The following is a 144,179-nucleotide window of genomic DNA, read 5'->3' on the forward strand; positions in this document are numbered from 1 at the left end:
GGAAATATAATCAACGTGGACCTAGCTCACTTGTACATGCTTTGCTCTCATTAGTTGCCCAGCTAACATCACAAGATCAACAATAAACTTAGTAAACTCTGACAAGCTTAATTCTAGACCTTTAGAATACCACAATAGTTTCTTACTGGAGTGAGTGCAATAATGGAAAAATGTTCTTATTGGATTGTCAGTGACAGAAAAAAATATATGCATACTTTAAAAAAATCACTTTTTTAAAGTTTATTTTTGAGAGAGAGAGAGAGAGAGAGAGAGAGCGCACAAATGGTGGTGGGGAGGGTGAGGCAGAGAGAGAGGGAAACAGAGAATCCCAAGCAGGCTCCATGATGTCAGCACAGAGCCCGACGCTGGGGGCTCGAACTCACAAACTGCAAGATCATCACCTAAGCCAAAGTCAAGAATCTGATGATTAACCAACTGAGCCATCCAAGCACCCCTAAAGAAAATCACTTTCAAGAAAGGTGTTCCTCTTGCAGTGGTTTTTCACAGCTCAGTGGGGCTAGCCGGATCTTATACTAGGATGTGCCAGTGGTGTTCAGGGAACGTGTCTGCTACTCTTCTAGGTTTCCCCATACTGTCCTTTGCGACTATGCTTGCCATGGAAATGTTATGTAAGACTTTCCTTTTTCCTGAATTGTTTATTAAAACCATTTCTGAAATGGTGGACATTTTTATCTATGCTACCATCATCCATGTTAATAAAATATTTTTCTACTGATCCTCTCAAGCTCTAAAGCTAGGCTTCTTGCTATTCCCTAATAGCCCCGACTTCTAAGATGATTACATTTTATGCTGGCTCATAGCATAAACCTTCAAAACCGCCAGCTGAGTTGTCGTTGTAGTACAACTGATTCCTTGATTGATGTACAGTGCTTGAGATGTCTTTGTTCTCCTGGCTTCCCACTGGTTATCAGATTACAGTTAAGAAGAAAAGAAAAGACTGTAACTATCAGAGCAACACTGGGGTCTCTAATGATATTAGAGGTTACCTTCTCTTTAAGAGAGCATTTGTTATTTTAAAGTGATTGGATCACCCAAGTATGTCTTGCTGGGCAATTCAGCTCAACTATAGACAGAGGCTTTGGAAAGCTTTCTTCCTGATCCCAGAGTTCATCTCATTTTTGTCTGTAGGAAATCTATGCCCTGAGAAATTAGATGTCTGGAACAATCTTTAATCTCAGTAGATGGCTTTTGTTGTTGTTGTTGAAGTGCTGCCCAATTGTGAGGAAAAATACAAATTTCCTTACAATGCAGAGAAAGAAAGTTGTTTTTTTTATTATTTTTTACATTTTTTTAAAGGAAAGTGCTTAATGCTGGCCTATTCCTTGCAGACAAGAGATACTTTTCACTTACGCTGAGAAAACTTTTCTCAGCTATTTTGCTTTCTTTTCTTCCAAACTGGAAAAAAAAAACATTGACATACTGAGACATTCTTTGGAAAAAATATAGGACATTTAGAATTGGCTTGCAATATGTAGATAGCCTATCAAAAGATGAAGAAATAAGCCTTGATTAATCAACCAACTTTCTTATTTTGAAAAATTTTGTGAATCCATTATTATGGAAAACAAATAAAGTTGGTTTTCCTTTTAAAGATGCTTTCTAATATCCACTGTGCTTCAGAATTACAACTCTCTATATGTATATACTATTCTTCTTACAGAAATGGGAATTCTTTCTCCTTCCTACACTCACCTCTTCTCTGTGGTGCAACGGCTAGGTGAGTGTGACTGGGTTAAATACTTTGTATTTAAAATGTCCTTCCTAAATCCCAGATATAGGGTTTTAATCCTAATGGAATACATGCAGACTTTACATACTTGTTTTGTGCAACAGCTACTTGGCAAAGGAAGTTGGAATGCAGATGTAACCTCTAACAAGCACAGACAAACCATATCAAGTTGTATTGAACTAGGTGGAAGCTGAGGTCACCATAGAGAAAATGTATAGTCTGTAATTCAGATGGCCAAGGCAGACTGTTTAAAACAAAAGTCAAAAAGCATTCTACTTGGCAGTAAACATTTAAGTTCTCCAATCCATTTTCTCAAACAGTCTCATGTCATACTATTCAACCCCAATGCACCAGACTTAGGGGCTCCAGTCACCGTTCGTAGCTAATCCATTCCTTCTGTGTTACTAGTAGGTAAGGCTTGTTCATGCAGAAGTCACTAATGACAGCAGAAAACACTCTGCTTTCTTACAAGTAGACCCCGAAGGCTATGACTTCTTCAGATATATCAGGCTGCTATACTGATCTGATTAGTCATAGTGGGAGAAGGTCCAACTTATCCCTGTGATCAATCTCACCAACAGTGCAAAGACCCCATGGCTAGAATTGTCATAACTTCTACCCAGAGCTAGTGGGCACATGGGCTCTGACATGGGTAGAAGAGTAGGGAGCCAGCATGTGGATATTGCAGAATAACAGCCCTAGCTGAGGATAGAGAATAGTAAGACATAAGATAAAGTGAGCTTGGAGAAAGCATCTCCAGTGAGAAGAGACTTCCCTTGAGTCTCCTAGTTCCCCTGGGATCAGATGCCTGTGTTGAACCATATGCTTTGTTAATCTTCTGTGTGTATCTCATGTAAATGGCTGTCATTTACTGAATACTGACCTGTGTACCAGGAACTACATACATTAACTTAAAGTTCATTCTGTCAGCTATTAGTGTTATATTCTTTCTGTTTTACAGATTAAGCAAATCAGGCTCCAAGAGATTAAGTAACGTGCCCCAATTCACAGTTAGTGCATATGTATTAGGATTCAAACCCAGGTGTATTCAATTCCTGTGCTTTTAACTACAATTCACAGTTGCCTCATTTTCTTTCCACATTTTGCTAGTCTCTTTCCTTCTCAGGTTTGATTGTTAAGTTACTATCTTAGAGCAGGATTCTCCCTGGAGCATCCTTACTGAAGGAGTTATCTGTACTAGTGGGTCATCATGACAAGAACACCCACTGGGACTGGTGCTAATTGCTTGACCACAAGGTTCCAATGCAAATGCTGGGTGAACTTCTGCAGAAACACAGTTAAAACAAGTAACTTTTGGCAAACAGCATCAACTATGTGACACTGACTGAGCTCAAATTATTCCATGCATAAAGTCTAATGAAAAACAGAGACATTAGAAATCAACAGAAATCAATCTGCCTTTCTTTTACCTTTTTCTTTCTTTCTTTTCTTTCTTTCTTTTCTTTCTTCCTTCCTTCCTTTCTTTCTTTCTTTCTTTCTTTCTTTCTTTCTTTCTTTCTTTCTCCTCTTTCTTTCTTTCTTTCTTTCTTTCTTTCTTTCTTTCTTTCTTTCTTTCTAATTTCTTTCCTCCACTCCTTATTTATTAAAAAAACAGCAACAACACTAATACTAATCATAAACACCTCATTGTATTAAGAGTTAGGAGTAAATGAAATAATTAATATAATACTTTCAATGCAGAACTTGGCACATGGACGAATCAGTAAATAATACTGTGACAGAAATTGTTGATTGTGTATTTGATTTTCTCCTTCTTTGCTGACAAACTTGAACTGAGTGGAGTAGCAATATGCCTAGATAAATGCGTATGTTCCCACTTCTCTTGAGCTAGAGGTAGCCACACATGCAGTTTTGGTCAATTTGTTATAGGTAGAAGTCTCCTGAAAGTTTCTGAGAAAAGTTTCACTTTCCTATTCAAAGGGAACACATATACCTAACATCCCCCCTTCCTCACTTTCTCTTCCTTGAATGTGAATCTCCTGTCTGGAGCCAAAGCCATCACATGTGATGGCAGCAGCATGCAAAGGAAAAATTCAAGAGAATTGCAGTCCAAATACCATCACCCTAACTAAACTGATACCAACAGGTGCCTGTATGTAGATTTCTTTCTATGTGAGAAAAATCCCCCCTATTTCATCATTTTTCTATTGAGTCTACAAGAAAGTCTTCTGTTATTTGTTTAGGTGAAAGCATTCCTAGTAGGGTTACCTATTATTATTTTTCATATTTTACTTAAAGCCAAGCATTATTTTATTTAATATTTGAAAAAATCCAGGAAGGTATTGTTATGCTGCTTTTTTTTTTCATTTAGGACTTAAAATAAATTGGAGCTTAGTAATAAAAATAACATTTTGTATTAAAAACACTAGTAATAACAATAATAATAATATAATAAATTAAAATAATAAAATAGAAATATAATGACTGGCTGACAAAATTTTGAGCACTTATTCTATGCTGTTTGCATTATATTTGTTTAATCCTCACAACTCTGTGCAGGAGATATTGTTTATCACCTCAGTTTTACAGATGAGGAAGCTAAGACACAGAAAGATTAAATAATGAGCCCAAAGTCACAGAATTGATGTTCAGATTCAGGTTTTAGATCTTTCTGAAACCAAGCTTATGTGCCTAATGATCTAACTCATCCTATCTGCCTTCCTGCAGTTCCAAAATGCTTTCTCTTTCTTCCAGGTCTCCGTGCATGCCATTCCTTGTGGCTGGAACAGTTTTGTCTCTACTATATTTTCTTGGCCAAATCTCATTTGTTTCACATCTCGCTTAAATATGTCTTTTCCTTGGCCTTCCCTCACTCCCTCCCCTCTGTGTGATTCCATCTTCTCTTGTGTTACTCCTATCATAGCACTTAGTCCACTCTTTTGCATGTTCTATTCATTTATCCTGCTAACCCATCAGACTGTGGTCTTGCTGAATGCTGGCCCTATGCTTTGTTCATCACCATTTTCCTAGGATTTGGTATATAGTAGACGTTCAATAAAAGGTATCAGAGATACCCTTTGTCTTAGTTTGATGCATGAGGGGAGTGATGGTGTCTGGGGAGACAGGAACAAAAGCATGTTTGGGGAAAGGGAGGGATGATGGGCTCTATTGTAGAGTACCCATCAGGACTTGCATGCAGGTCAGTTCATGTAGTGACAGTGAAATCATGCTTACTATTTTAACATTTATGCTATCAGCCCTAGGAGGACTACTTAGTCCGTGGCCAAAAAAAGGAATAATAATAAAAAAAAAAGCTCTGAAAGGTGGCAGTGTGTGTCTCTGGAAGGCAAGCCTAGACTTGTGGTGGGAGTTAAAGAAATGCAGAATTACAAAAAAGAATCCCTCCCACGGATGTCTAAAAATGATGTTCCTAGCAGCTTTAGGTATCACAGTTGTGCAGGCAGAAAAAAAGTATTTGATTAACTCACTGGCATTATCTCTGAGGTGTGGGTGTCTTAGAAATCTGCATGCACAATATTCCTTTCAGATAAGCTATTGAGCATTGTTTTACATGCTGTATTGCTTCTCTTCAGCTCATTTTGTATGTGGCTGAAGTTATATACTTTAGAAATTACCCCTCCCAAGGGTAAGACAGTTATGGCTATTTTGTGGCTGGCATTTAAAAACAAGATGAGATTTAAAGTTGACTTAAAATGGAATTTCTGAATAAATCACAATCACATACCCCACCTCACCCCTTCATTCTTTGAACATTGCTTTCTCCTGAAAGTCTTCAGATAGTTCTTTTACATCTGTATTTTTCCTTCTGTATTTAGGTATATGGTTCATTTAGGTGGCAGAGTTAGTCAGAATGTGATTTTGAAGTCTTCAGGGTCCACATACAGCAGGATCTCAGAAATAATGGGATGAAGATGTAGTTTACTCAGTATCCTCCGTGTTCTTCCCCCTCCCCACTCCTGAGTCAGAAATATTCTTTAATTTAGGGATTCTTATGGTTAGAGAAGAGAGCTTTGCACCTAACATTTAAGAAGAATCTCAGACAAGAGACCTGAGTTCCCAAATGTCTACATAATCCTGTGATCTTACCAGAGTCCATTGATTTATTAGTGATTCAGTTTCTCCATCCGATTTAGAAGAAATGATAATCGATATTTTTAGTTCACAGGAATGCCTAATAGGCTTATTTCTTTGTCAAATTTCAATCAACTGGTAGTGGGCACCAGGAGCAATTTGTTGATAATGACTCTTAAACTGATTGGTTAGTAGAAAATTTTTCTCTAATCCAGGGGTTAGCTTTTTTTTTTCCTGTATAGGGCCAGATAGTAAATATTTTATGCTTTTGGGGCCATGTGATTTTTGTTGCCACTTCCTAACTCTGTTATTGCAGCCCAAATGCAGCCAAGACAATATATAAACAAATGGCTGTGGCTCTGTTCTGACAAAACTTTATTCATATAAACAGGTGACAGGATTTGGCCCACTTCAGGGCCATAGTTTGCTGACCTCTGTGATTAGCAAGGTCTTTAATGGGTAGAAGGAGATTGATGACACAGATGCCATTCATTTCCCGTACTTCATATAGAGAGTTACAGGATCCAAGCCTTTTTACTTTTAGAGTCTCATGGTTTCCTCCCAACAAACACATGAAGCAGCTCAGCAGTAGGTATTTTTAGGATAGTGGTGTATTCTGGCTAAGAGCAGAAACTTCAGAGAGAAAGCAATGTTAAGATTCAGCTCTATACTTATAAGCCATATGAACTTGGGCAGACTATTATCCTCAGAGCACCCCGGTCACTTAATCTGTTAATAGAGCGTAATACTAATATCTACCTCAAGTATAAAGGGCCCTTCGATAGATGGTCATGATAAATTATTATCTTCCCTGTTTCTATCTATAAACTGGGACTAACCTTCTGGTATATATGTGTATTAAATGAGGTAGTATGTGTAAAGCTTATAGCAGAATGCTTTGTGCATAGTAATGCTTAATGTTAACCAGGATTCGTATTTTCATTTTACCGATAAAGGAAATTTAAAATGATCAAATAGTTCTGCCAAAGCTCTATAGTGAATATTAGCAGAAGTAGGATTGAAACCTAGGTCTTTGGGCACCAGAGATCATACTATGCCCACTAAAAATGGGCAAACATGTGTTAAAACTTTCTGAAAGGGAACAAAGTAAATTTCGAATGGTAATATGTTTCATTAGAAGTGGTGAGATATAGACAAACCCTAACTTTCTATTACTTTGACTGACTGGTTTTTAGTCATATATTATTTTCTGGAAAAATCCCTTAATTTGAGATATATTTTCTTTATATGCCTTCCAGGAGGCAAGTTGTCCCTGGGAATAGAACACAGGCTTTAGAACTGTTAGGGAGAGATTTTACAATGCCCTTTCCTACTAGATGTGTTTCATCCTTTATGAAACAGGCTTCATTGTCCTAAATGCCCAGTTTTATTCCATATTGGTACCATAATCTTGACTCATCTGAGTGGAGAAGGTGATGGACATATAAACTAAAGTTGGGGGAGGCTAGAGTCCCCTGACTCATGTGCCTATGTAGCTCAAAAAGATGATCTGGTAATTAGGTTAATTCCCCCTACCCCGCCACCCCCCCCCCCCCCCCACTTCTCTGTCTGCCATGGAGAGTGGCAGAGCAATGGAGGGCTTTGGACCGGAGACGACACTTGGAAAGTTATGAAGAGTAAAGAGAAACTCAGCAAAAGCAGAAGGGGAAAGATATTACAGGCAGAAAGCTCAGTCTAAGCAAAGAAGAGTTGACTGGAAAGGGGAGAGAGATCCTCAAGAGAACTGCCAGGAAGCTTTGAGACTGTTGCTGGGTAACCACTTAGCACAGTTTGGTGGCTGTAGCTGAATCATTCAAGTAACTCTCAGTTGCCCAATTCCTTTCTCCACCCCCATAAGGGTGAATACTTGGAGTGGGATCTAATTCTAAATCAGCAGCTGATCCAGACATCAGTGATAAGTAGTAAATTATATCAGGGACATCTCTTCCTAAGTCATGGGGTAAGTTCTTGCCTCCTATCCTAGGAACACACAGAGACTCCTTTACCCATGCTTAAACTGGCCCTGGGATTAAAGCTCACAAGCTGTGACTGATTTGACTGAAACTCACTTTGTAAATAATGTTTCCATGAATGATACCTAACTTTAGAAGAAGAAATCAAACTTAAAACAGAAGGGGATAAGGAGGAAAAGGCCCAGGGGAAGGTGCATTTTTTTCATTTATTTAATAAAAAAAATGTAAATACTTGTAAAAGATGGCACTTCCAGCACTGGCAGGCAAAGGAGAAAGAAATTTGTCAAGATCCCATGTGTTTTCTTGATGATACTTCTCCTCCCTCAGTGAATTAATTGATAAAATATCAAAAGCTGTTCTGGAGATAACAACCACACAAGAACTTACAGCAGATGTACACTGAAGCAGTGATTGTGTTTATTGGATTCTAGCCCAGAGATGCTAATACTCACCTGCAGAGAAGGGGAGAGATTCTGGTCATGACTCACAAAAGGGGTGGCCAGAAGAAGAGGGGAAGACCAGCATGGACATCTCAGGCTTGAGTGGGCCTTGTGTGCTCTTGCAAGCCCAGGGAATGGGGGGTAGTTGTCTCCCCCCATCTGCCTCCATTTGCTTTTCACTTCTCTCCTCCTCTTTCTCTTTCCACCCCCACAAACACATGCACACATTGGAGAAAGAGGCTATTTCTGGCTCGCTAGCAAAGACAAAAATCACACCCAGACACAAAAAAAGCTAGGAAAGGATACTGCTGGCAGAGCAGAGCACATTTTTGTATAGCTGAGGACCCCTCAGAATGAAGAGACCTGTAGGTGACATTTGATCTTCCCATATCATCGACTTGTTTTACTTTAATGGCTAAAACTCTTTTGAATTTCTGTCATTAGCAACTCACATTGGAGTTTCTGAAAGAACAACAGAGTGGTTCCATCAAACAAAGTTCTTTTTTTTACAATCCACTTGAATGTTTAATATGTATTTATTTAACTTCCTGGAAGAATGGAATTACCCAGCTAATACCTGGGGGGCCTGGTCATGTTCCATTCTTTTTTAATTCATATATTGGGGAGGAAATGAATCATAGTTGATTAAGGGGTTGATACCACCTACTCATGCAAATTACATGTGTGGACTGTGTGGACGGGGGCAGGAAAAAACAGTATGCCATAGGGTGGGCAATGTACCTTCTTGTGCTTGAGTTTTCCTTTTGCAGATCACAACTTCCAGCATTTTGATCCCTAAGCTGTTGGGTCTGCAGTCAACATTGCAGAGAAATGGCACACACACACACACACGCACACATACACACACACACTCGTGTGCGTGTGTGTGTGTGCGTGTGTGTGTCCGTGCATGTGTGTTGTGTGTTGTGTGCGTGTGCTCATGCCAAAATTCTGGTTAATCACAAAATGTCAAACTATTATATTTATGTGATCCTTATTGCCTCTGTGGAAGAGACTGTTTGAATGCCAAATCAGACTACCAGGTACAAATTATGGTAATAACAATAATGGTTATTTATTATTTGTTTTGTGCTTGGCAATGTTCTAGGTGTTCTATTGGGAGGTGTTAATCCTCCCAATATGCCATGAGTATATATTTATAACTTCTACTATAATAATCTCAGGGAGGTTAAATAAGTAAATTCAACCTCAGATCTGCTTATCTCTAAAATTTGTGCTGTTTTACAGCTTCCCTGCTCTTATTTTAGAATTGCACTGTGAAACCCACTCTCTTTTAAAAACAGTCCTATAAAATGTAAGAATATTTTATTTATAGTGTATGACAAAGCCAGAAATTTAAAATGCTTCAATATCTATACTACTCACTTAAGCATGTAATTTTATATTCTCACAATTTGTTCTGTGATTTTTTTTCTTTTTTCCTTTTTTTTCTTTTTGGTGGTGGTTGTTATTGTTTCATGAAGACCAATCCTTGAGGGCAGATTGTTTTTTAATACTTTTTTTTAATGTATTCTTCTCTGGGCCTGACATAAGATAAATCCAATTACAGGAAAGGCAAGGAAATAGACAAGACATTAACAGGTGTGTGTGCCCCTCCAATGTTTATAGCAGTGCTATTGACAATAGCCAAAGTATGGAAAGAACCCAAATGTCCATAGACTGATGAATAGATAAAGAAGATGTGGTGTGTGTGTGTGTGCGCGCGCGCGTGTGTGTGTGTGTGTGTGTGTATGATGTGGCATATATATATATATATATATATATATATATATATATATATATATGAGACATATATATATATATGAGACAAATATCATATGACTTCACTCAGATGTGGAATTTAAGGTACAAAACAGATGAACATAAGGGAAGGGAAGCAAAAATAATTTAAAAATAGGGAGGGGGACAAACCATAAGAGACTCTTAATACTCAGAACAAACTGAGGGTTGCTGGAGGGGTTTTGCATGGGGGATGGGCTAAATGGGCAATGAGCATTAAGGAGGACACTTGCTGGGATGAACACTGGGTGTTATATGTCGGAGATGAATCACTGGATTCTACTCCTGAAATCATTACTGCACTATATGCTAACTTACTTGGATTTAAATTTAAAAAATTAAATAAAAATAAATGGAAGCAGGAAAAAAAAATGTGTGTTCCCAACACAGGGTGAAATATTTTCACATGGTTCCTGTGGGACCATATTTTATGTGAACATTATTTCTGAAGTCAGCACACATGGTGATTATTTGTTAGTCTTTCCCCCAGAATCAAGTGTCCTTTCTAACACAACCCCTCATTTCCTAGCCATGTGGAATTTGAATGAGATTGGTCTCATCACAGCTCCAGAATGGGCCCTGACTGTGTCACATTAATCAGTGAATCCCATCTCCTTGGCTGTAGTTATTGATCCAGGGATGTCACATGACCCAAGTGAAAACAAACAGCATACAATTCCTGGGCTTTAATTTGAACTTTAAGAAAAGCCAAATTCTTCTTTCCATAGCTTTAAGAGCCTTTGAGACCAAGAAGGAAGGATCTTTACATGAACCAGCCAACACTGAAGATGCAGAGCTACAAAATGGTAAGAAAGACCCGTGTCTCAGGAATATTATTTAAATACTAAGTCATCCCTAACCCAGCACTAGGAACCAATAGATTTTCGTATTGATGTTTCTTGATTCTCTAGGAAAGATTAAAAAAAAACACTAATTTTATTGCATCATAGATAGTTACAAAGTCTCATAGTAAGACCACTAAAACTAGTTTTTTGTTGTCGTTGTTGTTATTCATTATGATGAAAACAACTTGCATTTTTTTGATTTCTACAGGTGATGAGGTGACTTTTATTTAAAGGTCATATTAGGAAAAATATACTTCTTTAAACTCTAGAACAAAGCCTGTACAGTGAGATGCTAAACATATGTAAGGCAAGTGGAAACTGAGAAAAAGGAAATTCTTGTGTTTGCTCTAGAATATTTGCTTATTGGGTGGATGTCAAGTAACATCACTGTCTTAGTTCAGGCTTCTATAAGGGGAACACCATAGACTGGGTGGCTTGAGCAACAAACATATTTCTCACAGTTCTGGAAACAGAGAAGTCTGAGATCAGGGTGTCACTGCAGTCACGTTCTGGTGAGGGCCCTCTTCCAGGTTTCCTCACATGATGGAGAGAGAGAGTTCAGATCTCTTTATCCCCTTTAAAGGCCTCTAATCTCACTGTGGGGACCCATTCCCCTTGACTTCATCCAAACATAATTACCTCCCAAAGACCTCACCTTCACATACAATCTATATGGGGATTAAGACTTCAACTTCAACCTATGAATTTATATGGTGGGGGGCGGGGAGGTTTAGGGGACAAATATTGTGTTCATAGAAATTATCTGCACAGTTTCAAATTACTTCCCCCCTGACTCTGCCAAGCACATGCATTTGAAATTGCATATGAATAATATATATATCTAGAATATGATTCCATGGAATTATCTAACTTTATCTTCACAGCATCACTTTAAGGAAGGAGTCAGTATTTCAATATTCTATATGTGAGGACAGTGAGACTCAAAAAAGACTCATTTTAAATCCTTCAGTATTATAAAGTATTATAGTAACTAAAGCCAGGATTTATAACCAGGACTATGAGACACAAACTATATGACACAGGAGATCAATAAATTCTTTTTTGATTGATTGAAAATAATATTGTACTTCAGTTTAATGAAAGCTATAAGTATGGTAGCAAATTGCTACCACTCAGAAATCAATAAGCGTCTTCAATAATGTGATATTTAGAAGTCTCGGTCTATCTCCTTGACTAAGTTTTTTTCCACCATGCTTTAGTTTTAGAATCTTGGCTATGTCTAAATTACAGAGTATGTGAGGATAATATAGTGGCATGTCTATCAAGTAGTTTTGCTTGGCTAAAGCTTGATTATTTCTTATAAAGCAAGGAAGACACATAATGCAATATGTCAGAACATAGTTACTGGAATTAGGGGAGAATATTATAATTACTTACTGAAAGAAAAAAAAAGACTAGAAATAGAAGGCATTTCATCATTAGCATAAAAAAATCAAAGTGGTCTTTTGCTCCATCCAGAAATGCTATAGATGATATGAGCTGAATACATTTGAGGTGAGGCTTATGAGACCAAATATTTTTTATCCCCAAGACTACACTTTCTGTTGAGTATGATAGTAAATGGTGGGAAAAGAGCCAGGCTGTGATCCCATCTCTTAGAACCTTACCCTCAATAGAATTCTTTTTCACACCTTGTTAGAAGTTAGAATGTTAGAAGGAACTAACATTTACTGAGGGCCTATACTGTACCAGTCTCTTTTAGATGGTAGCATTATTTAAATTAATCACTTCAACATCTCTTTGAGATAGACTTTCATTTTAGGGACAAACAAAAATTTGGAAATTTTAAGAATTTTTGCCAAAATTAATGCAAAATATTAGAAAAGCTGTCTCCAAATTCACAAGTCCAGAGCAAAATCCATTAGACCACATGTGTTTGCACGTCTCCCAGTTATCAGAAGTAATCTTCACATAGATGTCTAAAGCTTTCTTTCAGTCTAAAACTTGATGATCAGAGGGTTTTCAATTTGTTTGTTTTTTAAAGGTTAGAGACATTAGTTCTCTGTACCTTCCTTTGACTTTCTTTGCTAGACTTGGAATTTATTCTTTTAATTCTCTGATTTTGTATAACTCTATAGACTAACTATTGAATGGCAATATGTATTGAAAGAGGATGAGAAATGAAAGCATTTTGAGGTAGTGTAATATCAGGTGGACCTGAGCTCTTTACTGGGTCTTATTCCTTCTCATTTTGGTATCTTGGAAGATTACCCAACCACTATGGACTCTCCTTTTTGTTTGATCTATAAAATGGAGATAATTACATTTTATACAATTGTTAATAACAATTAAATAGGGGAGCCTGGGTGGCTCAGTCGGTTGAGTGTCTGACTTCACCTCAGGTCATGATCTCACAGTTTGTGAGTTCGAGCCCCGTGTCGGGCTCTGTGCTAACAGCTTGAAGCCTGCTTTGGATTCTATGTCTCCTTCTCTCTCTACCCCTCCCCCACTTGTGCTCTGTCTCTCTCTATCAAAAATAAATAAAATATATTAAAAAATAACAATTAAATAGTATATGTAAATCACCTTACATAGCTTTATTTCCTCCATGCTCAACCTCCTGTAGTATTAGAGAGTAGGAATCAAGTAGTCGTTAGACAAACACTCTGATTATCCAATATGTTCCAGCAGATGTACTTTATCCTAGATCACCTTCTTAGTGGAGGGTCATTCAGTATTCTGTTGTCCCTTAATGCTTTCAACAGTTTATTGGCTTCAGTTTCTTCTAGTGATTCTCCCTCTTGGCTATGCATCAGAATAGTTGACAGAGTTTCAAAAAACCCATATATCTGAGCTTGATTCTAACTCTGAATTATAGAGGTTGCAGTTCAGTAGGCCTAAAGGTTAGGGGAGAAGTCCAATAATGTATACCCTTGATAAGCTCCACCGGGACTTTTGCTAAACATGTGAAGTTGTGAATTACTACAGTTTGGGCCACATGCTCCAGAAAGGCAATGTAGACCACTCTTTAAACAGATGGGAAGGTTGCACTCCCAGAAGGTCAATATGCCAAGCACTGCTTAATTCCCATAGCTTTTTTTCTTAAAACAAGTAGTCTCTAAACTATCTGCATCAGTAATACTGGTGTTCTTGTGGTAGGTGCAGCTACCTAGGCCCGAACTGGGATCATAGTCCTTGTTTTGGGGGACCCAGGAATATGTATTTAACAAGTTTCCCAAGTGATTCTTCTGTGTACTGATGTTTAAGAATTATTGCCTGAGACATTTCAGACCAAAGATATGTTGAACATAGATCTGAGAATAAGGCAGAGACCTGAAGGGGTTCCTATGAGAACTGATTATGCTAACTTTGTAAACACAATGTATTTTGACTTGTGAATTGAACCTGCACTTCTTTCTTCAGTTAATTGACTTTATTATACATTATCTTTGATCTAGTCTCTTCTTTTCTCATCTTTTCTTAAACCCACTATGAACTTTCAAGTATGCCAAGGTCTTAAAGAGAACCAAGCTCACTTTAGACCCACTTCAGAATAAAAATTTAAATTTTTTCTTTCTCCTTAGAAAATCTGACTTACTTAAGATAGGTTTTATTTAGGGTAGAAACAAAATAATAGGTATTCTTTAAATTCCTTGACTTTGTATCACTTTGATGAAAGTCTATAGAGTTGAGTTTACATTGCATTTGAGTGAATCCAGTAAAGAAGGATGAGATATCACTTGTTTTTAGAAGTCATAAGGGAAACTACTTGGCAAAGCATATAATTCATTGTCCTAGTTTTTGACAGCCTATCTAGGAAAATGTCATACTGCAATGCTAGGGAAATTGCCAATCTCCTACAGAGGAAAGCAAAGTGATTTTGTTTTTGTAACCAAGGATTTTTAGTGTACATCTAGATATGAAGACTTGAAAGCATTTGGATCTTCTGTAGAAATGCCTGAGCTATGCTTACTCCCTCTACGTCTACATCAATAAAATGTAGTTTTTGTTCAAATTGCTTTAATTTTGTCCCTAACTAATCATGACTTCTGCAGAGATTTGATCAGGTGGACAGGGCTTGGAAATAAAATGACAACAGTGGTATTAGAGGTTTTCTTCTTTATTACTTTTTTAATATATCCTGGTTAAAATGAATTAAGCCTCAGCTAATTTAACAACCCTTTCAATAAAGTCACCAGGCCTCTGAAAACATGGGAAAACACAAAATTGCTGCTATTTAATACGTGCTGTAATATGTGCATGTATTAAACTTCTGGTCTTAGTATTCTTATAATTTAAGTTTTTGGCAACCATTCTGCGGAATGTCCTGCTTTTTTAGTGTTAGAAAGAAGGAATCAGGAAGAAAAACAATTACCTTATAATTTTATTAATTATTTTAATGCAGTTAGTCCTTGTACAATCTTTAGATTCTGTTTCCATCAAAAGGGTAAGAAATAGTAACTCATTTAGGGCAGAGCATCTTGTCCCATATACATCTGAACTATGGCCTATAATTTTCTCTAAAGTAGCAAGAGTCAAGAAGCATTTTGAGGGGAACTGCTTTATCTAGATGTTGAAGTAATCTCCAGTGTGTTTTGTTCTTATCCTTTCGATTTGCTTGTTTCTGTCATCATCCCAACAGGTTCTGGGATTCATGTTTCCTAACCCCCAGTGAGATATCCATCTCATTACATTGCATTGTATCATCATCCTCTTGCATATTTCCTTACCTGTCTTCTGTTTAGATTTCATAGGTCTAAACCCCAATTATTTGAAATATTCAAGAATATTGGTTTGTTCTCTGTATTTGTCTCTTCTGGTTTGCCTTTCCTCTAATTCATATGGTGTTAAGTAACTCATCACTATGATGGGTTTTCTGAAAGAAAAAAAAGTAAGAAACAATATTTGAATTCAGGAAAATTTTCTTAACGGGATAAATTCTGGAACATGCATCTGAGGTCCTCCTTCATCAAACTGCCTTTTACTTTCCTAGCTCATTTCCTGTCACTAATCATGTTACCCTGAATATTTCAACAATGCTAAACTGTTTAAATTTTCTAGATAAACCATGCTGGAAGGAAATAAGAGACAGGTGGTTTATTAGAGACTAGAAACTGGGATTGTCCTGCATGAGCTAGAACCATGGTATAGGCTTCCAGGTGGGACCTGAGGCCACACAGATGCTGTTCCTTGGGAGCTGAACCAGAGAACGCACAGCTGCTGCTGGAAATGACAACACACAAAATGAGAGAAATGTAAACATCCTGGCTTTTTCTCTCTTCCTGCCCTCCATTCGCCCACCATTGGCTCCCATTGCCCAAACCAATTAGATGTCAACTGGCAAGGGCACCTGGGAAATACAGTTCCCTGAGATATAAAGCTTGAGCAGAGAGGATGTAGGGAATGGATCTTAAAGCAAACATGTACACGAATTTTACAACCTGTCTTGTGTTGACCTTACCCAGAAGTACTCTGAAACAAGGACTCGAATTCGAGTAGTTTATTTGAGAGGTGAACCTAGGATACATAGGAACAGAAGTGGGAAAATGATACATAGAAGGTCAAGAAGCTGACATAAGGAGCATTATTAAGCAGTTTATCATTGTGGGCAGCTGAAGCTCAATGATGTTGGGAATCACTGGGAAGCTACATGGAAATGAGGAAGCTGGGGTATGTATGTGCCAACTTTTTTCCCTTAATGGTTGAGAATGGCTCTAGGTGGGAATGGGCCATTTTATTGGTGGTACTTCCAGCCTGCCCTGAGCATGGGCTGAATGTGCTTAGAGAAAGTTGATCAAAGAAAGTCCACAGGCAGAGAAACACAGGTGCTTGCAGTAAGACTTTGTCAACAGGTTAAGTAACAGTAATGTCAAGGGGCAGTGACAACACTGCTACATTCCTAAGACTGAATTAGGGGGCCTCTCTTCTGTGTATTTTGTATATTCTTTATAGGTCTATCACTGTGTTTATTATATTTCTCTTTCTATTTTCAACTTTTGCTCTTTAAACTAGAAACTATTTCTTATTCTTCATCTGGTCCCCACCAATCAGCTACAGAAGTCCTTAATATATGTAAATTATTAAATTGGTGTTTCTTAACCTAATCAGACCCAACTCCTCCTTTTTTATCACAAATAATTTGAAATATCTCATTTACTGTGCCAACATTTAAATAATTCAACCTACCTACACGCATTTAAAAAATATCAATATTATGTCCTAACTCTGATAAAAAGAAAATAAGACATAGTAAAATAATATGAAGACCATTATGTAAAGGATAAGGCATAAGTATACTAGAAGGCATAATAAGTGGTTAGATACTTACACTTATAAAAAAATGCATTTAGCTTTAGAAATAAAGAAAAATTTTATCTGAATATTATTTACTTTTTAAAATCTTTGTTAATTAAAATACAGGCTAATATAGACTCAGTATGTTTATACGTAGTGCAAATGAAACAACTGAAAATGCAGAATGACACAGAAGTGTTGTATTGGCAACTTACATTTCATAAGATTGTTGTAACTTATGACATGTTTTTCCAAAAGAGTGAACAAATCTTGGTAGATTTACTAAGAAAGTACTTTTTTGTTGATTAGCATAATGGCTTTTCTGAAAGAGTCTACGTAATTAAAACAGCAAATATGCATATGTGTATTTATATGCAAAACAGAGTTAGAATCTAAGCTTAGATATTATATAGAGATTATTTATCTTCACAAATTTCCCACAAGATATTTGATAGTTACTGGATGTGAGACAATCCTCTAAATGTGTAGGACAGTCCTGTGCATTGCAGTATATATAGCATCCCTGGTTATCCCTACACCCTCAATTCCAAGAGGACCCCATAACCATTGTGACAACCAAAAAAGTACTCTCAAATTTCTAAAACACACCATTGAAAGTGGGAGTGCTCCTTTGAGAACTACTTTGTTAAGTGTTTGTCGAATGCATCTGTTTCTCAAGTAAATGGGACCTGAATGTTGGATTAACTATGGATAGGTGAACAGGAGGTTGAAATTACTAGGAATATATAAAGTGTAAATTCACCAATATATTAAAATAGTTTCCTGAGTATAAAGGTGATTAATGGCTGCTTTGGAAATATATGTTTAAACATCTTGATATTTGTTGAGATATTTTAAACTGCCCTCCAGGAGAAAATAAAACGTGGCCTTTTCAGTTCAGCGTTTTGATAATGGCTCAGAAAAATATATAGGAGCCATGCTTATCAGATTTGGAGAAAACACAAAGTTGGGAGGGATGTTTATGTGATGGCTGATACCCATGTTAAAAAAAATTAGTTAACACAGTTACAATAAAATTCCATTTCAGGTTTCAGAATATGATTGCATTAATATGGAATGAAGGTATAGGCTCACTTATACACATTAGTTCATTACTATCTTAATAAGTACAGTGACACTGGTTTCACCTGTTTCCATGTAATCTTTAAGTACAATAGATGTTTAATATTCAAAGCAGGCAAGGTTATAACTCCGCTATATTATATTTGTTTATGGTAATACATTTAATTCTCAGTAGTGGTCTTTATGAGGAGCGTTGACCAAACTGAGAGCTTTTAGAAAAAACAAAGATAATGAAAAATCTAAAAACTCCTCCATTTGAAGAATGACAGACAGAAATTGGGGATGTTCAGAATGCAGAAGATAATATTTAGGGAAGACATAGTTTACATATGAGTGAATTAAGACTCAAAGAGATCAAGTAATTTGTCCAAGGTAACAAAATTAATACTGTTTGTAAGTTAATTTATTAAATGTGCATTGCCAAGTGATGGACTATGCATCATTTACAGTGTTTATAATAAGCACATGTATTGATTATGGCAGTGCAAACTGCCATGTAAATAACCTCCAAATCTTGGTAATTCACTAATTCACTTAAGATTACTTTATATCTGCACATCTAATGGTCCAAGTTTTGATCCTCTTAGATCATGTGCTTTCTTCCATGTGGTGATTTAGAACTCAAGTTTCTTCTTTCTTGTGGTTCCTCTCTCCTTTAGGACCTTAGCATCATCCACATTTATCCAGCTGACAGGGAAAGGAGAGTGTGTATAGTATAGAACAACTGCTCCTTAAAAATTGCTTGGGTAATGACAGAAACATATTCCATTAGCCAGAAGAACTCTCATGACCAAGCAAACAAGGGAGGAATTTGGGTGAAGGGGAACAAGGAGTCAGGAGGAAGCTGAGAAATACATGCCTTTGTCAGTTACCTTCCAAAGATTCCTGGCTAGGAAAAGGAGAGAATGGATTTGTTGATGGGTGACTAAACTTTTCAGCCACAACCAGCAAGATGAATTTTCTTTCCCTCATTTTATAGTTGACACCAAAGTTCATAAAGATTCAAGAAATTTTCCCAAGGTCTCACAGCTTTTAAGTGCTGAATTTTTGTCTCACTTTAAAGTTTAGTTATGTTCTTACTAAACCATCTCTAGTAAGAAATAACCCTTCCTATTGTTACATGTTGCTGTCTTTTGAAAAAAAAAATTTCTTAATGTTTATTTTTGAGAGAGAGAGAGACAGAGCACAAATGGGGTAGAGGCAGAGAGAGAGGGAGACAGAATCTGAAGCAGGCTCCAGGCTCTGAGCTGTAAACACAGACCCGACCCGGGGCTTGAACTTGCAAACTGTGAGATCATGATCTGAGCCCAAGCCAGACGCTTAACTGACTGAGCCATCCAGGTACCCCTACATGTTGCTGTCTTTCTCAAATGAACTTAATCTTCCAATTTGCTGGGTTTCCCCCCCAACCCCCCGACTCAGGTTATGATCTTGTGTTTCATGGGATTGAGCCCTGCATCAGGCTTCTCACTGACAGCATGGAACCTGCTTTGGTTTCTCTTTGCCCCACTGTCCCACTCATGCTCTCTCTCCTTCTCTCTCTCTCTCTCTCAAAATAAATGATTAAACATAAAAAAAAGAGTTACATCTCCTTTCTAGAGAAATTCTTTTTCTGTTAGTTACACTGAGGCATGCTACCAATCATCTTTCTCCTAGGAGTGGTTAAAACACACATGTCCACAACACACACACACACACACACACACACATCCACTCATACCCACACACAGAGCCCCTTTTCTGACCTTTTCTAACTTACACATTTTTCTCCTTAGGGGGATTAAACTGCTTCTGCTCCACTCTCTGGTATTTAAATAAATCTGCATAAGATACTGAAGTCACTTATCTTTTAGGCCTTGCTCAGTCTCCTTAGCAACCTCCCTAGCAACAGACTTCTTTAAAAAGAAATCTCAAAAAAGTTGCACAGGATCGTATCTTTACAGTTATACTAAAAATCAGAAAAAAAGGTAAAACAGAAACTCCCATCACAACTTACACTGACTTCCCTCCTCTTGGTTCATTCAGTAACCCTCAGACCTTTTGACAGGATTCTGCTCCTGCCCATAATATTTTCTCTCATTGTTGTCAGAGCCCTCTTCAAACACAAACCAGTATGTATCATTTTCCTACTAAAATCCTTCTTTCTAATGGCTTCTATTCTTATTCTGATACAGGGCAAATTTTGATCAAGGCCTACAAAGCCTTAACAAAGTCCCTATCTCCAGAACTTTGCTCTCTCAAGCTCCTCTTTGTTTCCAGTATCCTGTCTTGTTACTCCATTTGTCAAGCTCATTACTTCTTCTAGACCTTTACATTTGCCATTTTCTCTACTTGGACTACTCTGAGATTTGTACAAGATTTGTACCTTCGCATACTCACTGACTACCTTACTTAACCTGCATTAATTTTTAATAGAATCTGACACTGTCTGAAAATACAGTATTTATTTATGCATTTATTATGCATAAAATTTCCATGAGAGGGAGGACTTTGTCTTCTTTACTACTTTATTCCCATCACTTAGCATAGGTTGGGCAACGAGTGGTCACTCAGTGTTAAATAAATTAGATAACTAGTGACCAGTGTTTGTTCAGTGCCCCCCCATGTATCAAGCTTTCTTGAGTAATTTGTTTATTTGTTGTTTGAGAGTTGACAAAATGATGTTTACAGAGAACAAGGCCCAGTGCCCCCATCCATCCTGGAAGTAAATGCTTATGCATTCAGGACATTTCACTCTAGATTTAGGTTAAGAGCAGAATTGGGATTCTGTCAGGGAGCCAAAGCTGACCATAATTAGTCTGCAGAAGTGAGAAAGGCATTGTCTGTGTCATTTTGCTCCCTGTACTCATCTAGACTTCAATATCATGCATAAAACATGTTTGCTTTAACTTTGGGCAAAGTTCAGCATACTGGAGTTTGAGGGAAATTCATCTTTCAGACAGGTGGATTCCAAGATTATAAAATTGAGCACAGGTGACAAAAGGGATTTGCTTAAGAGGGAGGAGAAGGATGCTTTAGTATTTCTTACATTCATCTCTCCTTTCCTTTCCCAGAAATGATGCTTGATAGAGAACATTGGCTAAGTGGGTGCTTTATGGATGATGCAGAGGAAATAAATGTGGTGTATAAGTTTATCAAAAATTTCTTCCGCACTGACTTTCTCTAGCTGTTTAATTAGCTATTCAAGAGCAGCATTCCTGTAAATCACTAAAAATAGGCCAAAGCTTGGTCAGGAAAAAAGTACAGCAACCTGTTTTCTCTATATTTTAACAGTGGTTCAGATTTTCACGTTAGTTTCATGAGACAGATAGGTTTGCATATTTTTTTCTTTTAAAATTGTGCATCTATAATAGAAAATACATGCCAAAGGGGTTTATGCATTTTAAAGGAATAGTGTTACATTACTTTTGCATAGAACCTTGTAATTTGCACGGCATTTTAATGTAAATAATCCAGCTTTTCTTCCTTGGATACAAGTAGGCGATATTAATGTTAAAAACACGTTGTGGTGGTATCTTGGTGTTTCTGGGAGTCCCAAGGAGATGTTTGACCTTGTCTCACAATATCGTGTATCAGTTATTGCTATCATAAGATGTCCATTGTTTTCTTTCTTATCTCTACTGGATTATTTTTTCAATATTCTCTACTTTATTATTATTTTTTTAGTTTATTTATTTTGAGAGAGACAGAGACAGCATGAGTGGGGGAGAAGAAGAGAGAGGGAGGGAGAAAAAGAGAGAGAGAAAGAGACAGAGAGAGAGAGAATATTCCAAGCAGCCTCTGTGCTGTCTCCATAGAGCCCGATGCGGCACTTGAATCCATGAACCGTGAGATCATGACCTGAGCTGAAACCAAGAGTTGTACATTTAACCAAGTGAGCCATCCAGGCACCCCAATATTCTCTACATTTAAAATGCTTGCTAGTGCCTCTGCTTACCATGAAAATGCTGATATCTTTGCCAACACTTGTGGTACTAGAAGAGAGGTGCTGTGATCTCCATGGAAGTGAAAAAAATGTTTTGTTTTAACCTATTTATGCTACATTTTCCTCCTTTCTGCATCCACCTACTGGGACACTTATGCCAAATACATAGATTCTTTGAGCAGACCCTCTGTTCCATCACAAGATATGCTCAGATTAACCCTAGCTCTGGGTTCAATTTAGGTTCAAATGAGAGTCTGTTGTATATTACTTCATTAGGTTTCCATGACAATTCTATGAAGTAGTCAAGGTAAGGCAGTATTGGCTCCATTGACATATTAGAAACTAAAATACAAGAAAGTTGGTTCATTTTTTAAATTTAAAAAACAATTATAAAGAATTATCAGATTAAATTAGGCAATGAGATGTTTTCCTGCTTATTTTAACCCAGATCTTTTTTGGTATTTCTTTATTTAATATCAAATCTCCTTTTTTTAATCTCTTCATGAAAGACTTTTTTTCTGCTTTATTGAGGTATAATTGACAACAAGGACATTCTAAGTGCCTATAAATAGAAAAAGCTACCCAGGAAGGGATGAATTTCATGTGAATGGAGGTTTGGAAGCAGAGATTGGCAGGTACATTTGGTTGATGAAACACCAGATGGAATATGAGCCAGATAATCTCTAAAATCCTTTTCCAATCCTTTTGTGGTCAGTAATCTCACAGCTAAACTCCAGACCAAACAGACAGCAATGTGACTCTGCTAAAGGAAAAGGAGGAGGTCTGGGTTTTTATTAATAGAAGGATGAAAGCAAAATTGTTGATGAAATCTGAGAGAAGAGCAGAGGAAAGGCAGAGGGAGATTTTCGTTTTGGGCAAGAGCAGGGTCTGGTAAAGCAGTTTGTAGATGACTAACTCTATCTTAGTTCAAGGGCAGAAATGTGCTGACCTGACCTGAGGTCTTTTCATGGCTCTAGTTGGAAGAGGGAAAGAGGAAATTGTCAGTGGGTGGGAGTTGACTGGGAGCAAAGTGTTGAGTTCAGAAGCAGTTGGGCTCCACAGAGGCATCTCAGAACTCCATTTGGCATCTCCTATTTGGTTTTTGTCTCCCTAGTCAAATCTAACAGCAGTCCCCAATAGACACCAGAGTGATAGGGCTGATAGTGGTAGGACAGAGCTGTCTGGTACAAAAGAGCCAATCAGGGGATGGAACTTCAGTGTATTATGCTATGTGAAATAAGTCAGTCAGAGAAAGACAAATATCATATGATTTCACTCATATGTGGAATTTAAGATACAAAATAGATGAACATGGTGGAAGGGAAGCAAAAATAAGACAAAAACAGAGAGGAAGACAAACCAGTAGAGACTCTTAAATACAGAGAACAAACTGAGGGTTAATGATGGAGTATTGCATGGGGGATGGATAAATGGGAAATGGGCATTAAGGTGTGCACTTGTTGGGATGAACATTGGGTGTTATATGTAAGTGATGAATCACTAAATTATATTCCTGAAATCATAAAAAAAGAAACAAAAGGGGAAAAAAGCCAATCAGGGAACCCATTCCCACAGGAAAGAAGAAAGACTAATGACAATTTTGAGACATCCAGAAATCTTTTCCTTTGCCTTCATTTCGAGTAGATAGGACTCAAAAATTTCTGGGACAAAGAATTGTTAACTGAGCACTGACACAGCCTAGTGGCCTGGTATCTGTTTCTCTGTTACTTCCTCCCTATATCTGATTGGCCTTCATCCATGCTTTACCGTTCATTCAACTTACTTAAAGGTTTTTCAGCATCTGGGTGTTCTGTGCACTTGTTTTCCCTGGGAGAGAGCGGCTCATTGCCTTGTGTTGGTGAGGAGGAGGAGGAGACTTTACTTGGTCATTTATCATCTTACTCCTGAAATGACCTCTGTTTCTTAGCTTTGACCCATGGAATGTAAACTCTTTTACTGCTAAATTCTTGAATCGTTAAGACATGATTCTGTCTAGTAACCTGTGCATGTGTCTTTCATCATTTATTTCAGCCTTAGAAGCTAAGCATGATAAAACAAAACACCCTTATGAATGATGTAATATTTAATTTTTAATGGTATATCCTTTTTTACATAAGAAAAGTAAGTTCATACAGCTTTATAATCATGTTAAGTTTCACATCAGAAAAGAAAAGCAATTTTTCTTTTTCTTTTTTTAAATATTTTTAATGTTTATTGACTTTTGAGAGAGAGAGAGAGACAGAGTGAGCTGAACAGGGGCAGAGAGAGAGGGAAACACAGAATCTGAAGCAGGCTCTAGGCTCTGAGCTGCCAGCACAGAGCCTGATGCAGGGCTCAAACTCACAAACCGCGAGATCATGACCTGAGCTGAAGTCGGACGCTTAAGTGACTGAATCACCCAGGCGCCCCTCAGTTTTTCTTTCCAGATTGGTGAATTGAGAGAGGTTAAATGTTTTTTCTCCTCACAACAACAAAAGAACAGAATTGGGAATATAACTCTGAAACCTTGATTCCCTGCTCCCTGTTCTCATCAATAAAACAGTCAACACCCTGTTCTCTTGCTCTGATTGCTGTATTTACATGCCCCAGTTCTCCCATTAAATCTAAATTGTATTTGAATTTAAATCTAAATTGTATTTACCATCTCCAGCACAAAGCTTTTATTTTTAAATTATTTCTAAGAGATCTGAGGAGAGGTTACTGGAATTCTGTTTTGAGAGCACAGGTGAAAAGGTAGGGCAAAGGTTAAACGACTAACCACAGGTCACACACAGACTATTGCCAGTGTAGACAAAAATTCGTAGGATATCATTCCCTCTATATTTGTGTATAGAAATTTTCATAGTAAAGTATTTAAAATGACACTAGGGGTGCCTGGGTGGCTCAGTCGGTTAAGCATCCGACTTCAGCTCAGGTCATGATCTCACAGTGAGTAAGTTTGAGCCCCGCGTCAGGCTCTGTGCTGACAGTCAGAGCCTGGAGCCTGCTTCAGATTCTGTGTCTCCCTCTCTCTCTGCCCCTCCCCTGCTCATGCTCTGTCTCTCTCTGTCTTAAAAATAAATAAAAACACTAAAAAATTTTTAAATGGCACTAAAAATGACAGTGTAAAGAAAACCAGGTATCTAGTTGCCTATTCTTTAACTTGAACAGTTAATTATCTTTGCCTAATCCCTATGTTTCCCAAACCCTGTGTAGCTCCTGGCAATAGTTTCACATGCATGCAAATAATGACTATAATGTATCGAAGGACTTCAGAAAAAGTAGTAAAGATTTGAGCTTACATTTTGTCTTGGTATAGATGTGCTAACTATTGACATCAATATATTCAGTTCTTGAGTGCACGTGAGATCACTAGTTAATGTGGAAGACACTGGATAGGGCTGAAATGAAAACATGGACACATGAAATTGCCCAGTAATTTGGAATACTAGTATGTTACTAGAAAACTGAAACTAATGCCAACACATTCAGAAATGTCTGTTCCAATGTTGAGAATAGGTAAGGAATAAGTTAAAGCTCAGAAGTTAATACAAAAAGGTAAATAAGACTAGAGGTTTCACTAAGACCTGGTAAATGGAAATTTCAATTAGAATAGAGCAATGAGAGGGTAGAATTTGTGCAAAATATAGAAGGAAATATGGAGAAAATCTTTTACAAGAGTATATATGCTATGCAAAAAGATACAATATTTTCAGAAATTTAAGCAGGAGAATGACAGTTAATTTTCATATTCTTAGAACAGTATGGCATGTGATTAGAGAGTGGAAAACAGGAGTCAGAAACCAATTTGAAGGTTTTCCAGTAAGAGATAATAGACGTATAAACTAATCCAGTGACATGGTCAAAGGAAAGAACATATGTGGGAGATGAAGAGGAAGAATTAATTAGAAATGTAAGACTCAAGGAGTCTGCTCTAGAACAATGGGTGGATGGTGGCTTCACTTACCAAGATAAAGAATGTGTAAATCTGTTGAGAAGACAATGAAATTTATCAATTTTGCTTTGACATGGTTGTGAGACATTTAATTTAATATGACCATTAGTCAATAGGAAAATCATGCCTGGACCTCAATAAGGAAGTCGGAGGAGAGATACTCTTAATCCTGAAGTTTTTGAGATATAATATAACCTATAGGGATGTTCCAAGTAGGAAGAGATCCATAGATTAGACCTTGGAAATTCCACATGTAACCAATTAATCTTTGTGATTAGTGTTTAAAGGACTAAATATAGCACCCAAAATAGGCTTATGTCAAACACTTTGAAACACAAAGAAGGAAATACTATGGTATGCACTCCGTTTTGGTAAATTAGTGAAGTTTTCCTTAATATTGGAGGATGTCTTCTGAAAGAGGAACTGGACTTAACCTATATGGCCTCAGAAGCATAATTCAGAACAATGAAATCACTTTTTAATAAGCTGAACTATGACAAATAAGATGGTTTTGGTTAGGTAGAAACAAATTCCCAGACACCCAAACTGTGTCTGACGTATAAGAAACAAACAATAAACACAGTAAACATTTTTTTTAATGAATAAGAATGCTCACTTTGCTGAGAGTTGTACATGTCCTCTGAAATGGATTTTGTCCAGTCTTCTATGACTCTAAAATTCTATGATTTTCCCATATTTTTTGAAAACTTTAAATATAAGAGCTTATGTGAAAATAAGTTTTCCCCGCAGATATAGCTTCATGAAATTAATCCTTTTCTGAGAAAATAGTTCATCTAAGTTTGTTTGAGGCTACTTTGTCAAATATAATCTGCAAATCTAATTAGACATTTGCACAGAACTACCACATTGCCAATATCTTTGCTTTGGATATGATTGGCTTCCTAAATATTTTTAGAGCCATTTTAGGTTTACAATAAAATTTAGAGGAAAATTCAGAGATTTCTCATGTACCTGCTGTCCCCCACACATGCATAGCCTCTCCTATTGCCAACGTTACCTACCAGATTAGCACGTTTACACCAAGGATGAACCTACATTGGCACATTATAATTACCCAGAATCCGTAGTTTTCCTTAGGGTCCACTCTTGGTGTTGTACAATCTAGGGGTTTGGTCAAATGCATAATGACATATATTCATCATTATAATATCATACAGAGTATTTTCACTGCCTAAAAATCCTCTGTACCCTGATTATTCATCTTTCCCCTCTCTTCTCACCCCTGGTAACCTCTGATCTTTTTATTGTCTCCATAGCTTTGCCTTTCCAGAATGTTATATAGTTGGAATCATATAATATATAGCCCCAGATGGGCTTCTCTCACTTAGAAATATACATTTAAGGGGTGCTTGGGTGGCTTAATCAGTTGGGTGTCTGACTTCGGTTCAGGTCACGATCTCACGGTCCATGAGTTCAAGCCGCATGTCGGGCTCTGTGCTGACAGCTCAGAGCTTGGAACCTGCTTCTAATTCTGTGCCTCCCTCTCTTGCTGCCCCTTTCCCACTCACACTCTCTCTCTCAAAAATAAATAAACATTTTTTAAAAACCTTTTTAAAAAAATATACATTTAAGAGTCCTCCATGTCTTTTCATGGCTTGATAGCTTATTTCTTTTAAATTATTTTTTTTTAGTTTATTTATTTATTTTTGAGAAAGAGAGAGAGTTAGCAGAGGAGGGGCAGAGAGAGAGAGAGAATCCCAAGAAGGCTGTGCACTGTCAGCACAGAGCCCGATGTGGGGCTCGAACTCACAAACTGTGAGATCATGACCTGAGCTGAAACCAAGAGTTGGCTCAACCGACTGAGCCACCCAGGCACCCCAATAGCTCATTTCTTTTTAGGGCTGAATAATATTGTATTATCTGGATATGGCATAGTCTGTCATTCATTTATTAATGGATATCTTGGTTGCTTCCAAGTTCTGGAAATGATTATTTTTTTAAAATTTTTAACGTTTATTTATTATTGAGAGACAGAGCATGAACAGGGGAGGGGCAGAGAGAGAGGGAGACACAGAACCAGAAGCAGGCTCCAGGGTCTGAGCTGTCAGCACAGAGCCCGACGCGGGGCTCGAACTCACGAGCTGTGAGATCATGACCTGAGCCAAAGTCAGACGACCAACCCACGGAGCCACTCAGGCACCCCTGGAAATTATTAATAAGGCTGCCATAAACATCTGTGGGCAGGTTTTTCTTGAGTAAATAAGTATTAAAGAGTGTGGTTGTTGGATCATACGGTAAGAGTATATTTAGTTTTGTAAGAAGCTGCCATATTATTTTCCATATTGGCGATACCATTTTGCAGTCCCACCAACAATGTAGTTTTCCTCAATATTTTAAGATTTTGTTCTTTTATTCCACTGTTTTCTTTGCCACTGTTGTATCCACACAGAATCACAGTGCTGAACATGGCTAGAAATGTCACTGATTAGTCAGTGTTCCTGGATTTGGGCAGAATAGTGATTAGGTAATTTTGGACTAATGAGGTCATAAAAAGTTTAATCAGAGAATTTCAGGACTTGTTAGCTTCATGATTTGTAAGTTTTATACACATTCATAAAAGTAAGGTACACAGGGACATGTATTTGCTTTGCTCCAAAAGCCTTTCCTATTTTAATTATTTTTTTTAAAAGATACTAGGTTACTTTTACAAAGAACTTAAAATATATGTGTACAATATCTCCTAATATTAACCTGTATGTGTCATCCCAAAATTTGTTTCCTTTTACCTTACTTTTTTCTTACTGATCATCCAATATACATTTTCTTATTTTATTCTCTATGAAAATGCATCACATCAAAATTTGGGTTATTTTGCATCGAACAGACTTCCTAAATAATATACCTTTCATTATATCTCTATTCTTTTTTTTAATGTTTCTTTATTTTTGAGAGAGAGAGAGTGCACACACAAGTGCATGCAAGTGGCAGAGGGGCAGAGAAAGAGAGGGACAGAAAATCTGAAATGGGCTCTGTGCTGACTGGCAGACAGCCTGATGAAGGGGCTCAAACTCATAAACTGCAAGATCATGACCTGAGCCGAAGTTGGACGCTTAAGCAATTGAGCCACCCAGGTGCCCCTATACCACTATTCTAAGTGCTATTTTATATTACTGATTATATAGGGACAGTGATTATTACTATCCTGAAAGCCTGCATTATTTTAAGGTTTGTTTGAGAATACAAAATTAAGAGGAAAAATTGAGAGCTGGACTTTGGCTCTAATGCATTTTTTTTAATCAAACATGAGAGTAAAATATGCCCCATGGCCTTGTTCTATGATGCACTAGATAATGGTTGTGGGGTTTTGCTCCTTTTTTGGTTAAAAATCACTAAGTCACTTTGGGCACTTTCAGAGGGTAGATAAGGCAACTTTGGATGATATAGGTTATATTTACAAGTATATATTATTTCAGGTTATGGATGTGCTTCTGAATCAAAAACTGGCAAAAAAAAAAAAAAAAAAGAATCAAGCAGTTGACAAATCAGGCCTCCATAGATATTTATTGTTTTTCTGTTCTCCACAATATAAGAGAACAATGACTTTTTGTTTTAATCACAAAGAGAATGAATGACCTGCCATGCAAATATGTAAGGCATTATTAAAATTATATATTACCAGCTTTCCTTTTGTGATGTTGATCATTGTTCTTTCCTTTGCTCCTTAGCCCATAATTTCTCATTTCTATTCTCCTACATTTATGCTTCCTATTTCCTGATGGATGCAGAAGCTTGACAAGTGGCTAGGAGGTATTTGACAAAGGGCCCTCTCCTTTCCCTTTCTTTGCTAGAACTACCTCTTAAGGACCCTTTCCTGGTTTTACTGCCTTGGGCATGACCCTATCAACATCCTGTGTTCTGTTCTTTTGAAATAAGGGAAGCTAAAGTTGGACAAGAAGAGTCAAGATCTCAGAGGCAAATGGAGAGCACTTCTTTCTTTCCTTGAACCCTGGTGGCATATGGATGAAACTTGGGGGTAGATGTAACTTGGAAACATCTCATTCAAATTTCATGATCCAGCTAAATTCTCATGTTTCCTCTGAAGCCTTTTCTGATCCTTCCTGGAAGATTAATAGATCCTAGATATTGGGTTCTCACTATACTTTGATTAAACCTCTATTGTAGTGTATACTATGTTGTACCAATTTCCTATGTTTTAGCTTGCCTTTTGCAACTGATTTCCTAGAGACAAGATATCTATTTTCTTTATTTCTATCACCTCAGCACCCTACTCAGTGTTTGCTAAATAATAGGCACTCACATTTTGGGGAGGAATAAAAATGTGGGAAAGAAGGAAGGATAGATGAAAGAAAGGGAGGGGGGAGGGAAGAAAAATGAGTGAATTTTCTTATTCTTTGGAATGGATGATTTGGTTTTATCCTTTCTGAGTGTAGAGCTATAATTTAAACCTAGATTTTAGCCTAAGAATATTTAACAAGGATATACTAGTCTTCTAGGTGTAATATACTCTTCAAGATAACTGTGATAACTGTTGGTCAAAAGATATAAAATGTTTCTTCATTAAAATCCATTTTGACTCCAGGTTTTCCTTTGGTTTTAAAAATAATCTTTTTTTCTTAAGTGCTGTGTCTGTGATATGCTAAACATATATAAATGGCAGTCTCAAAAATGCAAAATCAGTTTTTGTTTTGTCTATGGGATTGCTTTTGTTTTCTAGCTCCAAAGCTCTAAAAGAAAAAAAAAAAAAACCTAATATATATATTTTTAAATCTAGATAATTTTACCCTCTGATTTGAGATTTGGGCACTCATCTTATTCTTGTACTGCAATTGAAGTCAAACAACTCATTAAGCATTTCTAAGAAAAAAGTCCTATGTGAATTTAAGTAGCTTATATTTTTATTTCACTTTGTCTAATTTTAAGCCACTGTACCACACATAAAAAGGAATTTCCAGGTCAAGTGTTTCCCTACCAAATTTCTTGCTACAGTTATTACTGAGATAAAACTTAACATTTACCCTCTCTCCTCAGGTAGGTGAATATGTGAATATGATTGAATATGAAAAGTGAATATGATTGGGGCGCCTGGGTGGCTCAGTCGGGCCGACTTTGGCTGGGGTCACGATCTCGCAGTCTGTGAGTTCGAGCCCCGCGTTGGGCTCTGTGTTGACAGCTCGGAGCCTGTGTCTCCCTCTCTCTGACCCTCCCCTGTTCATGCTCTGTCTCTCTCTGTCTCAAAAATAGATAAACGTTAAAAAAAATAAAAAATAAATAAAGTGAATATGATTATGAAAGAAAAAAGGAGGAAAGGAGAGAAAGAAGTAGGGAGAGAGGAAGAAAATAGGGAAGGAACTTTTTATTTAGGTTTTTACAGCAAAAAAACAGGAAATGTTTTAGAGACAAAGCTATAATGCTTGGAGAAAAATGATCAGAGTAGGGAAAACCTTACACAAACATAGAAATCTAGAATATTTGTTTTTTTGCTATTCTCTAAGAACCTTTAAGGAATGGCCCTATTTTTTTTTATTGTACAACATTCACCATCTTTTATATCCATCACATTTGATGTTTAAAATTTGCCTATTTTCCTTTTATGATTTTAGTACCTTCTCATTAAAGCTGCTTCACCAATACCCAATGATGATCTTCATAAGAGAGCTAGTCATGTGTAAAACACTGATATTTTGTTGAGGTCAGGACTTTTCATCTTTTTATTTAGGACTTAGGAAGGTAGTAGACACAAAATAAAATATTTGGTGAAAAATACATAAGTGATTGAATGATGTATGAATGACAAAGATCAAATTCAAAATAAAACAGCAGACTAAGTATTTAATTTAGTAAAAAATCATAAATGTTTACTGTGTGCTTGCCATGAGTTACATGCTGAATCCAATACTATAAGTTACATAAGATTAGTAACTTTCTCATCTTCAAAGAACATTTTTAATATCAGCCACATAGTCTATAATTTAAGTAATCATCAATTTTGCTTAACTGATATCATTGTAACATTATGCATCACTCACTAAGAATGCTGTGATTAACCTCACTAATTGTTTTTTTTTTTACTTTTTGTCCAGTTAGCAGAAACTCACAAAGGAAAAAAACTTCATATGTAAAACCTAGTATCAGGACAATACAGCATTTTTCACTGATACTAGCAGAGGCTTCATAACTTCAGTTACATATGGAGCTTGAAATAATTTCATTTAAGCTTGAAACTTGTTAGTTTTTTAGGCTCTGACTATTGAGGATGTCACAATGTTCAATCAGGACAATAAGCCAAATTTAAAGTAACGTTCAAGACTTTATTCACTTACTATGATAGAGCAATCAAGAGGCAAAATGTAGAACTGGATCTTTAGTATTTGATTTCTTTCCATGGATCAACAATAAGAGTCAGTTGGATTAGGACAGACAGAGGAAATCATCTTATTGTCAAGGAGCGCTAAACAAAAGTTTCTCAACTTTTTATAGGCCTCTGTGTGTGTGTGGGCACATGTGTATGCACATGTGCCTGTGAGAGATACGAATGGAAATGTACTTGAATGGAGGTGCCTAGGTTAGGAATGAAATATGAATATGAGCATGTCTGGCTGTCCCAAGGATAAGGGATTGAGTCGTTGGCTGCAGTTCCTTCCAGAAAACTGCAATGCACGGGCTGGGCACCAACTGTGGTGTGGGGAGGGCAGATTTCTTCAATGAAGCTTGAGAGGCAAACCTTTGTTATCACCTGTGGCTTGGCCAGAAAGATCACACATAGGATTTTGGCCCAGAGCCAGACTCCTCACTGACTCACCATCTTCCCTCAGCTCTTCCGCACTGGGGATTGTGCTAGGCATCCACACTAACCCCCTTCTGTTAGTGTCTCTATGCCTGGAATTCTTCAGCATTCTGCCTCAAAAATATTATTCTTTTCAATACACTTACTTGTCTTTTAGACAGTTGATCGCATGGTCAATTACCCTCTGCCTCTGTTAACTTTCATTTCCACTTCTAATCAGTCATGTGCTACAAATAACAGAATAAAGTAGTTTCCCTGAGTTCACTCAGTACTGTTCAAAATCAAAATATTATCATCTGTTGCCTTTCTTCCTCTCGTGCACAAAATATAGATACTGATATTTTAGAATATTAGTCTCTTAAATTATTAAATAGTCCCCTTATAGTGGCTAACTGGCGCTTTTTTTTTTCCCAACTCAGTTACCTGACTTCTATTACTTAAATTGCTGACATCCTCCCTTGCTCTAACCTACCCCTTTCTTGGCATTTTAAAACCTCACAGCTAGCTTTCTGTCCTCTGCTGCTGCTTTTGGGCTACAGTGTTTGCTGGAACCATCAGGCTTGGCTGACTATAAGTTTGTGCTGTCCAACCCTAACTTGGATGGGAATATTTGCTTGGCAGCCCATTTGTTCATCCCTCATTGTATTTCTGGCTCTGTCTCTTCAGTTGCAGACCTGCGCTTTAGCCTTCCATTTCTTGTATTTCCCCTGCCTCTCTTCACAGCTGGCAACTCTCTATTCCTTTAATAAGATGTAAGCTCTCCAGCTACCTTCTTAGTACGTCTTGTGTATCTTTATACTTCCCTGTAAGAGAAAAAGTGGTGTTTTTCTTTTTCTCTAGAAGTAACACAACAGTATCTGTAATAATGCACTATAGCATAACAATAAAGAGCATGGGCTTTTTAGAGAAAAAAAATAGGAATTCAGTTACTATATTCATATCCAGATTAAAATCTAACATGATGAAGTAACAGAATCTGTATTTGCAGCAAGTCTGAAATACCCTCGAAAAAGATGAAAAAGAAGTCAGACAAATACATGGAACAATTGTTTTAGACACTGGAATTAGGTGACAAAATATGACCTGTGGAAGACAAGAAACAAATGTGATAATCCCTACAATTTCCTAAGCTTAGTGCCTTGAGAGGGATTCCAGGCTATAGCTCAGGGAGGAGGAATTTAGGTAAAAACCAGCTGACTCTTTGAGTTGAGAAAATGAGTTGTGAGTTCAGAAAAACTGATATGGCTTGAAAAAGTAGCAGAGTGCTACATGAAGAAAAAGAATCCTTGAGATTGACAGAAAATACCTGCCAGGTACTCAGCTGTGTAGTGATCACTGCATGCCTGTGAATAAGCACCTTGAGGCTGGCACGAATAGGGAACACTGCTTCTGTACTCATATAGGGCTGGTATAGTGCTTCCTCCCACTTTCCTAAATAGAAAACTCATTTACAGAGCACTGGGTAGAGTAATCACAAAGATCTTTCTTCAGTTGTGGGGAATAATTAGCCCTAGTTTGGGCACTGCTCAGGTCTTACTTATCAAATATAAAAGCAAGACCCAAAAGGATGCAAACTGTTTCCAAATAATAAAATTATATCTTACAATAAAGCCAAGGATATTTATTGGAGATCAAAGATACCCTGCATCCAAAAAGGTGAAATTTACAATGTCACCCAAATAAATACTACTGCATATGCAAGAAAGCAAGGAAACATGGCCCACCATGAGAAAATCAGTAATTGATTTTCATTAATCAGTAATCAGTAAATTGAAATGGAGCCAGAATAGACACAGATGTTAGAATTAGTAGACGATGATATTAAAATAATTAGTATAACTATATTACATGTGTTCAAAAAATTAAGTAGAAACATGGAAGATATAAAAAAGACCAAAGTCAAAATTGTGTTAAAATAGTGGAAAAAGCACCAGTGAGCTGCTGGGACAACTTCAAGGAGCCTAATATGTGAAATCAGAGTTTCTAAGGTGGGTAGGGAAATGAGCCTACAGATCCAAGCTCAATGAATTCCAAAAACAAGAACTATGTAGAAAATGAAACTAAAGCATATCATGGTCAAACTCCTCAAACCTTGCAGTGAAAAGAAAGTTGTAAAATCACCCAGAACAAAAAAAAATCATATGTTATAGAAAGAAACAAATTAAAGATGGCAGCAGACTTCTTGAAAACAATGCAAGCAAGAAGAAAATATAGCAATTCCCTGAAAGTATAGAGAGAAAAAAAACGTGTCAATATAGAATTCTGTACCTAGCAAAAATATATTTAAAGAATGAAAATGAAATAATATCATGTTTAGACAACAAAAGATGAAAGAATTCATTGCAAGGTGACTCACATTGTAATAAATATTAAAACAAATTCTTTGGGTAAAACAAAAATGATACATGATAGAAATCTGGAACTACATTAAATGAATGAAGAACACTGAGAATGCTAAACTGTATGACAATAATAGCATTAAGTCCAGAAAGAGAACGAAATTATACTACTGTTAGATTCTTTCTTATACTCTACAGAAAGTAGTATAATATCACTTGGAGGTGTACTGTGACAAGCTAAAGATATATACTATAAACTGTATTGCAGCTGCTAAAATAAAAAAAAGTTATAGCTAGTAGGATAATAAGAGAAATAAAAGGGAATAATAAAAAAAATGCTCTGTGACTCCAGAAGACAATAAAAAAAGAGGAAAAAGGAACAAGGAGAGGTGAGACAAATAGAAAACAAATAGCAAGATGATGAACTCAACCATATCAATAATCAATCATATTACATCTAAATGATCTAAATACCCCAGTTTGAAGTCAGAGATTGTCATATTGGGTTTAAAAAAAAAGAAAGAAAAAAAACAGACTCAACTATATGCTACCTATTAGAAACTCACTTACAATTGAAATGTGCCACAAATAAACCTCCAGGCCAGTTGATTTCACTGGTAAATTTTTAACAAATATTTAAGGAAAAAATAATATCAATTCAATTCAAACTTTTCTGAGAAATTAAAAAAGAAGAAATCCTTTTAATTTCATTGAATGAATAAGGCCAGAGTCAGTGATAGATGTTATCATTGTCGTATATATGACAGGGGTTATCAAATGATTAGGAAAGCTTAAATTTTCTTCCAGTAAAAGCTTACTGAATTTACATTTTCTTTTAATCGACAACAAAACAATGCACCTTCAAATAATGCCTAATATCTTTTCTATTAGTACTATAAGCAATACATTTTAACCGAGAAACTGTCAGCAAAGGAACAAATATTAAAATGCATTTTGAACAGAATGTCAGCAGTGAATCCATTATAAATCTATAAAATAATTCTAAAATCTTTATTTAGGTTTTGTTTACTGAAAAGCCTTTTAAATGTTATTGTAAAAATGAAGTATTTTTTCTTGATAAAAGTTTTGTATATCATTTCGTTAGTGCAAGTTGCTCCAATTATCATTTAGCTAATGAGCGCTTCAAATTTCATTTGCATAATTGGTTCCAATTTTGACAAGGAGAATGTATCCTGCTGTGATAAAAGCATCATCGGACTCACGAATAGAGTAATGACTATCTAGTTTGAGATCAGCATGGACACACCACTGAACAGACAGGCAGAAATACTAGCTTGTCATTCTGGGTTTCTAAAGCCCTAGCTTTCTTTCTGCTTACAGAGCCTGATACTCAAAACAAGACTGACTATACTCAATGTTAAGATTACACCTAGCAATAGGGGTCCCTGGGTGGCTCAGTCAGTTAAGCATCTGATTCTTGATCTAGGCTCAAGTCGTGATCTCATGATAGTGAGATCAATCCCCATATTGGACTCCATGCATGAAGTCTGCTTGGGATTCTCTCTCTCCTTCTCTCTCTGACCCTCCCCTATTCATGAGTGTGTGAGTGAATGTGCTCTCTTGGTCTAAAACAAACAAAAGATTACAACTAGAGATGAAGCTTTCACCTGAATGGCATCTTCAGATGAACAGAATGTATTCTGGTAGTTTAAAATGAACTACCTTCTTTTAAAATTTGAGGATATTTTTATATGTTATTATCTATTTAGTAGTTACTCTTAAATCTCTATCTCCATAGGTCTAACTCTGCTCCTGAGCTCTATCACCCTCCATTAAATTGCCTACTAGACTTCTTTCCTGGGTGTCTTGTACTATGCTAAGCTCTGTACTAAGCACTTTATATACTTTATCTCATCCTTATAACAGTCTTGTAAAGGACGTTTTATCATCTGTATTTAGAAAACAGAAAAAAAAATAAGATCACAAGTACATTCCCAAGGTCACACAGCTAGTAGAAGAAGGACATGAAATTCAAATCAAATTACTGTGAGTCTATAGCTATTTTATACTGTCTCCAACTTAATTACATTGTAGAATGAATCTGACTTGAAATTGTGCTGCTAGACCAAATAGTGTTAAGGTTAAAATCCTCCCTTTAAAAGAATACTCAACCCTCTTACACTCTTTGTATTGATAATTGCACATCCTTTCAGTCAAACAAATATACAGATTTATTTTCTGCTTTCCTCCAACCCAACAATAGTGGGAAACCATACCAACCAGTTTGAAAAGGCTGTGCTTGGAGATTTTCCTTAAGAAGAAATTAGCCTCATTGCTTGGGGGAATAAAAAAAAAAAGTGCTTAGGTGAAGCAGATAACCAGACAAAATTAATCTAACACTGATCACTCTCTTAGATCTGGAGTGTACTTAATAATTGTACAGACCCCTACATTACAATATGGTGAGTCAGAATGATGATACAGGAATGAAAAATTGATCCAGATCAACTCTTCTTCTGCATCTTGATCTGTGTTGTGTATACACAACAGATTCACATATTTTAGAAAACTCACAGGTCTGTGAAATATCACTTAATTTGATTGTTTACAGGAAGGGGTTGGAATACAAAGCCAAGTTAATATTTGTTTCTTATTAACATTATTAAATCCAGTTTCCTCCTGGAATTTCTGTGTGGATTACATGTGATATGACAAAATCAGTAATAACAATGTTCCCTATATAACATAATTAATCACATGTTTCAGTAGAGTTTCACTAATTATTTGTTTATTGATTATGTAAGTTAATATAAGAGTTTCAACTACTACTGGATTGAAACTTGCCATCATAACAAATTGGGAGAATATGTAAAATAAAAAAAATACATTTGAAAAAGAATCAAGAACTTATTATAAATCAAAGCCCCAGTAGTCAGAAGAGCTTGAGGAATTCGACATTTATTAAATGCTGATGATGTGCTAGGTATAGTGCACAAAATGTTTAATATGCGTTTTTACATTCATCCCACAGGGTTTACTGAGTGCCTACTAAGCTGTACGCATTGTGTTCCAGACATGTTTCTAGTTAAGAAACCTGTGATAGCAGTAATGTTTTGTCCATTTTTCTCCCTTGCAAATAAACTGAACATTGAAGCTTGACTCGTATTGTATAGTTCATGTCAAAAATTGGACCTGGGTTTATTTGATTGCAAAGAACATGTTCTCAAATCCTTCACAATGTTTTCTTTTACATTCATAGAAGTTTTCCTTATCAGACAGTGAAATCAGGGTAAAGAGCATGGTTTCTAGAAGGGGGGGAAGGAATATTTGGTTAAATTCTGGTTACATGAATCATTAACTTTGTAATCACTGGCAAGTCCAGCCTCAAAACTCTGTTTCTTAACTGGTATAATGAGTAATAAGACTCCCAACTTAGATGGCTTACAGTGATGATTACGTGAAACAATATATGTAAAAGCTGTGGCATGTTATCTTGTACTGAGGAAAAAAGATATTTGTTATATTAATTTTAGATGATTGGTGCCTTTATCATTCTTTTCTCAGCATGTAGCACAATGTCTTTTTATGTTATAGACACAAGAAATGTTTGTAGACTAAATAATTAAAAAATGAGTGAATGGATGTATATAGGGCATTCAAAAAGCCAGTACCTCTCATGATAGTTTTCTCATTCAAATAGTCAAGATATGCCCCCACATCGTCAGTGTTCTTGCTTGTCTGTTTTTTTCCGAATGATTCCTACTGTGAGATAACACTAATATTGCTTTAACTTTTATTTGTAAAAGTGTGTCATGTCAGAGCATATAGGAGGAGCTGAGTAAATATAAATCATATCCAAACTAGACAAGAGAGAATGATACATTAATCTAGAGTAAAACATCTCTATTACTAAATAAAAATTAATAGAGATGTTTAAATGGGCTCTGATTTTAGCTAGAACAAATAATCCTAACATTTGATTGGAACCACGAAATACCCCGAATAGCCAAAGCAACCTTGAAAGCAAAAAGCAAAGCTGGAAGATCACGATTCCAGACATCAAGTTATATTACAAAACTTTAGTGATCAAAATAGTATGGTGCTGGCACAAAAATAGACACATAGATCAATGGAACAGAATAGAAAACCCAGAAATAAACCCACAACTATATTGTCAATTAATCTTCAACAAAGTGGGAAAGAATATCCAATGGGAAGAAGACAGTCTCTTCAACAAATGGGGTTGGGAAGCGACATGCAAAAGAATGAAACTGGACCACGTTCTTACATCATACATTAACATAAATGCAAAGTGGATTAAAGACCTAAATGTGAGGCATGAAGCCATAAAAATCCTGGAAGAAAACACAGGCAGTAACTTCTTTGAAATCAACCATAGCAAATTCTTTGTAGATATGTCTCCTGAGGCAAGGAAAACAAAAGCAAAATTAAACTATTGTGACTTCATTAAAATAAAAAGCTTCTACACATTGAAGGAAACATTCAGTAAAAGTAAAAGCCAACCTGCAGAATGTGCAGAATGGGAGAAAGTATTTTCAAATAACATATCAGATAAAGGGTTAGTATCCAAAATATATAATGAACATAAAACTCAATACCCCAAAATTGGATAATCCAATTTTAAAAATGGACAGAATATATAAATAGGCTTTTTTTTCCCAAGGAAGACATACAGATGTCCAACAGACACATGAAAAGATGCTCAACATCATTCATCATCAGGGAAATACAAATCAAAATTACAATGAGATACCACCTCACACCCATAAGAATGACTAAAATCAACAACACAAGAAACCACAGGTGTTAGTGAGAATGTGGAGAAAGGGGACCCCTCTTGCACTGTTGGTGGGAGTTCAAAGTGGTGCAGCCACTCTTGAAAACAGCATAGAGGTTCCTCAAAAAGCTAAAAGTAGAACTACCCTATGATCCAGCAATTTTACTACTAAGTATTTACCCAAAGAATACAAAATTATTAATTCAAAGGGATGTATGCACCCCAATGTTTATAGCAGCATTATTTACCATAGCCACACTATAGACATAGCCCAAGTGTCCATCAGCTTCTGAATGGATAAAGAAGATGTGGGGTGTGTGTGTGTGTGTGTGTGTGTGTGTGACTCAGTCATAAAAAAGAATGAAACCTTGCCATTTACAACAAATGGATGGAGATAGTATTATTTTTTAAGTTTATTTCCTTTGAGAGAGACAGACAGAGAGTGCAAGCAGGGGAGAGACAGAGAGAGAAGGGGACAGATGATACTAACTGAGCTCTGTGCAGCCAGGAAAGAACCTGATATAGTGCTTGGACTCATGAACCATGAGATCATGACCTGAGCTGAAATCAAGTGTCAGACACTTAGCCGATTGAGCCACCCAGGCACCCCTAGAGCTAGAGAGTATTTTGTTAAGTGACATAGGGAGTCAGAGAAAGACAGCATAAGATTTCACTCATATGTGGAATTTAAGAAACAAAACAAATGACCATAGTAGGGGGAAAGAGAGGGAAGCAAACCAAAAAACACACTCTTATCTATAGAGAACAAACTGATGATTACCAGAAGGGAGGTGAATAGGGAAATGAGTTAAATACGTGATGGGGATTAAGGAGTGCACTTGTTGTAATGAGCACAGGGTGATGTATGGGAAGTGTTAATACACCTGAAGCCAATATAACACTGTATGTTAAGTACGTGGAATTAAAGTAAAAACAAAAAAAATTGGCTCTGATTTTATAAAATAATCCATACAAAAACATACTTAAAAAACCTTTCGGTTCTTCTCAACTTGATCTATAGATTCAATGTAATCCTAAACAAAATCTCAGCAGGTATTTTGTGGATATCAACAAACTGATTCTGAAGTTTATATGAAGAGACAAATCCAGAAGAGTTGTGATAGTAGTGAAGCAGAAGAACAAAGTTGAAAGATGACACTACTCAACTTTAAGACTTATTACAAAGCTGCGGTAATCAAGTCAATGCGGTATTAGTGAAAGAATAGACAAATAGATCAATGGAACAGAATAGAAAGCCTAGAAATAGACCTACTTAAATATAGTCAACTGCTCTTTGACAAAGGAGCAAAGGCAATAGAATGGAACAAAGATAGTCTTTTCAACAAATGGTGCTAGAACAACTGGACATCACATGCAAAAAAATGAACATAGAGACCTTACACCTTTCAGAAAAATGAACTCAAAATGGATCACAGACCTAAATATAAACTGTCAAACTATAAAACATCTAGAAGATAACAGAGAAGAAAACCTAGATGACCTTGGGTATGGTGATGCTTTTTTAGATACAACACCAAAGGCATGATGCATGAAAGAAATAATTGATAAGCTGTTCTTAAAACTTTCTGTGCTGTGAAACTGAAACTTAAAAACTTAAAAACTTCTGTGCTGTGAAAGGCACTGTCAAGGGAATGAGAAGATAAGCCACAGACTGGGAGAAAATATTTGCAGAAGACATATGTGATAGAGGACTGTTATTCAAAATATACATAAAACTCTTAAAATTCAACAATAAGAAAACAAAAAACCTGATTTAAAAAAATAGACCTAAGATCTTAAGGGATTCCTCACTAAAGTAGATATACAGATGGCAAATAAGCATATGAAAAGATGCTCCACCTCCTGTGTCATCAGGGAAATGCAAATGAAAACAACTAGATACCACTACCGACCTATTGAAGTGGGCAAAATCTTGGGGCGCCTGAGTGGCTCAGTGGGCGAACATCCCACTTCAGCTCAGATCATGATCTTATGCCTCTTGAGTTCGAGCCCTGTATCCAGCTCTGTGCTGACAGCTCGGAGCCTGGAGCCTGCTTCCGATTCTGTATTTCCCCTCTCTCTGCCCCTCCCCTACTTGCTCTCTGTCTCTCTCTCATAAATAAAAAAATAAACATTAAAAAAAAAAGAAGAAAGAAATGGGCAAAATCTGGAATACTGACAACACCAAATGCTGATGAGGATGTGGAGCAACAGGAACTCTCCTCTATTGCTGGTGGGCATATAAAATGGTGTAGCCACTTTGGAAGACAGTTTGGCAGCTGCTTCCAAAACTAAACATACTCTTACCATAATATGCAGCAATCATACTCCTTGGTATTCACTTTTACCCCAAGGAGTTGAAAACTTATCTCCACACAAAAAACCACACATGGATGTTTGTAACAGCTTAATTTATAATTGCCAGAACCTGGTAGCTACCAAGATGTCCTTCAGTGGGTGAATAGACAAATAATCTTTGCTACATTCAGGCAATGGAATATTATTCAGTGCTAAAATAAATGAGATATCAAGTCATGAAAATACATGGAAAAAACACAAATGCATATTACTAACTGAAAAAAGCCTATCCAAGAAGGCTATATACTATATGATTCCAACTATGTGACATTCTGGAAAAGACAAAATTTTGGAGATAGTAACAAGATAAATGATTGCCAGATGTTGAAGGAGAAAGGGAAGATGAATAAGTAGATCACAGGGGATATTTTAGGGCAGTGAAAAATACTCTTTATGATACCACAATAATGAAATGCATGTCATTATACATTTGTCCAAACCCATAGAATATACAACAGCAAGAGAGAACTGAAAGGTAAACTATAGACTTTGGGATTCTAATGTGTCAATAAAGACTCATCGGTTGTGACAACTGTACCACTATGGTATGAGATGTTGATAATTGGGGGAAGTTATGCATGTGTTAGGACAGGGGTTGTATAGGAAATCTCCATACTTTCCCCTCAACATCGCTGCAAACCTAAAACTTCTTTAAAAAATAGTCCTAACTTTTTTTTTAATTAAAAGAAAACTTTCAATATATAAACATATTCTGTTCTTGGAATAGATTCTCTAACCCAGAGATAAAACAGAAATTTGCATTATAGATAGGTATGATACAAAAGAAGTATTCAGGTAAACACAGAATTATTTTAATATAAATAGCCACAAAATTATGCATGGAAGGATTGAAATAGAAAAATAATATTATTTTAGGAAATGGGTATTGAAATTTTACTGACATATTATCGGTAAATATTTGTATATTACCTTTTCTATAAACCAGAAGAAGAAAGAGACTAATTTTACTTTAGAGCCTAGGAACCTACAATGTTATTTTATACTGCTAACATATTATGCACAAGTTTTTCAAAATTAAAAAAAAGCTTAAGATATCTAATTTATGTTTTGTTAATCTTTTTACAAGGCTTGACAAATCATGGTAGATTAGATTGTTGTGCAAAATATGTACTGACCTTTCTTCCTCTCCACAGCATATATGTACTGACCTTTTACTTTAGGCTCTGCCATTTGAATTTCTTTGGCCAATAAAATTTGGATAGAAGCAATGATATACCAGTTCCACATCTATGGCTTAAGACTAGGATTACCAGATTTAGCAAGTAAACTACAGGATGTTCAGTTAAATTTTAAATTCAAATAAACAATAACCATATCTTAGATAAATATGTCCCAAATATTTTATGTAAGCATGCCGCAAATGTTTTACGTCCAATATATTTTCTTATGCTGAAAGTATTTATTGTTTATCTGAATTTCAAATTTAACTAGACATCCTATATTTTATCTGGCAACTATACTTAAGAGCCACAAAATATTTTTGCTTGTCCTCTTGCCAGAGCCATGAGAAGAGTATGTCCTGGCTAGCCAACTGGTTCTAGGAGATGAGAAGTTTGTAGATCAGACTGAGAGTTAACCTACAGATTAGAGCTGCTGAGATGAAACTCATCTAGATCAACTAATCTTCTTACCCATTCAAACTATAGATATGTTAGCAAAATAAAATGTTTATTGTTGTTTGTCACTGAAATTTTTATGGTTGTTTGCTGCATAATGATAGCAGACACATACACAAGTTTTCAGAAAATAAAGGGAGTAAAGAGCACATTTGCATCACCCAAAGCACAGATTTAGTAACTTAAGTGGCCTTTTCTACATTGGTCAAAGCTTTCATGTTGATATACTCTTAAGTAGATATTTTACTTTTAATTTATACCTAGGTAAAATTTGTCCATTCAGTAACACAGAATAGTATACCATCTCTTTGGCAATTACAAATTATCATTGATTGATTACTGTACCTGAATCTGTTTTCACATCATACCTTTCTCCTGTTCTTACCCATTTTCTATCACACGTAGACCAACTCTTAACAGTGAGAAGTCTCTTTCATTTATCACTTTATTCAATGAATATTCACTTACTACCTTGTTAGCTATTTATTGCTGCCTAACAAATTATTTAAAAAGTTAGTAGCTTAAAACATTTATAATTATCACAATTTCTGTGCGTCAGGAAACTGAAAATGGCTTAGCAAAGTCTTTTGCTTCAGGATCTCTCATAGTTTATAATCAATGTGTTGGCTAAAGTATTTTCATCAAAAGACTCAACTAGAGCAGGATTCTGCTTCCAACGTTATTCACATAGCTGTTGATAGGATTCAGATTCTCATGTGATGTTGGACTGAGAGCCTCACATTCCCAGTGGCTGTTGGTCAGAGGCCTCTCTGAGTTCCTTGCCAGATGGGCCCATCCAATGTGGCAGGCAGTTCACTCCATCAAAATGTATAAACCAAGAAAGCAATGGAAAGAGAGAAGACTGGCAAGGTGGAAGTCAAAGTGTTTTATATGCTGATCATGGAAGTGCCAATATATAATTTTTGCCATATTCTATTCATTAGAAGAAAGTTGCTAGCAACTCCAGGGGAGAGTATTATGCAAGTGTGTGACTGACTACCAGGAAGTAGGGGCTATTGGGAGTTGCGGTAGGCCAAAAAATACCCCCCCTGAAAGTTATCTATGTCCTAATCCCTGAAACATCTGAATGTTACCTTATATGGCAAAATAAGAGTCATGGTTGTGATTAAGTTCAGGATTTTGAGATGGAGAGATTATCCATCTCTGGGTGGATAATCTGGGTAGACTCTAAAAACAATACACATATCCTTACACACAGATAGGAAAAAATATATGAATATGGGGCAGGGGATGATTTGAAGATTTTGGCCTTGAAAACTGGGGTGATGTGGCCACAAGCCAAGGACGGTCAACAGCCAACAAGAAGCAGAAGTATAGCACCACTGACACTTTGATTTTGGCCCAATGATACAAATTTTAGACTTCTGGCCTCCAGACCATGAAATAATAAATTTCTGTTGTTTTAAGCCACACAAAGTTATATTTAAACTAGCCTAAACAAGAAACATTTGTATTAATTTACATAACTGAACCTCCCAAATTGAGTTAGTGTTAATTACTATCCACAGTTGGGACTCAAATAATGTCATATATCTTTCTTCATTATAACTTTTAGGCAGAATAAGAATTATTGCCAAAATGTGGTAGAAAGATGATTAACAGTAACTCCTGCCTTGCATGATATTCTGTCACAATCCTGAGCAGAAAGAGTAATTGTTTCTTCTCAATACACCCCCATAAATTCCAAGAACATTTCTCATTGGCTATGATTGGGTCATATGTCATCTATGAAACCAATCTTTGTGTTTAGACGTATATGATGGTCTTATTTTTCTGGTTGGTTTCTATCACCCTTGGGGTGAAGTTAGCTTCACTAACCTCGTGGATTAAGATGAGGGGAGTGATTTCTTAACAAAAATTAGGAGCTAATTGGAAAGAGGAAATAGGTCCTGAATAGGTGAAAAATTAAAAGAAAAAAAAAGGAATTTTATACTTTATTCAGTACCAGTGAGAAGTAGAGATAAAAAAATCAGTATTGTGTTTCAAGGAATTTAGAGTCTTATGTTGGGTGCAAAAACAATGAAGACATAATTATAATGTGTGTTGAGTAATTATTTTCTCAGAAACCAAGACTAGACAATACCATAGATACAGATAACAGATACATATATATTCTACTTTAAGCAGGCACCTCATTGACTTTCTTGATACTCCCTGGAAACATGATGCTATTTCATATCTAAAGACCTTTGGGAAGAAGTATAAAGTATTATTTAAAAGCATGAGGGGTGGGTGGGGTTGGGCTAAATGGGTGATGGATATTAAGGAGGGCACTTGTGATGAGCACTGGGTATTATATGTAAGTGATGAATCACTAAATTCTACTCCTGAAGCCAATATTACACGGTATATTAACTAAATGGAATTTAAATAAAAACTTAAACAAACAAAAGCATGGATCATATGGTCATACTGTCTTAGTTTAAATAATGGCACTACCATTTGTTAGTTCTCTGATCTTTGGTAAATTAGTTACTGATTTGAGATTTAGCATCTTTGTTTTTACATTTGAAATTAGGTTACCTAGTACATAAGACATTTTTTTTTCTAAATCAGAATTTAATGAGCTAGCTCATTCTTAGAATTTTAGTATAATGTCCAACAATTGCTCCATGAATATCATCTATCATTATGTCTCAGATTTGCAGGAATTTAGAATATTTTTCCTCTGTTTTTTTTTTCCCTGCCAGTGAACTCCCTTATCTTAAAGGAATAGATTAGCTCTGCTCTTCTTTGAAGTCTTGTCTCACAACTTTTTTTACATATTATCTATAGAAATCCATAGTAACATATGCCCTTGGTCTACCTCTATCATCACACTCACCACATAATCTTGTCAACATATGCTTTTGCATTTTTCTCTCTGGCTAAATGTTCAGAGTCCTGCTTGATATATAGTGGATCCTTATCGGTGTTTATTGAAAATTTCATGAAATCTTATCTTAAGGAAGGTCAGTAAAGCCTTTGCTCACATTGCAAATCCCTGAAAATCAGAACATCTTTATTGTCTTTTGACTGTACCAGAAGTTTACATGATGGTCTCTACAATCTAATTAATTCATATATTTCTGTCATCTAATATATGACAGAGAATTATAAATATGTCAGAATATTAGTAAGAAATAATATTATTTGTAAAGTACATAAAGTGATTTAGTATATGATTAAAGTTGTTATTTTCACTCTTGTTCAATGATATAATTCTTCGCAAGAGACATCTTTGTCTTTGAAGAAAACATCAAACCACTTTAATATTTACGCTTATGATCTATGTTTTGATACTTCTTTGTAAAGAAAATTGATAGCCAAATAGGTAAAGCGGGAGTGAGGGAGATAGAGAGAGAGTAAGAGACAGAGAGAGAGAGAATGAAAATCTGAAAAAAAAAAAAAAAACAAACAAAACAGAAGAAAAGTCCTGGACTTTCCTCATGTTTGGTTTTTTCCAGAGATTTGTTTGAAAGGTTACATCCAGGGTTACTTAGTCTGTGGCTGTACCCAAAAATACACTGTTACTGAAGGAAAATATCCCATTTGGATTCACTCTTAGTGCAGGTAGTGAATCAGGATTTGTCATATTAAACTGAACTGAGCTGAAAATCCTCCTATAACTTTTTCATCCAGAACCCAAGTTTTTTCTCAGATCTAAGAGGTCTAAGTTTGAAAAGCCTAATGAATAGTAACAGTTGTATTTCCAGATGCTTCTCTATCTTCTCTTTCTGTGGCCACCTTTCTACTGCTCTTATAAACACTTGTCTAACTTTATTAATAATCTCTCAAGTAGCAGTATCAGCAAATGGGGCCAACTCACAGATGGAAAGTTAGAACTTGGGCCAGACAGCTAACATATTCATCCACTGCTTTCCAGAGCTAGTCAAGTGTGTCCAGCTGGTTTAGCATAATAGGAGGCTTATTAATACAACATAGCATTATAATCACTGAATTGAGACTAAATTTTCTTTCAGCAGAAATGAAACCACACAGTCACAGTGAGTGTTCTACAGACTCTAGGGGAAAGCACAAACCAGTTGAAACTTATGATTCTTCAACATTTAACAGAAGGATTTTCATCATGATAAGCAAAATGTATATCTGCGTCTTACATCTCATTTCCCTTGAAGAAAAAAAAAATAGCTACATAGGGTAGATTGTTAAGGCACTTTTAAGTAGACAACCTACAATGTTCCAATCTAAATTTTTTGCAAGTGACTTGAATTCTGGGATGCCACAGGTAGAAAGCCTAGGATGCAGGATTCACAAGTGGCATTAAAACACAGCAAAACAAAACAAAAAAAACAATTTAAATAATGGCTCACCAAATTCACATATTTTACAGTGAATATCTTCGTATTATTATCTAATTATGAAAAGAACTCTCTTTCAAATTGTCTCTTCTAGCAGATATGTTCAGTGAAGTGGCGAAGTGAGACAATTCTAAAGCTAAATTGAACAAGTAGGCAAAAACAGTTATGCTTAAATTCCCAAAAGAGTCCAGAGTTTAATTTATGTGGACAATTTTTCAGTTCTCCAATTTATTTCCCTGACTTTGGCTTCCAACATTGTGATCTTCGTTAATATTAACTTTCTGAAGAATTCATTGAAAGTACAAAATCTAGAAATTATTTTAGGATGATGATTTTAACAAAGATTATATTATTGTTGGGGAGTGTTAATCTGTAAGAAGAATGGTGCCATATTGGAAAGGGCACAGACTTTAGGGGCAACGGGATATACTTAAGAGATAGTCTCTAGGGCTTGAATATTACCTCTGCCGATTACTAGCTTGGCTTAGTTATTTAAATTCTATTTTAAACTCTAGGTACTGAACTCTATCTAGAATAATTGTAACAGTAACTACTTAATAGAATTATTGTAAGGATTATAGGATACAATGTAAAGCACTTAGAATGCTGCATGCAATAACTCAATAAATCTTAACACATTATTATTACTATAATTATTTTATTATTAATATTAATACTCAGATCCAGAAAAATATGTTTTTAAATCACAATTTTGTCACTTAACTAACTTTGTAAATTTGAGAAAGTTGTTTAGGTGCTCTAACTTTTAATTTTTGGCATATCATAAGAGGATCATATTGCCTACCTCATAGATATGCTTTGAGGTTTAAACAAAATATTCCTTGGCAGCTTGTACTTTACTGTAAGACACCAATATAATTTCTGGCATAGCATTTGATAAATAACTATTTTTATTATTGCCTATCCTTATATGCGAAACAGTTTCCTAAAGACTGTGGGAAGTTCAAAAACTGTATGTGCCAAAGCTCTATCAACCTAATTAGAAAGTCAAACCATACAGAATAAAGTAAAAAATAAACTAAGCATTCAAATATTTTTGGTAAGTCACATGTATCAGAAAGAAATTGGACTTTCTCTAGGCACTTGGGTGGCTCAGTCATTTAGGTGTTTGACTCCTGGTATCCGCTCAGGCCATGATCTCATGGTTCCTCAGATTGAGGCCGTGTCAGTCTTTGTGCTGACACTGTGGAGCCTGGTTAGGATTCTCCCTCTCCCTCTCTCTCTGCCTCTCCTCTGCTCATGTGAGCTCTCACCCTGTCTCTCTCTAAACATAAATAAATAAACATTAAAGGAAAAGAAATTGGATATTCCCAATATATGATTTTTATATATTTCTTAAAGAAATATCTTATGGCACTAGTATATTATGAATATTATATAATATATTCAAATAGATATTTCAAAGGAATGAGGTAAATATTAAAGATATAGAATCACTTTTACTCTCACTAAAATATTATTATTAATATATAAATACATTAAATTTGGGGGAGAGTGATGTGATTGAATATTCCTCATTGATTTTTAATTTTGCTTTAACAAGTCTAATCTTGTTTAGACTTGTTTTATTTAATTTCTGATTTTATTATTGTCATTGTTGAAAAAGATTTATACATCCAAATGGCAAAAGGCCATCATGAAGTGTTTTTTAAGAAAATTACACAAGATTTTTAAGTTTATGCACCAATTATGGAAAGTTTATGTTGAGTTTCATCTTGTTTATGTTTTCCTTCTCTGATTCAACTATTTTTTTAATCTAACTATAAAATGTGGCACTTTTCAATCTTTAAAAAGGAGTTTCAAATCCCCCAAAATGTCACTTCTGAGAATTTTAGGAAGATTAAAAAATTATGTTGCTGAGGTTTTAGAGTCTGCAGATATGAGTGTTTTTATGGGTGATATACAGCTTTTTTGGCAGCAACACCAAAGAAGGATAAAAACAATTCTAAGCATTTATTTTTCCAAATACTCTCACCACAGCAAGAAGTTCTTTCAAAAAGCAATTATTTTCTTGCTTATTGTTGAAATATTACTTTTACCTCAAAGAGTTTATTAATTTATTTTAAGATCAGATAGGTAGCAGCAACCTATCATACCAGAAAACATCAGCAAATGTGGAACAACTGTCTTCTGTAAAATAAAAACACATAATTCATCTTTAGGGTCAACAGTTCTTTTCAGTATAATGTCAAAAGATATCCAAGAAAATTCTACCAGTAAGAAAGATTTTACAGCTAGCTACCATTTTATCACACAGTATTGTAAAGATTTTACTATTTTAAAATCTTTTTTTAAAAAATACAATTAACTACATGATATCACCCCATAAAGTGCAAAATGTAGTATGTCAGAATATACAATCCAGTAAGAACACTGCTGTCAACATTTAGGCCTTATTTGGTTTTTATTATTTTCAGGGATGATTTTCTGATATAAGTTCAGGTAGAGGGCTGAATAAAACACAGACTGAGTGAGGCATGGTAAAACAGAGGTGGGCCCATTCACTTATTGAATATTACAAAACTTAATTTATTCCTCATATTTTTATTAAAAATGAATATCATGCACTCTAACTCTATTTTCTTCTGGCCCCTTGATGGGCCATTTTGTACATTCCTGGATTTGTGGCTCCCACTTTGGAGACCTCTGCAGAGACTGCAGACTTTGGAAATAATCTGTGTGGGAAAATCAGTAAGAGCTGGAGTCATAAGAAAATGCTAGTCCTTTGGGTTTGGATGAGGGAAAACAGCCTTTAGTGGACATTTTCTTTGTGACAAGTCTTTTGGTATATACTTTCACATTGATTTTCCCTGTTCCTTATGGCATTAAAAAAAGTAAATTAATAATCTAAGGAGTATGTACCTATATTGTTCAATAAAGTAGCTGCTAGCCACATATGACTATTTAAATTTAAATCAATTAACATGAAATAAAAATTTGAGGTTTCTCAGTTTCACTAGCCACATGTCCAACCACATGGCTAGTGGCTACCGTATTGATCAGCAAAGATTATGGAATATTTCCATTATTTCAGAAAGTGCTATTGGATAGATCTAGTCTGTCTAGAATGAGGCATCTTAGGAAGCCTAGCACAAGCAGAGATTTTCTTTGTTGCCATTGGTACTATCTAAAATTCTAAACAAATACTTTATTTTAGTCTATAAGACTTTCATAAAAGGAAGAATTGTCCTTCCTCAATTAGTCAAATAAAATTAGAAATCTACACATAACAACACCAGCTCATATTTATTAACAACTTACTTTATGCCAGACATTGTAGTATTTCATAAGGATTATTTTATTTAATTTTCACAAGATGTCAATGAAATAAATTCTTGAAGAGGTAAAGTAAGTAATCTGAAGTCATAGAGTTGATAAGTAGTAAAGTTGTGATGTGAATCTAAGTAGTCAGAAGTGATGCCATGTTTGTCTGGTGATGTCACATACTCTGGCAACAACAATAAGTGGTTCGAGCCGACTTAGACACATGCCTTGCATATAAACTTTCAGGGAAGAGAATGCACCAAAAAACTCAGTATCAAGATAAATAATATCTTAATGAACTAATTTTTAAAAATCACAATTAGTGGAAAAAATCCATGGTGAACACAGTATCAAAATTTTAAATAAAGACAGTATCACCATTACTTATTTTTCCTTTTGCCTCAGGTACTAATGTGGTTCTTATGGCACTTTATTTAAAATTGTGATATTGTGTTCATCATGGAAATCTTTTGTATTAATTTGGTTTTAAAAATAATCCCTTTATTTGAAGAAAAAATAAATAATAATAAAATAAATAATATAAATAATAAATAAAATAAAATAATAAAAAATAAAAATAATCCCTTTATTTACAGAAAAAGCAATGATTATTTGAGTGTGTTCATATTTCATTGTGGCATATGGTTTATATTTTCCTAACCTGTATATTGTAGAGCTTGGTTAGCCATAAGTTTTAGGTCTAAAACATAACCTTTTCTTGGTTATTGCTAATTACAATACACTGTGGTTTCAGCTAATGAGGATAGAATTATAACGAGAAAAAGAAAAAGAAATTGAAGAAGACTATTTTTAGCTTCTAAGTATATTAATACAGTCTCCATTCTAATATATGAGTACATTATATGAATAAAAGCATAACTATCAGCTACGTTATTAGTGTTCAATATGTTACCCTACCTTTTTGCAGAATTTCTTGAGAAATTTATAGCTACCATATAGCTAAAAAGATATCATGTAATAAATTCCTACACATTTGTGAAGTCCAACTATATTTCTTATTCGATCTTTGGTCTTTCTGACTCATCCTAATCAAATATGTTTAATGAAATCACTAAATAATTTTTTAATTTTTTTTAACATTTATTTACTATCGAAAGACAAAAAGAACCAGAGCATGAGCAGGGGAGGGGCAGAGGGAGACACAGAATCTGAAGCAGGCTCCAGGCTCTGAGCTGTCAGCACAGAGCCTGACGCGGGGTTCAAACAAACCGTGAGATCATGACCTGAGCCAAAGTCGGATACTTAACAGACTGAACCACCCAGGCACCCCAAAATCACTAAATAATTTAATAAACTTTTCTCAATCACACATTATTGATATACTTTCCTTTGTGTATATAATCAACTGTCTTAAGTGGCATGATTATATATAAGTTGGGACTATATATGAGGGAACCACAATTTTAACTAACATGTAATGTAACTGTTTGCATGTAGTTCCATGTTCAAGATTTGTTTCAGTTATCTGTTGTTTTCTTTTTTTTTAAGAAAGAGAAAACATGAGTGAGGGTAGGGTGGAGTGGAGAGAATCCAAAGCAGGCTCTGTGCTGATAGCACAGAGATCTCAGGAACCATGAGACCATGACCCGAACCGAAACCAAGAGTTTGATGTGTAACTGACTGAGCCACCTAGATGCCCCTCTGTTGCTGTCTTTTAAAAAAATACCATAAAATTTGGTGACATAAAACATATTATTTTGATTTCTCATAGTTCTATGTGTTGACTGGGCTAAATTGAGTGTTTTTTTTTTTTTTTTCTACATTGTGTAGGCTGAGTGCAGCCACATCCAACCAAGAAGAGCTGGGCTAAAATGACTAAAAGGACATTGTATCCTGGACCATGTGGTCTCTTGACATATACTGATCTAATGACTGTCTTCTAAGAGGTAGAAAGAGATGCCAGTCTTATTAACACTGGAGCCCAGAATGTCATTTCAGCTGCATTCCAGCAAGTCATGAGACCAGTTCCAGTTTTAAGAAGAGAGGAAATAGATTCCACCTCTTGATGGCAAGAGTGGGATATATGTACAGAGGTGTAAAGAAGCGCTGATAGCCATATTTGGAAGCTATCCATCTCTGTACTGTGCCACAATTCACATTCCCCAGCACCTCTAAAATACATTTACCTCTTCCCCAAAGTCATACCCCGTTATGAAACCCATTCCATGTTTAGAATCCTGTCATCTAGATCAAGCAGAGATGTGAAAAAAAAGCTCTCTGGGGGTAGTTGTTCGGATGTAGAAACTTGGGTGCAGTTCCCAGCATAAAATATATGGCATTGGCATTGTGAGTATATAGCTGGAAGAGATCTGAATGGTGAGTAAATTGTTAATGGAGGAAGAATGGAAACTGGGGATGTTGCTATGGAGGACTGGAGAAAGCGTAGGCCATGTTAATTAAGTTTTGGCAGAAAAATTGAGGTTGTTGCCTGAAGTTACTTGGAAGATAGAGAAAGTACCTAAAGAATGCTGGATCTGCATGGGGAGTTTCTAGGCAAAATTTTGAAAATGACTTTTTTAGCTACCTATGAGAAGATACTGAAAGAGACAGATAAACTAAAGAAAGAATTTTCAGTTTTTAAGAACTGAGAGGAAATATTTTCAACCCAAGTCTTGCAGGGTTAGAAAATAACACTTTCTCAATCACAGTTTCTCAACTTGACAAATGTTCTCAAACTAAGAAATAGTTTCAGGACAAAGATCACATTGAAGTTCTGACGGTAAAATGTGGCCTCAGGGTTAAAATCAAATCAATAGTGTAGCTGTAATACTGCTTGTTAAGAACTCTAAAAGATTTAAGGCAATGCCTTATAGACCCTTTCAATCAGACAAAAGCCTTCAAAGAATTTTAAAGATATTATCCCAGGGTATCCTGAGTCTCAACTCAAAGTGGAGAAAGACCCACCTTGATGAGATTTGTGGTTGTGGCATTTTTCTAATGTAGTGGATTGTAATTTTATACCATGGAAACACACTGTTTTTTTAAGGTAGTTGAATTAGAATGGACAAAAAAATGATAAAGAAAGTTGAAAATGAAAAGAGACATGTAGGCCTCCAAATTTCTATGGGCAGGATGAAGATAGAGAATTCCACTTAGCTATAAATATAGGATATTTTTTATAGAAAAGGAAGGATGTGAGGGGCACCTGGGTGACGCAGTCGGTTAAGCGTCCAACTTCAGCCAGGTCACGATCTCGCGGTCCGTGAGTTCGAGCCCCGCGTTGGGCTCTGGGCTGATGGCTCAGAGCCTGGAGCCTGTTTCCGATTCTGTGTCTCCCTCTCTCTCTGCCCCTCGCCCGTTCATGCTCTGTCTCTCTCTGTCCCAAAAATAAATAAACGTTGAAAAAAAAAAATTTAAAAAAAAAAGAAAAGGAAGGATGTTTCACAAAAGAGGCAAAAGTATAAGGATGGAGTTGGGAGCCATTGAAATCTCCTAGGGAACAGAACAGAATCCCAATCAGGGAATGTTTCTTGTCCAAGAGTAGAGTGCTCTGAGAACTTATATTGTATGCTGAGTTTGTCTTTTTGGATTACAAGTCTACAGATTTACAAGATCCATATTGGAAGAGCCTTATCTGAACATGAGTGTGGGTCACAAGATCCTAAACTTTTAACCTAATCCCATAATTGGATACAATTTCTGGGTCTTTAGTGGGTGTGAGAGATTTTTGCATGCAAGGTGGATATAAATTGTTGTGCCCAGAGGGAAGGTTGTGGCAAATTGACTGCACATATTGTCATCAACAATTTCTCTGATTCCAGGATGCTCATGATGCTCCCACATTAAGAAGTGGAGCATATTTTCCTACCTTGAACCTGGAGTAGTCTGTGATATGTTTTTAACAATAAAGTAGGCAGAAGGGAGGCTCTAGGACTTCTGAATCCCGGTCTTCAGAGATTTGGCAACATACACTTTCTCTCTCTTGGACCTCTAGGTACCATGGAAGAATTCCAACAGGGGCACCTGGGTGGCTCAGTCGGTTGAGTGTCTGACTCTTGGTTTCAGCTCAAGTCATACTTGCAGAGTCGTGGGATCAAGCCCTGTGCTGGGCTATGCGCTGAGTAAGGACTCTCTCTCTCTCTCTCTCTCTCTCTGTCTCCCCTTCTGCCCCTCTCCCTGGCTTGTGCTCTCTCTCTTTGTCTCTCTAAAATAAATAAAATAAAATAAAAAGTCCAGCTCTTCTATTGGAGAGATATGTAGAGAGGAGTGGAGGGGATGTGTGAGATCACCCCATACATTTTATCTGACCTCACAGCTGAAAGAGACCACATTATTACCCCAGTTGAGTCCAAGTCAACCTTCCAAAAATGATAAATAATAAATCATTTTTTACTTCAAGCTATTATATTGATTTTTATTGATATGTAATAAATTAACACAAAGTTAGCACCTGGAAAAAACACATATTTATTATCTCACAATTTCCCTGGGTCCAGAGTCAGGTAATGGCCCAGTTGGGTTCTCTACGGAGGATCTCACAATGTTGCAATGAAAGTATTGGATAAGCTTCCTTTTCATCTGAGCCTTGATTAGTAAGTATGTAAGTATGCACTTCCGAGCTCTGTCAGGTTGTTGGCAGAATTCATTTCCTTGCAGCTCTGTATCTGGGCCTCAGCTTGTTATTGATTGTTGAAAAAAGACTCCTCTCGGGTCCTGCAGGCCACCCACAGTTCCCTGCTACATGACCTTCTCCACACATAGTTCACAATATGACTATTTACTTCTTGCTCTAATCTGCTAAAATAGAGTCTTTTAATTTAACATAATCAAAGGTGACATCCTGTCACCTTTGTCATATGGTAAGCCTAATCAAAAAAATGATATCTTATTGCTTTTGCCATAATCTGTTGGTTAGAAGGAAGTCACAGATTCCACCTGCACCTAAGAGAAAGGGGTTATATAAGGATCATTTTGGTCCCCTTAGAGTGTGTCTGTTATAGCGATTATTTTAGATAGTTTGTCAAGCAGCTACTGATAATTAAAATGCCTTCCTTTGGAAGCAACTTTTGTTTTTGTCATTTTTACTCATTCAGGTAAAGAACTTAGAGAAACCACTTCATGTTTACAAAATTAAAGAAGCATCTCTTCGGTAGAAATCTTGGCCACAATACTTAAGCAGAGAGTATTTCCCATCTGAGTCAGCAGGTGAGAAGTGCCAACTCTAGAAAATCTTTAGGCCTTTGCAAATTCTGAGCTCAAGCTGAGCAGTATTCTAGTAGTAGTATGCTTTCAGATTCAAGATTTAAGCAAATTCCTTTAGAAACAGGGCCGTATTGGGGGAATATGTCATTTCAGCTCACAAGAATGAAGTTCAGAAAGAGTTACGATAATCACATCACCTGGCAACAGATATTCTTGGAAGCTGAAAGCCAAGGGTTGTAATGTGTTCCATAGCAGGGGCCTTTGAATGTTAGTTGTAACTTTCATACAAACACTTGAACCACTCTAAAGTAAAGATGGGAAAGATACCGATATTCTAACCTGTAAAACATAGCTCTCTGGGTATGCTTCATCAAAGGGTTCTTTACAAATATTTCCAGGGTCAATATGGGAGCCATGTAATATGCTATATGATTTGCTGTTATATAATCTGAACATGATAATTGCTATAAACGTTGCAACAGATGTAGCTTCATTACAAACAGTAACTGTAACCTATATACTCATACTATGCACAATAACAAATTGTGTAGAAGGCACCTTATGTGCTTACTCAACAGGCAAAACAGCTCTATTGTAGGAACTAAGGTAAACCATTTAAAGAGATAAATAGGGAAAATAAGTCTTAGTTAATTCAAATGCCAAAGGTTACATAGTGAGGAAGTCACAGAGCCATAATTCCAACTTCATTCATTTCCTTTAGACTTGAAAATCCATGTGCTTTTTTCCTTTATGATGAGCTGTCCTTTTATTTATCCTCAAAAGTGGATGATGCCAAAACTTTTGGGAAAGATTTGATTTTCATCACTGAAAACTAAGCATTACTCTCATTGAAAACTGGCAATAGAGATAGGGACTAGGTTTTCCAGGGTTTCTTCAAAGGGATTATAGATGGCAGCAATAGTGTCATTCCACATGTATCAAATCACTGATGTATAGAAATGTACTTTTTGTTTGCTTTTTAAATCAAAAAGAAAAGTTTGAATATCTAGACTAAATAAGAAGACTTTGACCCAGTCATCATAGCTGGCTGGTTTTACCAATCATGGTAGTAATAAAAATCAGTGGCATTCTAAACACAGAGGACTGAGAAGAACAATCAAATAGAGTTTTAGAAAAGTAATTCTGAGTTTATGAAAAATAAAATCAATCAGTTGAAGAAGAAGTTTGCACTTCTAGTCTAATAAATGAAGTGTGAAAAAGTCTCTTACTGCTGAGGAGAGGGGAGTTGCTATACTTCACACCACAGAACTTCATAGAACCGTTGAACTTCAAACAGACTAGCTATAGATGAGTATGAAAACTGAGGAATTCTTCTAGGGTCACCACAGAGGCCGGAATAGACAAGGAAGGTGTTTATACCTACCAGTTCGACTCAGCTACAGCTTCAAAATAGACTTAAAAGCCCACCTCACTTATTCATTCACTCACTCATTCATTCATTCATTCAATTGTATCATGCCTAGGTACAGCCATTCCTACTATGTGTAGCATGTACTGAGATAAGCACTGGGGAAACAATGGTGACCAAAACACACCTGATTTCTGCTGTCATAGAATTCACAGTATAATGGAGGAGAAAAAGAGGACAAGCGCAGGTGTTTGCAGTACAGATCAAGTGTTGTGTTATATGAGCTATAGTGGGAGGGAATGTATGTCAGGGTAGGGTTCCTGGAAGAAATAAACATGTGGTGAAACGTGAGTAATGAGTGGTAATGGCCAGGTTAATAAGGCTTGTGAAGCCTATTCTAGACAAGAAAATGGCTTGTGTGAAGACCTAACAGTGAGAAAGAGCAAGGTAGATAGGGGGAACAGAATGAATTATAACCAAGGAAGGTCACAGTGTAAAAGTGGAATGGGCCAAACGTGTTGGCAGATTATTGGGCCAGAGCAGTTTCGTGAGCCTTGTTAGCCTCGTTTGGGCAATGGGAAGGAGTCTGAACAATGAGAAGAAGCATTGAGCTGAAGAAAAATGGTCAGATTATTTCTGACTAGTGTTTACAAATCAGTTAGAGTTGGCAAGACAAGATGTTGTAGTTCCTGCATTAAGGAATCAACAGGTTTTAATGATTGGCTGTAGGAGCTGAGGGTAAGGAGGAATCAAGGTCTTCCTAAATTGTCGAATTGGCCAGGGGTATGGATGGTGGTGCTATTCATAAGATTGGAAATCCAGGAGGAAGAGCAAGCTTGTGGGTTAAGTAGGGGTGATTCAATGAGTTCAGTTGGGGGCAGGAAGAAGTTTGTGTTGTTTACTGAGAACCACTATAGTAAAAGTGCAGTATGCTTTATTGTTTCTTTTGAATTACAGTTTAGCTTTTAAACAAAAAAATGTTTAAATGTTTTTAGGTGTTTATTTTTTTAACATTTATTCATTTTTGAGAGACAGAGCAGGAGCAGGACAGGGGTGGAGAGAGAGGGAGACACAGAATCTGAAGCAGGCTCCAGGCTCTGAGCTGTAAGCACAGAGCCCGGCACGGGGCTTGAACTCATGAACCATGAGATCATGACCTAAGCTGAAGTCAGACACTTAACCAACTGAGCCACCCAGTCACCCCTTAGTTTAATTTTTTAAATGTTATACCAGCATTACTATAACTTCTGTTTCTACTGCTACTACTACCATGACCATAACCTGCATTTATTGAACACTTTCAAAGTGTCCAGACTGTGTACTAAGGATTTACATTATTTAAATCTTTATAGCCATCCTGTGGGGTAGGCACTATGAGAAAACTGAGGCTTAGTGAGGTTATGTAACTTACCTAATGTCATACAGATAGTGTGTAATGGATAAAGGACTTGAATCCTGTCTTACTAAAACTGCTGTGTTCTCAAGTAGTATTTTATATTGAAACAATAGCCAACTCTGTAGCTAGAAAAACAATCCATTCAGAAAAAGAGAGAGATTGATAGAGTCTCTGTTAAATTTCAAATGCCATTTCTATGGAGATAAACATAACATAAAACCCACCTTGAAGAGCACACACTTTAGTGAAAGAGGTAGAAAAGCAAATATATACTATCTCAGACAGACCATGAAAATCACTTTGAGGAGAGTACGTCAGTGGCATTGAGGAAACAATAATCAAGAGGTTTACATGAAAGTAGAGAAGTCAGGCTCTACTTTAGTAGAAGGAAGACTTCTAAAAAGTCATGAAAGGCAAAAAGGCAGTATAGAGCATAGGACACCGAATGATCAAACAGAATTTTGGAAGGACTGGAGCTCAATGTGATATGGGAATGGTGAGGAATACAGCTGAAGATAATCAGAAGTCAGATAATTAAAGGATTGAGTGCCAGGGTAAAGAGTTTTGAGTTTAGTCTAGAGTTAAGTCATTGGAATGACATCATTAGTTTTGTTGTTGTTGTTGTTGATGATGTTTTTAATTTCTAGACAGATAATTCCAGCAGCCAAACAGAAGACCTGTAAGGCACATGGTGTGGAGACCATGTACACAGTTTATAAACTAGGTGAGAATTTGACCACATAAGTGGTTAGCCCCAGTGATGCAAAACAAAACATTCAAGCACAAAAACGCTTGAATGTGAATGCTTTTAAAAGGGGTAAGAATTCTTCAGTTCCTTATAGTTTTCACTATTCTTGGTATTATTTATAGCTGTATGCTTTACTTATTTATGTTACCATCCTGATTCCTTAATGAATAACATTTATAATAGTAAGAAATGAAATGATGAAGTCCTAAACTAAGAATGACTTTAAGATTAATGCAAAGCAAAGGGATGGCAGAGATATTAAAGAAACAGAATACAGAAATTGAAGTCCATGGAATTGAAGGCAGGGAATATAATTTGTGAATCACCACAAATGGTAAGAGACAACTTTAAGGTAGATGAATTCATGCCCTGAGGCTTTGCAGCCTGATAAGAGAAGCAGAACAAGGGTGTAAGTATGGGAAACACTGACTTTAAATGGTAGATTTAGAAAGGGAGATTCATAAAGGAGACCTTGAAGGTGGCCCTTTTGCAATCTCTGCCTATCTCTGCCCTTCTCAAGCCTATACCATTTGACTGTGAATAATGATTAAGAGAAAGAAGAAAGAATGAAGAAAGAGAAACATGGCTCCATATGGGAAAGCAATGTGCATAGATTCATAGAGTTGTAGTCACCTCATTTCAACCTCCATTTTTTCAAAGGTCAGTAGTAGGGCCCGTAAGCCCAGACTGATTCATGTTAGTATCTCCAGTTGGCTAAAAATGTGACTCCTCTTAAATTTAATACTGAATAAATTTATGTTCATAGTTATTTAGTGGGAGTGAAGGTAATCCCATTTCTTCTTCTTTTTTTTAAATTTAAAGCCAAGTTAGTAAACATATAGTGTAATAATGGTTTCAGGAGTAGAATTTAGTGATTCATCACTTATATATAACACCCAGTGCTCATCCCAACAAGTGTCTCACTAATGCCCATCACCCATTAAACTCCTTGGCCCCTACCTAGCACCCCTCCAGCAACCATCAGTTTGTTTTCTGTATTTAAGTCTCTTATGGCTTGCCTATCTCTGTTTATACCTTATTTTTTCCTTCCCTTCCCCATGTTCATCTGTTTTGTTTCTTAAGTTACACATATAAGTGAAATAACATGATATGTATCTTTCTCTGTCTGACTTACTTCACTTAGCATAATACATTATAGTTCCCTCTATGTTGTTGCAAATGACAAGATTTCATTCTTTTTGATTGCTGAGTAATATTCCTGTGTGTGTGTGTGTGTGATAGCTTCTCTATTTGTCAGTAAGTGTTTTGTGCTTTTTCAATGATCTGGCTTTTGTGGATAGTAGTGCTATAAACACTGGGATGCAGGTGCCTCTTTGAATCAGCATTTTTGTATCCTTTGGATCAATACCTAGTAGTGCAATTGTGAGTCATAGGGTAGCTCTATTTTTAATTTTTTGAGGAACCTCCATACTGTGTTCCAGGTTGGCTGCACCAGTTTGCATTCCCATTAGCAGTGAAAAAGTGTTCCCCCTTTCTCTGCATCCTCTCCAACATCTGTCATTACCTGAGTTGTTAATTTTAGCCATTCAGACAGGTGTCAGGTGGTATCTCATTGTGGTTTTGATTTGTATCTCCTTGATGATGAGTGATGTTGAGCATCTTTTCATTTGTCTGTTAGCCACCTGGATTTCTTCTTTGGAAAAGTGTCTGTTCATGTATTTTGCCCATTTCTTCACTGGATTATTTGTTTTTCAGGTATTGAATTTGATAAGTTCTTTATAGGTTTTGGATACTAACCCTTTTATCGGATATGTCATTTTCAATTATCATCTCCAATTCAGATTCCTTTTAGTTGTTAATTGTTTCCTTCACTGTGCAGAAGCTTATTATCTTGATGAGGTCCCAGTAGTTCATTTTGGCTTTTGTTTCCCTTGCCTCTGCAGACATGTCTAGTTAGAAGTTGCTGTGGCTGAGGACAAAGAGGTTGTTGCCTGTTTTCTGCTCTTGGATTTTGATGGTTTCCTGTCTTACATTTAGGTCTTTCATCCACTTTGAGTTATTTTTGTGTATGGTGTAAGAAAATGGTCCAAGTTCATTCTTCTGCATGTCGCTGTCCAGTTTTCCCAGGACCATTTGCTGAAGAGACATTTTTTTTTAATTGGATACTCTTTCCAGCTTGTTGAAGATTAGTTGGCCATACCTTTGTGGGTCTCTTTCTGTGTTCTCTATTCTGTTCTATTTGTCTATGTGTCTATTTTTGTGCCAGTATCATACTGTCTTGATGATACAGCTTTGTAATATAGTTTGAAGTCCAGAATAGTGATACTACCAGCTTTGGTTTTCTTTTTCAACATTACTTTGCTATTTGGGGTCTTTTCTGGTTCCATGAAAATTTCAGAATTGTTTATTATAGCTCTGTGAAGAATGCTAGTGTTATTATGATTGGGATCCCACTTGTTTAAATAGTTATTTAAATCTCTTAAGGTATCTAGTAATTGATTCCTGTTAAAAATATCCCAATACTTTAGAAGCACAAAAAGAAAAATATGAATCTCTCCTCACACCTTGACCTCCAATAGTCCTCTACTATTTGCATAGTTTGGTGTGTATTTCCGATTATTAAACAACAATATATATTTTCTCAGAAATTATTCTATACTTGATATAAATATGTGCTGATAATTTCCTAAATTTGAATTCAATGCTATATGCTAAATTTTTATATTGCATAGTGAAGAATTAACCATACTCAAAAAGAAATCTGGATAGGCATGTTCTTGTTTATATGGGAGCTTTTTGGCCACTGACAGTCTTACAATGTGATGGGGACTTTGGGCTACAACATACAACTTTCAAGAAACTGATGACTAAAGGTAATAACCCAACTTCAAGGAAAGGCTGGAGACTAAAAGTGAACCATGAAGGCAGTATGTGATTGAGTCCCAATAAAAACTCTAGACACTAAAGGCTAGCTTCCCTGGTTGGTAATACTTTGTGTGTATTGCCTACCATTTGACCATGCTACTTGTGACTTGGTGGAGAGAGGACAACTGGAAGCTCCATGTCTAGATTACCTACCCCTATGTGTCTCTTCTCTGGCTTATTTTAATCTGTATCCTTTTCCTGCAACAAATCATAATGTGAGTATAATAGCTTTCAATAAGTTCTGTTATTCCTTTTAGCTAATTATCAAACCTAAGGGTGGTTTTGGAAATCCCATGAATTTGCAACTGGTATCAAAACTAAAGATGTTTTTTTGTGAGGGATTATGCCCTCAAACCTCACAATTTAGATAACTTTTGGTTTATATAAATATAGATCTGTTTTATATCTGGAAGGATAAAGGTTTTATTTTTTTCTCTTTTCCAAAAATTTCTTCTCTGTCTTTATGAATTTTTCCCTTATTTTTGAATTGAAGAATTAGTCTCTCAGAGTCATTTGAGAATTCATTAGTACTGTGCTTGGGATAGCATTGAATTTACACATTAACATGAGGGTATTTGCATATTTGTAATATTTTGTTTTTCCACGCATTAATTTGGTATGTCTATTTACTTAGGTCTTCCTTTATGTCTATTATTAAAGATTTATCTCTTTGTTTATATAGGCAGTGGATATATTAGGTAAATTAAAACATTTTATATTTTTGGTGCTACTTTAAGTAATATCTTCTCCTTGCTTTATCTTATTGTTAATTTCTATTACATAAGGTAGTGAATTTTTTTCAAAGATTGATCTTTTTATCCAGCAATATTACTAAAGCCAATAATTAATTTTAAGAAATTTTTAGATTAATTCTTCTGGATTTTCTTGGCAGAGAATTATATCATCTGTGAATTAGGACAGTTTTGTCTTTTTCAAATATATGTACTTTTTATTTTTTGGACTTACTATATTGTCTGAAATCTCCAGTAAGATACTGCTCAATGACAACACTAGTTGGTATCTTTAATTTTTTCCTGAGATTAGTGTAATTTTAAAGGTACTTCCTCCTGAGTATGTTTTGCTGGGAAGTTCTGTTTTAGACATGTAACCAAATGAAAGAGGTTTCCTTCTTTTTTCAGCTTGCTTTTTAAACAAAAATTATTTCAAATGATTTTTACATCTGTCAGGTTGACAAAAAATGTTTTTACTTAATCCACTAATGTAGTGAATTATAATATGTAATTTTCCTAATGCTAAACCCTCCTTGTATTTCTTGGAAATAAATCCTTTTTGATCAGAATATATTATTCCTCATCCAGTTCTGTTTTTGAACTTATGCTTACTTTGTGGAATTACCTGGGAAGCTTTCCATCATTGCATATATTCTGCAAACTTAATAATGTTGGCACATATTGGTACTCTGCCTCTCTTTTGAATGTAATAGCTATAAAGCATTGAAATATAGAGCCTACACTATAGGCCTCTGCCTATAAAGTATATATCTGTATTGCCTTCCCCCTATCAATTCTCTCCGTACATAGAGAGGCAGATATAGACAATACTAACTTCATAATTCTGGGAAATGTAAGTAATTTTCCAAGAACAGAAATAACTGATGAGTCGCTGCTCACATACAAAATATTCAAATAATAGATGACTGACAATAATTTACACAATCTAAGTTTAGTCAAAATCTAAGGTTAGTCAATACCATGACAGTGTATCTCTGCTGAACTGTAATTCCTTATGTGCTCCCTCCAGGAACTAGCACAGAGGATTGGCCATAAAAATAGTAGTAGTAGCAGTAGCAGTAGTAGTAGTAGTAGTAGTAGTAGTAGTAGTAGTAATGCCATTGCTATTACTTGGACTCTGACTTACTCAAGAAGGCTGTCCATTACCAATGAATTGGTTAAGCAATAGCCCTTGTAGAATATGGTTTGGTGTTAATGATTTGGGACTTTCAAGTGTCATATTCCTTGACCCCCAGGGCCTTTACCATATTGTATCCATATTTTAGTATCTCCTTCCTCTCACAAACACACTCCGTTACTGTGTTTCAGCAAATTATCCACTGAGCTGGGAATCACCATTTACTACTACTTTTCCTTCATCCCCACATTGCAATGATCTCAACTTGTGTAATTCTACCTCTTTAGTTTCTTGGAAACCTCTTACTCTGCAATAATCCTTCAGTCACTCTTGGTTTAGATGTTTATCACTTAATTTCTTACTATCACAGAGGTTGTTAATTAAGGGACCAGATAAAAGGCAGGGAATTAAAAAATTCAGCACAGAAACAGTCAGATCCTAAAAGTTTGTAAGGAATTGCTTGCAATATTTTATGAGCCTAATAATTTTATAGGCAGAAATTTGGCTACCGTTTCTCCTTTTTCTATGGTTATTCAAGTCAGTTTTTCAGTGTTCTTGAATTATTTTTAATTATACATTATATTTCTAGAATTTGTACGATTACCTTTGATTTGAAGTTGATATTTAGACTGGTATTTTCTCTAACAATGTCTAGAGTTAATATTTATATTCTCTGGAGGTGCCTGGGTGGATTAGTTGGTTAAGCCTCCGACTCTTGATTTTAGCTCAGGTTATGATCTCACTATTTGTGGGATCAAGCTCCACACTGACAGTGTAGAGCCTGCTTGGGATTCTCTCTTTCTCTCTCTCTCAAAATAAATAAACTTTAAAAAAGATTATATTTTCTCCCTGATCTTATTCAACAAGAACATTTGTTAAATATAAAATTATAGTTTCAAAGGTGCTTTTCAATTTTATTTTTCTGCAGAAAATTTAAGATATTACTCCAATAATTCTAGAATAATGGTAGTACCCAGAAATATGATGAAAATCTTTCTCATGTTCCTTTGTGAGTAATTTGATGATTTAAGGGAAGATTTTACCATCTTTTTTTCTTTGTTCTTAGAGTTCTTAGGTAAATTGAGATATGCATATGTTTTTTTTCTCTTTAAATTCATGTTGTTTGTCATTCAGTGGACAATTTTAATCTTATGTCTTTCTTTAGCTCAGCGGAAAGGTCTTCTATTATTTTGTTTCATCAGTTATCTCTACTGTTTGATTTGAAACTCCTTTTAAATGGATTTTAGATATCTTCAATTGATCTCTATGAGTCTTAATTTTTCTGACTTTTAATTTCTTTGTCTTTTGCTTTTATTTTTGTGATTTCTTTGACTTTATTTTATATACTGTTAATTTGTCCTTTAGATATTTCTTTTCCCTATTTCACCCTTCTTCTAATGTTTTCTCTAATTTTTAGCTACTGTGTTTTTTCCTTTTTGTAATTCTTTTTATAGTACAGATTCTTTTTATTTGTCATTGCAATAGATACTCTATTTCTTCTGAGAATTTCAATTAAATTATTATTATTATTATTATTATTATTATTGTTAGAGAGAGAGAGAGAAAGTGCAAACAGGAGAGAGGGGCAGAGGGAAAGAGAGAAAGACTTTTAAGCAGGGTCCACATCCAGTGTGGAGCCTGATATTGGGCTCCATCCTACAATCCTGGATAATGACCTGAGCTGAAATGAAGAATTGGAGGCTCAACCGACTTGAACCACCCAGGCACCCTACTTTAAAATTCCTATTTACTTCTGAATTTCCTTATCTTTTTCCAAAGTCAACTGTTCCTTGTTTATAAAGTTATAGAATGATTAATGCATGTAAAAATTCTCTCACTTTTAAACATTAAAGTATTCACTTCCTATTAGCTGACATTTATGGAGACTAGATGAAGAATGCAGGTATAGTATAATCATCAGTTCTACTTTCTACACCAAATCCTTATAGAAAAACATGTTTAAAATATAATAAATGCGGATTATCTTGTTTATCTTGTTTGTTCTCATTCAATTTACTCCCTTTCTCCAAGTGTGGTGACACTTGATTTGCCAACTGAGGTATGGATAAAGGACTAGACAGATTAGTAAGGGTATTAAGAAACAACTTCTTTCAGCATATGTGCATCTGTATGACCAATAGCCACGCAACAAGGATGCTTTACTTTAGGGTGTACTGGGGAAAATACCGACAGAAGGACTTGTGCTATGCTTCCACCAATTATCAGAATAACGAGGTCTGTCTTGTCTCTGAAATACTGTAGATCATTTTTTTCTGTCAGGAGCCATTTTTCATTCTTCCCTGACTCTCCCTCCTCTATCGTCAACTTATGCTGCAAACTGGGGATGACTCAAGCTTTGTTCTGCTCTTCTCTTAGACCCCCATGCCCATACTGGTAGACTCAGAAATGTCCCTGATGCTTCTTGTTCAGTCTGAGCAAACGAAGAGAAAGTATTCAGCTCTTCTGAATATATACTCCTGTTTAGATAATTTTTTAAGGGCCCCCTTTGATTTTGTGCCCTTTGATTGTGAATCTTCAGAATCATTAGAGTTATTTCTACTTACATTTCTGATTTTCCTCATATTTGAGAAGCTATGCTTTACTTTACTTTTGTTTCTGGTCATTCGATTATGTCTGCAATTCACCTTTCAGGTGGTTCTCAAATTTTATGTTCTGCTAGTGACACTCTATCTTGTTTTCCATTATATTAAACACATATTATACTTTAAACATATTTTTCCATAATAAAAAAATGGTGCAGAAAGTGGCATTGATGATTATGCTGTCTCTGCATTCTTAATCTAGTCTGTATGATTGTCAATAACAAGTGGATACTTTTACTTCATCTTTAAAATAAGATATATTTTATATGTAGTAATCATTTCATGTTTTAATAGCATTTGTAAATGTCTTCCATTTCATACCTTTCTGTTATTTATAGAAAATGCTAGTCATTTTATTAGTCAGCGTTCTCCAGAGACACTGAACTAATAGGATATGTGTGTGTGTATGAGAGATAAAGATATCTATCTGTATCTATATCTACATCTATATCTATCTATATATCTATATCAAAAGAGAGAAAGAGAGAGAGAGAGATTGATTTATTTTAAGGAATCAGTTCATATAGTTGTAGGGGTTGGCAAGTCTAAAATCTGCAGGGCAAGCCAGTAGGCTGGAGACCTAACGAAAAGCTAATTTTGCAGCTTAAGTCCAAAGACAGTCTAGAGATAGAATTCCCTCCTTCTTGGGAGAATTTCAATCTTTTTCTTTTAAGGCCTTTGATTGGATGAGGCTCACCCACATTATGGCAAGTAATCTGCTCTACTCAAAGTCTACTAATTTAAATGTCAATCTCATCTAAAAAATCTACCTTCACAGAAATTTATTCTTCACATAATTTCTGAGTACTGTGGTCTAGCCAGGTTTGCACATACAATTAATTATCACTGTCATACATATTCACTAATATATAAATTATAGTTACAGGTGTATCATTACAAAGCCTTGTTCAAAATATATTTTAAAAGTTCACAAATTCTTGTATTTAAAATTAGCTTTTTAAAAAAAGATAATTTATTCTGAGCAGAGATTCCCATATCACCCATTAGTCAATTTCAGAATTTCAACTGATTACAATGATTGAGTTTAAGAAATCCTTGATGGTCCAGTCTCAAGATCGATGTAAAATTCCCAACAGAGGTAATTAGTATTGTAGAAGAGATTGCTGCTATTTATTGTTGTTGCTTTTAAATTTATATTCAAAGATAAGTCATCTTTGGGGAATGAGTCAGATAGTATTTTTGTCCCAACTACTTTATGCCCTCCTTAAAATATAACTTTGTGTCCGTACATTAACATGTGCCTTTCAAGAAGGTAGGTCAAGAATATATGTCCTCATTGACATTGGGTTTGGCTCTGTACCTTCTTTTGAATAATAAAAATGCGCACAGACATGCAAACAGAAGCTATAGTTGCATGGCTTGCTTATGCTCTTGTGCTTCTATTGTTTGACATAAGAAGAAAATTTACTAAATAGCCACTGTCTCAAACTGAGAAACATGTGGAACAGACCTAAACTGGACATATAGTTAGAACTAGTGCCTTAGCAATTGTCCCACAGATCTATGAGTAAGGAAATATAAGCCACTGAAGTTCTGGGGTTGTTTCTTATATAATTATTGTACAGTGAGAACTAATATTGTAGGAAAAGGACCAATTTACATGTCACTGTTATTGAATGAATTATTATCATATTTTTATCCACTCATCCCACAAATATTTATTGAATGGCTACATGACATGCTTGGGATTACTCTGGGCAGCATTAGTACTTTTCAATTGCCAGTGATACTTCTCCTTTCTTATATAGGGCACTGAAAATCTGCTAGAGCCTTTCTGTTTAATTTGGATCCAGGTAGATAGAGCTGCTATTGAATAAAATAAACCTTTATATTATTTTTACAAAATAATCAGCATCAGTCACTGTGTAGACTGAAGGAAGAAAGGCACAGAATATGATACTTTCTGATTAATAGAGTGACAATAGAATTTTAAGCTTCTTATTAACAAATGAAGTTATAGATGGTGGGTAGAGCACTGAGTAAAAGCAGGTCAGGATAGACTCCAGTGACAAGTGACTCTAACATCTAGTGATCAGCAGCAGGAAAGATTTATTGATCACTGATGCTCTATGTCAATCATGAAGTGGTTCTTCCTTATGTTGTCTTCTCTCTGGGATCTGAAATATCCAATGTATAAAACATTGTTGAACTCATAAAAAAGAGAAAGTATGTTCTAGCTCTTAAAATTTCTGCTTGAAATGGAATTCAGTCATTTCTTATTTTCATTTAATTGACTGATTTTGTCATCAATGGGTCATGAAATTATAATCTTCCTCCAGGGAGGGGCAGCAAACAATTGTGAATCTTTATGTACTTTTTCCATGCAAACAACTAGAATGTATAGCTTCAGAATTATTGTTTATATTTTATAAGAAAGGACTTTAAACTTGTGAAGTCCCTAGACTTCAGGGAAATTTTTCAAAAATAGCCAAGGCATTTTATGATGAGGAGAGACAACACAGGTATAAATCTGACATACATCTTACTCTAACAAGAAATAGAGTGTATATTTGTAATAACTCTAGATCAAATACCTTGCAAAAATTCAAAAATTTTATCTTTATCAATGAACAGTAAATGACTTTAGAGTTCAGAATTTTGCTTCCTATAATGTATCTGAGTCCATAATCTTTTATCCTCCCCCAATTCTTTATTAACATTTGCTAATAAGATCCCTTAGAGTCTCTGGTATCAGCATGATTTTTATTAGATAGTACTGGAATTAAAGAATATGAAGCTTATCAGCTTTCTACTTTGACATTAATGATTATAGGACTTATATTTTCTATCTTCTCAATAAAGCAACTAGCAAAATCTCTGGCATAAAGTATGACTAAGAAAACCCTCCTTCTGTGCTTACAAATATACCTCCAGCTGCCTTTAAGGATCATTTAACCTTTATAAAACATTAAAGTAATGTTTTACCACATATAAAGCTCTTTTCAAAAATTTAATTAATTCTCATTACAATCCTATGAAATATGTATTACTACATTTCCTTCTTTATGGATGAATATATTGAGACTACAGGAAGTTAAATAACTTTTGAAATATCAAATACCTTAGCAAGTATTTGCTAAAGGGACCTTTGTTCAATATCCTATACTTTTTCCAGCATACTTGTTATAATGTCCATAATTTACTTTAAAACACTTCAGCATAGTTAATGTGATAGCATGTGTGGGCCAGTTACTTAAATTTTAGCTCTAGGGGTGATTAGATGGTACCATGCTATCATGACTTTAGAGTCTAGAGGTGTTCTTCTAGCAGTATAATAAGGGACCACATTCCAGAGATAACAGATGTTTACCAAAAAATAATTCACTGAAAATCAAAGAAAAGAGGCATTTATTTATTCTAGGAATTGCAATTTGGGCCACAAAGATTCTGGTAGAAACTTAAATTGTGTTCTGAGGAAGACAAAGAGGGTCGGAGGCAAAGGTTACAAATATAGTTCTCATTTAGGTCCTCTATGCAAAACAGGGATTGAAACTAGGTTAACTAGGATTGGTTGAGTCAATATGCAAATGAGGGATTGAAGCTTGTTAAACTGGACTGGCTCTTTTAGAAGAGAAAAATGGGGATGATCTAGTTACCATGGTGAGGAGGAGGTTAAGTCCAGGCTGAAGGCTTGTGGCTGGTTTAAAAGTTCAAAAAGTTCATAGTTCCTCCAATGAGGATATTCATAAATTATTCCTCCCTTATGGCCTTCTGACCCTGTTTAAAAAGAGACTCTCTTAGCTAGGCTTCCTTGCTTTATTTTGAAATCTTCCAATGGAAAAAAGACAGTCTGTTTAACAAGTGGTGCTGGGAGAACTGGACAGCAACATGCAGAAGGTTGACACTAGACCACTTTCTCACACCATTCACAAAAATAAACTCAAAATGGATGACGGACCTGAATGTGAGACAGGAAACCATCAAAACCCTAGAGGAGAAAGCAGGAAAAGACCTCTCTGACCTCAGCCATAGCAATCTCTTACTTGACACATCCCCAAAGGCAAGGGAATTAAAAGCAAAAATGAACTACTGGGACCTTATGAAGATAAAAGGCTTCTGCACAGCAAAGGAAACAACCAACAAAACTAAAAGGCAACCAACGGAATGGGAAAAGATATTTGCAAATGACATATCAGACAAAGGGCTAGTATCCAAAATCTATAAAGAGCTCACCAAACTCCACACCTGAAAAACAAATAGCCCAGTGAAGAGATGGGCAGAAAACATGAATAGACACTTCTCTAAAGAAGACATCCAGATGGCTAACAGGCACATGAAAAGATGCTCAACGTCGCTCCTCATCAGGGAAATACAAATCACACCCACACTCAGATATCACCTCACGCCAGTCAGAGTGGCCAAAATGAACAAATCAGGAGACTATAGATGCTGGAGAGGATGTGGAGAAACGGGATCCCTCTTGCACTGTTGGTGGGAATGCAAATTGGTGCAGCCACTCTGGAAAACAGTGTGGAGGTTCCTCAAAAAATTAAAAATAGACCTACCCTGTGACCCAGCAGTAGCACTGCTAGGAATTGACCCAAGGGATACAGGAGTACTGATGCATAGGGGCACTTGTACCCCAATGTTTATAGCAGCACTTTCAACAATAGCCAAATTATGGAAAGAGCCTTAAATGTCCATCAACTGATGAATGGATAAAGAAATTGTGGTCTATATACACAATGGAGTACTATGTGGCAATGAGAAAGAATGAAATATGGCCCTTTGTAGGAACGTGGATGGAACTGGAGAGTGTTATGCTAAGTGAAATAAGCCATACAGAGAAAGACAGATACCATATGTTTTCACTCTCATGTGGATTCTTAGAAACTTAACAGAAACCCATGGGGAAGGGGAAGGAAAAAAAAAGAGGTTAGAGTGGGAGAGAGCCAAAGCATAAGAGACTTAAAAACTGAGAACAAACTGAGGGTTGATGGGGGATGGAAGGGAGGGGAGGGTGGGTGATGGGTATTGAGGAGGGCACATTTTGGGATGAGCACTGGGTATTTTATGGAAACTAATTTGACAATAAGTTTCATATATTGAAAAAAAATAAACATTAAATAATAAAACATAAAAAATAAAAAATAAATGAAATCTCCTTTTCCATAGAGAAGCACGTCCTTCTGCTATTAATACTTAATCAACAATTGATACTTTACCAAATGGACAATAGGTGTTAAAATGGGTTTTAATTGTGAAATTAATGTTATTATCATCATGTATTTTTAAAAGGAACCATATTTGAAACATTGAAAATATTCAAGATATGTGGTTTGACTAAACTATCCATGCTTGTTCTCCGTACTTCTCAGAGCATCTATGTTTTTGATTCCATAATTGGTCCAATGTCCATTTATTAGTTTTGGGACTATCTCTGGATTGTGTGATGCCAATTAGATGGATTCTTTAATCTCAGGAATTTTGCCATGTTCTCATCAAAACCACTTTAAGTGACTGAAACACCTAAAAGACATAGAGCTGGGGATTCTTCAGTATAGAAAAAAGGTTGTATGAACTCATTCTGCATCAGCTTTCCTGATAAATGGTAACCTAATAAATGTCCATGTAGGGGACAGAATTGAGGAATAATCTGTGGCTTGGTTTGTTTATAACCTGACAAGTAAGTTATGGAAAGTAATTCCAGCCACCTCCTACTTTACCAGCACCTACTTTTATCTATTACCAAATTGATTTAGGTCAGTTCTTAACCACATTGCATATGTTCTCATGAACACCATGCAACCTTCCTTCTTGAATGCTGATCTTTGTAACCTGAGATCATCTGTGTGCTGACATTGAAGACAGTGACTTAGTGACTGGATCATGATATTCTCAGGACCTTGAAATGCTTTGGATATGCATCCGAGCTCTACAAATAGTTGCGTAAGTTAGAAATCAACTCCTTAAGAATGTTTCCTCAGGTGCTCTGGAGCCCCCTGAATTTTTCTATACAGCAATGTAGAATGAGAGATTCTGCTGCAATTTTAAAAATTAATGTTCCTATATGCAGCAAGCACTCAGAGAAAATATCGATACTTAGTAATAAAAAAGTGGTTAGCAATTATACAAAGCCCATCTTTAGACAGCTTTACAAATAACAGCTAATTAAATTTTACTAAAGACAATTAATTTATAACATAAACACATATGGTGGAAATAAGATAAACAAAGCACAGACATAGGAAATAACACCCAAATTAAATGCAAGTTGATTGAAATTATTTTTCCTCCTTAAAGGGTACATGCACCCACTGTCTTCAATAATTTTTATTATTGTTTCAAGAAAGCTGCATATATTTATTCTGAATATCACACTTTTACCAGGACTTTGAGATTGGCTTTAATTATCATAGCCATCATTTCAAGGCAAAAGAATTCTTTAACTATTACAGTAAAATTCAATTGTGAATAAAAGATCAAGTTGCGTTGTTATTGAAATCGGGCAATAAAAAGTAATTTTCCTTTGGTTTTCCACCTTCGATGCTTTAATGATCTGATTACCACCAATTTTTGTTTCTCTTATTCTGCTTTCCAAACTGGAACTATTATTTTGGTGGTGAGCCTTTGTTGATAGTACAAAATAATCAGTCAATTTTGAAACCTCAATCTGTTTTTAAAATTTTTATACAGTTTTGTTTGAAATCAAGTCTGTAAGAAGGGAAGGGACTTAGAAACTGATTTGGTCTTGTAACTTTAATTGCTAATTTCTGGTTCAGAAAATTCCTGGAATTGTATTGATGGGAGTAGGTGGCACTATCATATTTTTGGCATTTTATGATGTATTATAATAAAATTTTAATTGTTTTTGCCTCTTTCAAGACTTTATAACCCACTAAAATTATTATCCTTTTTTAAAACCTGTTGAAGCTGACTTGCCCATGTGTGTTAGAAGAGGCAGACTTACCACTGACACATCTTCAACTATAGGACAAAACTCAAACTCCTTAGCATGATATAGATTTCTTATGACCTTCAATTTCTGATCCTTATTACTTTTTCAGCTTAATGTCTTAATACTGTACCACTTGGATCTGGAATTCTAGTTATGCAAGGAATTTTTCTGCTATTTCATATCTTGAATCTTTTGTACAGTTTCCTCTTCATAAGATAAATTTTCTTATACCTAGAAAATTCCTGATCTTTTAAGGTGATTTGGAGAGTCTACTTTAAATTACCTCCACTGGGTGATCTCTGTGAAACCTCTCAGGTAGAGTTCATGATGCTGTCCTTTGGGTTACATGTCATCTTGAATAAACTTCCATTATATTTCTATTTGCCTGGATTACGTGCCTGATTTCTCTACCAGTCATTGAACTTTTTGACAATAAAGGTTATCTTTTATTTATTTATTTTTGCCTCCCTCATCATCTAGCACCCGTTGAAGGTCTTTAGAGGAAAAGAAGGATCTGGCTTTTCTCCCAGTTCCAAGGATGAATTCTTCATTCCTGAGTCCTTTGTCATTAATCTTTAAGTAGTATCATTAATTTGGTCAGATATAACTTGATGATTGGCTTTCTTAGCTGGTGGGCATGGGCATGTAAGTTCTATTTTCCTCTTCCTTCTATCATGTAGCTGGAGCAAGTGAGCCAGAGCTCTTCTTTCAAGATAAGCAAGTTTATTACTTCTCTCTCTGTCTGTCCATCCTTTCCATAGTGTCAGTTATCTGGAAGACAGTGAGATGTGGCTTTTTGGGTAGAGATAAGAGACTTAGTAAACTTACTGCTTAGAAGGGTCTGGAAGAGCTTTTGTTATTTTGTTGACCATTTAGAGCACCATCAGTCCAGGCTATCCTGTGTACACAGCCAGCTCACAGAGATAGAAAATATTTTGCCTCCCATAATTTGTAGTCCTATCATTAGTTAAGGATTTTCAGAGGCCAGGATTTGTCTCTAGTAAGCTGACAAAGAAAAATCATAACATATTAAAGGGGATTCTATATCTGCAGAGAAAGGACAAATAAAAGATTAGATAACTGACAAAAAATATAGCTGTTGGAGAAGAAAAATGTCAACTTGAATGAAAAAGTAATATGAGCAGTTAGCATTCAAAATTAAACAGAGCAATAACTTTTTGGAAATAAAACTTTCATCAATTAGACATGATTTACAACTAAACAATTTGATAGGTAAACTGAAGAAAGTGTGCCATTGTTGAAACCTGAATTGGTATCCTAGATGACCAAATAGAAGAAATAAAGAAAAGCTCAGAGCAAATACTTTAAAATGGAGATATTGATGGAAAAGAGAATCTGAGGATAGATCTAGAATATAATATGCAATAATAGAATTTCCAGAAAAAGAGAAAGGAACAGATGTAGGGGTTTCATAAATTGAACCACTATTCAACACAAATATCTGTGGGGTAAAAAAGACCAGATTTTATCATTTTAAAGGATGCACTGAATTCCTGGTATGAGTGATAGAAAAAGGACATGTACCTGGGCATAAAAACCTCTAAATTTAATGATAAAGAGAAAAATTTCTTAGAGTTTCAGGCAGAAAGATCAAAATGCCTACAAAAGTAAAAATAAGCTAGAAGATGGTGGAATAATACATTTAAATGAGTGAGAACTAAGAATTAAAACCCCAGAAACCTACATCTGGCCAAGGTATTAACATGTTAAAGCAAGATAGATAGAAAGAAAGGTAGATAGATAGATACTCAAGAATACAGAATGTGTGTCCCCTCACATAGGGTGATATATAATTTATCATTCCAATTGAGAGCAAAAGGTGCCACTGTTAATAATTATTCTACAACAACAGGTAACAGGTATAAACTAGAACTTAACTAGGAAAACTGGACTGGAATATAATTTATCATCCTAAAAGTCAGAAATGGCACTATGAACATCTACACCAAAACAGGAAAATAAGGGTGAATGGTTACTACCTATATACAACATTTGAGGAAAATTCTAAAGAGCTTGAACCATTAAAAAAAATAAAGAATAAAAGAATCAGAAGAAAAATATAAACACTCAAGGAAGGAAAAATAAATTGGGAGGAAATAAGTGGTGAGCAGTAAAACTTACAATTAGATTTAAATAAATGGTGACAGATCGTTTGGTAATAGAAATGAAATGTTAAATAGAGTTCCCTGAAATATAAGAAGCATATTCAAGATAAATTATAATAGTCATCCAGAAATAAGAGTAATAAACTATGTCAATAAGAGTTGGGGTGAGAATAGGAAAAAGAGGGAATGTAAAGCATTTTTATCATTCATCTGGAGGGGAGAGAGACTGTTACAGAGAGGGTAGTAGAAGTATTCTTGTATTCTGAGTTTGTTAAGGTGAGTAGGGGAGAAGTGCAATAGAATACTCAGAATTCGCCAAGCTCAAGGTTGAGGACATAGTCCTTAAATCATAGGACTTCCGAGTTTCTAACACTCTGATACCAGCCACAAGCTCAGGGGTACCAAGGGCTATTGTCACTTTACCAGCATGCTACAAATTTGGGGTCTCCACAGACGTCCTCAGATTCAATACTTTGCTAGAATAACACAGAACTCAGGAAAGCACCATACGTATTATTATATTTTTATTATAGCAAAGTATACAAATCTGAACCAGTAAGAAAAAGAGATACATAGGGCAGAATTGGGGATGTGGGAAGGTTCCAAACACAAATTTTCCATAGCTTCTGGAATGTATTCCCCTCGTAACATTGACATGTAGCAATACATGCACACGGTATTGGTAAACTAGGAAGCTCACCTTATTTTGATGTCTAGAATTTTAATTGAGTTTTCATCATGTAAGTATGACTGATTAAGCTGTTGCCCACCTAATTGAATTCAATATCCATTTACTACCACCCTTCCCTGGAGGTCAGACTGATACCATATTGCTCAAAATCCCAACCCTCTAATCACAAGATTGGTCTTTCTAATGTGACCAGCCCCTACCTTGAGTCATCTCATTAGCATAAATGATCAAATGTTGTTAGAGGGATCAACCACGAATAACAAAGTTGCTCCAGTTACTTGAGAAATTTCCAGGGTTTAGCAATCACTCCAAAGAGACTGGAGACAAAAGTCACACCTTTCTTCAGGCTGAAGCCAAATTCTTTATTACACAAGATCATCTTTGTGGAGGAATTATTTGGTAACTTTCTCTTTTTATATTATAGAAGTTATGTATCTGAAAAAGAATGGAAATATATAGTGCAACTTACAAATTATTCAGGGCTAAAATGAATAAATTGTTGGGCTGAATCAACAAAAATAACAAAAGGTCTGGGTGCCTGGGTGGCTTAGTCGGTTGAGCATCCGACTTTGGCTCAGGTCATGATCTCACCGTCTGTGAGTTTGAGCCCCACATCGGGGTCTGTGCTGACAGCTCAGAGCCTGTTGCATGCTTCAGATTCTGTGTTTCCCTCTCTCTCTGCCCCTCCCCTGCTCAAGCTCTGTCTCTCTCTCTCTGTCAAAAATAAATAAACATTAAAAAAGAATTTAAATAATGAAAGGTTAAAGGGTGAAATATTGGTCAATGGATAAAAATGGAATTGAGTTTTACAAATTGCAAGTAATTCCCATGAAAGGGGAGGTCCTGCCTACCCATTTGTTCCTTTCTCTATCCAGTTAGCTAGAATGTAGATACTAGAAAAGAAAATATAGAGCCATTTTAGAATACAATATGGAATCTGTGAACTGAGAAGATAGAAGTTCTGGAGTTAACACTATTGAAGCACAGATTCCACTGTGGAATCACCTACCTTGATATTTGTGAGATACGAATAACTGTATATTTTTAGAGAAGCCTGACCCATATCCTAACTAGTACAACTTGGCAAAGGGATAGTAAGAAATTACTATATGTAGATAACCATAATGGAAATAATGATAAACAAGATAGCATTTCATGTTAAAATCACAAAAGTGACTAAAATAGGTCATTGTGTAATAATATGAGGCAAAATCAATATGATGACATAATAGTCATATACTTATATACTCTGAACAAGCTACATAAGCATAGCTGTTAAAAATATAAGAATATAGAGGTGCCTGGGTGGCTCAGTCGGTTAAGCATCTGACTTTAGCTCAGGTTGTGATCTCATGGTTTGTGAGTTCGAGCCCTGCATCGGGCTCTGAGCTGTCAGCACAGCCTGCTTTGGATTCTGTGTCTCCATCTCTTTCTTACTCCTCCCCTGCTCACACTCTGTGTCTTTCTCTCTCTCAAAAATAAATAAACATTAAAATTTTTTTAATATATAAGAATATAAGAAGAAAATGAAAACAAAGATAGAATTGTGAATTTATAACTTCAAAACACTTTTCCAGAACTGAAAAGATTTAGTAGACAACATTTAAAATATAGGGATCATTCTTTCATGGTGTAATCAATAAGCTTGATTTAATAAATACATTTAAAATATTAGTATTTTGTAAAAAAAATATCTAGCATTTTCTTTAACGTTTCATAAGAGTTTTTAAAATTCAAGATTTTGGGGGGCACTTTCTTTGATTATGATCTAATCAAATTAAAAATAAATCATTTAAGGTTGTTAAAAACCTTAGCAATTTGAAAGACACTAATAGATGACTTAGATTAAAAATCAAAAATGAAGTTAATTATCATAAAGCAAAGAATAGAAGATCATTTTATGTCAAAACACATATAGGCTATAGCAAAAGCAATACACATGAAAAAATGTATAGATTTGAATGTCTTGATTTTTAAGAGATGATGAAAAATAAAAGAACTTGGCATTTATCATAAGGAATTAGACATTAATGGTAAACAAAAAATAAGTTGGAAGGGTTAAACTAACATAGAGAAAAATTTGTGTTATATAATGGAAAAAATAGAAAAAAGGATTTTTTTTTAATTGAAAAGCTGGTACTATGAATTCTTTGATGAATTTATAAACATTAGATGATCTTGGAAACTTCACAGTAGAATATATCCTAGATTAACATGAATCAGGAGCAGTTGGTTGCTTCTGTGACAGAATGTTTTAAATTTTATTTGAAGTTCCCCAAGTTTTTATTGTGTATGGCATTTTTTTTTTAAATTAACAATGTAGATGAACCTTGTGATAGGCAAAAGCCAACCAGAAGCTGAATTCAAGCTGTATGTCACCAGTTTGCACATTTTGGTTTATATTACTCCTTGGTGTGGCAGTCTCAATTTTTAGCATGCTGTCAAACATGTTAGGTAAAATATACAAAACATTGTCATATAAAAATAATCGACCTCTCTTTGAGACTTGTATTTTTTCTAAGATAATTCCATTAATATTAATTGGAGCTCAGTCTTTCTTGTCTGTCTCTTTCTTTCTTTCTTTCTTTCTTTCTTTCTTTCTTTCTTTCTTTCTTTCTTTCTTAAATTCATGGAGAGTGGTATTACATTGAATTCAAAAGTAGGGGAAATGAAATAAAATTGTTCTTTAAAAGGATGGTAGTTTTGGGGCACCTGGGTGGTTCAGTCGGTTAAGCATCCAACTTTGGCTCAGATCATGATCTCACGATTCATGGGATCAAGCCCTGCATCGGGCTTTATGCTGACAGCTCAGAGCCTGGAACCTGATTCAGATTCCGTGTCTACCTCTCTCTCTTCCCCTCCCCACTGGTACTCTGTCTCTCTGTCTCTCAAAACTAAATGAACATTAAAAATAAAATAAAAAGATGGCAGTTTCATAATCATGAAGGAGATGAACAAGGACAATTTTATTTGGTGATTGTTATCTATCTACACCCTCTTTTTTTTAATTAAAATTTTTTTTTAAATTTATTTTTGAGACATAGAGAGACAGAGCATGAGCAGGGGTGGGTCAGAGAGAGAGGGAGACACAGAATCTGAAGCAGGCTCCAGGCTCTGAGCTGTCAGCACAGAACCCGATGCAGGGCTCAAACTCACAGACTGTGCGATCGTGACCTGAGCTGAAGTCAGATGCCTAACCGAGTGAGCCACCCAGGTGCCCCTCTCTACACCCTCTTTATACTTTTCAACCACTCTCTGGGGTTAGAAATCCATGGTCTACTCTGTACATGTAGATGTTCAATAGTTTGATTAACTTTCCTTTTCACCAAAAGTCATCAGAGAAAACCATAAATTGATATTCTGATTTATTTCAGCCATGTAGAATGGAGTGAAGGTTTACTTCACATGGCTTTCAAGACAGTGACACTCATCTTTCTTAGGAATTCCAGATAAAAATAAGAATTTCCAAGAATTACACTGTAGCAGATTATGTAGGATTGTGGATTAGTCGCACAAATATTCTTGAATCCGTTCTATAAAGATGATAAATGGCTAAAATCTTGGTGCCAAAAGGAAGAAAGGGACAATGTGCAATCTGTGAAGAAAACACAGACCATTTGGCTTTAACTGTAACTGTGTCCAAGTGCATTGCCAAAGGAGACGAAGGGCTTGGAAGGTAAATAATTAGTCCAGAGACTCAAGCCCCATCTGTTCAGACAGGCTGAAACTCACTGTGATGACAGTGTTTATGCTGGGCATTGATTGATGTCATCCCCATTGGCTCTTGACATGAGAGATAGTTGAGAATGTCTGAATTAGAAATTGGTCTCAGGATCCTAAATGTGAGCCAAGGCCAGTGGCTGTGAAAGCATTATAGCAAAAGAAAACTAGTGTCCTCTTCCAACTATCTATTTCTCAAGAAAAGAAGAAAAAGCAAAGGAGAAAAAATAAGAAGAAAATGTAGAATGCTACAAAACTAGAAAATAGTAAAAATACCAGCTGCTTATTTATAGTTAATAATTTTTTGCATACATTTGACCGATATGTTCCTTTCTGCCACATTTATTTTTGTTTTATTTTTATTGTTCTTAAATGTTAATTAGTTTTCTCTTACATTATAAAAATGAATTTGTACTCAGTATGGGCAATTTCTGATGATAATTTATTACATTAATAATTTTTTGTTTCATTTTTAATTATGTGACAAACAATATAGTATTCTTTTATGATATATCTTCCTTGACTTGCACAGTTACATACTGATAAAATCACTCTAAGTTGGAAACATTATTAGGTTGAAATGCATTCCATACACCTAACCTATGAACATCATAGCTTAGCTTAGCCTATGGTAAACATCCTCAGAACACTTACATTAGCCTATTGTTGAGAAAAATTATCTAACACGAAGCCTATTTTATAACCAAGTGTTGAATATTTTATGTAATTTATTGAATACTCTACTGACAGTAAAAAACAGAGTGGTTGTTACTCCTGTTTGCCCTTATGGTCACGTGGTTCTCTGGGAGCTGCAGCTCTTTGCTGCTGCCTAGCATCATGAGTGAGTACTGTACTGCACTCCCCTATTCTGGGAAAAAATAAAAATTCAAAACTGAAAGGACAGTCTCTGCTGAATGCATATCACTTTTGCACAACAGTAAAGTCCAAAAAGCAGACAAGTTGAACCCTTATAAGTCAGGGGCCATCTGTATTATAGCATGTACTTATTTATTCATTTTTAACATTTGTCTTTGTTACTAAGTAAATAAGTTATTTGAGGAAATGGATCTTATATGCTCACTGCTGCACCCCCAAAACCTAGAACAGGGCCTGGCACATTGGGCTCACTCTGGAAAATACTTGCTGAATGAATGAGTGAACTTATAAAAAATTGTTAGAACTTCAAACATTTTTACATGAGTTATTTTTTTAATTCTCATAGCAGCCTACAGATTAGAAACTAATTTTCCAGTTATTTGCCTAATATTACACAGCTTTTGGAAATAAAACCAAGCCAACTCTAAAGCCTGACTCTTTTTTTTTTTTTTGGTAGTATCAAGATTTTTTTTTAATTCCAGTTAGTTAAAACCTAGCATTTTATTAGTTACAGGAATACAATTCAGTGATTCAACATTTACAAGCAACAACACCCGTGCCTATCACAAGTGCCCTCCTTAATCTCCATCACCCATTTAACCCATCCCCCAACCTGTCTTCCCTCCAGCAACCCTCAGTTTGTTCTCTATAGTTAAGAGTCTGTTTTATGGTTTGCCTCTCTTTTTTCCTCCCTCTGTTCATCTGTTGTTTCTTTAAAGCCCAACACTTAATGACTACTCACTAGTTGTATTGCTGATTATTTAAGCTATCTTTTGGAGAAATTACCTGGATTAGACTCACTTGTAAAGAACCAAAAGAGAGAAAAAAAAAGACATTAGCATACATGGAGAAAATCTCCCAAATCTGATTTCTCATTCAAAAGATTTTTACTGCAGACAGGATTTTAAAGGTAGCAGTAGAAAAAATATTCCATGAATCATTCATCTGCAGTGGATGGCTTTCTTCAGGTGAAGGGAAGGCTTTCTTTCTCTTTTCATATTTTATCATTTGGGGGTAAAGAATCATAGCTGTTAGAGATGAGAACAGCTTTAAAAATCTAGTTCATTTACAGTCATGTATTTTGTTTGTTTTGTTTTGTTTTGCGATCTTCCAGTTTAGAAGGTAAAGTGGTTCTCTCTGGATCACTGAACCAGCCACAAGGCTTTTACTTGCCTGGGCAGCATCACCTGAAATTCAAGGGCTGAGACTCCAAAATATGATTTATTCAACGAAGGTAAAGAAGTGAAATAATAATTAAAGTATGCATCGATTTATTTCAGGATAGAAATGTAAACTCAAGAAATATAAATTTCCCAGGGAAAGTTACCTGTTTTTTTTTTTTTTTTGGTTCCTTAACCAGAGCACACAGCAGTTTGATCATAGTTAAATGAGTTGAAATGAATGAATAGTGACAAGCGGCTAAGGACAAATTACTGAACCCTTTTGTTCAATGCACATGATTACATGTGTTAGAGATTTTGCTGAAACCCTCATAAGCCTGGTGGAGTTTGTTGAATTAATTTTGATAAGTGATTTTTCATTGTCTAAATGGCCTATTGTGAAAATGCAACCTATGCTACAAGAAGGACTTGTAGGGTCTAGTTGCTAGCATACCAGTTGGCAAAGAAGCTCTAGAACTAATCAAAAAGGTGCCCCAGAGAAGCTGAACTTTTTCATCCTAGGGCAAGTGTACATTTATTCTCCCTCCTAGAGCTGGAGACTTAATTCACTAAAAAGGCAGTATATCCTCCTCCAAAGGATTCAGTATCTGCCTTAGTTACATGAGTCCTTTATTAGAACTTAATGGTTTGAAGTGAAACAAGCCCATTTGAATTTGCTTAGGCAAAACAAGGTAATTTATGATGAAAATCTAGAGGTAATTCACAGGAAGAGAGCTCGCAGTCTAGGTGATTTTGAGAGTTGCTTAGGTTGGAATGTAGCTACTTGTATAAACCGGTCAAGACAAGTGTGCATTACTGAACTTCCTGAGTTCTATAGTTCTCTCAGCTGACCACCACTCTCAGTAATGCTTACCTTCATGCAGCAATTATTTTCCTAGCAGTCTAACACCTTTGTTTTCCCTTAGTGCAAAATGTTTGAAGCTTCTTTGAAAGAAAAGTAGCAGAGGAAACTCAACTTCCTTCAGCTCTATTAGTTAATAAGAATCTTTCCTTTTTTCCTATAAGCTCCAGAAAACATGATATTTGCTTTCTTCAAATTATGGGCAATTACACTTGCAAATAATTGACTGGTTAACCGTCTTATTACTGTCTCTCAGACTGGGAGGAAAAAGAGACTTCAATCTGGAAGGTGGTTTTCTGGAGCAGAAAAGCATTTCAGCAGAGAAGGCTTATAACCTGACCCAGTCCCAGCATGTATTAGGTATATGCCACTTACAGTGCTTTGTTACTTGCTCTACTATAATTATTCAGGGTGATAGTTTATGTATGTTGAGGAAGATTAAGAAAAAAATAACTATGCCAGGAATTCACACCTTGTGAAAGAATGATGTATATAAACAACCAGTTAATGGCAATAACTTAAAAAAAACTATTGAAAAATTTGTAACACTGAAGTAATACACTGATGATCAATACCAGTTGCTTAAATCAGTGGCTGACTGGAACATAACTTAAAAATTCTTCTACACCTAATTCCAGTCCAAGTCTCAAACATAGGTGGTACCTGGCAAAATAATCCCCAAAGTTTATCTGCAAGAGAACATGGTATCAACTATAAGCTAAATATTTGAATTCACTAGGATATTTTAGCTCCATTTTTTATATTTTAGATAGAGGGGCATAGGCTTTGTAGATGGACATGGAAAACTTAGAATCTTTGCCATATTTTAGTTGGGTGGCATTTGATATATTTTTTAATATCTCTGGACTTCATTTGTAAAGTGAGGGAAATAATACCTACATCATAGAATTATTATGGGGGAACAAATGGAGTATATTATATACACAATGAGAAGAGTGACACATACCGTACTCAGTACATAGTAGCTATATAACTGAAGATGTTATATAAGGAAATACTGTAGCATGTAACACCTCTATACTATAAATAAAGTAAGAGTCATGTTCAGCATGTAGAGTCCTGGAGGAACTGAAAACCCAGATTTCTAGTAATATCAATATACTTATTTATTTTTCTTTCATACATTATATACAAAATAATTTCAAAATTATAACACTTATACTGCTATCAGGAAAAAAATATTAAATAGAAAACCTAGGAGAATAAATATCAAACATATAAAGACTAAAAAATTAAGGTTTAGATTTATAAAATATACAATATACAAGTAAATGTACAAGTAAAATATACAAGTAAAAGTCATTCATTTCATCCTACATTAACAAGTCAGAAAATATAATTGGAAAATTTTACACACATGTACATGTCCAATGGATAAACTCAGTCAACAAGTTTGCAGAATTCTTTGTGCAAACCAGGGTTTCTCAATCTTAGAAAAGTTGACATTTTGGACTGGTTAATTCTTTGTTGTAGAAGACTTTTCTGTACATTGTAGGATGTTTAACAGTCTTTACTCACTAGATTCCAATAGCCCCTCCTGCCCTCTACACCAAAGTCATGACAATCAAAACTGTCTCCAGATATTGCCAAATGCTCTGGGAGGCAAAATTATCCTTAGTTCAGAACCATTGATATAGCCTATATTATAAAAGAACTCTGTCTTAAATGGAGAGAATGATCACTTTCTTTCATACTAACCTCAGTACTATAAAAATGTCAATTATTTTCACTTTTAAAGAGCTTTATATAAAAAATTATTAAGAAAACTAACAACCTAGAAAAATAAAGATATGTAGATACATAAATCATAAGAAAAAAGATAATATTGGCTAATATATAAATAAAATTTCTAAATCACTAATAATATAATAAAAACATAATTGAATAAGTAGAAAATACATTATTTTAAACATCAATGTTAGAAGGTGCCTGGGTGGCTCAGTCAATTAAGCCTCTGACTTCAGCTCAGGTGATGATCTCACAGTCCATGGGTTGAAGCCCTGCATCGGGCTGTGTGCTGACAGCTCAGAGCCTGGAGCCTACTTTGGATTCTATGTCTCCCTCTCTTTCCACCTCTCCCCCCGCTCCCCCCCAAAATAAATAAATATGAAAAAAAAAACTAAACATCAGTGTTAGTAAAAGTGTTTTCACATAGATTTTCACTTTCCCTACTGGCATGAGTATATATTGGTGTAAGCTTTTTCAGCAGTCTATTTGGCAGTAGTATCAAAAATGTTTTAAAATATGCATGTCCTTTTACTTAGTAATTTCACTCTTTAAAATTTTTCCTGCATATATAATCATATATGTGCAAAAATATTTGTGAACAAGAGTGTTTGTGATGTGAGATTTAAAATGGCAAGAATTAGAAATGTTATTAATGTCCAAGAGCAGGAGTTAGAGTAATTATGGAATCACCATTGAATATAATGTTATTCCTCTATTATTACACTGTTTAATAATATTATAACAAATATCTTTAATAATAATGATGATGTGTGTGCGTTTACATGCACGAATGTGAGAGGTTAAATTTCTCAGGAAGCAGACTCAGTAGACTCAGAGACAAAAGTTGATATGCTGGCTATTTCTTAAGGAGAGTCCTTGGGAACAATTCCTGTAGAATGGAGAGAAAGGAAGTACTTGTAAGCAACAGAAATAAAGCTGTGACTTATGCCTAATTATGACTTTTTTTGACACTCAGGGAGCTGTGGAGCTAGAGTAGCCATTGAATGTCCCAAAAGATGGGCCAAGATTTTATATCCCTGCATCAATCATTTACTGGATGTGGACTTCTGCAAGGAGGTACGTGACCTTGGATAAGATCCTCTTCTCACCTGAGGTATGATCCTTGAAGGTGCTAGTTCTAGGGGCTGGGACAAGTCTTTATGGAAGGGACACCTAGGTGGTACATCACAGCATCCATCACAAAGCTTGTGTGTTTTGGTCTCTGTGAAAGGAATAAAGCAACATCCTTCTTTGCTGCCCAGGTTCTGAACAAATTGAAAAATAAGATAAAAATCTCCTCAGAATGAAGGGTAAGTATATCATTTTTAGTACCAAAAAAATAAAAAATAAAAAATCCTGCTAATGAAGAAAATGGCAAGTAGGTTTTCTAATACTTACACCAAAATTAGAGTTCCCTATCAATCTTCAACAGAGTTGGGCTGGGAGAGATTTCCCACTGGGTGCCCACTTTACTAAGACTTACTACATGGAGAAGAAGAACAGAAAGTATGCTCCTTTGTAGGCACTGGGTCCCAAGAGAATGAAAAGGAGGGGCTGGGCAACTCACCAATTTCCACTTCCAAACTCACTAGTCTGATTTCTCCTCCTTTGAGAAGGAGTGAGAAGAAATGTATATAGAGAAACAAAGGACCAGAGTGATTGACTTACTGTGCGCTAATTGGCTTCCTCCACAATGTAGAAAATATCAGCAATTCAGAAAAAGCATTTATTTAGTAATGGTATACATGTGGAAAAGAAAAAGAGTATAGGCAAACACAGCATGCCAAAAATGTTATATCTGGTTGTGCCATTGGGGCAATATCAATGCTCTTTTTAAATTTTTTAAAAAATTTTATGAGTATCTTATATTGATACTTTTGTTTTCATATTTTGTTTTCATGATATAAAAATTATTGTAAAAAATTAAAGCCACTTTGTTCATAATAAAATAGACTGTATACAGAACACAAGGATGGTGAAGTGGGAGAAGATTGAACTAAATAAATGGAGAGGAAGAGAAGAAATAATAGGACAACAAGAATAGCAGATACAGGTGGCTGAGAGAGGAGTTGAAAAGATAGTGGGCAGGACACTTGTTACTACTCAATAAAAGAGAAGTACACAGAGCCTATCACTACCAGCTACAAGGAATAGTGGTTTATGTTAGAAAATGGTCTTCTTTAACTTTCGAAAGCAGAGTGCTTGTTAGCATAGCAGTTATTCTGGCTGCATTCTAGCTCAGATAACAAAACTTCAAAAATGGCTGTTGGATCCATCAGACAGAATTAAGCCAGAGTTGAGATTAAAAATGCATTGGACACCTAATTTCGACACTTGGACACTTTGTCCCCAACCTTAGAATGTAACTATCATTGATAGGACTTGGTTTTCTGTATATACTGCTATTTCCCGAGCACCTGGAACAGAATTTGTAATAGGCCATCAAACGATATTTTTTAAATGCTTGGAAGTGAGCTAGATGTGACTGTTTACCAACCTGTGAAAAAGAATCCAATCTTAATATATAATTTTGAAACTATAATAGATAAATAAACTCCAATTTTTAGACAGATTAAAAGAAAATATTTTAGGGTAAAATGCCCACTTGACACCAAAATGTTTTTAACATAGAAGATATTCTAAAAAGAGAAGTTTTTGATAAAGAACACATAGACTAATTTCTATAGCAATGGAGCAGGCTCAATTTAATGTTTATGATTTCAAATAAAAAAGCACAAGCATCATTGTCATTTTTCTGTGTGATGGTCAGCACCAAATACATAAATGCATAAACAAACATCCACAATGCAAGCATTTATAACATATTAACCAGATGAAGCAGGTTTCTGTCCATGCCCTTGCCATTAATCATAATGGCCAATGTCTTTTACTTTATTGCTTAAATTTTATAGCCTTTTTATGAGGGAAGGATTTTATGATTTGCACTACTCTTTGGGAATTTAGCTTATGGGCACCAGTTGACAAGACCAACATAAATCTACCTGATGCTTAGTTGTAGTTTGAAAAGGTAGGTTTAAAAACTCTGTATACATTTATTTTTTCATGTTTATTTATTTATTTTGAGAGAGAAAGCATGAGTTGGGTAGGAGCAGAGAGAGAGAGTGAGAGAGAATCCCAAGCAGGCATCATGCTGTCAGTTAAGAGCCTGACACCGGGCTCATCCCAGGAATAGTGAGACAATGATCAGAGCTGAAATCAAAAGGTGGATGCTTAACTGAATGGGCCACCCAGGCACCCAGAATCTGTATATTTTTAATTTAGAATGCCTCTTCAATACAGTCTCCATGAAATATGGAAAATAAAGAAAAGTGCTTTTTGTTATACGCACAGATTCCTATGAGTCTTTCTGTTATAATAATAACATCTCACATTAAGTGCTTACTATATGCCAGGAATTCTTATAAGCACTTTTTATGTATTTTATAAATCTTTGTGATGACACTATGGAAAAATGCCATAATATTTGCCTCCTTTTATGACTTTTTTTAAGTATAATTAATATGCAATGCTATATTAGTTTCAGGTATAAAACATATTGATTCAACAATTCTATATATTACTCAATGCTTACCATGACAAATGTAGTCATGTATATTATGTAATACATAATATAATGTATTAATAATACACTAATACATTATTAGTATATTATTGACTATATTCCCTTTACTATACTTTTTATCTCCGTGACATTTAATTTATAGCTGGAAGTCTGTTATTTTTAATCAATCCCCTTTATTTCGCCCATCTCCCTACCAATCTCCCTCTGGCAACCACCAGTTCTCTGTGTTTAAGAGTTTCTTTGTCATTTGTTTGTTTTGTTTTTAGATTTCATATATAAGTGAAATCAAATGGTATATATCTTTATGTTTCTGATTTACTTTACTTAGCATGATATCCTTTAGGCCCATTCATGTTGTTGCAAATGGCAAGATCTCATTCTTTTTTAATATTCCATTATATGTGTGTGTGTGTGTGTACTATATCTTCTTTATCCATTTATTTATAGATGGACATTTGAGTTGCTTCCAATCTTGGCTTTTGTAAATAATATTACAATGAACATAGGGGTGCAGATATCTTTTTGAATTAGTGTTTTCATTTTCTTTGGGTAAATACCAGTAGTGGAATTACTGGATCATATGTTACTTCTATTTTTAATTTTTGAGGAAACTCCATACTTTTTTCCCACAGTGGTTGTCCCAATTTACATTCTCACCAACACTGCACAATGGTTCCCTTTTCTCACATCCTTGACAACACTTTTATTTCTTGTCTTTTGATACTAGCCATTCTGACTGGTGTAGAGTAAAATCTCATTGTGATTTTGATTTGCATTTCCCTGATGATTAGTGATCTTGAGCATGTCTTCATGTACCTGTTGGCCATCTGTGTGTCTTCTTTAGAAAAAGTGTCTATTCAGATCCTCTACTCATTTTTAAATTTGATTGTTTGGTTTCTCCCCCTTGTAATAGAAACTGAGGAAGAAAGGTTAATTAAGTTTCAGATGATTTGCACTCTTCATTTATTCAGTCATTTAACAAATCTTATCAAATGCCTTTTAAGGTAAGCATTCTTCTGGGGACTAGGAGTAAAGCTGTGAATAAGCAGACAAGTTTCCTGCTTTGGAATGCTTAAATCCCTGTAAGAAAAATAGGAAATAAAAAAAATAAATACAAAATAAATACTTCCTATATGAAAAGTAAATATATGGAATATATATACTATGAAAAAATTAACTATAATGCCAAATACAGTGATTATGGTCATAGAACATGACTTCAGATAGAACAGTCAAGGAAGTTTTGAAAAAGTGAAAATTAAGGTGAAGCTAAGTGTTGAGAAGGACCAGGCATAAAATCTAGGGAAAGAGAATTTCACCGGAGTGGAGTGTGTGGAAACAGAAAGAAGTCCAGTACTTGGGGAATAGTACATGAGAGATAATAACAACAACAAAAAATAATGAGGTAAGCCTAGGTCTCCTGATTCTAGAACCTACACTCTATATAATAGCTAACATTTCAGATACTTTCAGCCTTAGAGTGTTCCCACCACAGGCATGGGCCACATGAGTTCTGAGACTTAGAGCAAGGTAGATGCTACTGCAAAATGGGAAATCTCTGAGAACTTTCAAATGTTTTTAAAACTTGCATGAATTTCACATTCTATTCCAATATATCTCTCTTTGTTTTAACATGAGAATATACTCTCCTACCCTCAAAGATATGAATCTCTTGGAGAATGAGCCATATTTCTTCTGAGACTCTGTGTGGGACCTCCATGGTGTACATCTGAGCACACCTGGCACATATACAAACATATTTTGACAAACACAACATAGCTCATAGTAGGCACTGAGTAAATGCTTAATGAACAGATAAGTAAACTTACTCAGTTTGTTCCTCTTCTCTGAGCACATGGGGGTGTCACAGCATAACCTTAAAGGTCTTATTGGGAGGTGGCAAAGCATAGTGTTAATTATACCTACTAGTTGTGTATTGAGGTTTAGTTAGGTTTGAAATTTTGACTCCAGCATTTTCTAGCATGTGACCTAGGGCAGATCATTTAAGCTTTCTGTGACTAAGTTTCCTCACCTGTAATACTTGGAATAATAAAATACTATGGTACTTTTAAAGGATGAGGATTGTATGTGATAATGTCTTCAAGCAACTCAGCATGATGCCTAGGATATTGAAAGTGTTAGGTACTATATAGAGGCATGGAAAATCCACTCTTTTCCAATGTCTAAATAGAGCTGCTTTCAGGACATGTGGATGAGTATCTTGACTGTGAGAACAGTAAAACTTAGAATATGCTAATATCTATAAATGGTATCAGGGGACAGTATTCAACTGTTGTATCGTGGTGCATTTGTGTCTGCTGCTTAGTAGGCTCTTGAACAATCACTGGGTAAGTATATCAGTAAGTGAAAGAATAATCAGGAGGGTAGTATGACAACATCTAATTGGCCAGTAAAATAGTTGATAATCTAATTTTTTTAATTAATTCATTTTTTCTTATAGTTTGTAAGGGGTTCAATTTTATGCTTACACAACATTGCTGCCAGAAAGAAGTATTTCATGATCAAATATCTTAATGATATCATGTGTATTGTCATTTAAAAATCTCTCAGAAGTTCTGTGATAATAAAATTATCATCTAGAGATATACTGATAAACTACTCTCTGGAAAAAAAAAATTCTCTAATTTGAAGTGTTTGCAGATTTCCATGATGTCAGTAGTTTCACAATACTATTCAAAGTACCATGGACATCACTGAATACAGATATGGAAAGAGACAAGAGGAATTAGCTCTTGTGAACTGGTATGATCAGCAAAGTACTATTTTATCATATTATCAGCATTTTCTGAATTTGCATAGCTTCCCTCACCTTTTGTTTAACAGCATGCCTATTAGTAAAGTGTGGAAATGTTTTATGGGATACCTTTTTGTAAAAGTCTGTCCTAGATCTTAATTGCTCTCTTATTTTTATTTCCATACACTTTCTTGAGTGAGTAACAAAGAGGAAATTTTATGACTAATGCGTATTTCCTAGGGATGGTATTGACATCCAGTAGACCTGTTAGATACTTAGTAGCAGGACAGAGTTGGACAAGTTTCTTAATCTCCATATGGCTTATTTTCCTCCTCATCTATAAAATTGGGATCATAATACCCACCCAGTGGGATCACTGTAAGATTTAAAAATGTTTAGTCATTGTCTGGCATATATTAAATGTCAATAAATGGTGACTGGCCACCACCATCATCTTCATTGTTAATAAAATAATAAATGGATTGAGAAGGTTTTAGAATAATTAAGTAATCTATGAAGGGCTGTTGAAAGTCTGGTTTGGTTTCTAGTTTTTGTTTCTGTAGAAAAGCAGTAGGTACTGCAGTTATGTCATGTGTTAAATCAACAGAACGTGAACAGCAATTTGGTGAAATAAATAGGCGATATTAAGTCTTTGTCATCTGTGGAAGATTATTTTAATGTGCCCAATTCTTCACCCCTTGTCATGGGATTTTGAAACTTCTTCTATCAAGAGGCAGAGTATATTTTCTCTATATATTGCTGTGGCCAATGAACTGTTAATAGAAACAAGCTAACAGGGGCTTATAAAAACAACTGCACACTTCCTCTAGTCCTCTTCTGACTTTACTATTGTCATTAGAAGGCCATGTCGTAGGCAGCCTATGGCAGTTTGAGAGACACGTGGAGCAGAGCCAGGTTGCTCCAGTCACTTCAGCTGACAGCCAGGCAACCTCCAGACCTGTGAGAAAACTCAGCCAAGATCAGGAGAGCTGATCCCAGATGCATAAACTGTCAACTTTCTGTTGTTTATCATGGAGATTTGTGGTTGTTTCTTACTCAACAATAGCTAACGGATACATCATCAGACAATCAGACAGATAGAACATCAAGCTCTCATCAGGGAAAAAAAAATAAGCTACCTTACAAGGCTATTGAAATGATTAAAAGAGACAAGGTACACAAAGCATCCACCATTAAAGAGGCATTACTAGAGTTGGTTTCTGAGAATAAAAAGTCAACTCCCAATAAATGTCTATAAACTTTTCATAATACAAAATCTTTTAAAGTTTGTGATTACTACTTATTAGACCCAACAAAGAAGGAAAATATAAATGCTGTATTAGATCTCTTGATACTAGATTTCTGTATGTTTATAACAACAAAATAGACTTTCTTTCTGAATTTGTATGTATTGCTTTTAAAAGGCTGATTTTATATGACAGTCATTAAAATAAGTCTCTCTTTAAACAATGAACTGCTCAAGATAAGACTTTATTTTTCCATTTTTCCTCCATTAATACAATGGCCTGGTTTTCCATTTACATAATGGACTCTAGCAGTCAATGATTGGTTAAATTGCTCATTCTGTCTCTTGCCTACAAGGCTTTTGCTGTGAGCAAGCATCAAGCACAAAATCTGACTGCTATGGAACATTAAACAGGTATTCTCCTTTTTAAACTTTGTGATCTCAATTTCCTGGAGTTATCCAATAGAAAACAGATGCAAATTAAGAGCTCAATTCACAAAAATAATAGGTAGCATTTATACTGGCTGCCTATGGAGATGGCTCAGAGAAAGCATGGAAGGAACAGCTAGCACTTCCAAATGAAATGTGTGTTCCTACAGTTTCATAAATATCCTTCCTGTTCTGTTCCAAATATTGACCTTTCTGTGCTGAATGCAAAGGTAAGCATAGGCACAAACAGAATCATAGCAGAAAGCCTCCTCTCCTCTTTTAGAACATGTTTTGATGTGCTTTACTGTATCTTTTTTAGACATACTGGAGAAGGAGGAACGGATTGATGTGGTCTGACTTATGCCTGCTGAATATTGTATTAAAGGGCCAGGAAGCTGATAGGTTTTTGGCCCACTCTCAACATTACTGGCAAAAGATCTCTAGCACTCTAGAGAAAGTCATTAAGGAGGAAGTTCTTTGTTTTTTGTTTGTGTAGTGTGTGTGTGTGTGTGTGTGTGTGTGTGTGAGTGTGAGTGTGTATGTGTGTGTTTTGTTTATTTGCTTTATAAGAGAAAGAAAAAAACCTGGAAAAGATCAGTGGTTCTGCTATATGTTGATGAATTTATAGCAGTCCTTAAAAGAATTCAGATCATGTTTCACCTACATTAATTAGTAAAACTCTTCACACAAACTTTGTTTTTGTTTTTGTTGTTGTTTGTTTGTTTTATTTTATTTTATTTTTTTGAGAAAGTTTGTAACCTTTGGTGGCAATAACAGAAAAGGACATAGAAAAGTGAGTCCAAAATGTTGCTTGTATTTAGGGAGATGGAAAAACAATGGGAAGATTGAACTTCCACATTGAACTAAACTCTGTTTTAGATGATCATATGGTCTGAACAGTTTGTAGAATCACACTGAGTTTATTGAAGATTTTTATCAAGGAAATCTATGGTATGTATTTAAGATAATTGGACACTTCAGTATGTACTTATTGAAATGACGTGAATCTAGACTAGGCAGATACTAAGGCAAAGAATTAGTCCCTTTCATTGTAGGACAACCTGGTAATAAATAGTTGAGTTCTTAGAAATATCCAGGTATTTGACATATAATAGAATAGCTGCTGATAGTTAATTTTCCTTGTGATTATTTTGGCAAGATAAAACCATCGATAAGGAGACCTTGGCTGTAACGAAGTGTCAATTTCTACCTCACCTCTTACATCTCAGTTGTCTGCTGGCAGCTGATGCCAAATGGATTCATTTGTAAATGCAAGAGGTAGACACCGATACCTGTTCTGACAAATTTCCCAGCACCATTCTCCATTTCTAGTCAGTCCTCCATCCCTGCTCTCATTTCCACAGCTCTCATATTCCAGGGTCAGAATTTTGCTATTGTTCAGAATTGGCCTATGCCAAATTGTCCATGTATAATTATTTGATTATTTGTGGTAGGTTATGGTAGCTATTAGATGGAGATGAGCATTAGCTATTCACTGACAATGTCAATATTTGGTTATCAGGTTATAATAAAATTAAGTGTCATAGCAAATTCACACATTTGGAGATATGTCTTGGAAATGATATTTGTTTAAAAAGCTGAAACAGTAACAGCTCAACTGCCTTTTCTGTACATTCAAAGATGTACTAGTTCTCTGTTCTTTAGGTTCTCTAAACATAGCATGTCATCTCGAGTTTCACTAGAAGTGATGCAAAATATAGAAGCAGGATTCAATTAACTTTACAATCATCATCAGGTGAAGAGAATCCTCTGACGTCTGGTTGGAGACAGGGTCATTCCAAAATCTAGCTTCAGCACTATCTTGAAGAATGGGGTGGGGTGGGGTAGAGGTCTCATTGGATTTCCTATTCATGATACAGGGTGAGGAGTGTTTCCAAAATATGACAGATCATGAACACTACTAATTTTCCACCATTGGAAACCCATTCTCTATATATATTAAGTTAATTAGCAACACTTCTTGTACTGATTGGACCTAAATATACCTGACCCATATGACAACCACCTCTGGAGCAGGATCTTTCTGCTACAGAATTCCTATGAACTATGAATTCTTGAAATAGCTACCTCTAGGTTATTAATTCAAACACACACACACACACACACACACACACACACACACACGTTTATACCATGTTGTCTACAAATTTATAAAGTAAATTGCATATGTCTTATGGTTGTCAAAATGTTCATCTGACCCTCTCAGTCTTTTTAATCTTTGCAAAATTTTGAGCCTTTCTGTTTGGTTATTGAACTTTGGTTTTCTATTTGGGATCTCTTATGTTTTGCAGTTGGTTTCAGCACCCATACCTCCCTCCTTTGCCCTTCCCCTATGTTTTTTTTCATCTCTAGCCACATAAAACTTAGAGGCTATGCCAGCGTTCAGTTCTTTTAGAGGAGGGAAGTTGAAGAGAATAACAGTTCTTATTACTTCCAGAATGTTGAAGAGTAAAGTATATAAGACTAGTAGCAAGGGAAAATGGTTCTAAATGAAAAAGAATATAATTCTGATAGAGTGCAGTAGAAAGAACATGCACAGGCATGGGTTCAGTTCCCTTTGTATTTGATATCTGAGTTCACAATTTACTTCCTGTATAATAACCTTGTGCACATTGCTTAACCTCTTTGAATATAAGTTTCCTCATCTGTCAAATGGGGATGAATTTTTACTTACTAAATAGTAGAACATATATAAAGTGCACTGCCTGACGTATCCTACTTCAATAAATGATATTAGTGGCAATGTTAATAGTAGTTTTATTGTTGTTGTTGTTGATATGGTTTATCCTAAAAACTAGATGTGAAATTGTACAAAATCATTGAGACCCATAAAGTGAAAAAAAGGCCTTTAATGCGCACATGGAAAGATGCTATGTGAATTAGTTTTCTATAGACAGCGAACTCTACCCGTAATAATGTAGTATAAATTAAAGCTTCTATATGCACAGATTACTTATCATCTATTATTAGTCTTTAAAACTATATCAGTATGCTGTGATTGTCTTCAGTAGTGATATCTTCATTCATGAATGGCAACAATTACAGATTTATATGTGCATATATAGTATACTATATTTTACATTGATTCAAAGAGAGGAAGGCCAGTGAGGATCTTAGTAGGAATCTGGATTATAATCTTTCTTCCTTCCTTCCTAAATTTGATTGATTGATTGATTGATTGATTGATTTTGAGAGAGAGAGAGAGAGAGAGAGAGAGCACACAAGTTGGGTAGGGGCAAAGAAAGACTAGAGAGAGAGAGAGAGAGAGAATACCAGGCAGGCTCTGCACTGTCAGCATGGAGCTCAACACCTGGCTCAATCCCAGGAACTGTGAGATTGTGACCTGAGCTGAAATCAAGAGTCGGATGCTTAACTGACTGAGCCATCCAGGCATCCCTGGATTATAATCTTTAAAGGAAACAATTCGTCATTTTCACAGTAGGCATTCTAGTACAGTGGTTAAGTGCTTTAAACTTTGTATAGAATAAAACTGGGTTGTAATCTTGGCTCTACCTCTTACAAGCCATGAAATGTGTTATAACACCAATAAAATAGAAAGACAGACAAAAAAGTTGTGAGGATAAAATGTAGTGTGTAGAAAGCATTTGTCACAGTACCTGGCACATCATAAATGTTAATTATATCCATCTGATAGCCAAGGAGAAAAACAGAAAATCACTTAGACATTCCAATGATGTGTATGTATATAATATTTTAATAATTATATATTTTATATTTATATTGTATATATATTATATGTATATACATATATATGTATATGTGTATATGTGTGTATGTGCACACCATTATTATGTGTGTGTGTATATATGTGTATATATATATATATATATATATATATATATATATATATATATAATTTAAGAATTGTTGTCAGGCATGTTTGGTTCCATCAAAACATTTCTAAATATTTTTACCATCAGGAAAATGTCTGAATGTGGACACATACTTTCATCAGGCACAATGAAGGTCGGCATTTAATCTCAGATCACTGTGCAGGAGATGTGCAGTGCCAAGGTCTAAAGATGATCTCAATGGGGACTGGGCTAAAGACCATCTGACCCTGCATAAACACACCCTCCACTTTAGATTCTCAAGTTACTATGATCACAGAGCTTAATTTCTCTTCTCAGGCAGGTCCTGCCAACTGACTGTGAAAGGGTAATGAGAATCTAGGATGCCTGCTGACACCCTGTGGGTGGAATGCAGTGTCAATGGGGCACTGAGCTTGAGCCAGACCCAAAGCCTGCACTGCATAGATGCTCTACAACTCCTAGAGCAGGGAGCTTTTCACTTTTTGCAGCCCTTATACATTATAGATATTCAATAGGTGTATGTTGCATCCTGGAGAAACTATGGAAGTCACTTCCAAAATAATGTATGTTCCAGCCACTGAGCTAAAAATTACTTTTGTAATCTCCACAATTACCAAATGAAATGGGTACTAGTATTTCCCTCATTTTTACAGATGAAGACACTGAGACTTAAAAAATGAAATAACTGCTCAGAGTCTCACAGCTCACTGAGATTTTGATTCAGGCCATCTGGCTTCAGAAAGTAGATTTTTAACCTCCAAGCTATAGCACCTCTTCTTTGTAAGTAGCAATCCACAACCACCAACAAATCCTGAAGACAACTGTTATTCAAGCCCTGAACAAATGTGTTGTAAAGCCACAGCCACTTTACATTTTTGTGGCCTAGGCTTTGCCCCATCCCAGAATAGTGAGGACAACTATCTACCACCTTTAAAGTTGATTGAAAGCTCCTCACAGTCTTGTTCCCATTTTACTTTCGGTCCCATCTGTCTCCACTAGCCCCTCATACCTTTTCTCCCAGTCTAAGCTCCAGTCATACTAAATTGTTTTAATTTTCCAAAATCAGCCTGCTTTCACTCCTGTCAGGACTCTGCATAGTCCTTTGCGTTTGCCAGAATACACTCTCCGCCCTTTTCTCTCATTAGCACCCAGGTGTTACCTGTGCTCTGTACTAATATACTAGTGACCAGACTATAGGATCAGTGATTTTCTCCCATAACCTAGCCTTGATGTCTTCCCCTGACATTGATGATGTACTTCCTCTCAATGACATTTCCCAAGATTTCACATCATTTTGAAATAGTACATTTGTTAAGGAAGCAAGAACAGAAAGTGAATGATGCATGCACATCTATTAGAATTCCTGAATTTAAAAGTACTAAACTAAGAGTCAGCCTCCTTCTGTAGATCACAGAGTTTAGCACCAGTCTGTTATCTAGCATCTGAGTCCTGGCTATATAACCACTGATACACATCTGTCACAGTCAATAATTGAAGATACTATAGCCAGAGTCTGTAGGGGAATGATAACATTTGATGCTTATTCCTAGATCCTCATTGTGTGTATGTGTATTTGAACATTTAAAATCACTAATGACTTGAGCATTTCATGGGGGAAAATGAGCCATAAATGCAAAACATGAAAGAATCTTTTAATATGTGCTTTTAAATTTTAACATATTGAATGATTTATCATCTAGAAAAACCTCCTAAAGGATACATTTAAGAATATTTAATTGTTTTACAATGTTCAAAGTGTTTCCACCTCTCTTTTAATTCTCCCACACCCCACGACTGACAGGGCAGCTCCTATAGCCATTACTTTACAAGTAAAGGAGGCAAAAGGGACAGGAACGTTGAGTGATTTAGAACATTGAACTTTTAAAACTCATCATCTTCTAATTTTTCTGACATTCTCCACATCTCCCTTTGTGCTCTCCCATATATCATTAGACATCAGAACTTGAGCCTCAAAAATCTGGTCTTAGAAAAAAAATATACCCCTTGCCAATGAGTTTCTCTTACATTGTGGAAAATCAGTTTCTCTTAGTCAGATTTATTTTGCCAATTATTTTCTGTCCTTTTCTCTTGTTAAGCTTTTGTTCACAACTGCAATCAGCCTTCTTTACAAAAAGATACAAAGCTTCAGAAACCAGGGTGTGTAGAGGATGAGAACATTCCCACTGGGTCTTGGCCTGCTTCCAGCCCAAAAAAGGATATCATTTTCGGTGTCATGCTTCCAATTTCCCTGGAAAGTTCTCACCTTTTTCCCCACATCCCAGGCCTCCCTAATCTTGCAACTTGTATCTGCATTGCCTCTGCTTGTCTCTGCCTTTTCAAAAAACCTAGGTGCTTATCTCAGATATACCATTACAAGCTCCTCATCTTTTCTACATTTGTCACTGATATCAACCCCTGCTGTCAGGGTTGATTATCAAGATTGTAATCTTTTTTATATATACTCCTCTGCTCTCTGAATGAGATGGTTTGTATGCTGGCCTTGAAGGATGTTTTATTATGATCAATTTTTATCATCCTTGCTTCCTTTTAGGAACCTAGAGGCATCATGTTGATGTTTACTATATACATGCGGTAATCCCAACAGGATTTGCATAATGGAATGAATTTCATTGACATCACCTTAGACCAGACTCCCTTACCTTATGCCTGTATTATAACAATTGCCTCCTAACTGGCCTTCCTGCCTCTTTTCAAAGCAGGATTCCCAATACTGACAAATGGAATTACCTTTTTGAAATGCAAATCTTCTCATGCTGTTCTCTTATTTAAAACTTTCCAGATTCTCCCAACAGCTCTTAAGACCAGAGTCCACATGCTGCAGAATGATCTCTCAAGCCTTCTGCCTTGTTGTCTTTGTTTACCTCTTCAATGTTACTCCTCTCCTTGCTATCTTTCCTTCCTCCATACTTGCAATTTTCTCAACATGCTGGGCTCTCTCTTGACTATAGAAATTTACACATATTGTCTTATATTCTAGGATCCCCCTTTTTCTGCCTACCCACTGTTTCATTACTCTGTAGGACTTACCAGGCAACATCATTCTTGACCACACAAACACCGTGAGTCTGGGGGAACCCCTTGCTTAGGCTCCGGTATCACCACAATTACCTGAATTACTCTGTAGTTTGAAGGCAGGGACTCTATGTTATTTATATCTATACCTCAATGCCTGGCACAAAATGGATACTCAGCAATGATTATTAAATGAATTATTAATGTTCTCTGTTCAGTGTATGAGCATGCAGAGTACCCTTTCTATAATCCCACCGGGCCAGAGATTGGATTTTTGGCTGCGTAGTGTTTAGGCAGGATACCACCAAACTGAGAGTCAAGAGGTCCAGGTCTAGTACCTGTCACTGACTTGCCATGCTATTGTCAGAACCTCCATGTCACTCACATATTTAAAAATATGTATTCATTGAATCTCTGGTAGGGACCAACAGAGTTCTAGGTGCTGAGAGTGCAATGGTGTACAAAATAGGCAGAGTCCCTTTCTCATGGAATTCACAACGTGTTTCAGGAGGAAAAAACGGATAGACATACAGTATGTATTGAGCTATTGTAAGAGTTATAAAAAAAAAGAAAAGAAACAGGATACACAGATTAAAGAATCAAGGGGCTACAATTTTAAATAGAATGGGGAGAGGAGGCACTTCTAATAAAGTGATGTTTGCCCAGAGACCGAAAGGAAATAAAAGAATGAGCATGCGCATTTTGGGAGAAAGAAAGAGCATCCTAAGCAGAGGAAACAGCAAGATTAAGAAGCCTGAGACAAGTTCATGCTTAACAAGGCTGCTGTTGTTTGAGTACAGTAAAGGAGGGATAAGTGGTAAAAGACTAGGTTAAAGAGTTGGCATGACCAAGTCATGCAGGGCTAGTAGCTCATAGAGAGGTAAGTCCTTTTTACTCTGAGTTTTTTACTCTCAGGGGAATCCACTAGTGGATTTTGAGCGGGTTTCTGGAACGATCTGATTGCACTTTTAAAGTAGCACTCGACTCTTCTATGGAGTGGACACAGTTAGCTGGAGGGGCAAGTGTAGAAGCAAGGAGATGAGTTAGGTACTATGGCTGATGACTTGAGCTAAGATGGTAGCAGAGAAAGTAGTGAGAAATAGGTTCTAGATATATTTTGATGGTAGATTTAATAGCATGGGATTTTTGCTGATGAATTGTGTATGAAATCCATAAGAATTAGATCAGTGATGGCTAAAATTTCAGGCCAGTTTCTGAGATTAGGAAGAAAGAGAAGAGCAGATTATGGTTGAGTGGAGAAGACTGAAAATCTTAGTTAGATTTCAGAAGATATAGATACAGTTGTAGGTGTACACATAGGTACATTTTGATGTAGATATAGATATATACAAGTGAACAGTCAACAGGAAGATAAATGAGTCTGGAAATAAGGTGAGATTGAACCCTGATAATCCCCTAAATATGAATATATTTAAGCCATAGTATTGGAAGTTGTCACCAAGGGAGTGAATGGAAGCAGAGAAGATAAGGGACATGAGCATAGGTTTAGAAGCCAGAGGAAAACCATTGGAGGAAACTAAGAAAGAAGGGCCCATGGAATAAAAGTAAAGCCAAGAGAAAATGTTGTCCTGGAAACCAAGCAAAAAGTAGTTTCAAGGAAAGAGTGATCGATTGTTTCAAAAGCTGCTAATAGGTTGAATAGGATGAGAACTGTGACTTTACCCTAGAATTGTGCAGGTGATTGACAGCCCTGACAAATACAGTTTGGGGAAGTGGTAGGAACAAACTTGATAGAAGTGAGTTCATGAATGATTAAAAAATAACTACATACAAGGAATATAAACAATTCATAATATAAGATGATTTCACTAAGCAAGTTTTAAATTACCTTCCCATCTCTAATTGCTATGATTTTAAAAATCATGTCCATGTTATAGTACGTCAGTACTTACGTGGGTTGCCAATTCAGAGCATTTTAATTCAACCCAATATCCTGAGTTTTGAATTACCTTGAATGCACTTTATTTTTCCTTTGAGAATTCAGATGGCACTTTAGCTTTTTCAGAGCCTCAGGGCCACTTTTACCTGCATCAGTTATCACTGTGCTACAGGACCTGTGAAGTGTCAGTTAATAGAATTCTAGGTAACAGAAAACTTCTTGCATTTATAGTCACCTTGTCTTTTATTTTATCCTTCCCTCTGTTCTGCATATCTTATCATTGATGCATGCATCCATCTATCTATCCATCCATCCATCCATCCATCCATCCATCCACCCTTTACTTATTCATTAAACATTGGAGATACCAAGATTTCTGAGCATCCTCTCTTCCTTATTTGGGACACAGATATGGAATATCTCCTGACCCGTAGGGAGAATCTCTGAGTACAGATTAAACTGAGAAGGTCCAGGAAATAAGCAGGTCCAAAGTTGTAAAAAGAAGGGAAGAGATATAAAGAGAAGCTGAAGCATTATAACCAGAGACTGTTTTCATCATAATCCCAGAGTGTACCTTACATTAAGGTATAAATAATCGTGCTAAGGATCAGATCCAAAAGTGAGTATTTGGAGAAAGTTGGGTGTGGTGCACAGCTTGAGAAAAGCAGTGTAGGATGGAGTTCCTAGGAGAGGTGTTAGAAGTCCCCTTTTACCTTATGAAGATTTATAGAACAGGGGCACTATTGCTAGTAAAAAGGGATGTATGGTACAAGCATAGAACATAATTAAAGTAATGAAGATCTTAAGGTGCTCCGTTTTTTTTTCTTTATTTCCTCTTTTCCTGTTCTTTTTTCCCTTTGGACTCTTTTTTTTTCTCACACAGCACAAAGAAAACATTGATACAAACCATAATGATGAAGTTCAGAATAAAACCTTTCTTTTTTAAAGCACACAATTGAGTTTTAAGAAAATTGAACCACCCCTTTTAATTTAACTTCACTTCCTAAGTTCTACATCTAACTGTTTTCTTCAGAGGAAGCATATATTTTCCTGAAGTGACATTCTTGACACTTTCTCAATGGCGGAAAACATTACATCATACAAGATTTTAAGTGCAACCTTCAGCAGAGCAACATGCATAAACAGTGAATACAAGACAGAACATGGGGAAAATGGTGTGTGTGTGTGTGTGTGTGTGTGTGTGTGTGTGTGTGTGTATTACTCTTAGCTACTTCAGCAGGACAAGGGAGGTAACGATTTGGACTTATGTATGGGGACTCAGAATTACAGCCAATGAAGCAGAAGGGAGGCTATCAGGTGGAGAGGTACATGGCTACCACAGGAATAAACTTTCCCTGCCAGAGAAAGAAGATCCTGATACTCACACCTGTCTCTATCAGACACTTGAGATAGCTGGAGCAGTGGAGCAGATGTGCCTAGAGATATTAAATAGATATACTTGATAGGGGGAGCATAGAGCATGATAGTTTCAAGTTCTTGAGGGAAATGAGTTGCTGCGATCAATAGAACCGAGGAGGTTCATTATGTGGGATGCTGCTTATAGGATGTGGATCTTCCTAAGGGAATTCTCTGCTAGAGCCATGCAGACTTTTACCCTACTCAGGCAGATTTGAGTCTTGAAATTGATTTCTAATTCTTAAATAGGTTAAGGTTTCACTCTTATCTTGAAAAAGAAATTTCTAGTAGTTATGCTAGAAACAAAGAAAGATATATTCAACCCTAGAACCTGTGTCTCAATTAAAGGGGGAGTAGCTGTGCTTTGCTGATGGATCCTAAGTCCTGAAGGGTGAGACCCACTGAGTTTTAGAACTCTTTCACCTTTCCCTGTGGATTGCTGTCCAATAATGTAGATATATTAACCAAAGGACTGGAGTGCCAATAACTTTACAAAAAAAAAAAATGATGTTCCCTGGTACACAGTGCAGTGTTAGGGGGCCTTGAAACACACTCCACTCTGGCATGATGCTGCCAGGTAATATCCTTGAGCCCCAAGTTCATCTCAGTGTTGTGGAAAAGCATTTCTGAGCTCAGTTGCCCTCATCAAAAAAGCTCTGATAACGCTACTTAGTTCACAGTGTGTTGAGTAGGCTAAATAACACCTGCATAACTATAGTTAAATTGTAGCTTGTTTTATGGATTTTATTAATCTAACTCTTTGTTGGCTGCTAAGTTACTCCAGGACATTTATCACTGAATCCCGAGCATCTGGTACATTTTTAATATCAAATAAATGTTTCTTAAAATGAAATGTGATGAATTATTATTACTATTCTTCATCTTCTAATGGATTGGGTTTGTGCTCCTGTACCAACTGCTGGTGCCTATTACCTGCGGTACTATTATATTTTGTCTGCAACAGGCTAGCCTGAACCCCTGCAGACTTACTGGTTCTGTGCAATATGGTAGTCATTAGCCATTGTACCCAAAGAGCCCTTGAAATGAGACCAGTGCAACTAAGAAACAGAATTTTTACTTTAGTTAATTTAAGTTTAAAAATGGACACTAATGTCAGTTATGGGAAAACTTTAAGTACGTTTGGGACAACTTGGATTGTGAATCTATCTTGTCTCTAAACTTTATGAAATTTAAATACAAATACAGTATTTCTGATGAAAATTCAGTTTCCAAAATGAGATGTGCTAAAATGTAAAATACACACCAGATTTTGAAGACTTATGTTTTAAAAAATGCAAAAGTGTTAATAATGATTTTTCTAATGATTACATGTTGAAATAATAATAGTTTAGACACATTAGGTTAACCAAAATATATGTCTTACATTATATTTCTATTGGATTATGCTGCTGAAGACAACCCCCAATGATGGTCACTTATGTTCAAATTTTGATTAATACTCTGAACATTAATTTTGAGTCTATTTCAGGTGATGATGATAATGATAAACAACAACAAAGTATCTTAATCTTACTACTTATACGAAATTTTTGAGTTTATAAAGCATTGCTACCTAGAATATTATGTTAAGCCTTATAAATCACTGCAATGTGCTTACAATGCATGAAAACTCTAAGAAGCAAAATAACTTACCCAAAGTTATTCTGTCTATCATTGGCAGGGCAGAGATCTGAATCCACATGTCCTGATTCCACAAGGCTTTCCCCACCCACTTCACTGGCCTTCTCTTTTGTTGTGTTGTCTGTGGTTGCTTCTAAAATACATAATTTTAATTATAATAGTGTGTTAAGCATAATTACATATATATGTCTATTGAGCTTAGTAGTTATATCTTGCGGAAAAGTAACCAAGGATTAGGATTTTTTCATTGTTAGACCATTTTCCTGATGATCTTTTCCCCCATAAAACTACAACAATAATGTTACAACCCTGCCACCAGATTTTTTCTATAACCCTCTGGAGAGCATCTTTCATTCAGGTACTATTAGAGCACCTAAAAGGTTTTTTTTTAATTTTTTAATGTTTTTATTTATTTTTGAGAGAGAGAGAGAGAGATCAAGCAGGGGAGGGGCAGGAGAGAGGGAAACACAGAAATCAAAGCAGGCTCCAGGCTCTGAACTGTCAGCACAGAGCCTGACATGGGGCTCGAACCCACGAACCGTGAGATCATGACCTGAGCTGAAGTCAGATGCTTAACCAACTGAGCCATCAAGGTGCCCCTAAAGCACCTAAAATTATAGAGATCTGGGACTTCTTTTAGCTTACATGTCTCATGACCATCAGTATGTCTGCCTGCTCCAAAATGACTGCCTATGGTACAGAATTTAGTTTGCGTTTATATGATTTTTTTTAATGTGTGGACTGCTTGAGAAGGAGTATAAGGGGGGAAAGTATTCTTGAGAGCTTTTCTACATCATCTTAATCAGTAATTTAATGACTAGATTCTGTAGCAGTCTCTCACAAACTGGTAAGAATGTAAAAGGAAAATGATTGCTATAAAGTAGGATAACATGATCAAAACAGATTCCTTTAACTTATTTATGTCCAATGCCTTCTGTGTGTTGGGAGCTTTCATAATATCATTTCATTTAAACATTTTATAAATAAAGGCCCACAGTTCAGGTGGTAAATTGGATTCAATCCTGAGTCTATGGCTATGGCTTGATCTCTTTAATTTTCCTTCTGTATAAAAAGTAGCAATTGTATGGGCGCCTGGGTGGCTTAGTCTGTTAAACGTCTGACTTTGGCTCAGGTCATGATCTCACGGTTCATGAGTTTGAGCCCTGCATCAGGCTGTATGCTGACAGCTCAGAGCCTGGAGCATGCTTTGGATTCTGTGTCTCCCTCTCTCTCTGCCCTCCCCTGCTCACACTCTGTCTCTCTCTCTCTCTCTCTCTCTCTCTCTCAAAAATAAATAAACATTAATTTTTTTTTAAAGTAGCAGTTGTGGTTCAGTGCAATAAACACTAGACTTTGAATCAAAATGAGATTCAAATTGCAGGCATAATATTTAAGATTACACAATGCCAAGATTAAAAAAATATTCATAATTCTCAAGATTTAAATTACAGATACAATATTCAGCTCTCTACTCAACATCATTGTACATTTGTTCATTTGTTCATTGATTCATTGATTCAACAAGTAATTGCCAATTGCCAAGCCCTCTGTTAAATGCTGGGATGTTGTGGGGCGCCTGGGTGGCTCAGTCGATTAAGCATCTGACTTCAGCTCTGGTCATGATCTCACAGTTCGTGGTTTTGAGCCCCAGTGTCAGGCTCTGTGCTGACAACTTAGAGCCTGGAGCCTACTTCAGATTCTGTGTCTCCCTCTCTCTCTTCCCTTCCCCTGCTCATGAGCTGTCTGTCTGTCTCTCAAAAATAAATAAAAATTTAAAAAAATAAATTAAATTAAATGCTGGGATTTTGTAAAAATTAATGAGATGCATCCATAAAGGTACTTTCTAAAACAACAAATGTTTAAAGTATTTTCTGTCTTTAGATTAGTAATGATGCAATAATCTGTCGTGATGTGGAGAAATACTGATACCTGTTCCCAGATACAAAGATTAAAGTGATAGACACCCTCAACATCCATTTGGTTATCCAGGCCAGAATTCACAGTGTCAACTTAACAAATTCCCCTTTCCTCATTTCCACATCATGTTTACAACCTTAACTGTTGGATATCTGAGCATTTCTCTCCATCCCCATTGCTATTTTTTGGTTTAGGCATCATCTTTTTCTTTTTCAATACATTTTATATTTTAGATCAGTCTTAAGTTCATAGCAGAATTTGGTAGAAGACAGAGAGATTTCCCATATACCTCCTGTCTCACATATACATAGCCTCCCCCATTATCAACATCCCTCACGAGATTGATACATTTATCACAATTGAAGAACCTACACTGACCCAGTATTATCACCCAAAATCCATAGTTTACATTATTATTCACTTTTGGTTTTGTACATTCTATGAGTTTGGACAAAGATATAAAGACGTGAATCCACTATTATAGGATCATACAGGGTAGTTTCATTGCTAAAAATTCTCTCTGCTCTTCCTATCATTCCCTACCCCTCAATGTCATGTAGTGGAATTATGCAGTATGTAGCTTTTCAGATTTTCTTCTTTCACTTAATAATACATGTTTAAGTTTTCTACATGTCTTTTCATGGCTTGATAGATCATTTCTTTTTAGTATTGAATCATATTTCATTGTCTGGATATACAACAGTTTATCCGTTCACCTATTGAAGGACATTTCAGTTGCTTCCAAATTTTGGCAATTATGAATAAAGATTCTATAAACATCCATGTGCAGATTTTTAAAATGACATGTTTTCAACTCTTTTGGGTAAATACCAAGAAATGTGATCATTCGATTGTATGTTAAGAGTGTGTTTAGTTTTGTAAGAAACTGCCAAACTGTCCTCCAAAGTGGCTCTACCATTTTGCATTTCCACCAGCAATTAATGAGACATGTTCTTGCTCTACATCCTTGTGAGTATTTGATGTTGTCAGTGTTTGGATTTTGTCCATTCTGTTAGGTGTATAGCAGGATCTTGTTTTAGTCTGCATTTTTTCTGATGACATATGATGTGGAACATCTTTTCGTATGCTTTTGTGTTATCTGTGTATCTTCTTTTGTGAGGTTTCTGTTAAAATTTTGAACAATTACTTTTAATTGGGCTGTCTGTTTTCTTATTGTTGAATTTTAAAGTTTTTTTAAAAATATTTTGTATAGTAATCCTTTATCAGGTGTGTCTTTTTTAAATACTTTCTCCTTGACCTATCCTGAATGGGCAATTATGATAATCTCTTAACTAGCTCATTGACCCCTAACCTTAACCTGTTTTCCACACTGCTTTTAAACTCAGAACCCCACAGTATGGACTTTAAGATGATTATTTGCTCCTTTAGCGCTTCACACCTCCCCTCCTCACCCCTGGACTCCAGATACACTCAACTACTTATAATTTCTCAAATAAGACAGGCTGATTGAAATTTCCATGGGTGATCTGTACTCAGAGCACCTTTCCTCTGCTCCTTCACCTAATGAGCTTTCACTGATCTTTCAAAAATCATCTCATCCATCTTTTCTTTTATCTTCTGTTTTTTACAACTTTTACCTTAAACTTTTACATTAAATTGATCAGTCCATCATACCTCTTTGTTTTCCTTAAATAAACATAAAATGTAATGCTACTATAGTGCTGTCAATACCTAACTGCACTTTTTTACACAGAGTCTTCCTCTACTAAACTGGACCCACCTTGGGATCAAGGGCTGTTTTTTTCATACCCAGTGCCTAGCACACAGTAGGCTCTCAGTACATATTTACTAAGGAATTGAATAAATGTTTATCATTGCTTAAAATCTTTTAGCAGATTCCCTTTGTCTACAAAATAAAGTCTGAACTCATTTCAGTGGTATACCATTAAGCAATGGCTCCTTTGCTTAATCTAGAATCTTTTTCTGTGTCCATATATTTATTTATGATCCCACTATAGTAAAATGCAAGCAATTCTCCTGATGAATGTTAGGGTTGCAGTCTTCATGGCCATGACTCATCCAAATTCATAGTCAAACTATTTAAGGGTCAATTATGCCATTCCTGCACTAAGGCCCAGATGAGAAAAGGCTTGTGGGAGCTCTTTGTACCTCTGGATCTAAGGAGAGTGGGTGTGCTAAAATGTAGGCCAACCTTTAAGCAAAATCTAAAATGTTCCCAGGCATTTTATATACCCAAGTCTTGCCAATTCTGTCTCTCTCCAGCTGACATTCCTAAAAGCTTCTCTGCCCATCACTCTTATATACTCCTAGGTGCTCAGGTCTTTTTTGAGGAATCTTAAGTTGCAAATAACTTCCACTTTTAGCACTTGTTTTGACTACCATCCTATCTTCATGACTGGCTGGTAGAAGCAGTGCAAAGAGGCCACTTCATTCCCCCATGAAGTATGTAAGTGCTCAGAAATGAGAAACTGTGCTTTCCAAGAGAAAAGACTATAAGTGAGTTGTCTGCAAATTCCTTATAGTTAGTGAGTTCACTTGACATTCCCCACTGTATGTGGGCTGGAGCTGGCACACAGCAATGCCAGCATTTCCTCTGTTGCTAACATGTAATTAAATGCTTTGTGAAGTATTTGGGGACATTCAGTTATGCGAAAAACATCACAGAAATGAAGGTTCTTTTGCCTTTGTTCTTTAAGGTATCTTGTTTCTTACATTCATTTAGTTATTCTTTCTTCAGGTACTTATTGGTCCCCATAAAATCTGAGTTAGACATTGCATAGGGAGATTTTGTTTTACAAATTGGGGACTTGATAATAAATAAATAATTTTGAAATATTAGCTGTGAAGGACACACCTTTAATTTTATAGGCAGAACAATGGTTATTCCTTCTGCCTCTCAGCATTATCTTGTCAACCTGATTTCTAACAAACTCCGCCTTTCCTTTTTGTCTACTTCTCTCTCTGAGCCAATTATGGCAAAGTCAGAGGCCATATAAGAAGCTCTGTCATTATCATGTGACTTTGACTTAGATTATATAGTCAATGGGCCCAGTGTCTAGTGTGCCATAGATAAGCTCTTGGTTGAGTCCAAGTAACTTGTAAATATCTTTTTTTCTAAGTTCATTTATTTATTTTGAGAGAGAGAGAGCATAGAGGAGGGGCAGAGAGAGAGAATCTCAAGCAGACTTCACACTCAGTATGGAGCCAGATGCAGGGCTCAAACTCACCAAACATGAGATCATGACCTGAGCCAAAATTGAGGGTCAGGTGCTTAACTGACTGAGCCACCCAGGCACCCCGAGTCTAAGTAGCTTCTAAGTGACAGTTTTCTCTGCTTCTCAACCCTTACACCATGTTGGCACTTTTATTTCCAAAGGACAAGGCAGATGTCTTAGTTTCTTTGCCCCTTACATTGGTCTGATAACGTGAACTGAAACCCAGCTAGCTCTTCCCTTCTTAGTGTCCCTTTGATTTCCTGTCCAAGGCTTTGAGATTCATTACATCATCCTGAGCAGACCTCCTGCTGGATGATATTTGTTGCCCAACACCTGCACTGCCTCACAGTCCATGCTGTGTCCCACAGGCCAGGTTTGACATTTCTCTTCTTCCTTATTCCTCAGGCACAGAATGGTAAGATCTGCCCAAATTGTGCAAGGGCTTTCATGCTGACCAGACTCAGTCTCACAGAGCCAGATCCTGTCTTCTTTACTCCCAGTTTCTTACCTCTCCTCACTGTCCTTGTTACCAAGGGCTAACTAAGTATGCCATACATTGTGGCCACTCCAGTTTTAACAAGTCCCAACTTAAAATAGTCATCTACATTTTTTCATGGGAAGAATATGTCATTTTTGCCTTTGATATTAAAAATACAAGCTGAATGATCTCCAAAGTTGCAGACAGGGCACATTTATAACTGCATATTTTAAAAAATGTTTTTAATGTTTATTTATTTTTGACAGAGAGAGAGACAGAGCACGAGCGGGGGAGGGGCAGAGAGAGAGGGAGACACAGAATCTGAAGCAGGCTCCAGGCTCTGAGCTATCAGCACAGAGCCCGACATGGGGCTCAAACTGACAGACCACAAGATCATGACCTGAGCCAAAGTTGGACACTCAACCGACTGAGCCACCCAGGCACCCCAACTGCATATTTTTTTAAATTCTACTCATTATTTATTATGTTGGCTTTGTTGAAAAGAATACTTTAGGTGGATATACAAATAAACCAAAGCAAATGGTAAATGTGTATGTGTGTGTGTATATAACATATAAATGTAATATATTTATATACATATATATATGAATCTTCATTCAAAAAATTATAGAGACAGAGCAGAAGAGCATTAATACTTAATCTTGAAAATACAGCAATATTCCTTCATAAAAGCAATTTTAAATAATTCCTCAATTAAAGGACTACAGGGATGCCTGGGTGGCTAAGTCAGTTGAGTGTCCGACTTCGGCTCAGGTCATGATCTCATGGTTTGTGAGTTCAAGCCCTGCATCAGGCTCTGTGCTGACAGCTCGGAGCCTGGAGTCTGCTTCAGATTCTGTGTTTCCCTTTCTCTCTCTGCCCCTCTCCTACTCATGCTCTGTCTCTCTCTGTCTCTCAAAAATAAATAAACATTATTTTTTTTAAAAAAGGACTACAGTATCAAGAGCCTGACTATATCATAATATATATATGAAATATTAAGTATAGCCAATAATGTTTCAGTGACTCAAAGAAAAAGAAGCAAAGGGACCAGCCTCTGCTTCACCACCAGAGGCATAGACAAAATTTATAACAATGCTTAATTATGCCCTTTGCATTGATTCAGCCTAGATTGCATAATTACATTGATGATCCCAACAGACTATTTCATCTATTACCTACAAGGTACAATAGCTACCTGCTTATATAGGAAGGCAAAGATGACTCTTCCATTTGCCAGTAATCATATATATGCCTAATAATTCTGAAAAATCAAAATGGAAATTTTCAAAGTATACTTTAGGTTTCAGTTGTTATGCTAGACAGTACATCATAAGTCATTCGATTTGGCAAAGGGATGACATTGTTCTATAAACACACCTGAGTTGCCATTAATGAGGGTAGATGTTCAAAGTCACTATTTAACAACATGCTTCCTAGCAAAATGATTATAATTTCTTTACATATTATACACACACATACACACACATTTTTCTTGAAGTATGATTGTCTGTTTTTAGACTATGATATTAGAGATGCAGACATTTAACTTCTCTGATTCTCAGTTTCTATGTTTATAATAGGATAATAGTGCCCACTTACACACATGGCTATTGTGCAGAGTGGATGAGATAATGTATATGAAGCATCCAATAAGAATGTGGAAAATAACAATCATTTAATAAATTTTATCTACTTTCCTATTTTAATTCATGAAATTTGAGGTGATCTTGATAGTAGTCATCTTTATAAGCAGTGTTGTACCCCAAGAACAAATCTAGCATGGGTGGACATACCACTGTATTGATTTAGTCATCTGGATTAACCTTCCAGTATGAATTGGTTTAAAACAATCCTGGCTGTTTTCACATTAACTAATATGCAATATTATACTACAATGATAATAATGGCTCCCATTTATTGATAACTGTGCTCTGTGCATTATTTCTACACCTAAAAGCTTCTCTGAAAGGTAAAAATTTTTACTCACCTCATTTTGCGAGTGAAAAAAGTTCAGGCACCATGAGATTAGGAGACACATCTAGGGCTCTAAAGCTAAAGACTCTACATTTGCCAAAGCTGGTAACTAACTAGATGTGCTGACTCTCTTCTGCATTTCCCCTACACTGTATGAATTCCCTTTTGCTTTCTCATTTATTTACCTTGTCAGTCTATGAGATACAGCCTTTGTTATATTCATGCTATTATCTTTACTGCATGATACAGTTCAAGGCATAGGGTACATCCAAAATAATGTCGTTAAGGAAAAAAGGACTCTTCAGCACAACTAATCATGTAATCCAGTTAAGCTCAATAAATACCTCTGAAGGTTTATCCAACAGGCCTATAAAATTCAGGTTCTAGGAAAATTATAATCCTGAATAAGAAAGATTATTATAGTTTCCTAAGATCAGTCTGGATTTATTCCCTAGGGAACTTGCCGTGTACAAGGGGACTCCATGTTTAAAGCCAACGTTCTCTAAGACTCCATGTAATGAGCTAAGAGTGATGCAATGTGTGTGGGTATGCACTTAGATGCTGCTTCAGGTGGTCAGGAAAGTGTCAATGGCATGGGTGGGATGGTGATATATGACTTGAACTTTGAAAGATGAGCAGAATTTCAATCCATGACAACAGAGAAAATGGCATTCTGAGCAGAGGGAGAAGTATTGGGAAAATAGAAAAAGTAGTTTATATGCCGAAAGGTTGTATTTACAGATAATTTAGGCAGAATCAAGGACCTTCTAAAACTCCAGAAGTGACAAGCTTGCTTAATTTTTTTGAACTCAAAGTAACTACAGAAGCTGAGCATTTATACTTCATCTTTAGGAGTCAGAAGCAGTGGCCAACTTTTATCAAAAAGTTTACCTTTATCTCTGCCCTTGCAAGGCATGACAGAGAAAAGTCAGCTATTAACCTTGACTGCTATAGAAGTAGCTAAATGTGAATTAAATGGAAAGAGCAATAAAAGATGAGCCCAAGGAGAAGGAAAGGAGTAAGATCAAAGAAATCCTTGAAGTGTTAATTGCAATCACTGAAAAAGAGGTAACATGAAGCTGAAAGTAAGACGATCTGCTATAAATAGAATTTGAATGCAGAATATTAGAAGGTCAGCAGATGGGGCTCTAAGAGGTGAAAATTACATATAAATTCAGACTAAGAAATAAAGCTGTGTGATAAATGCATGAAAAGATGAGATAAGATGAGTCCAAAACTAGGAGATAAATTTTCACTTTGTGGGTTAAACCAGTTGAATACAAAGAGTACGGATAAAACCAGCTCTCTGCAGAAGTAATTAGAGGATAAAATGACTCCCAAAATAAAGCAGAGAGCAGAGAGTTGGTGAAAATAGAATCCACAGACCAGCATGTGGTCCTAGGAAGACAGGGCATAAAAATGAAAATGTACAAACTCTTGGTTAAAAGTGTATTGAAGTTTGCATACTGTCTGTAGCTCTTACTGATTATATGACTTTGGACAAGTCACTTACCCTGATTCAGCCTCAGTTTCCATATCTATATAATTTTTCTGATTATACCCTTGGAGCCAGTGTAGTTGTGGTACTGCAGAATCAGACTGGGTTCAAATCTTAGCTCTACAGCTTACCATCTGTGAACATTGAGTAAGACAATTTTCTTGCCTCATTTTCTTCATCTGAAAGATGTAAATAATATCAACCTGTCATAACATTTATTAAAATTCTTTCTAATAGGTGAAAGGCAAAGCTATCAAAATTTTTGAAAGCAATATAGAATAATTTTATTAATGTCTCAAGACTGGGAAGAATTTCTTTCAACAAGACACAATAATTATAAATCATAAAGGGAGAGAATGATAAACTTGGCTACATTAAAATTAAAAGACACAGTAAAGAGAGCAAAAGAACCACCATAAACTGGGAGAAGATATCAGGAACTCATACAAAATGTAAAATGTCAATATCCAGAATATAGTAACAACAACAGCAAACCTTACAAATCAGTAAGATAAAACACAACCCAAAAAACCAATAGAGAGGAAAGGAAGTTATTAATAATACATTCAGAATTCTGGTTCATTGAGATGGAATGGGAAAAGAAGGAGATGCATGTTCTATTTCTAAAGTTGTCTGGTAGATACTTAGGTGTTCATCTTATCATTATTCACATTTTACATTTCTTTTGGTAAAGAATATTTATTTTTCAGTACATTTTTAAAAGTGGAGACTGTAATAAGTACTACCTCATAAGGTTGCTATGAGAATAAACAAATTATTTACAACAGTGCTTAAAATAGAGAAATAATGTTTATTATTCTTATTATCTTAAAATATTAGAAGCATTCTAAGTATTTAATACAAAGTAGATATTTTTAAGCTATTGTCTATTGTAAGAATATGTGAAGAGAAAGAGTATGGTCTGCATGGAGACTAGAAGAAATCACCCAAGGGAAGGTCTGGACTATGCTTGTCAGGATGGTCCTACAAGTAGGGTGGTTCATCACAATATTGTAGCTCTATTATACTAGCCTTTATGATACCCTTGGTGTCATATCAAGTGCATTTAATAATGCTACAGTTTCTCATACAACTATTCTAGGAAGAATATCATATGCAAAACAAGTGGTATAAATATTCTTTTATTACATTCTTTTCTATTAATACAGAAACATTCTATTTTATGTCTCAATCTCTTGTGACTTTACTTAGTGGAAATTTTAGCACTATGAATTCAGAAAGCATCAATAAAATTATGTTTCTAGACCAGTGAAGCAGAAGACTGGTTCTTGGATCATGATCCAGCCTCAGTGATGAAGCCTGGCAGACCAGCAGACCCCTCTCTGATCAGTCCCTAATTACAAAAGATTGAAGACAAAATTGAAAATGTTTTGATAAGAGATTGTTTTGGTGAGAGTCTTCATTTTAGGTTCTTGACAATGATACTCAGTAGCAAATATATATTATATCTTGAGATCATTTAAATACACTGGCATCGCCACCTAGTATACTTTTTTTGAGTTCAATTCTGAAGTATTGTCCAGAGTGTAAATGAGGTTTGCATGGAGAAAAGGAAGGCATGTAATAGCAAGTGTGCTATAAACTGATGGATAAGCACTGATCATCAGACCAAAGAGGGGAGTGCAATTTTATGTGTTTATTTTAAAAAGATAGTGTCAAGACAAAACTACAGCTATTATTAATAAAGAATGAGAACCATATTTGAAAATATTGCTCCTTATAAATGCAAAAGGGAGATGTCTCCTAGGTAGTTTTTTACTTGTTCTGTGTACAACTTATAGCATGAATCTGTAGTAAATTCTACTTCTGGTGTCTAGGTTTAGAATTAAAAATGATCAACAAAACCAGACACTTATGTATTATTTGTATGTGTATATAATCACAGAATCTGGATTGGAGTATCTGTGCTCATAGATTGGTCAATATTATCAAAAATATAAAGTAATCACCAAGAGAGTTGATAGAGGTTATATAGAGATTGTAATAAAGTGAGAGACATCATGTTTTATGACCATAATATGATAGTAGTTGAAATTAATTTCTCAAATGCTAGAAAATTTGACAGAGATAAATAGAAGGTCAAATTCCCACTAGAGCAGATGAATTGTTCTTAATAGTAAGTAGGTTGATAAATAGGAAAGAAGGCTGTCTCCTCAAAATATCTAAGAGTAGTGCTAAAGAAAAATTATTCTGACACTTGTTAAAATGGAAAGGCAGATTATTCAGGTCTATCTCAATAGGTATAAGGGACTACTGCAGTGGGGCTTTGTAATATGGGAGAGAGATTGGACTCAACTCCAAATACAGCAAGGAAAAGCAGGGATTTATAGCCAAGTTGCAGTGTAAGGGTCTGTGGATGGAAAATTACAAAGAGGAAAGAAATATCAGGGATAAGGAGGGATTTGGGCCAAACTGTCTGGGCAGGATTCTTCCTAAAGGCAGATCAGAGTGATCAGATATCATCTTGGGGGATAGTGGGAGATGAAGAATTTGATCATATATTGAGGGTGAGGGATTCTGCCTAAACTGACTTAGCAGGATTCTTACTATCACTGAGCTCTTGATGGGGCCTAGTTTGTCTCAAAGGAAACTGCCTGAAAAAACTGGTCAAGGAGAGAGTCTTTGTCATATTGATACTTGGTGATAAGTGATGAAGACTCTTAGGAGAGAGAGAAATAGAGCTGGAAAGTATAATGCTATGTGAAATAAGCCAGTCAAAGAAAAACAATATCATGTGAAATTTAAGAAACAAAAGATACAAGCAAAGGGAAGACAGACAAACCAAGAAACAGACTCTTAACTATAGAGAACAAATGGTGGTTATCAGAGGGGAGGTGGATGGAGGAATGGGTGAAATAGATGATGGGGATTAAGGAGAGCACTTGTTGTGATGAGCATCAGGCGATGTATGGAATTGTTGAATCATATTGCACACCTGAAACTAATATAACACTGTTTGTAAACTAAATGGAATGAAAATAAAAACTTAAAGCTCTCAGAAGAAGGAATAAAGCCCCAAGCTCTAAACCTGCATGTAGAAATTATGGGGCAGGGAGGAGGGTCCTTACATAGACTTTCTAAATGTGAAGAAATTGAAGCAAAAAGTATACACACCACCAAGAGTAATGAAGCAAGTATGATAACTCCAAGTTGATGAAGAAAGAGAGAACATAGGTAGGTAAGTTGGTAGATGATGGATGGATGGATGGATGGATGGATAGATAGATAGATAGATAGATAGTAGCATAGCCTTTGTAGGGCATGCAGAAGAACAAACATGAAAAAAATGTTAAAAGAGAAATGGATACGAGAATTGGAATTGTTTTAGGAACAAGATGAAGCACATTGGAGGAATTATTCATTCATTCATTCTTTCATTCATTCATTCCTATAGTCATCCAGCAGAAGCAGTATGCATACCCACTCAAAATTTGATTTGGATGTCAAGACTGATAAACACTCACATGCACGCTCACACACACACACACACACACCAAATGGGTATGAAAAAGTTTATTCCTTCTATAATAAGGCTATTTGGAAGAATAGATTTCATAAGCTGGTCCGAAAATCACTTGACAGAGCAAGGAAAGGAGATTGGCTCAAAGTTTTTATTGTGGGTAGGGGTGGGCTGGGGCAAAAATTCTCACTTGAACAAGATACTTTGTGATTTGAATCTTCCACCTACACCAAAGCAGGGTACAGCCAGGCCTTCCAATAAGTTTTCCCACATATGGGGTAGAGGGTGATGGGCCCCAAATGTGACCCATGAAAAGGAGGTAAGGTATTTTTCTGATTGTAATAGGAAGGTATTGAAGGATTTTGTGCAGAGGAATTGCATATTTTATGTGTAATTACACGATTTACATGTTTACAAGTTTAAAAGCTTGATCCTTTGCTTCTATATTGAGAATGAAGTGGAGGAAACAAGAGCAAAAAAAATGGGGATTAGTTGGAAGGATTGTGTAGCAATGCAGGTCATTTTTACCTGGCTAGTAGCAATGAAGCTGGTAGGAAGAGGTTTGGTTTGGGATATATTTTGATAGTACCACCAACAGGACATGATGACAGATTGCATTTAAAGTGTGAGGAAAAGAAAGAAGTATAAGAATATTTGTGAGTATAAGACCTGGTCACCTGAGTGAATAGTGATTCTATTTAATGAAATGGACAAGACAGCAGTGAAGGCAGCATGCAGCATTTTCTTTGGACATATTACATTTTGGATACTGGTGAGTCATCTAAGTGGAAATATCAACTAGGCATTTGGATATACTAGAGACAATACACTAAGTAAAGGTCCACATGTTTTTTTCTGGGGAGAGGGGCAGAGGGAAAGAGAGAGAGAATCTCAAGCAGCCTCCACATTCAGTATGGAGCCCGACACGGGGCTTGATCCCACGATCCTGGGATCCTGACCTGAGCCAAAATCAAGAGTCAGGTGCTCGACCGACTGAGCCACCCAGGGACCCCAGAGGCCCACACATTTTAAACTTATTATTGAATGAAAACCAATCAAAAATTAAGAATGATTTGGCAACACATGTAAAAAGTCCATCACTTCAGTATAATTTATTTCAGCAACATCAATCAGTAAACATCATGAATTTGTTCAAAAGAAAAAGTCCTTAGGGTGAAGCTAAAATCTCTGCTCAGGTCCACCAGCCAAGAAGTGGGGGAAGTCCTTTGTGATGCTGCCAAACTTGCCTGAGATCCCTGTTGAGTTCTCTAAAACATCTGAGAATGGCTTCCAGCCAACCTTTGGCTGCACTTTTGATGATATATGAACTGAAGGTGTAATGACCGGCCAATGAAACAAGGGACGTTAATTAATGATGCTATTTAAACAAAGCTGAGAGAGATTTTATAAAGTGGAGGCAACAAGCCATACTTACCATCTACTACATACTTTTTTGGGTAGGATCTTGTTTATAGTCTGGGGGAAAAAAAAGAGACAAGAAGATAAAGCTAAACAGAAAGCCATAAACTTAAGTTTAAGATATGCAAATTGTTAAAGGGGTGTTCTGGGAAGAATGTAGATTCTATTAAGAAGAACAATAAAAGAACTTGGAAAGGGGCATCATTTTTTCAGGCTACCCTTGAAAACTGATTAATAGACCCTCATAAGAAAAGTTGTCTACCTGCTTGCTTTCCTATCTACATGCCACCCTTCACATGCTACACACACCTTTCACACTGTCTTTGAGGAGCACAAATCATATTTTATTTCTCCCATTTCTCAAAAACTTAGTCAAGGTCCTCCATTATCTGATATCAAATTTTCACATCACGCATTCCACTCACTATGTCGCCTTTTGTATTTTACTCTGTTATCCTTCTCTTATGTTCTGCTTTAACCTTTAGAACATATTTTCCTATAGAATTCTCATTTTTTAAGACCCAGGTTAAATGTCTTCTTCTCTAAGAAGCTTTTCTTGATCATCTAAACATAGGGACTTTCTTTTCCTTAATCTTGACTTCACCAGCAAGCACTGCAGTTGTTATAAAGTTGTTAATTTTCCCACTGAGACTGTGAACACCATGAGGCCAAACACCATGTTTCATTCCTTGTGTTGGTATTTCTTCAGCCTTTAGTAAAGTGCCATGGTCATTTGTTCAGGACAGACTTGAAAATCATGAATTTTTAAATATTTTGCCAGTGCCTGAGATAGGATTTAATTAACCTTAGCTCTTAATATTAATATTAGTAACTTTAACACAAAACCATAGGGGCTGTTTTTTCTTAATTCCAATTTTTTATATTATCTACCAATGGATTGAAGTGGATTCCAGAAGTTTGGGGTAAGGCTTAATTGTAAGTCTTTCCCATTACGTAGCATATTAAACAATGAACAGAACATAGGTAGCTGAGCATGGTCCAGCTTTTATTTCTTTCTCTTTGTTCCACAATCAGTTTGAAAGATCTGTAAGTTATAGATTTGAATATAGGGGTGATTTTCAAGATGCAGTGCACCAGATAGCCTAAGGAGCATTTATAAAGTTCTTGATGTCTCTGTGGAAAGATGCTATGAAAGAACAAGTGATTTTTCTTTATGGCTTCACTTAATTTATTTAATTTATAGCTATTCATTTCAAAGTGAACAGGCTTTATCTTTATTCTTACTCTCTGTATTTGACTTTATTAAAACGGACTGTTCTCCAGGAGGAAATTATTGTAGATTTTAGAACTCCATGTCATATAGAAATATGATGAAATAAATCCTTGGTAAAATATAATCCTTAGTTTTTCAAAAAATAAAATATCTGTCCTTTAATTTTTATTGGTATTTCTGGAATGATTAACCACTTTGGAACATTTGTACTTGCTGGAATTAAATATGTCCATCAAAAAACTAGATGGTAGATGGGTTTTTAAGATAGACATGGCAATTCCTCATTCTGTTTCTTTATATCATTGACATTATAAACTACTGGCTGCAGGTTTACCCCTCATTGTGAAGGCAACTTAGTTCCTGAAAAAGCTGTCTAAGAAGAAAGATTTTTTTTCAATAAAGAAAAGAGAGAAGGAAATTATACAAGAATTAATTGTAGTGCAAAATCTCCAGTTATTACTATGCTCCTACTGAGAACATTTATTGTTATAGGCTAAATTGTGTCCTCCCCAAATCACTCATGTTGAAATTCTATCCCCCAGTATCTCAGCTTGTGACTGTACTTGATGACAGGGCTTGATGACTGTACTTGATGACATGTTTAAATTAAAATGAGGCCATTAGGGTAGGCCCTAATTCAATCTGACTGGTGTACTTATAAGAAGAATGATTTTAGACACACACAGACTCACCGGATATACAGATGAGGGATGGCTGCTTTTTTCCTAGTGTTTCCCATGCCTACTTCTGGGGGGAGCAGCTTAAAACTCATTGTTTGGGTGCCTCGGTGGCTTAGCTGGTTGAGCTTTCCACTTCGGCTCAGGTCATGATCTCACAAGCAGGTTCATGAGTTCAGGCCCTGCATAAGGGCTCTGTGCTGGCAGCTCAGAGTCTGGAGCCTGCTTTAGGTTCTGTGTCTCCCTCTCTCTCTTCCCCTCCCCTGCTAGCACTCTCTCTCTCTCTCTCTCTCTCTCTCTCTCTCTCTCTCTCTGTCTCTCAAAACTAAATAAATTTTTAAAAAATTTTTAATTAAAAATTTCACTGTCAACCCCAACCTAAGCCAATTTTCTTAAGAGCTAATTAAGCTGACTTTTGGTTTCCATATGATTTACTGCTTTGTCTATTCACTTTTATTCCATTTCAGGTGGATTGGAAAGGGATATAATTTATTTACATCTTTAAAACTGAACGTAAAAGAAATTAAACATCAAGTTAGACTAATCATAGACTCTGGATCTGTGCATGATAAATATTTTATTACAGACTAGTTGATGGTCCAAAATCTAGATAAACCAGGAACTAGACTGCTATTGATAGACACATTTTGACGCTATAACTACAGATGACTGGTTGGTTGGTTGAATTTGCCACCGATAAATCACATTTCCAGTTTGTGTGTGGTCTTAATATTTTCATTTGTTACTTATCCTCTGATTTTTGGACAGTTTGTTGATTATAATCCATTTTTCAAGCAGATAAACAACAGGCTCAGGGGAAAATAAAGGAGAACTAAATTTTGCAAGAATGTTTGATTTTAGTAAAAAGGGAAATCTTAGCAGTGTTTTCAGATTATCCAAGCTATAAAACTAATATACTAATGATACTTAAATTAAAATTAATTGTGTATATATTCTACACCAGTATGTATTATAGAAAAAGCTAAGTACTAAACATTATTTCATTTAATCCTTATAACAACTTCAAGATGAAAAGAAAGTATAATGCAGTTATAAGTACCTTGCCTATCACCCAGTTGGCAGGAAGTGGAGCTGAGAATTGAACTTGGGCTTTCTGTTTCCAAAGCTAATGCATTCACCACAATGACTTGCTACTTGTCCTGTGCCTTGGGCATTGAGAGCCACATAGAACCTTTCAAAAATAGGAAGACGCAGAACTAATTTGGGAGGTCATTGTTCAACTGGGGAAGGAGATTAACTGCTGACCAGTGACTTATTTCAATTCACATAGAAAATAATTGGTTTGAAACATAATTCAAACAGACCTTATCTCATATTTTTCCCCAGTGAGTCCACCAAAAATCTTTCTCTAGTGAAATAAAAGAAAATTGTAATTTAGCCATTGCTATATTGTTTTAAACAAATTGTTGACTTTTCAATCACATCTTTTACAACTCTTGGGGGGAAAAATCCAACTGATTTTGCCAACAACATAATCTTTTAGTGTTTTAAGATTCCCAAGTAAACTGTCCTCAAAAACAAACATTAAAAATATACAATTTAGCAAAACTAAACTTACATATGAGAGCTAACCTAAAAGTTGCCTAGCACAAGTAAATGATCAAAGGGTCTGTTATTATTAAATTTTGTTTATAGAACAAAAATTCCCATTTGGTTCTTCTTTATTATAAAAAGCATCGTAAATATTAACAGATTTCCTTAATTGCCACTGCAAACATGTTCTACTCTATTAAAATCTAAATCTGGATCATGTGAAAATAACAGTGTAAGTAAAGTGAATCTTATTTCATGTGCTAGATGAGCTAAGTATGGTTTTACAATATGTGTATCTCTGATGAGTTGGTCACACACAAAAAATGACCTTAAATGCAACATGAAGATTCCCAAAAGCACATGCACAGAAATTTAATGAGTATTAATGATATTCTAAAAGAGATGCTAGACTTGTTAGTGGTGAGCAGGAATGCCTAGATCATGCTAATGTTAAAACCTAACAGATTCCCTAAATGCCTTTCTTGTTGATGCGAGATTCCTGTTTCCATGGCAACCTGCAGTGAGTTAAGAAGAGTACTGTTAAACTGTACTGCAATTTTGCTTAGTCTCACTGAAAGAAAAATGTCAGAAGAAACCATTTCTCTATCCATGGTTGTAATCAGAGATCCTCTCCCTCCACCCACAAGCTTCTGTTTTTGCTCCTGAAGAAGAAATTACAGGCAGTAAATCAGAAATCTGTTTAATGATCTACTGTGTTCTAGATGAGCTACAGACCCTTTACTGGATCCAAGAATCAGATTTGCAGCACGTTAGCTGGAAAATCTGTAGGAAGGTATCAAAACAGATAATGCTGCTAAATAATGAACAGAAAAAATAATGAGGAAAGCATCCATGCCCTTATTCCTAGAGGCTGGTTTTAAATTTGTTAAAACAACTGCCTCTAGGGTAGTGCATTTCTGTCCTGTTTTTGAAGCTCTGGCATTCTTTGCATTTTGAAAAGAATGAAAATATAATGAATATTTCTGTTGTTCTGCAAGGAATCTGAATCAAAGCTCTGACAGGGGATATCCATCCACATGTTTGCTTCAGCTTTCCTAATTCATTCATTATCCTGCTCAAGGCTCAAGACCAAAAGATTCATCCTGAATGACAGAGACAGCATGTCCATTGGCAATTATCCCAGACCATTCAAGGGGGAACATGTAACTGAAAATCGAAGGTCCTGATACAGGGCATCTTTTATATGAAATAGTGAGATAAGAACACAGAGTTAATTTTTTAAGTCACATTTATTTTGGTATATTATAGAACACTTGTAGCTAACATTTATTACACACCTACTGTGTTCTAATCATTATGCTTTAAATACATCATTTTATTGATTGTCATAAAACTGCACAAAAGTAGGAACTATGAATATTGTCTTCAGTTTTACAAATGAGAAAATAACCTGGGAAATTACCTAAAGTCTCACTTATCCTAGGAAATATTTAAAGTAAGTGAGGTAGAATTTGATGCTGCCTCCCTCCCCTTTAAGCAGTCTTCTGCTATTAATAATAATAAATAATAATAATATTTATCTATATTGATTTAGATCTAAATTGATAGATCAATAGATACACAAATGGGAATGTCTTCAGTAGTTATGCCAGCAATTTAACTGAGTAAAGCAGGCTGGTTAGAGTGGAGAGAATAGAGACTGATGGGGATTGTAACCAGCTAGACTTCAGGTGCTTCTAACAGAGGCAGTGGCTGCTCAGCTCACACTAGTATTTGTCATGTGGATATGTCGTCTCTGTGTGGCCAGACTTACTTTTTTTTAATGCTTATTTATTTATTTTGAGAGAGAGATAGCAGGGGAGGGGCAGAGAAAGAGGGAGAGAGAGAATCCCAAACAGGCTCCTTGCTGCCAGTGCAGAGCCTGCTGTGGGGCTCAATCCCACAAACATTGAGATCATGACCTGAGCCAGAATCAAGAGTCAGACACTTAACTAACTGAGCCACCCAAGTGCTCCCAAACTAAGTTTTCAAGACAACCCACCAATGCCAATTTTCTTGTGAAGTCTATGCATTTTTAAATGTTGGTACAAAGAAAAAGTGTGAGAACTAAGAAAAAGATCTCCCCCAGGCTTTCTTATTTTTTTTTCTCTCTTTTAGGAATTAATCATTCCTCTCTCCAAAAACTAAAATACTTTCAAAAAAGAACCCCACCTCCCTCCAAAAACAATACCAAGGACAAAATGTAACAAGGAAGTAGGAGTGGTAGAATTTGGGGTAGAATTTGAGTGATAGAATTTCTGATAAATAAAGTAGAAAGAATAGTTGTATAAATAGCATTTAAAGGTAATGCCTAGTTCTCATTTTGATTTCACATAAAGAACTTCTTATAAAAATGTAATGCTTTCCTTTTTTCCCCTCAGTGTTGTATTTTTATACTAAACAATTGAAGTAGAACAGAATTCTGTTTACTCCTTAAATAAAATAGCAATAAAAAAACTTGTATAATTTTCTTCTGTGTGATGATGCAAGTGGCAAGTTTAATTTCATTCATTGCATGATGGTAATGAACACACAGAAAAAATGAGTAATTTAGATTTTGAAAGCTCCTGCTATTGTACCTTGGGTGACCAAGGTATAAAGAATAAGAAAAAAATAAGATAAAAACAGAGAGGGAGGCAAACCATAAGAGCCTTTTAAGTATACAGAACAAACTGAGGGTTGCTGGAGGTGAGGTGGGGGGAGGTGGTAAATGGGTGATGGCATTAAGGAGGACACTTGTGATGAGCACTGGTTGTTATAGGTAAGTGACAAATAGATAAGTGGATAAATTCCACTCCTGAAACAAATACTGCTCTTTATGTTAACTAGCTTGAATTTAAATAAAATCTTGCAAAGAAAAATTAAAAAAAAAAAGGGAGATCTTTAGTGTTTACTATTGATTTTCTTAATACATTTACTTTTGATGACAGAAGGTCAAATTATATGACTGTATACAGAATTACATTTCTATATACAGAAAGAAGGAATCTAGGCTTTTGTTTCAGCTTAATTGCCTGGTTAAATGAACAATAAAATTCTCTCTTGGTGGGAGGGGGCGGGATATGGATATGTTTGTTCAAAACGTCCTAGTGATTTTCTCAGGCAGTGTTAATATTACATTAAATATCAATAAATCATTTTATTGGAATAGTGATATTAGACCATATCCTGATAATTTACTACAATCATTAACTAACCAAATAAAAGACCCAAAGTTACATGAAAGTGAGAATGATCATAAAAATATATTTGAGTGCTCACAGTGGTCTAAGCAGTACATGTAATAATTTATGAATATGGCCCTCACAATGATATTTCATGGATTTTTAAAAATAATTTTATAAAGCTGTGAGAGACTATAAAGCAACCAAGCTCAACCAGCATTCTGGCATTAATAGAAGCAAGTCAGACCTAATGAATTTTGAAATGGAAGCACATATGGATGGAAGTAAAATTTGTTTTTTGGGAATCTGAAATTCAGGCCAAGGCAGGAAATCAGAGTAAATACTTGAATTTCCATTTTCCTTTAATTGCATACTTAAATTTCCCATTATCCTCTATTTCCTAATAATAATGATAACAATATTAGGGAAAAATATATATTTAGTTCCTACTATATACCAGGCATGGTGCTGTTTATATATATTTTCTCATTTAACGCAGACAACAGCTCTGAGATAGAGGCTGTTATCTTTACGTTACAGAGTAGGAGATTGAGCCAAAGAGGTTAACTAACTCATCTAAGGTCATAGCTGGTAAGGACCAGAGCAAAGATATGAAGACCTCTTTTTTCCTACTAATGCCCTCAACACTACAATGCTATAATACTACTGTTACACTACTATCATGGTATTGTGAATCCAGGATACAAGTGAATTTCTCTGGATGACAAAATACAATGAACTGACTAGGCTGAGCAAGCCACTTGATCACTAGGGTATAGTCTCCTTTGTAAAATGCCTTTGCATTGCCAACTCCATAGGATTATTGTGAAAATGAAATGAGTAAATATATGTGAGCATAATTTGAGCAACAGCAACTGCTATCAAATATGTTGGTATTATGATACTATTGGTGAATCCAGTCAATTAAATGCAGGAATATTTATTTTGCAGGGGTAATCAATAATATTCATTTTCTCTTACTTTTGACCCAATCCAGAGAATGACAAAAGCACTAAGCAGTTAGAAGTCAAAATATGAGCATGAGAAGATGTTGGCATGGAGGACATGGCATAGACACATGGTAACAATGGAATTCCTAATCTTCCTACTCCCTAGTCTAGACCTTTGAATAGACAAACAGGGAAACTTGAGTTTACAGAAAATTCTCTTATTCTTTATCAGCAACATACTGGCCTGGGGAGTAGAAGGAGAGGGACTTCCCCATGTTTGGGGTTTATGATTAGATGAGCTCTACCACATATGAAATCATGGACAAAATGCTCTTCCCTACCAACTTCTGCTAGGAAAAGTAAGGGAGAGGGCTAAAGACTTGAAGGATTTAGTGATAAGCTTTCCTGATGCAAATCAGGGAAGTGGGTGAGAACCATCTTCAAATAGTAACCTAAATGTCAATTGCTACAATTGTTGTGGGATCATAGACCACTATTTCAGGCTACATAAAAATAAGCAATAAACACTAAAATCTGACTAAAGCAAATTATGAGAACATTATGGTTAGAACTGTAAAAAGATTCTGCTTAACAGAAAATGTCCCCATCTGTATTACATTGTTCAGTTTGTCCCTGAAGTCTTTATCAACTACCTACATTAGTATTTATTGTGCACCTTGAATGTACATTCCTTTTAAATGGTTTTTCCTCTTTCCTAAATGGAGTTAAAGCTTTTCTTAATGGATACAAGGAAAGTTCTCTGCACTCCTCCTATTTGCCTGAAAGTAGGACAGAAATTTTTAGTGTCCCCTTTACCCCTCTCTACCAAGAAGGACAAAAGTTAATTATTAGGGACAACTCTAAACCCCTTATCAGCCCAAAGAAGGTACCAAAGGAATCAGCATAACAAATTTTGCTAAAACTAGCTTTTATTTACCATTAGTTTCCCCATATTTGTCTTCCTACATTTGCTGCCCCTAGAAGCCACAAGACCTTTTCCTTTGTCTTGTCACTTCTCTAAAATTTATTATTATTTTAAGATGCTATATAAGCTTAAGTTCTAACCACCCCTTGTGAGTTACTCATCTCTGAGTGCTGCCATGTGTATGCATGCGATGAACATGCTAATAAGTTCTGTGGTTTTTATTTTTTATCTTTATAATACGTCTTTTGTTAGTCTAATTTATAGGACCCCAGCCAATGAACCTAAGATGAGTGGAAGGGGAAAAGATTTTTTCCTCTTTCCCTACATTGAGAATGACTTAGAAAACTTTTGACTAAAGATATCTCAGAATAGCGGCCATCTTTTCTTTATAGCATCACTTCCCCACACTGCCGCCCCAAATGCACACACTAACACACAATTTATGCCCCAAACACATTACACTTCCAATTCATGCAAGAACTCCAAGCTCTTTTATACATCCAAACCTCTGTATTTCCAATTTCCAATGCCCAACATGACGCAATGTCTCTTTGTTGAACAATAAAAGTCTGCTTGTTTTTTCAAGATTGACCCTAAATGTCACTGCTTCAACAAAGATTTCCAGAACTCCTAGACGCAGCAATCCTCTGTGCTCCTCAGCTATTTTGTTTATATATCTATTACAGCATTTGCCATGACCTAGGTGTAACAGGATGTCCTGTTTGAGTCCAAACTAAGTCAGGCAATGCATATTATTCATGGGGTGATGCCCACAATTTGCATGTGTATTTTGCATGAGACTTTATGTTTTTGTTGTTGTTAAAGGACTGGGAAATGTTTGATTTGTCTGTGTTTTATCTGTTTGTTTCAAGCTCTTGAGAGCAGAAATGAAAATAGAAAAACAATAGAGCATATGTCACTGCCTAATCCCTTGGATAGGTTGGTGGCTTTTTTAGAGAGAGGAAAATTACAGCTGGAGATATTATCTTTTCTGAGATTCTGTGAGACCTTGGGTATCCCTGAGGTCTGCTGTAGAATAAACTATTAACTCAAAATTAGGTCAAGGCCTATATCCTTGCACTATGGTATTGGGGAGAGGAGTGGCTGAGGGCCATCATTAACAATGGCCATAGTGAAGTTCCCATAAGCAATTTTATGAGAACAGGAAAGTGTCTTTCCTTTCCTCCTGGGGCTCTCCTAAACAGTGTGTCTACTATGAAGTCTCTGTAGCTGATGGTTCAGTTCATGTACTAAAAGAAGCATTTATTGGGTATTTGCAGAAATCTTTGGGGATATTTTGCAAGAGGCAGAAAAGTACTGAATAAGCAGGTAGGAGAAAGAGCAAGACTGAGCGTCTTTGGGACACTAAGTTACATATTCTCTAGAGCATTGAAGGCCTAGAATATAACTGGGTAGCTTTTACTGTCAATATGATTGCCATTCTAATTGTTTCTTTGCATGCCTACATGTTCCTGTAGGCTGTGCACTTCTTCTGATCAGGAATGATGTCTCAATAATGAAATTGAATGCACCTCATCCAATTGGCACTCCATGAATAGCTGTTGAATGAAAGGATAAATGGATATAGGTTAAATAAAATAACACATCTGATTATTGCTTTGAGCAATTTTAATTCACAACCATACATATTTTTCTTTATGTATCATAATCCTTGTAAAGTTACCTAGAATCATGGAACAGCAAAGGGAAATTGAGAAAATTATTAGATTTGAACATCTTACCAAGGCAAAGCAACTCTATCTAATCAACATTTATATTTTGTAGACAATGCCAGTGTTCTCCATTATTAAAAGGTGCTCCATCCCTACAATAAGAGTAGTACAGTAATTAAAGGTATAGACTTAGAGTCACATAGCCTAGATTGAATTTTTGGTCTATCATTCCTTGAGCTATGTGTCCTTGGCTAATAACTTGTGCTTTCTGTTTTAACGCTATGATTTGTTTAATGGTAAAGATAATAATACCACCTTGTCAGATTCTAGTGAATATGAAATATGTATCATTAATTGTTGATAATAATTCCTGGCACATAGTAAGCAGTCATCATGTTAGCCAGAGTTTATATTTATTTGCTGAATTCTATTTCACTTACTATAGCCTTGGCTTGGCCAAAAAGATAGTAACTCCACCCACTTATTCAGATTTGAATTTCCTATACTTTAGCTTCATTTTTATAATACTGAAACTAGGACTGCTTGAACATACTGAGTGCCAGAAATAGCATCTGGGGCGCCTGGGTGGCTCAGTTGGTTAAGCGTCCGACTTCAGCTCAGGTCATGATCTCGTGGTCCGTGGGTTCGAGCCCCACATTGGGCTCTGTGCTGACAGCTTAGAGCCTGGAGCCTGCTTCAGATTCTGTGTGTCTCTCTCTCTGTCTCTGATCCTTCCCCACTCACGCTCTGTCTCTGTCTCTTAAAAATGAATATATGCTAAGGGGGGAAAAAAGAAAAGAAATATCATCTGGGGGTGCCTAGGTGGCTCAGTCAGTTAAGTGTCCCACTCTTGATTTCAGCTCAGGTCATGATCTCAGTGTCTTCAGATAAAGCCCCACATCAATCTCCATGCTGAGCAAGGAGCCTGCTTAAGATTCTCTCTCTGCCTCTTTCTCTGCCCTTCCCTCACTTTCTCTCTTTCTAAATAAAAAATAAATAAATAAAAATTAAGAAAAAAGAAATAGGGGCACCTGGGTGGCTCAGTTAGGTAAGTGTCTGACTTCCGTTCAGGTCACGATCTCATGGCTCATGAGTTCAGGTGCTGTGTCAGGCTCTGTGCTGACAGTTCAGAACCTGGAGCCTGCTTTGGATTCTGCGTCTCCCTTTCTCTCTCTCTGCCCCTCTCCTGCTCACTCTCTGTCTCTCAAAAATAAAAACATTAAAGAAAATAAAAAAGAAATAGCATCTGTTAAGGTTTTTTTGGTAGGAAGGTGTTTTAAAATACCTACCATGTATTACATCTGCATTCCTGGGCTCTTAAAAAAAAAAGTCAAATGCTTTCTCAAACTTTGTCTTTGGCCTTTTCTTTTCTTTTCCATTTTAACACTGCTCCTATTGCTTATGGTTATTGACCCCCTATGGAGAGACTGGTTTGCTGGTGATGCATATACTCACACAGTTGCAAGCCCATAAATTGACCGATCGGTAGGTGAGAACAACTCATTCCAATCTGAACATTATTCTGTTCCAGAGAGTTGCAATTAGAACCCTAACAATGGCTATATGAGAGAACTCCTATGGAAAAGGTACAAAGAAGGGGCACAGAAGTATTTAGGAAACACATGAAGTCAAATAAAAAATGATAATTTGTGTTTTACAAAATGGATATTAAATTGAGAGAATAGTTTCTACTTACTGGCAATATGCCCATTTCTCTGCAGGTAGCATGAGTACGATTATTTCTCTGAGGGATCATGTTTAGTAATTGCAGTGTCAGTCCACTTCAAACACCTTGCTATGAATCAGACTGAGGTGGCAATGAACTCAGAAGAAGTCACTGCATTCTGTAAAAGTCAGGCACAATAATCACATGCTTTGTAGAGGATTCGAGAGGTGTGAAATCTAGATTTAAATGGAAGCAAGATGAGTGTGCTTAGTTTTGCGAGTGAAATTGCAGTGTTCTTTGGTCACTTTTGTGTATTGTTTTTTCTCTGTAGAGCATGAATGCTAAGCGATAAAGACAAATTCCTTATTTTGTTATAAGTCATCCTCATTTGCTATATTACTGAGACTGTAATTTGTCTTCGTCAGGCTACATTCACAATATTATTATCAGTCGCAGGATATAGCAGATTCTCATCAGCATTGGTTTTACAGTAAAGCCTTGTCTAAAGGGGCCCTAAAGAAACTGGAGACATTTGGAAAGAGATTTTTGCCTTTTGTTGCATGAGTAGTTTCCTTTCTGTCTGGTTTCTGATCATATTAATTCAGTGTTTTTAAGACTTCAGTGGTTTGTCATTTCCCTTAGAATAGAGCTGTAAGATAAAATACAGAACATTTAGTGAAATTTGAATTTCAGATAAATAATGAATAATTTTTAGTGTAAGTATACCTCACATATTGCAAATGTTGCACGGGACATACTTGTACTAAAAATTATTTGCTTTTTTAAACTGAAATTTAAATTAAACTGGGCATCTTATATTTTTATTTGCTTAATCTAGCAAACCTACCTGAGGTCAAATATCTCAACTCCATAGCCAAGCTCTAAACAATGTTTCTCTGGTACACAGATCCGTTTGTCTTTTTTTTTTTTCTTCAATCATATTGGATTTAGTTCATTTTCATTAAATATATTATTTGCTCTCTCAGTGCCATGCCTTCACAGCTATTCCCTTTGGCCTAGAAAATCTCTGCTCCCACCACCAACCACCAATATTATTTCTTTGCCTACCCCAATAACTTTTATTTGTTCAAATCTTTGAAAGGTTTACCTGGAAAACCAATTTGTACAGTCTTACTCTTGTTAGGTTTACAGTGGAGACAATAAATAAAAACCCTGCCTTGGTCTCTTGAGTAAGTAGCCAACTGAGAAATAAGATGTAGAAGAAAAACAGAAAGCAAAATTGACTGAAGAATATGATTATAAATTTGCAGCCAGATGGACTTACACAACTCTCCCTCAATTGGACTTAATCCTTTAAATTGTAAGCATTGTGGAAAAACGGGCTAGAGTGCTGCTCCCAAAGGAGAGAGAAACAGGACTAAGCTGAGTCTCTTCTCCAAAACTGATGAGCCAAACATCTTAGTCTTTGTCCCTTGGGACAGGAGAGAAATTAAGAGGCTTCTTTTTAAAGCTTTCCTTTCAAGGGAAGTTGAGTAGAAATTCTCCTCTCTCCATCCTCTTCTTCTTTGAAAAATTAGGAATGTGAAATATATTTGTCTCCAATGCTTTCAGCTTTTTATTCCTTTAACTCACTGAATTTATTCATCAAGTCTTTGGTCAACTATTTACTCATTTACTAGTGGAGTGCAGCAGGTAGGATGGTCACGCTATTGCCTTTATGAAGACCCCTCACCATACCAACTACTCATCCTTTAAAGTCCTGAAAGACAACTGGTGAGCAGGTTAGCTTTTGCCTCCCAAAGGCTCTGAAATGGGGCAAAATAGAACTAACTTCAAAGTCCTTCTAAATCTGGATAGAAAATCCATTCTTTATTTAGTTTTTCATCCTGAATTAAAAATAGATGTGTTATCTAAAAACAATCCTAAAGAAGTCTCAAATTTGAATAAAAACCTATTATGAAGACCATGGATAAAAAGGTACTCTAAAAGCTACATCCCTTTCTCTTTACAAGACCAAACAAAGTGTAAAATTATTTGATCACAATCATCCCATTTCTTATTTTGTTCAATCTGACCCAGAGAGATCCCCAATCCAATGGTTGGATCCAGTTGGGGTTGAAGAGATAGCTTCCCGGATTATTTTCTACTAAAAGAGCATAGTTTCTAAAGCATGTTTAATGTGGAATTAATCCAACCTAAACCCTCTTATATGCAAAAAAATTCTAATGTTTGGACACAAAAGACTATCACAACATCAGTTCCACCTTACAAATTTTAAAAATTCAAGTCCATCTCTAGCCTCCACAGAATATTGTTCCCAGAGCCCAGTACTCTATGCAACCCAAACCCATGTTATTATTCCCAGAAATGAGAGCAGAAATGGTAGCTGAGGAAAAGAGAAAAGATATAAGGAAATCTTGATTTTACAGTTTTGCTGGCATGTCTAAGTTTTTATTTAAATTCCAGTTAATTAACATACAATATACTATTAGTTTCAGGTGTACAATATAGTCATTCACCAGTTCCATACAACACCCCATGCTCATCACAAGTGTACTGCTAATCCCCATCACCTATTTCACCCATCCCCCCACTTACCTCCCCTCTGGTAACCATCAGTTTGTTCTCTATAGTTAAGAGTCTGTTTCTTTGTTTGTCTCTTTCTCTCTCTCTTTTTATTTCCCTTTGCCCATTTGTTTTGCTTCTTAAATTTTACGTATGAGTAAAATCATGTAGTATTTTTCTCTCTCTGACTTACTTCACTTAGCATAATACTCTCTAGCTCCATCCATGTGATTGCAAATGGAAATTTTTCATTCCTTTTTATGTCTGAGTAATATTCCATTTGTATATATACCACCTTTTCTTTATCCATTCATCAGTCATTGGACACTTGGTCTGTTTACATAATACTGCTATTGTAGGTAATGCTGCTTTAAACATCAGAGTGCATGTTTCCCTTTGAATTAGTAATTTTGTATTCTTTGGGTAAATACCTAGTAGTATAATGACTAGATTGTAGGGTAGTTCTATTTTTAACTTTTTGAGAAACCTCCATACTGTTTTTCAGAGTGACTGCACCTGTTTGCATTCCCACCAACAGTGCAAGAGGGTTCCCCTTTCTCCACATGCTTGCCAACACCTGTTGTTTTCTTGTGTTGTTGATTTAGCCATTCTGACAGGTATGAAGTGATATCTCATTGTAGTTTCAATTTGTCTTTCCCTGATGATGAGTGATGTTGAGCATCTTTTCATATGTCTATTGTCTATCTGTATGTCTTCTTTGGGAAAATGTCTGTTTATATCTTCTTCCTATTTTTAAATTAGATTATTCATTTTTGGGGTGTTGAGTTTTATAAGTTCTTTGTAGATTTTGGATATAACCCTTTGTCAAATATGTCATTTGCAAATATCTTCTCCCATTCCATAGGTTGCCCTTTAGTTTTGTTGATTGTTTCCTTAGCTGTGCAGAAGCTTTTTATTTTGATGGAGTCGCAATAGTTTATTTTTTGCTTTTGTTTCCCTTACCTCAGGAGACATATCTAGAAAGAAGTTGCTATGACCAATGTCAAAGAGGGTACTCCCTGTGTTCTCCATTAGGATTTTTATGGCTTCAGGCCTCACATTTAGGTTTTTAATCCATTTTGAATTTATTTTAGTGAGTGGGGTAAAAAAGTGGTCCAAATCATTCTTTTACATGTTGCTGTCCAGTTTTCCCAACACCGTTTGTTGAAGAGACTGTATTTTTCCCATTGGATATTCTTTTCTGCTTTGTTGCAGATTAATTGACTATAGTTATGGGTTCATTTCTGGGCTTTCTATTATATAGAAAACAGAATAGCATGCCTGTTAATTTGTGCCAGTTATCTGAAGGCTACATCCTTTGAAATTAAATTCTCATGAGAAAAAATTCCCGTAAGTTTATTGGTAGCACCATGTTTTCCATTTGTAGAGAAGGAGAGGAGGAGGAAGGATCCACTTATGCACCATCTCAACTCTCAAAGAACAGTGTTTGAAACATCCCTGCTCCATTTCAAAGGCATTAGAACTGAGCACAAGTGGCAGCTTCAGTCACCAGATCTTATTAGACATACCTTTCTTTCCCATCTGGCATATGCAAAAACCTCTTGCTTCCACTTTGCCCCCTAAATTCTTGGTGTTCAGGGGTGTGTTGTGTGTTTAGTGATATAAGCTCAACCCTTTTCTTATGAGAAGGCACTTTAGTTTCACATCGTTGTGATCATTCTCACTGCCATTTTTGATAAAGCTTTTTTGACACTTGAAACCTCCATCTTTTCCATATTTATTTATGCTAGAAAATCACGATGCAGTCTCCTGCATTGTAAATGCTATTGATGCTCCCAAAGCTTGAGCCATGTGGGTCTAGTGAGCACCAAGACACCTGCCATCTGCTCCTCAATACCCTGCCTTTTCCAGGCTCTCTTTAGAAAAGTAACCCCAGGTTATAAAAAAATGCAATTCTTTTTTTTTTCATTCTTTGTACTTTGTCATCCTTATTGACTCAGAAATAATACAACTATCATGTTCTTACATTCATTTTTATCTTTTCAAATTTTAATTTTTTTCATTGTTATTATTCTGCATAGTCCCTGGTTATTATAATACTTCATATCACTATCCTCAATGACCAAAGGAAGAGCCCCATTTATCTAAACTTACTAAAGCACTGCTAAATATCAGTGCCTCCTCAGTTTAAGCCAAAATCCTCACTCTCTCTAGCCCATGGGATAATTTGGTTCTTAAATGTCATTTTTTTAAATCTACTTCTAAGATATTTGGCAAAGGCACCAAGACGATGGAGTATAACATACACTAATAAATAACATATTTATTTTCTCTTCTAAGTTTAGAATGTATTGAGAAATTAGGCCGGGGACAGATGGATGGATGTCAAAATACCAGCTCAGTTTTAGTTTCAGAAAACTGACTGGAGAATATGGTTTAGCTTTAATGCTGAAGTCTGATTTTAACCAACTCTTCATTATTTCTCGATTTGCTGCTGCAAGACCAGAGTCCTCTGCTGAACTAGCTTCTTGGGGGAAGTGAAGATTATGGTGCACAATCCCTTGAGGCTTTTATTCAAAAGAGAAATGAGAGAGATTGAGCATGCTCAGTTTCCTCCTTGAAACTCAGCATTTATTCAGGCATTCCACTATTGAGGGGGAAGAGAGTGAGGGTGCAGAGAGAAGATGAAAAAGAGAAAGGTGGGGAATTAATGTCCCAGTCTCAATTTTCCTGTCTAAGTCAGTGCTTCCTGTTACAAACTTTGTAGCTTTTCATTTTATATGTCTTTTGATAGATAACATCCTTGAGAGCAGGGATTCTGTTTGCCTTGCTTGTCAATGTATCCTTGGCACCTTGCACAATGGTGGTACTCAGTAAGTATTTGCTGAATGAATAAAGGTTTGCTTGGGCTCACGAGTGTGGAATTCTGAGGCAGCACATTGCTTGATAAACCTGATTGCAGCAACTGGCAATGGTATCACCTGGAGTTCCAAATAGAAGTCACTCCTTTTGCTTTCTTTCTGTAGCACAGGAATAAATAGCATGGCTGTGATATTCACCATGTCACTGTCCCTCATGTGTCCTATTTCTGGCAGTGCAGAGTATCATTGAATAGCCCCAGGGACCTATCAGGCATTTTTTCCTTCTCCTCCTATGCAGTGGCAGCAGGATAATATTCTAGGTATCTATCTCCTGAGAGCCCTGAATAGTTTCCAGAAACATCACCTCTTCATAGAATGCAAGGTTAACTCAGTATCCTTAATTAAAGGACATTGTATACAATGTTTATTTCATTATATTTTTCCTCACCTCCTTTTTTTAATGTAAAATTGTAACTCAAAATCTTTCACATTAGTGACCACATAGTCTAAAACCAAGTCCAATAGGCATAAACATTTTTAAGGGAAGTGGTATTGATAACAAAGCCTAACTCTGTTCAAATTTCATGTGTATGTGCTGGCATCAAAGACATATGGGAAGAAAATTGAATAATGAGGCTGCCATGAAATACTACTACTCATGTCCTTTCAAAGGACTGGAAGTGAAATCTTTAGTAGAAAAATTAAATAGATAAAACATGAAATTAGTTGGAAGTCTTTCATTGTATCCTATCTAACAATTGGTATGAGATATTTGAGATTAAATGAGAAATGGACTGTCCTGGATAAAAGTGCTGTCACTTATAAAGTAATTACTGTGTATACCAGACATCGTGCTTTATGTATACTACACTTGATCTCAGTTATCCATTATAACCTATGAAGCAGGCACTATTACGCTCATTGTCCATATGAGGAAACTGAGGCTTAATGTACCCAAGGTTACAAAGATGGTATTATATAACAGGGTTATAATACAGGTCTGACTGTTTCTGGAGGCCATGTTCATTACCAATAAACTGTGATCCTTATTCAAAATACTCCAAAGGGGATCTGGCAGTGCAGAGTATCATTGAATAGCCCCAGGGACCCATCAGTCATTTTTTCCTTCCTTCTCCTCCTATGCAGTGGCAGCAGGATAATATTCTAGGTATCTGTCTCCTGAGAGATAAAATATATATATATATTTATAAATATATATAAATTATATATTTATAAATATATAATATTTATATATGTATATATCACAAAGCTTATATTCTGGTACTGAAACTGATATAATGAGTAATAAATTAAGTAAGTAAATTAAATGTTTAGTGGGAAACTAATAATAAATTCGATGCAAAAATAAATCAATAAATGTTTTCAGGAATGCTAGGGTAGAGAAGGAAATTTCAATTTATTTTTCAATTTTTTGAATATTTGTTCATTTTTGAGAGACACAGAGAGACAGAGCGTGAATGGGGGAAGGGCAGAGAGAGAGGGAGACACAGAATCCGAAGCAGGGTCCAGGCTCTGAGCTGTCAGCACAGGGCTCGACATGGGGTTTGAACTCATGAACCATGAGATCATGACCGGAGCAGAAGTTGTATGCTTAATGTACTGAGCCACCCAGGAGCCCCGGAAGTTTTAATTTTAATACACACACACACACACACACACACACACACACACACACACACACCCCACAGTGTGAATTGGCTCTAGTTTAGGGTTTAAGGTAAACAGCACAAAAGAAGTGTCCCCCCAGGTTTATACATTATGTTGGCCAGCTTACATGGTAGGGGTGAGTTCCAGCAGAAATAATGAGTGTGCAACAACTTAAGGTTTTCTTTGCCATAAGACTCTCAAGGAACAAGCAAGGAGGCAGAAATATGTACAAATATTTGAAGTAGAGTCTAATACTAAAGGGACTTGTCAGGATTGGATGGAATAAGAGCCAAACGTTCTAGGTGGAAGTAATCCAAATGAAACTGTCCATCCTGTAGCAGATGGCCAGTACAGGGGGCTCCTGCTTCAGAGGCATAGTCTTATCTTCTGTGCCTTCCTTGGTGATCAAATGGCACTCTGACAGGAGGGAGTGTTAAGTAAGGTCAGCTGATTTGAGAGGCTAGGTTTAAAATACGAACAATGTCTTTGAGGTCCCATCATAAGTCTCCTACTAATGGAGATGTGTATGCAGCACCTAACAATAGCACATTCAATTTCCACAAAATAAAAGTTATCCTTTTTTACTTATTTTTTCTTTGTTGATACTTCTTTGCTTTTGAGGAAGTTCAAAGCACACAAAACCATGCCTGTAACTTTTAAATACTTTTGCTGAGTTCCTCTTTGAACCCTGAGTTACAATTTAGTTAGAATGTAGCCATATAGTGCTGGAAAAAGTTTGGAGTTCTTTTAAATGGATGGCTTCTGAGAGAATTGCTTTTTTTTCTCCCTTTTTTTGAGAGTCATCTTCATAGGAGTAGAGTTAAGACAGGCACTATATAGCCTTTGACCAAATTTAGAAATATTTTGTACAGTGTCTTAGAAAATGTTCATGTAGATTTTCAATATTGAAAGCTTTGTTGGATGGGGAGATAACCAGTTTCTCGAATAGCCATTTTGTTTTAATGTCAATCTTTGTTATTTATTTATTTATTTATTTATTTATTTATTTATTTATCTATCTATCTATCTTTTTATTTATTATTATTTTTTTAATTTTTACTTAATTAATTTTTTTAAAAAATTCACATCCAAGTTAGTTAGCATACAGTGCAACAGTGATTTCAGGAGTATATTCCTTAATGCCCCTTACCCATTTAGCCCATCCCCATTCCCACAACCCCTCCAGTAACCCTCTGTTTGTTCTCTATATTTAAGAGTCTCTTATGTTTTCTGCCCCTCCCTGTTTTTATATTATTTTTGCTTCCCTTCCCTTATGTTCATCTGTTTTGTCTCTTAAAGTCCTCATATGAGTGAAGTCATATGATATTTGTCTTTCTCTGACTAATTTTGCTTAGCATAATCCCCTCCAGTTCCATCTGTGTAGTTGCAAATGGCAAGATTTCATTATTTAAAAAAATTTTTTAATGTTTATTTATTTTTGAGACAGAAGGAGACAGAGTGTGAGTAGGGGAGGGGCAGAGAGAAAGGGAGACACAGAATCTAAAACAGGCTTCAGTCTCTGAACTGTTAGCACAGAGCCTGACGTGGGGCTTGAACCCACGAACCGTGATATGACCTGAGCCGAAGTCGGACGCTTAACCGACTGAGCCACCCAGGCGCCCCAATTTCATTCTTTTTGATTGCCGAGTAATACTCCATTGTATATGTATATACATATATAGAGAGAGATATTATTATATATGTATATATAATTGTGTGTGTGTGTGTGTGTGTGTGTAATTATCACATGTTCTTTATCCATTCATCCACTGATGGACATTTGGGTTCTTTCCATACTTTGGCTATTGTTGATAGTTCTGCTATAAACATTGGGGTGCATATGTCCCTTCAAAACAGCATACCTGTATCCCTTAGATAAAAACCTAGTAGTGCAATTGCCAAGTTGTAGGGTAGTTCTATTTTTAATTTTTTGAGGAACCTCCATGCTGTTTTCCAGAGTGGCTGCACCAGCTTGCATTCCCACCAGCAATGAAAAAGAGATCCTCCTTCTCCACATCCTCGCCAACATCTGTTGTTGCCTGAGTTGTTCATGTTAGCCATTCTGACAGGTGTAAGGTGGTATCTCATTGTAGTTTTGATTTGTATTTCCCTGATATGATGAGTGATGTTGAGCATTTTTTCATGTGTCAGTTTGCCATCTGGATGTCTTCTTTGGAGAAGTGTCTATTCATGTCTTTATCCTATTTCCTCCCTGGATTATTTGTTTTTTGGGTGTTGAGTTTGATAAATTTTTCTGTAGATTTTGGATACTAACCCTTTATCTGATACGTCGTTTGCAAATGTCTCCTCCCATTCTGTCAGTTGTCTTTTAGTTTTTCTGATCGTTTCCTTCGCTGTGCAAAAGATTTTTATTTTGAGGAGGTCCCAGTAGTTCATTTTTGCATTTGTTTCCCTTGACTCCAGAGACGTGTTGAGTAAGAAGTTGCTGCAGCCAAGGTGAAAGAGGTTTTTGCCTGCTTTCTCCTTTAGGGTTTTTATGGCTTCCTGTTTTACATTTAGGTCTTTCATCCATTTTGAATTTATTTTTGTGTATGGTGTAAGAAAGTGGTCCAGGTTCATTTTTCTGCATGTTGCTCTTCAGTTTTCTCAGCACCACTTGCTGAAGAGACTGTCCTTATTCCATTGGATATTCTTTCCTGCATTGTCAAAGATTAGTTGGCCATAAGTTTGTGGGTCCATTTCTGGGTTCTCTATTCTGTTCCGTTTATCTGAGTGTCTGTTCTTGTGCCTTATTGATGATTACAGCTTTGATGATTTGATGATTACAGCTTTGTAATACAGCTTGAAGTACATGATTGTGATGCCTCCTGCTTTGGTTTTCTTTTTTGAGATTGCTTTGGGTATTCAGGGTCTTTTCTGGTTCCATACAAATTTTAGGATTATTTGTTCTAGCTCTGTAAAGAATGCTGGTGTTATTTTGATAGGGATTGCATTGAATATGTAGATTGCTTTGGGTAGTATTGACATTTTAACAATATTTGTTCTTCCTATCCAGGAGCATGGAATATTTTTCCTTTTTTTGTGTCTTCTTCAATTTCTTTCATAAGCTTTCTATAGTTTTCAGTGTATAGATTTTTCACCTCTTTGGTCAGATTTATTCCTAGATATTTTATACTTCTTGGTGCAACTGTAAATGGGATTGATTCCTTGATTTCTCTTTCTGTTGCTTCATTGTTGGTGTATGGGAATGAAACCAATTTCTGTGCATTGATTTTATATCCTGTGACTTTGCTGAATTCATGGATCAGTTCTAGCAGTTTTTTGGTGGAATCTCTGTGTTTTCCATATAGAGTATCATGTCATCTTCAGAGAGAGAAAATTTGACCTCCTCCTGGCCAATTTTGATGCCTTTTATTTCTTTGTGCTGTCTGATTGTTGAGACTAAGACTTCTAATACTATGTTGAATAACAGTGGTGAGAGTGGACATCCCTGTCTTGTTCCTGACCTTAGAGGGAGACTTCTCAGTTTTTCCCCATTGAGGATAATATTAGCGTTCAGTCTTTCATATATGGCTTTTATGATCTCAAGGTATGATCCTTCTATACTTACTTTCTTGAGGATTTTTATCAAGAAATCATGCTGTATTTTGTCAAATGCTTTCTCTGCATCTATTGAGAGGATCATGTGGTTCTTGTCTTTTCTTTTATTGATGTGATGAATCACATTGATTGTTTTGTGGATATTGAACCAGCCCTGCATCCCAGTTATAAATCCCCACTTGGTCGTGGTGAATAAATTTCTTAATGTATTGCTGGATATGCTTGGCTAATATCTTGTAGAGGATTTTTGCATCCATGTTCATCAGGGAAATTGGTCTATAGTTCTCCTTTTTAGTGAGGTCTTTATCTGGTTTTGGAATCAAGGTAATGCTGGCTTCATAGAAAGAGTTTGGAAGTTTTCCTCCCATTTCTATTTTTTGGTACAGCTTCAAGAGAATAGGTGTTAACTTTTCCTTAAATGTTTGGTAGAATTCCCCTGGAAAGCCATCTCGTCCTGGAATCTTGTTTTTTTGTGAGTTTTTTGATTACTAATTCAATGTCTTCACTGGTTATGGGTCTGTTCAAATTTCCTATTTCTTCCTGTTTCAGTTTTGGTAGTGTATAAGTTTCTAGGAATTTGTCCATTTATTCCAGATTGCCCATTTTATTGGCATATAATTGCTCATAATATTCTCTTATTATTGTTTTTTTTTTTTTAATTTCTGCTGTGTTGGTTGTGATCTCTCCTCTTTCATTCTTGATTGTATTTATCTGGGTCCTTTCCTTTTTCTTTTTGATCAAACTGGCTAGTGATTTATCAATTTTGTTAATTCTTTCAAAGAACCAGCTTCTGGTTTCATTGATCTGTTTTACTGTTTTTTTTTGTTTGTTTGTTTGTTTGTTTTTGTTTTTTGGGGGGTTTTTATAGCATTAATTTCTGCTCTAATCTTTGTTAATTTCTGTCGTCTGCTGGTTTTGGATTTTATTTGCTGTTCTTTTCCAGCTCTTTAAGGTGTAAGGTTAGGTTGTATTTCTGAGACCTTTCTTCCTTCTTTAGGAAGGCTGGGTTGCTATATACTTCCCTCTTATGACCGCCTTTACTGTGTTCCAGAGGTTTTGCTCTGTGGTGTTACCATTTTCATTGGCTTCTATGTACTTTTTAATTTCCTTTTTAACTTCTTGGTTAGCCCATTCATTCTTTAGTAGGATGTTCTTTGGTCTCCAAGTATTTGTTATCTTTCTAAATTTTTTCTTGTGTTTGATTTTGAGTTTAATAGCATTGTTGCCTGAAAATATGCATGGTATGATCTCAGTCTTTTTGTACTTGTGGAGGGCTGATTTGTGTCCCAGTATGTGATTTATTCTGAAGAACGTTCCATGTGCACTGGAGAAGAATGTATATACCGCTGCTTTAGGATAAAATATTCTGAATAACTGTAAAGTCCATCAGGTCCAGTGTGTCATTCACAGCCATTATTTCCTTGTTGATTTTCTGTTTAGATGATCTGTCCATTTCTGTAAGTGGGGTGTTCAAGTCCCCTACTATTATGGTATTATTATCAATGAGTTTCTTTATGTTTGTGATTCATTGATTTATATATTTGAGTTTGGAGCATAAATGTTTACAATTGGTAGGTCTTCTTGGTAGATAGACCCCTTAATTATTATATAATGCCCTCCTTTGTCTCTTATTACAGTCTTTATTTTAAAGTCTAGATTGTATGATGTAAGTATGGCTACTCTGCCTTTCTTTTATTGACCATTAGCATGATAGATGGTTCTCCATCCCCTTACTTTGAATCTGAAGGTGTCTTTAGGTCTAAAGTGGGTCTCTTGTAAATAGCATATAGATGGATCTTGTTTTTTTGGTTTTTTTTTTTGTTTGTATCCATTCTGTTACTCTATGTCTTTTGATTGCAGCATTGAGTCCACTGACGTTTAGAGTGAGTACTGAAAGTTATGAGTTTATTGCCATTATGTTTCTTGTAGAGTTGGAGTTTCTGGTGGTGTTCTCTGGACCTTTCTAGTCTTTGTTGATTTGGTCTTTTTTGGTCTTTTTTTTTCTCATCTTTTCTCCCCTAGAGAGTCCCCCTTAAAATTTCTTGCAGGGCCGGTTTAGTAGTCACGAACTCCTTTAATTTTTGTTTGTCTGGGAAACTTTTAATCTCTCCTTCTATTTTGAATAGCAGCCTTGCTGGATAAAGATTTCTTGGCTGCATATTTTTCCAATTCAGCACATTGAATATATCCTGCCACTCCTTTCTGGCCTGCCAAGTTCCTATGGATAGGTCTGCTGCAAACCTGATATGTCTTCCCTTGTAGGTTAAGAACTTT

Source organism: Acinonyx jubatus, chromosome C1 (genome assembly GCF_027475565.1).
Source record: "Acinonyx jubatus isolate Ajub_Pintada_27869175 chromosome C1, VMU_Ajub_asm_v1.0, whole genome shotgun sequence".
In the NCBI taxonomy this organism is placed as follows: domain Eukaryota; kingdom Metazoa; phylum Chordata; class Mammalia; order Carnivora; family Felidae; genus Acinonyx; species Acinonyx jubatus.